This window comes from Oryctolagus cuniculus, chromosome 8, assembly GCF_964237555.1.
Source record: "Oryctolagus cuniculus chromosome 8, mOryCun1.1, whole genome shotgun sequence".
NCBI classification, from domain to species: Eukaryota; Metazoa; Chordata; class Mammalia; order Lagomorpha; family Leporidae; genus Oryctolagus; species Oryctolagus cuniculus.
In genome coordinates, this window is record NC_091439.1 from 73,744,768 (window position 1) to 73,888,946 (window position 144,179).

At 37.0% G+C, this 144,179-nt stretch overlaps 1 pseudogene; it reads left to right on the top strand.

Moving 5' to 3' along the window:
• Positions 1–2,816: 2,816 nt before the first annotated feature.
• On the top strand, positions 2,817–80,095 carry LOC100343232 (nucleolar and spindle-associated protein 1-like; annotated as a pseudogene).
• Positions 80,096–144,179: the final 64,084 nt, after the last annotated feature.

Below are 144,179 nucleotides of genomic sequence, written 5' to 3' on the forward strand. Positions count from 1 at the left end.
ATGTACATATATGTCCCTGGATAAATCCATATCATATAACAATGTAAATTTAAAATATTTCCTTATTTTCTTAAATATTATGAACCAAGTATTATAGAAATAGCTATTGAATAAAATCACTAGTGAACTAACCATTTTATCAAGTGGTTTTCATGTTTCTATTTTCTATACTTTTCTTCTAATTTTTGGTTACATGTATACATGTGTTTTACATATTAGCAATCATTGAAGAAATATGGTGTTAACTTGTATTTTCTTTATCAAAATTAGATATTCCAGATGATGCAAAATGTTTCATATCTAGTAATTTTAGTGGTTACATAAGCGTAGATAGAATTGATATAATACAATGTAAATACTTCGCCACATTGTTTCACACTTCTTTTTGGTTTCTCATGTGTACTATAAATTACATTGTGATGAAGTTCATAGTACACATGTTTTTATACTTATCTTGTATTATCTCCTCCGGACATTCTGGAAATAGAATTTTTTGTCTTTCGAAGTGGAAATAGACAGGAATGGAAAAAAAAAAAAAAACAACAACGAAGGAATGAGTTTAAAAATAAAACCCTCTACTTTAAATTAAGTTCATTATTTCACTACATGCTTTAATTAGCATTGAAGGACATTATTTGAACCATAGGTTAAAGTAGAAAACACTTCAGATTAAGCACTACACAAATGATTAAACATGATTTAATTTCATTCTAAAACTATTTATCAAGATATGAAACTGTCCAGCCCTCTCCCAACTTTTTTTGGATTGGTGGTAAAACAGGAACATCAATATACATGAGAACTGAAAATTTCTCCATGGAGACTTTGATGGAGGAATTCCTTCCTTACCTATCCACCCCTCAAACAGAGAGAAACCGAGACAGTAAAATACGAAATAATCAATTGACCCCTAGAAAAAGCCTGGTGTATGTAGAACACAGTGTTGAAGAGGAACACATTAGAATGCTTTGCACAGCTGCAACTTCAGCTGTCAAAGCAACTCTACTGCATCTTCTCTCGGATCACTTGTTAGCTTCCTGAAGTTTCTAAGGCTAGGTCAGACAGCTTGCTATATATTGTTATTTAATACATTCTTTCCCCTCCTTAAGTGCTTAGTTTGTAATGATGTATTCATTAGTGTTTCAAAGTTGACTCTCCCAAATTGGTATGGTGCCAGAAATATAGCTGTGAGTTGTTAAGTATATATGATGATGAAGTAATTGTGTTGACCGAAGAAGTCTATCTTTACTGTTCAAGTTAGAGAAAGCTTAATGAGGAACTCAAAACATGCAATACGCCTTGAGAGATCCATAAGTTGAACAGAAGGGAAAGGATTTCAAGCAGAGAATATATATTAATAAATTGACAGAGATGATATTAAAATGTGTGTATTGTGGATAAATCTGCAATTTATACTATGGTAAAATTTCATGATGCTAGAGAAAGGTAATAACGTTGGTCTAGTTGGAGAATGTGAGTTGAGTTCAGTTCTGATAATTTAATCCGAAAGATGTTATAATCTTGGTAGATGAGATAAGAAATTTTAAGATGGGTGTTGTTTTATTTTTTTCCCGAGAAACATTTTATTTAAGGAATACAAACTTCACACATTTCATAATTACAACTTTAGGAACATGGTCATTCTTCCCAATATATCTACTCTGCCACCCCTGTTCCTCCTCCTTCTCCTTTTCCCACTCTTATTTGTTTTACTAAGATCTATTTTCTATTGACTTTATACACATATGATTAACTCTATGTTAAGTAGAGTTCAACAAAGACAACAAAGAGTACGGAAAAAAAAAAAAAAAAAAGCTGTTCCACATCATTCAAGACAAGGGCTGTTCAAAGTCATTCCTTCTCAAAGTGTAAATTTCACTTCTACAGATTGCCTTTTATTTGCTCTATTAGCAATCACAGGTCAGGGAGAACATATGTTATTTGTCCTTTTGGGACTGGCTTATTTCACTAAGTATGATGTTTTCCAGATTTCATTTTTTTATCATTATGTATTATTCCATGACATACGTGATAAGTGTTGCTATTTCAGGTGTGTGGGGAGCAATCCGGACTAGACTAAGTTACTCGAATTAAGACTTATTCTATGCATCTGCTCTCCCACAATATGGCGCTGGGAGAGAAGTAAACAGCTTCCGCACAGCTGCCTCCAGTTCAACTAATAAATTGTAGGACTTGCTCCTGATTGGAGAGCAGCGTACTCGGCGTGTGGGCAGCCGAGTTAGGATTGGCGGAGGAGGACTATAAAGGAGGAGAGAGACGGCATGCACCGGGAACATCTATGGGGAACATCTAAGGGAACCCGTGCAGCCCCCAGAGAGCCGGCCGGCGGTGTGCCGCTCCCCTGCGGAAGTGGGGAATGTGGCCAGGGGGAACTGCCCTTCCACGGAGGTGGAAGGGATAGTAGCCAACCCGGGAAGAACCAGCAGCAAACCCGGGGAGGGCCGAGCAGACGAAAGAACAGCGCAGGGTCCTGTGTCGTTCCTCCACGAAGAGGGGGAGCGACACAGGTGGGTTATTATCAGGTGTGTTAATGGAGTCATCAGTGATTGTACAAATGATGGGCCATGATGAGGTGGGGATCATTGCTGACTTTAAACATTAGAGGATTGAGAGATTTTTCAGGCTGCGGAGTTTGGACTTCTTTGTTAAGTGTTGGACACAATTCAGTACTTCAAGGTGGGATATGCTTTGCATAGTCGGTATTTGGGGTATACCAGGATGGAATGTGACTTATGTCTATAAAGTAAAGCCAGTTAAGAATCCTTGATGTGGAGTTACTTAATAAGATGATCAAAATGGATGTTGGAGTGACCGATACGGTAAGGAAATAAATATTGTTAAAAAGTAGAGAAAATGGGGCCAGATTTGGGTGGAAAGGTTAGACGACCGCCTGTGATGGGGAGACCCAGATGGAGTTCCTGGCTCTTGGCATTGGCCTGGCCCAACCCAAATGTAGAAACCTGGGGAGGGAATCACTGGATGGAAGATCTCTCTCTCCTGTCTCTCCCCCTGCCTTCTCTCTCTCTCACACAATTCCCTCCATTTCGCCCTCTCTGTCACTCTGCCTCACAAATAAATATTCTTTAAAAAGTAATGGAAAACCACCAAAGGAAGCAATTATGACACTAATTATATGAGGATAAAATGGGAGTAAAGGTGAGTAAAATGTTAGATCCTTATCTTCCTTGTCACTCCACTTCATCTCCAGTGTTTTCCATTTTCAGCATGGCAAACAGAACATTTTTTCCACAGTGTAACTCAGATTTTTATTCTCCTCATAATAAAGAAATCAATTTTAACATTAATTATGGTTTAAATTATTTTCATGTTTATTGTTTATGGTCTATCTCCCATACCCTCGCTAGAATGGAAACTAGCTCAGTGGAAAAATAGTGTCTATTATATTCACTGATGCATATCAAGAGCCTGAGATAGTACCTAGCACAGAGAAGGCATTTGATAATTATGTTCTGATTTTAGTATGCGTGCTGCTGAAGTGAGCACAGCAAATATCAATTAACAAATTGAATACATGAAACAACTGTGATGGATGATGTTAGGTAAAAATAGGTTCATCGCAAATGAAAATGGTATGACAGAGTGTAGAATAATAGGAATAGAAAGGAAATCTAGCACTGATGATGATACCATTGAAGGAGAGCCAGATTTGGTCATAGCAAAAAAATTATATATGAAATAAAAAACTCTGCAAGAATTAAAAATTAGATAGCTAATAATAAATCCAAGTGTGCCCAGCACTAAGACAAAGAGAGAAACAAAATTTGTGTGAGTTCATGGGTTGAGGATAGGTTATGGGAGTACAGGAGTAATGAGGTAGGAATTGATTAAAATATATGACCTATATAAATCAGAGACCTCCTAAGATTGCTCAAATTAACTCATGACTAGAGCCTAGGGAGATTACTGACGCCATAAACAAGAGTGTCAAACTGTTAAGTCAACAACAGGAGTCACTGTGTACTTACTTCTCATGTGGGATCTGTCCTTAATGTGTTGTCCAATGTGAAGTAATGCTATAACTAGTACTTTGTGTTTCTTTGTGGGTGCAAACTGATGAAATCTTTACTTAATATATACTGAATTGATCTTCTGTATATAAAGATAATTGAAAATGAATCTTGATGTGAATGGAATGGGAGAGGGAGTGGGAGATGGGAGGGGTGCGAGTGGGAGGGAAATTATGGGGGGGGAGCCAATGTAATCCACAAACTGTACTTTGGACATTTATATTTACTAAATAAAAAAAACATAAAAAGATGAAAGATTTTGTATTATTTTTTGTTTTCTGTCTTTAAAGACTTCAGTTTTGACAGACAGAAACCCTCACCATATTGATTTAGTATATAAAGTGAAGCTTGGGACTAGTCTCAAGTGTTCAGTGTTTGCAATGTCTTACTTGTCTTATTATTATTTAAAATATTATTTATTTATTTATTTATTTGAAAGCCAGAGTTAGAGAGAGAGAGAGAGGTCTTCTGTCCACATGAGTAGCAGGAGCCCACTTAGACCATCTTCCACCGCTTTTCGCAGGCCATTTGCAGGGAGCTGGCATGTTAAATGGAGCTTCTGGGACTCAAATCGGCATCCATACGAGATGCCAGCATTGCAGACATTTGCTTTACCCACTATGTTAGAACAAAGGCCCTATTTAAATTATTAAACAACTTCACAAAGCAATTAAAAGAGAAAACAAACAACTTAAAAGAAGAAGATATGTTTTTTTCCAAACTCCAGTCTCATTATTTGTGTAACATAGTCATCACTAATTAAGATGATATCTGAAGTACTCCATAAATTTATTTGTGATTTATTATTTCTTACCTGAACTCATATATTTTGTAAGGAGTCATACATCTTAGAACATCTCTTTTTCACATCTCATGTTAAAACTCTTTTCATATCTGCAAGGCTATATGAATAAATTCTCTGAAACAAACACATGCGACCTTATAAGTTCTCACTTGTTAATCAAAGAATGAGATCCAATCATATAAAGTAAATATAAAATATTGCTTAGGTAGGCATTCATTTTCAATGGATAAACTAAAGATCATACAATGCATAGTATCTATCAAGATATTGTATTTTTTCCAGTACAATAATATATTAATAATTGTGGTAGCAATCAAAGATTACAAGCATAATGTTTCATTTTCCAATAAAGGATGCCTTATGGCATTCAAGGTGAGTAGATAATATCAAAAATGTATAATTAACAGTCCATAATTTTTTAAAGTCCAATATCTTGACCATTCAAAAATGCTAAATTCATCAAAGTTATGCTTAGGGACAATTTATTGTTTCCACACTCGTATATAGAAAGAAATAAAGGTATTTGACAATGAAATTCTGACAGAATAATAACCTCTTTAAACTATCAATGTTCCATTCACATTTTAAAAAATAACAGAACCCTTATAAATGTCATAAGAATAATTTGGCTGTCATATTTTCAGAATTTTAGTCATTATGAATGAGACATTAATTAAATTGACTCTTTTTTTATCTCTGCTGCATTTTTGGTTTCTTTGTGCTTTAGCAACTTGAGGTTTATATTTTGACTATAACATCTATGACAGATTGCTTTCCTTATGACATATTGATATACAACAAATGGACTTATTTATTAAAAGAAATTATTTTATTTAAAGAAGTAGCACAGAATTGTTCCCTGAAAATCAAATAATTTGACATTCTAGTCTATTTATATTTGGCATTCTGTTCAAAGAGAGGGAGATAGAGAGAGTGGGGAAGGAGAGAACGCGACAAAGAGACATAGAGAAATATACTAACTTTTTGCAGCCCAGTATCTTCAGTAATAATGAATATTTTCTTAATCACAAATTTTAAGTAGCTCTTAATAAGACATTAACTAACTTATATCCACTTCCCATTCATTTTAATTTTCACTTTATTAGGGCTCTTTGTATAAACTAACATTTTCATTTTTTCAAATTTTCTTAAAGACCAGAATAATAAAAACAATCTGGTACTGGCACAAAAATAGAGATGTAGACCAACGAAACAGATAAAAGACGCAGAAATTTATCCATGCATCTACAACCAACTAATCTTTGACAAATGTGCTAAAATCAGTGCCTGGAGAAATAACAGTTTCTTCAAAAAATGGTGCTGGGAAAATTGGATCCATGTATTCAGAAGTATTAAACAATATCCTTACTTTACACCTAATACAAAAATCAACTCTAATGTATCGGGGATCTGAATCTATGACCTGATTACTAGAAGAAAACATAGGGGAAACTCTGCAAGACACTGGCATATGCAAAGACTTCTTGGAACAGACCCCAGAAGCACAGGCAGTAAACATGAAAATAGAGAAATGGGATTACATCAAGCTAAGAAGGTTTTGCACTACAAATGCAACCTTCAACACAGTAAAGAGGTAACCAACAAAATGGGAGAAAATATTTGCAAAGTATGTGAGTGATAAAGGATTAATATCCCAAATCTATAAAGAGTTCAAGAAACTCAATAACAACAAAAGAAATAATTCAATTAAGAAATAGGCAAAAGACATGAACAGACATTTTACAAAGTATGAAATTCAAATGGCAAATAAATAACACATGAAAAAATGCTCAGGATTATCAGTCATCAAAGAAATGCAAACAAAAGCCCCTATGAGTTTTCAACTTCACCCCGATTAGAATGGTTGTCATCCAATAATAATAATAATAATAAAATGCTGGCAAGAAAGTGGGGGAAAAGGTACCCTAATCCACTATTAGTGGGAATATAAACTAGGGCATCGATTATGGAATACAGTATGAAGCTACCTCAGAAATCTGAAAATAGGTCTACCATATGATCAAGCCATCCCACTCTTGGGAATATACCCTAAGGAAATAAAATCAGGGAATGAGAGTGTTCTTTGTACCCCCAAGTTTATTGCAGCTCAATTCACAATAGCTAAGATATGGACTCAATCCAGACGTCCATCATCTGATGACTTTATAAGGAAAATGTGTTTTATATACACTATGGGATACTACTCAGTTGTTAAAAAACAAAAGTGAGTCCCTGTCTTTTGCAACAAAATGGATACAGCTAGAAACCATTATGCTTAGTGAAATAAGCCAGTCCCCAAAAGACAAGTATCATATGTTTCCCTAGATTTGTGGTAACTAACATGCAGAATACAAAAAATTTAATGTATATGAGTGAAATTGTCATTTTGAAATTTAATTATTGTTTATAGCCCTTGTCTATACTCTTGAGGAACTGTGGTCTTTCTACTTACTACTTGTTGAATTCTTTCTGTAGTGGAGTGTTAAGCTTTTGATTATAAAATAAACTGAAAATATGTCATTGTAAAAATTAAAAAAAATTAAGAAAGGTGGGAGAATGGAGGGTGGGAGTATGAGTGGTTGGGAGGTGTTAGGAAGTGTCATTATGCTCTTACATTTGTATATACAAAATACATGAAATTTGTTCACTTCAGATAAAGAAACTTTTTAAAAGGCCAGAAAAAATATCCGACAATGTTAGGATAGAAAGCAAATTAAATGATCATGTAATCTTTTGACCAATCATTAGTGATTACAATTTTACTCGACTATCCTATGCAATCTCTTCAACAAGCTGTCACTCAACTATTCACTCAAGTACTTGATTGAAGTATGCTCTTCTTTTAGACCATTCTAAAATACTTGAAATATCTGCCTTATATAGAACAAAGAAAAAGTTGTTAGAATTTTCATTTATTGCTTCTGGGCCTGTTCATTTTAGCTTATACCTATATATGTATGTATATATGTGTGCACTTACATATATAAATGTACGCACACACATATGTTTATATACCCTAAGCAGTTGTGAGTTTTGTATCTTTTCTTTTCAACACCTACTGAATTTTAGCAAGTGTCATACAGAATCAGCTATAAGGGATACAGGTTTTTGGAAGTACCTTTCTCGTATGCATTATCATGGAAAAGACTACGACTGTAGATTGTTACAATGTGCTTTGAAAAATGCTGCCACAGGAAGCAAAGCAGTTAGTCTCATGATTGCATGGTGGATTATTTAATGCAGGCCGGAAAGAAAGAGAACCTAAGTGTTTCCAGGGCCCTGCCTTTGCAAGTGCAGGGTAGCAGTAGGGATACGCTAAACTCATCATCTCCACTAACAGTGAGCTGCTTTCTGTGATGGCTGTGTCCTTCCTGTATGACAACTGCTCACAGCAAAGCACATATCACTAGAAGAGCAGATACAACTATTACTCTGGGTCATTGAATCAAGTTGCCGTACTGTGATATTTTTACATCCTCTTTGTTTCTTGGATATTCCTACTTCATCCAAGGCATTTATCCTTTGCAACTCTGTTTCATGCTTTTTCTTTGCTTTATTTTCCACACTGACTTTGGATTTTTCATTTTGTATTGTCTCAACCAACTTTTCTGATTTTCCTCTTACCTTTCAGATTCTTCCAAATTCCCATTTGTCATTTCTACATAATCTTGTCAAATGCTTTCAAGTCCCTCTTCTGGGCCATCTTCTTCACAAGTTTCTTTTTTGGTGATCTCAGCTATTATTAGAAATTTAAAAGGAATTTGTGTGCTTTAAAAGTCCCCAAATTCTAGCTTCAGGCAATCTTACTCTTTTGAATTCTTCTACTCAGTTACATAATTGACAAGGCATGTGTATGTCCCACAGGCATCACAAATTCACACTATCTAAGTCTGAGATCTCATTTTTTTTCTAACTCCTTCTCCCCACACTCAATCCCTCTGATTCCAAATTCAAAATATAGATTTTGTTCTGTTCACACCTCTCCATCTTAAATGGGGGTCCATGTTTAAACCACCACTCTCTAAGGTATGGGTCTTTGTAATAATTGCTTAAGTCTCACTTCTCATTTATCATCCTTTACACTTTAAAATGTATTTGGATATTACTCAGTTACTTGTTTTCTTAAAAATCTTGAATTATGTCTCGTGACAGTAGGAAGCCACTTACATGCGGTATTAGAGCTTATTTGTGCTTGGAAGACTTATTCCATGCCCATCTCTTCAGAGGCAGATTTCCCTTAGCCTCATTTGTATGTCTGAATTTCACCAAGGACACCGCAGGCTTTTCTGGATTAAAGAATTTCTCTGTGTGAGGAATGTCCTCATCACCCTTCCACCACGGCTGACTTCTGTTACTCATCCTTCAGGGCACATGCTAGGTGGTGCTTTTATTGGGAGATTCCTTGACCCTTACTCTTTTCATTGTTAATTTAGAGGACCCATCACATTTTGTTATTATGCTGGTATTCATGTTTAATTTATTTATTGCCTTTTCCCTAACTGAACTGCACGGTCCAGACTAGTCAGAAAACAATTTATTCCTGTAAAGAAGAGGCACTCCAAAATAAGAGTTTGCAGTTTGTATATTAAATGAGGCATAACAGTATCCAATTCATCACCACTGTAACTTCATTTTATTAGACATTCTAGCAATATTTGGTGATTGACTGATTTATACTCAGTTTTTAGATTATTGCCCACTTCAATGTAGATTTCTAGTAAATATTTGTGGAATAAATAAATGAAAGAATCAATGTAGAAAATAGAAAGCTGACCACAGTATCAAGACAATTAATTTTTGTAAATTAAAAGACCAAGAGACTGAGAGAGACAGACAACAGAGAGAGAAATCTCCCAGCCACTGGTTCACTCCCTAAATGCCTGCAGCATCTGATGCTGACCCAGCTAAAAACCAAGAAATGGGAACTCAATTTGGGTATCCCATTTGGGTGGCAGGCACAAAACTACTTGGATCATCACCTTCTGCTTCCCAAGCAACCCCCGGCAGGGAGCCTAGAATCAGAATATGAGCCAGGAATTGAACCCAGACACTTTAGTGGGGTGGGTAGGTATCCTAGGCAGCCTGTTAACTGCTGCATCAAATGCCTGCCCCAAACCAATTTTTGAAACTAGGTGAAGGCTTTTTTCAGGCTTCCAAGCCTTTTACATTTCCTGTGAAGTCTGACATTTTAAAAGAATATATTTTTCCTCTTTGATCCCAGAATGGATTACATAGTTAAGTCCAGAGTCAGGCTGATCTGAGTTTGACATGTACCTGTGTCAAATCTTTGCTGTGTAACTAACCAGCTAGTAATTCACTCAACTGAGTGACTGGGGCAGGCTGAAGCTAGGAGCCATGAACCCCAACCTGGTCTCCTGCATGGGTGACAGAGGTCCAGACACTTGTGTCCCTTTCCACTATTTTCCCAGGTTCTTTAGCAGAAAGCTGGATTGGAAGTGGAGCAGCGGGGAGTTGACCCTATGGATAAGGGATTAGGACTTCAGAAGTGGACGCCCAGCCCACTGCCCTATGCTGGCCCCAAAAGCCTTACCTTTTGCTTGTAAAATAGCCATAACAATACATAAAAATTGACTTAGTACTAAAAAGCTCTCAATGAAGAGCAAATACTTGCTCTCTAAAGAAATGACACTAGGAAAAATCTGAAGGCATGTACATGTTTTTTACATGGCACCATTTAAAGAACCCAGCTCCCAGATGCAAGTTTCAATAGCATTTTAGATAGCAGTGTTATATAAAATAAGTACTCTTGTACTTCTGACACCAAGTTCTTATTTTTTTTAATAATCATGAAAAAGGAAAGAAAGAAAAGTAAAACAAGAGCAAAATTTAAAGTTAAAGAATACACAACATGAAATTTTTGAGAAGAGAACCTTAAATCCTGAGCTTCCTAATAGAGCAATTATTTTGAAAATTGCATATCACCATGATTAGTAATATTTAGTTTTGTTTATTTGAAAGGCCCATATTATCCAGAGTGAGGCAAGGCTTAAGCCAGGAGCTAGGAACTAAATCTGGATATCCCATGTTCATGGCAGGGCCCTAACCAATTGAGCCAGTTGCCTCCCAGGGTATATATTAGCAGAAAGGTGGAATTGGAAGTAAGGAAAGAACTCTGATATGTGATGTGGCCATTCTATGCAGCTGCTTGAGCACTATGTCAAATGCCCACCCCTAAAAATTTTGAAGAAAGATATGAAAAAATGAGGACAAATAAAAATTTCATGTAATTTTGTGCATAACTAGCCAAAATTACAAAAAAATATTTTCAGTCTTATTCATAATGGAAATGCAAACTGAACCAAACTGAGTTAATATTATTCACTTGCCAATTTGACAGAAAGAATTAAGATGGCTGATGACACAACAGGTTGATAACAATGCAGGACAAAAGAAATTTTACCCAATTCCCATCACACCTGTACCATCGCCAGCAGCCCGGTCACCGGCCCCCTCAGAGGGACCTCCAAGCCAGGTCACAAAACTTAATACTATTGTTTAAGAAGTGTGTGATTTTTAATACTAATACTTCACTATATTCCTTAGAGTAAATAAAGGGTATTTTATAAGTTAAAAAAGATAAATTTTATTTAGTATTGATGGCAACATAAATTGAAATACCCACATTAAGTGGTATATATCTTTCAAGTCTTTTGAAATATTTTCTAAAAAACATTACTTTTAATGAGGAAAACTGTTAAAATAATATTTATCAGGTTAGTACACAAAGTATACAAAGGAAAAAAGGTATGAAAATTACCTAGCTAGCCATTGACAAAACAATGAATATATCTGTCAGAAAGTCACATAGTTAAATATTGTACCCTATAGCCTATTTTAGTACCTAAAAATTATGCCTCTTGTGTCATGCCTTATACATTTGAATTCAAGTCCACTACTAATTTTTTCTATTTTAAAATATTTTGTTTTCATAATTCACCCTTTGTCTATATTTTTCTGCATGTATCAGTTTGTTCTTATATAAGCTAGTTATAATGGCAACCTCTACCACTTTTGTTCTTGTAGACATAATGACTTTGTATATGCAAAGAGCTTAGAGCATTTTCTGTGACATAATGAGTACTATATAAATACTCATTTTCTTATTGTTTTTGTACAATGGTGAAAGTAAATAAACATGCTTCATGGATGATCATATGGTGAAATGAAGTTTTTAATTTAATATTAAACCATGAAAAAAGTGCCAGAAAATTATGTACCATATGTTACTATTTGTATGAAGTTTAAAACAAAGATAACTTAAACAATACAGTGTGTGACTATACTTAAATTAGTGAAAAAATGTTAAAGGAAAAACAGAATATTATTCATTACAAATTGAAATAACTTCAGGTTAAACAGGAGGATGGAAACAGACCAGGGAGCATCCAGAGGGCTTTGAAGACAGCAGTTATTTCAAATGCGTGGCCTCTCAAATAAACAGAATTGGTTACCAGCTGTGACAGAATTTATTCTTTGGCACTTTGTTACTACTACAAATATATTATATATCTACAAATACTTACATTGTCCTGTAGAAACATAGACAAGATAAGTTTTTAAACATTGTATACATGAGGTGATTCCAGTTTTACTTGTGTTTTTTTTAATAGCTTGGATTTTTAAATTTTATTTTAAAAATTTAAATTAATGTGGAATATATGAACATTTTGAGAGTAAAACAACTTTTCAACACAAACACATACATATACAGATGCACAAGCCAGGCAACTCACTTTTTTTTTCCAATTCTTTCTGGTTTTTTTTTTTTGTGTGTGTGTGTGTGTGTGTGTGTTTGAAGACTGTCAAATCATCTTTTACAGTTATATGTACAAAATATTATTCAGCATCATAGGTCATGTTCAACCCATTGTTATGACTCTAAAATGATTTCTTTCATCTTACTACGTTCTATTATCAACTACTCTCCTATTCTTCCCCCTACTCTGTCAAGCCTCTGATAATAATAATTTGAAATTCAGATGGACTATATTTATATAAATGTGAATATATATAATTACATATATGTATATATATATATACACACACATATGTATCATCTTCTATTACATATTGGAGAGAGAACATGCATTTTTTATTCTGTTTCTGGCTGATTTTTCTTGTCTTTTTTTTCTTTTTTGTTCTTTTTTTTTTTTTTTTGACAGGCAGAGTGGACAGTGAGAGAGAGACAGAGAGAAAGGTCTTCCTTTTGCTGTTGGTTCATCCTCCAATGGCCGCCGTGGCCTGTGTGCTGCGGCTGGCGCACCGCGCTGATCCGAAGGCAGGAGCCAGGTGCTTCTCCTGGTCTCCCATGGGGTGCAGGGCCCAAGCACTTGGGCCATCCTCCACTGCCTTCCCGGGCCATAGCAGAGAGCTGGCCTGGAAGAGGGGCAACTGGGACAGAATCCGACGCCCCGACCGGGACTAGAACCCGGTGTGCTGGTGCCGCAAGGTGGAGGATTAACCTATTGAGCTGCGGCGCCGGCCCTGATTTTTCTTAACATAATGATTCCAGGTCATGCATTTGACTGAAATGTCAGGATTGCATTCTTTTTAATGGTAGAATAACACCCTATCGTGTGTTTATACCATATTTTCTTTATCCATTCAGTGCTTGGTGAACGATAGGTTGATTTCATATCTTGGCTATTGTGAACTGTGCTGCAATGAACACAAGAGTGTAGATATCTCTTTCACATGCTGATGCTCTTTCAATAAGATACATGCCCAGAAGTATAGCTGAGTCACAGGCCAGGTTTATTTTCAGTTATTTTGATGAACCTTAACATAGTTCTCCAAAATAAATGCACTAATTTACATTCCATCCAAAAGTATTCAAGGTTCCCCTTTCTCCATATCCTTGCAGGTATTTGTCATTATTTCATCTATTTTATATTGGTTATTCTATGTGAAGTGAGATGATAACTCAAAGTGGTTTTGATTGGCACTTCCTCAAGACTAAAGATATGGATCATTTTTTCCTGTGTTTGCTGGCCGCTCATATTCCCTCTTGCAAGTAGTGTGTATTCAGATCCTTTTCTTCATTACTTTGCAGATGTGTTTGTTTTCTGGTTTTTGAGATTTTTGTGTGTGTATGTGTTCTTTGTATATTCTGAAATTAAAGTTTGTCAGGTGCATAGTTTTCAATTATTTTCTCCAATATCATCAGTTGTCTTTTCACTCTGTGATTGTTTCTTTAACTGTGTAGAAGTTTCTTACTTTGACATAACCCATTTATCTATTTCTGCTTGTGCTGCCTGAGATTTTTAGGGTTTTCATAAAAAAAAATTGCCTATGCCAATGTTTCAAACTATTTACCCTCTGTTTTTTTACAGCAGTCCCATAGTTTCAGATCTTATATTTAGGTCATTGACCCAATTATTTTGAGTCAAATTTTGTATAGGATGAGAAGAAAAGAGATCTTGTTTCAAATTGCTTTTTTTAATTTTCCCAATTTTTATTTTGAAAATTTCTTCTTTCCCACATACAATTTTTATTGAAGGCATTCAGACTACATGCGTTTCATAAATACAACTTTAGGAACATAGTGATTCTTCCCACTGTCCCTACCCTCCCACCCGTACTCCCACTGATCTTCCCCTTCTCTCTCCTATTATCATTCTTATTTTTTAAAGATCTATTTTCAACTAACTTTATACACATAAGATTAACTCTATACTAATTATAGAGTTTCCCAAATTGTATGAAAAAAAAAAGAAAATTGTTCCTCAAAAGCTGAGACAAGGGCTATGGTAACTACTAGGGCATCTAAAAGATAATTTATAGGAGTGAAATTGTCACTTTGAGATGTGATGACTTTGACGATACTGTTTTGATAACAATAGTTCTAAGTATTACTTGAATTCTGATGTTGCAATGCCTCCAATTTTGGTTATATTGTTCAAGATTGCTTTGGATATCTCAGATCTTTTATGTTTCCAAATGAATTTTAGAATTGTTTTTCCTCCTTCTGTGAAGAATGTCGTTTGTATTTTGATGAGAATTACATTAAAACAGTAAACTGCTTTGGTTAAGTAGAAACTTTTTAACAGTATTTATTCTCCCAATCCATGAATGTGAGAAGTCTTTCAATTTTTATTTTTTGTACCCTGTTAATTTCTATGAAAGAATTTTGTAATTTTCATTTTAAAAGTCTTTTGCATCCTTGCCAAATATATATATAGTTAATTTGGGAGGTACTGATTTTGAATGGGATTTCTCTTGTAATTTCTTTCTCAGTATATTCATTTTTGGTGCATATAAATGCTATTGATTTTTGAGTATTGGTTTTGGTTTTTGAAGCTTTGCTGAATTAATTTATAAGTCTTAACAGTTTTTAAAAATCAGCTTTGTCCTTAGTGTGCTGTACATTGTGATTTAATGCTATAACTAGTACTCAAACAGTATTTTTCACTTTATGTTTCTGTGTGGGAGCAAACTGTTGAAATCTTTACTTAATGTATGCTAAACTGATCTTCTGTATATAAAGAGAAATGAAAATGAATCTTGATGTGAATGGAAGGGGAGAGGGAGTGGATAAGGGGAGGGTTGCGGGTGGGAGGGACGTTATGGGGGGAAGCCATTGTAATCCATATTCTGTACTTTGGAAATTTATATTCATTAAATAAAAGTTAAAAATAAATAAATAAATAAAAAGAAAAATCAATAGAAAAAAAATCAGCTTTATCACATACTTTTTGTTCCTGTTACTTTTGCGCTATCTTTAAAATAATTCCAACTACTAATTTTATTATTAAGTTTCTTCTGAAAACTTTGGTATTATTTTGCTTTCATTGTTTTCTTTTTTTCTTTTTTCTTTTTTTATTTTTATTTATTTTTTTTTTTTGTAGAAAATTTTTTTTTTAACTTTTATTTAATGCATATAATTTTCCAAAGTACGACTTATGGATTACAATGGCTTCCCCCCCATACCGTCCCTCCCACCCACAACCCTCCCCTTTCCCACTCCCTCTCCCCTTCCATTCACATCATGATTCATTTTCGATTATCTTAATATACAGAAGATCAGCTTAGTATACATTAAGTATGGATTTCAACAGTTTGCTCCCACACAGAAACATAAAGTGAAAAATAATAGATGATTTTTTTAAATGATGATGAAATCAGAGCAGACCTATTGTCATGTTTAATCCCAGTGAGAGTCAAGTTGGGAATTGATAATTTCTTTTTTTTTTCTTTTTCTTTTTTTTTTTTTTTTTTTTTTTTACAGAGGATCAGTTTAGTATGCATTAAGTAAGGATTTCAACAGTTTGCACCCCCATAGAAACACAAAGTGAAATATATTGTTTGAGTACTCGTTATAGCATTAAATCTCAATGTACAGCACATTAAGGATAGAGATCCTACATGAGGAGTAAGTGCACAGTGACTCCTGTTGTTGACTTTACCAATTGACACTCCTGTCTATGGCATCAGTAATCTCCCTATGCTCCAGTCATGAGTTTCCAAGGCTATGGAAGCCCTCTGAGTTCTCCGACTCTTATCTTGTTTAGACAAGGTCATAGTCAAAGTGGAGGTTCTCTCCTCCCTTCAGAGAAAGGTACCTCCTTCTTTGATGACCTGTTCTTTCCACTGGGATCTCACTCGCAGAGATCTTTTGCCAGAGTGTCTTGGCTTTCCATGCCTGAAATACTCTCATGAGCTTTTCAGCCAGCTCCGAATGCCTTTAGGGCTGATTCTGAGGCCAGAGTGCTATTTAGGACATCTGCCATTCTATGAGTCTGCTGAGTATCTCACTTCCCATGTTGGATCACTCTCCCCTTTATTTACTCCATCGGTTAGCATTAGCAGGTACTAGACTTGTCTATGTGTTCCCTTTGACTCCCAGTCCCTTCACCATGACCAACTGTGAACTGAAACTGATCACCTGGAACAGTGAGATGGCATTGGTACATGCCACCTGAATGGGATTGAATTGGAATCCCCTGGTATGCTTCCAACTCCACCACTTGGGGCAAGTCAGCCTGAGCATGTCCCAAATTATACATCTCTTCCCTCTCCCATTCCCATTCTTTTTTTATTTTTTTTAATTTTATCTGATGAATATACATTTCTAAAGTACAGCTTATGGATTACAATGGCTTCCCCCCATAATGTCCCTCCCACCCGCAACCCTCCCCTTTCCCACTCCATCTCCCCTTCCATTCACATCAAGATTCATTTTCAATTCTCTTTATATACAGAAGATCAGTTTAGCATACATTAAGTAAAGATTTCAACAGTTTGCTCCCACACAGAAACATAAAGTGAAAAATACTGTTTGAGTACTTGTTATAGCATTAACTTTCAATGTACAGCACACTAAGGACAGAGATCCTACATGAGGAGTAAGTAAACAGTGACTCCTGTTGTTGACTTAACAAATTGACACTCTTGTTTATGGCATCAGTAATCACCCTATGCTCTTGTCATGAGCTGCCAAGGCTATGGAAGCCCCCTGAGTTCACCGACTCTGATCATATTTAGACAAGGCCATAGTCAAAGTGGAAGTTCTCTCCTCCCTTCAGAGAAAGGTACCTCCTTCTTTGATGACCTGTTCTTTCCACTAGGATCTCACTCGCGGAGATCTTTCATTTAGGTTTTTTTTTTTTTTTTCCCCAGAGTGTCTTGACTTTCCATGCCTAAAATACTCTCATGGGCTTCTCAGCTGGATCCGCATGCCTTAAGGGCTGATTCTGAGGCCAGAGTGCTGTTTAGGACATCCGCCATTCTATGGGTCTGCTGTGTATCTCGCTTCCCATGATGGATCGTTCTCTCCCTTTTTGATTCTATCAGCTAGTATTTGCAGACACTGTTCTTGTTTATGTGATCCCTTTGGTTCTTAGTCCTATCATTATGATCAATTGTGAACAGAAATTGATCACTGGGTCTAGTGAGATGGCATTGGTACATGCCACCTTGATGGGATTGAATTGGAATCCCCTGGTATGTTTCTAACTCTACCGTTTGAGGTAATTCAGCTTGAGCATGTCCCGAATTGCACATCTCTTCCCTCTCTTATTCCCACTCTTACATTTAACAGCGATCACTTTTCAGTTAAGTTTCAACACTTAAGAATAAATGTGTATTGATTACAGTATTCAACCAAAAGTATTAAGTAGAACAAACAAAAAAACACTAAGAGGGATAACGTATTAAGTTGTTCATCAACAATCAGGGCAAGGGCTGATCAAGTCACCGTTTCTCATAGTGTTCATTTCACTTTAACAGGTTTCCTTTTTGGTGCTCAGTTAGTTGTCACCAACCAGGGAGAACATATGATATTTGTCCCTTTGGGGCTGGCTTATTTCACTCAGCATAATGTTTTCCAAATTCCTAACAGGGATCACTTTTCAGTTAAAATTTAAACACCTAAGAATAATTGTGTGTTAATTACAGAGTTCAACCAATGGTACTAGAACAAAAAAATACATAAAGTATTACATTGTACATCAACCGTCAGGACAAGAGCTGATCAAGTCACTGTTTCTCATAGTGTCCATTTCACTTCAACACTTCTCACTTCTCACTCTGCGAGTGAGATCCCAATGGAAAGAACAGGCCATCAAAGAAGGAGGTACCTTTCTCTGAAGGGAGGAGAGAACTTCCACTTTGACTATGACCTTGTCTAAATAAGCCTTCATTTCTGTCCCTTTTGGCTGATGATGCAATAAAAGAATAAAAATTTGAAGTTTTTAATACACAAATGTTTAACATGTACTGAACATACTTAGATATATGTTTGTCTGAATATGCAACTTAATCCAACAAAAAATGTTGAGTCAAAAATTGTCTATTCTGTCTATAAATCATTTGATAACTAAACAATAATGTCATGCAGGTTATATCTAGAAACTCTATTTTCTTCTAATAGTAGTAGATTGTAGAAACCTTTGATATTAAGGGTTTAATGAGACAGAGGTGGAGAAAAAATTTGTAACATAACAGAAGAACTAATGTATAAAATTTCCTTTCCTCTAAGCACTTGGACACATAATTTATATATTGGAGAATATAGAGAAAGCAAGACAGAGATTTCTAGTATCACAAATGAAATTTTCCTTAAATTCAAACATGCTGCCCAGAATTTTTGGAGCTTCCCAGAAATTGCACAAATTCCAGATAATGCAGCAATGATTTTCATTTGCTGCAAATTATGGTAACAATTCTTGTCAGCAAGAGGAGGGAATAGATTTGATCCATTTATTCACTAAAATTGTATTACCTGGAAAGAATATTTCAATTACTTACTATTTGTCATCAAAATTCTAGTAGTTCCAGCTAATATATGAACCACAAGGGAAAAAAATGCCATTTTCTGGCTTGTTCTGAATACACAAACATTAACTGTAAAAGTTAACAAACATTCACTTAACAATGTCAAAAACTTAATTTTGACCTTTTCCAAGCATGTACTAACGTCATAGAGATATAGAAGATGAGCACAAAGTTTATTAGGTTGATCAAATGTCTCGCTTATGTAGACACTTCATAGAGTCTTACATTTGCAATGGAACAACCCAGGCTTTTGCTCACTTATGCATATAGTGTCCTATATGAAGATTTTTTCCCATTACTTGTAATCACTACTTGGAAACATTTTTAAGAGAAAATGTCAGAATTTCAGATCTGAAAGGAGCTATTGAAAATATTTTTCCATTTTATAGATGATGAAATTGAACTCAAATCACATTGAAGAAAATTCTCCAATTTGTTCATTTTCTTTTAATACTTATTATCCCAGCCCACAATAGTAGACACTGAAATGATTATTTTCTAGGACATCCACATAGTCACAAATTTTATGAATTATGCTATGCATGTCAGTAGACTACATGTCAGTACATGAACAATTGCCATAGGATATTTCATGTGTAAGGTTCTCTCTTTCACAGAACATGATGTTTTTTTCACAGTTAAATCTACTTCATTTTTATTTATCCATAATACATATAGAGATCTAACAGAGTATGTATCCCTGATTGGGTAGAAATCTCATTTTTTTTTTCAGATCTACACACAGAAACTTCTGTTGTGTTCAAGATAGTTGGTATTTTCTATGTCTGAGTGTATTGAAAAACAACTTTGATCACACAATTAAATTAGTAGGTAAGTTAAGAGCTCACACTTCCTCCTGAACTTCATTACTCCAAACAATAACAAGTTGCTACATGTCATGCAAAACTAATAATTAATAAGAACAAAGAAATCCAATCAGAAAAGATCATGTATTATATAGTTCTGTTTATCTGACATAACCAAAAAGATAAAGTTGCTGAGAAACATAGTGGAGAGGTCACTTAGATCTGAGGGGTTGAGAGAAAATAGTGAAGTACATGCAGGATTTCATTTTAGGATGCTAACTATAAAAGACTTTAGTTTTATTTTTATTTTAGCTTTGAATTAATTTTAACAAATTCAATGTATTTACAGATACAATTCTAAGAAAAGAATGATAGTCCATTCTTCCTCCCTCCCTCCTCCTTTATTAATCCCAACTTCTTTCCTTCTCTCTCTCTTTTTCCTTTGCTTTTTTTTTCGTTTTTGAGATAACATAATTTAAAATCACATTGCAGTAAACAGCTTAATACTTCACCAAACAATAAATTTAACAAGTAAAAAGCAATAAGACTTTAAACACTATTGTTCAAATTGTATGGCATGAAAATTATATCTCGATAAAACTTTCAAAGAAGAATCATTAATATTGCAAAGGACTACATAAAGCAATAAAAGTCATAGTTGGTTCATAGTAATACTGAATAGCTTTTTAATAAGAAGGATCGAGGGTATAACAATAGGGACTGGATGGCATGATTTCACTTTCTCCTTATGACCTACATGTCTCGGACTTTCTTTTTTCTACCTTTCCATGTGATCTGATAGATGGGTGGGTATCACCATCTCTCTACAACATCAAGCAGGAAACATGTACACTGGTGTACCAAAATACCTGTAAATGTACTTATAACACAGACATATATGTATTATATAACTTTATATGTAAATGCTATGACAATGGAAACAGGTTGATGACATAGTTGATGATATATGGAAATAGGAAACTCTCTCTCTTCCAAGCTTACTACTGTTAGTCAAACTTTGTCCTTCAGATTTTTCATTAATTAGACTGCGTATATGGAACTTGGAACCTCAAATATAAAGCGATAGGAAAAGGAAGAAGTCAGGTCTAGCAAAATTTCTGTTAGGGAAAGTGGTTTAGGAGAAGGACTGGTTCTACGTGGATATATAGCCATTAAAATTCATGTCTAAAGGGACCACATCCACGAGAATATCCAGAAGACTCTTAGCTGAGTGTTTCAGGATTAGAAGATGTGGTGGCTCTTTTATAAATGAGAAAAGGGAATGTAGTGTCCCTCTTCCTAGAAATGAAGAATTCCCATTTGCAGCAAGTATGGTTCTCCTTCATTCTTTGTCAGATCCTAAGCAGAATATTTTTAAATATATTTACTAGAAAATATGAATTTATTCTGTCATTTAGGTTAATTGTTAGGAAAGACATGTGCACTCTAACTATGATGACTTGTTCTGTTGAGTAATTCTTGACCACGAGAAAAATATCTTAATGAAAATTTTCTCCATGAGTAATATAAACCAAATAATCCTAGAAGTCAAACTTAATGTGTGGGGTTTTAAAATAAATAAGATAAATACATTTTCATTTCTAACAAAACAACAATAAAATGGCGCTGGACTGGAGAGAATGAATTGTTGAAAAATAAATCACTGTTCTGGCAAAAGAATGAAGAAATGGTGTTAATAAGGGCATTTTGAAGCACAGTACACTTTAGGAATTACCAACATTCTAATATCCTCATCATTGCTCCCAATCATTAATCATCATATCTATTCTTGCTTGAACTATTAGCAGTTTTAGATACGGTATAATCAATCATTTGTTCTTGACGTGTTTTCCTTACTGATTTCCAGAATTCTCACACCACTACCTTCTTTTAGTTTTATTCTTTTCTAACTAATATCTGATCTTTACTTCCCTTTTGTTTCTTCCTATAACTTTGACATCATAAAGCTGGTGATTTGGGATGGGGGTGGCTCACTTTTCTTTTTTTTCATACTGTTATTTATTCATTCATTTATTTTAAGGGCAGACACACAACAGAGAGAGAGACAGACAGACAGACAGACAGAGAAAAAGAAAAAGAGAGAGAGACATTGAGATATTTCATTCACTGGTTCAATATTCAAAAGCCACAACAGCCAAGAGCCCAGGACTCTATCTGGGTCTCCCATATGGGTGGCAGGAACCCAAGTACTTGAACATCATTTCCTACCTCCCAGATTACACATTAACAGGCAACTGGATTGAAAGTGGAGCAGGGAATTGAACCCAGGGACTCAAATATGGCATGGCAGAGTCCCAAGAATCATATTAACTGCTGCGCCAAACCCTGCTCATCTTTTATTCTTTCCTTTTTATTTTTTGAATATTTATTTATTTATTTGAAAGGCAGAGTTACAGAGAGGGGAAGGAGAGACAGCAAAAGAGATATTTCTGATGGTTCATTCCCCAAATGGCTGCAATGCCAGGGTTGGCTCAGCCCAAACCAGGAGTCAGGAGCTTCTTGAAGGTCTTTCAAGTGGTTGCAGGGACCCAAGCACTTGGACCATCTCTTCAGCTGCTTTCACAAGCATATCACGGGGAACTGGATTGGAAGAGGAGCAGCAGCGACTCAAACCCTTGTCCATATACGATGCCAGAGTCCCAGGCAGTAGCTTTACACACTAAGACACTGTGTCAGCACCTATTCTTTCTTTTTACAAAGTTCACTCCCTCGGTGTCTTAACAATTGTCACAGCTTAAAATTTTATCTATATGTGGAAAACTCTACTCATTTCCATTCCAGACATCTCCCAATCCCTGGCAAGTTCAAATTGGTATCTATGAAATATCTCAAACTGCTATTAATTTAACTAAATCTTTTCAATTGGTAAGTCTTTGTATGATCTTTTTATTTTCTATTGTATTCAGTATATCTGTGTGCACATAATATGGTTCAAATTTATAATGATTCTTTTGTAAATAGTCTGATTATTTTTAACTGGATCATGCATATTTATTTCAATCATTGTTATATTTGGATTTTATATTTTACAGTCTTGATTTGCATGTTATAGTACAATATATTTGCATTCCTCTATCATAATTACAGCATTTTCTTATGGATTGGCTGCATATTTTGTTCAATCTCATTTCTGATTAATTACTTAGTGTTTTATGTATTCTAATTGTAGAATCTCCATCAATTCAGAAAGCTGATAAAATTGTAATGTTATAATTATGTCAATACTTAACATTTATGTGTTGGTTCTATCAAACCCACAAAGGAATTGATAACTATGGTAACTGTTTTTTGTCTACATTATGAATTTATCTATGACTTTCTTCACTCTTCAAACCCTTTTGCAACTAAGAATTTTCCTTATTTCAATACTAAATTGAAATAAAACAAAAACTTTTCGTTTCTTATTCTAAATAGCAGTAACAATGAACAATGTGATTGTTGTCTAGAGATAAATGAAATGAATGACACAAATATTTCAAGGGCAAAGAGGGAGGAATAGGTGTTACTCCATTAAAAGTATCTTCAAAGATTGTCAGTTGGTATAGTGCTTTTGACACTCAACATGTGAATGTGTATTGTGAACTATAGGACAACCAGTATTCAACATTAAAATACAGTCATAATTGGTAACTTAGGAGACAGAAAAATGTAATCACATGAAATGATCAATTAATACTAGAGGAAGCAGAAAAATAGTGAACAATAAAAAATTTAAAGTGAAAAATGTTGGGGTGGGTATTTAGACTAGCCACACCAGAGTACCTGGGTTTGATACCTGCCTTTAGCTCCTGACTCCAGTTTTCTGTTAATGCAGAGTCTGGAAGGCAGCAGTGATGACTCATGTATTTGGTTTCCTGCCATCCATCTGGGATATTTTGATTGAGTTCCTGGCTCCAATTTTGCCTAGCCTGTTCCTGGACATTTTGGGTATTTAGGGAGTGATCGATGGTTGGGAACTTGATCTGTCTGTCTTCCTGTCTCTTTCTTTCTGTTTCACAAATAAAAACACAGGGTATCAGAAACTTATTAAAATTTAAACTATAATAAGGAAAAAGGAAAGGGTGACTAACTATACCACAGCATGGGCCCCAAATGCTCATTCTTTAAAAAATAAAATTCTCAGTTTAAGGACTCGAATAAAATTAGTTTTTTTGGTTGAAGACTATAAATAATATTAGTTTTTAAAATCTTTTGTTATAGAACAAATTTTATATAATTCATATTTATATAGTTTTAACAGCATAAGAATACTTCCCACCTTAAATTCCCCTCGCCCATGATCCTACCCTCTATTTTGCTTCCTTCGTAATTTTTCTTCTAATATTTATAATGGCATACTTTCAGTTTTTTAAGATTTTATTTATTTATTTGAGAGGCAAAGTTACAGGCAGTGAGAAGGAAAGGCAGAAGAAAGGTCTATCATCCACTGATTCACTGCCCAGTGGCCTCATTGGCCAGAGCTGAGCCTATCTAAAGCCAGAGAAAGGAAATTCTTCTGGGTCTACCACGCGTGTGCAGGGGCCCAAGTGCTTGGGCTATTTTCCACTGCTTTCCCAAGCCATAGCACAGAGTTGGAGCTGGATTGGAAGAGGAGCAGCCAGGACTAGAACTGGTGCCACAGGTGGAGGATTAACATACTGCACCACAGAGCCAGCTCCTCAGTTAATTTTTGTAACCACAAGCTTAACCCTCCATTAAAGAAAGAATTCTATAAGCAGTAAGTAAAGAAACCACTATTCCTCAAGAGTATTGACAAGAGCTGTTACAATAAATCTCAAAATGTCAATTATGCTCATATCCATTACATTTTTTGTACTCTGTATATTAGTTACCACAAATCAGGGAAAACATATTTGCTGGGGATTGGCTTATTTCACTAAGCATTATGGTTTGCAGCTGGACATATTTTGTTGCAACAGATGAGATTTCATTCATTTTTGCATTTCATGGTGTGTGTGTGTGTATATATATATATATATATATATATACACCACATTTTAGATTTCCAGGCATCAGCTGATGGGCATCTGGATTGATTTTGTATCACAACTATTGTAATTTTGTATCACGACTATTGTAAATTGTAAATAAACATGAGAGTACAAAAAAACACTTTCACATGCTTATTTCATTTCCTTTGAATAAATTGCCAGGATTGGCATGGCTGGGTCGTATGGTAGATCTATCTTCAGATATGTGAAGAATTCCCATACTGTTTTCCTTAATGCTTATACTAGTTTACATTCCCACCAACAGTGGATTAGAATACCTTTTTCCTAACATCATCACCAGCATTTATTATTTTTTTTCTTTAATTTTTGGATTACAGACATTCTAACTGGGGTGAGGTGAAACCTCAGAGTTGTTTTAACTTGCATTCCCATGTTGGTTAGTGAACCTGGGCATCTTTTCATGTATCTGTTGGCCATTTAAATTTCATCCTTTGAAAAATGCCTGTTCATGCTCTTTGCCCATTTATAACAATTTTTTGTTTTATTGTTCTTGGGTTTTTTGAGTCTTTATAGATTCTGAATATTAATTCTTTCTCAATTACATAGTTTGCTAATATTTTCTTCCATTCTTTTGGCTCCATTTTCTCTTTGTTGAGGGTTTTGTTTGTAGTACGGAAGCTTCTCAATTTGATGTAATCCCATCTGTCTATGTTTGCTGTAATTGTCTATGCTTCTGGGATCTTTTACAAGAACTGTTTACCTATGCCAATGTCTTGCAGAGTTTCCCTGATATTTTCTTCTGATAATCTGATGATATCAGATTATAGATTTAGATCCTCCATCCATTTAGAGTTGACTTTTGTATCAGCTGTAAGAAAGGGTTCTTTTTTCATACTTCTGCACACAAAGATCCAATCTTATTAACACCATTTGTTAAAGATACTATCCTTTCTCCAGGGATTGATTTCTGTTCCTTTGTCAAGCAATATTTGCTTGTATATGCATGGATTAATTTCTGAGGTTTGCATTCAATTTCTTATTCCTGCATGTCTATTTTTGTGTCAGTACTAGGCTGTTTTGATTATAACTACTCTTTAGTATGTCTTGAAATATGGTACTGGAATGCCTCTGGCTTTGTCCTTATTGTTTGTTTAAGATTCCTTTAGCTATTTGGGGTCTCTTGTATTTCTGTATGAATTTTAACATCATTTTTTCTAGCTTTGAGAAGATTGTCATTGCTATTTTGGTTGGGATCACATTGAATCTTAAATTGCTCTCAGTAGTATGCACATTTTGATGATATTCATTCTTCCATTGCACAAACATAGAACATTTTTCCATTTTATGCATCTTCTATCTTTAATGTTTTGCAATTTTCTTCGTAGAGATCCTTATCCTACTTGACTAAATTTATTTCAAGATATTTAAAGTTTTTGTTGCTATTGAAATTGGTACAGATCTTATAAGTTCTTTTTGATCAAAGGCATCGTCTATGCATACAAAATCTATTGATTTTTGTGTGTTGATTTTATATCTTGAATCTTTACCAAACTCTCTTATATGTTCCAATTCCAATAGTCTCTTATGTTCCCTATATAAAGGATCTTATCATCAGCAAACAGAAATAATATGACTTACTCCTTTCCAATCTACATATATTTGATTTCTTTTTTTGTGTAATGGCTTTGACTATAACTTCCAGAACTATATTGAATAACAATGGTGAGAATGGGTGTCCTTGTCTGGTTCCTAATCTTAGTAGAAATGCTTGCAACTTCTCCCCATTCAATATGATGCTGGCTGTGTCTTTGTCCTATATTGTCTTGATATTGTTGAGGAATATTCCTTTTATACCCAATTTACTTAAGGTTTTTATCATGAATGGATGTTGCATTCTTTCAAATGCTTTCTGTGCATCTATTGAGATAATCATATAGTTTTAATTCTTTGATTTGTTAATATAATATGTGACATGCATTGATTTGCATATGATAAATTCCATTTGGTAAAGGTGAATGATTTTTCTGATGTTTTGTTGGATTCTATTAACTAGTATTTTCATGTGGAGTCTTACAATTCTGTTCATCACAGAGATAATCTACAGTTCTCTTTCTTTGTTGCATCTTTTTCTGAGTTTACAATTAAGGTGATGTTGACCTCATAGAAGGAGTTTGAGAGGAACCCCTCCTTTTCGATTGTTTTTGAATATTTTGAGAAGAATTAGAATCAGTTCTTCTTGAAAAGTTTGATAGACTTGGCAGTGAAACCAACCAATCCTGGGCTTTTCTTTGTTGGGTGGGTCTTTATTATTGATTCAATCTCTCAGTGATTGATCTGTTTAGCTTTTCTATACCTTGATGATTCAATTTTGGTAGATTGTATATGTCCAGGGATCTATATATTTCTTCTAGATTTTCTAATTTGTTGGCATATAGTTCTTTGTAGTAATTCCTGGTAAGTCTTTTCACTTCTTTGGTATCCTTTGTAATACCTCTTTTATCATCTTTGATTTTATTGATTTCAGTGTTCTTTTTTTTGTTTTCATTTGTTGGGCTAATGGTTTATAAGTTTTGATTTTTTTTTTCAAAAAAAAAAAAGAACACAGCTCTTCATTTCACTTATCTGTATGGTTTTGATGGTTTATTTCACTTTTATTTACTTCTCTAATTGTAATTATTTTTGTCCTCCTACTAATTTGGGTTTTGTTTTGTTCATGTTTTTCTAGGCTCTTGAATTGCGTAGTTAGATAATTTATTTGATAATTTTCCAATTTCTTGACTAAGGCACTAATTGTATCAACTTCCCTCTTTAAACTGCTTTTGCTCCTATTTGATGTGTTTATTGTTTTTTTCATCATTTGCAAGAAATTTTTGATTTCTCTTTTTTATTTCTTCCATTACTCACTGATACTTAGGAGCATTTTGTTCACTTTCCATGGGTTTACATATTTTCTAGATTTTAAGTTGTTGATTTCCAGCTTCATTCCATTGGGGTAAGATAAGAAACATGGTATGATTTAAATTTTTATTTAAGATTTGTTGATACTTATTTCATGGCCTAGTGTGCCACCTATGCTAGAGAAAGTTCCATGCAATGATGAAAAGAGTGGATTCTGCAGCTGTGGGATGAAATGTTCTATAGATATCTATTATTTCCTTTTGGTCAATAATGTACTTAACTCTATTGTTATTTATTGGTTTTCTGTCTAGTTTATCTATCTATTGATTAAAATGGGGGCACTGAAGTCCCCCATTTGTATTGTATTGGAGTCTATGTCCCACTTTAGACTCATTAGCATTTGTTTCAAATAACCAGACACCCTGGCATTGGGTGTATATACATTTATTATAGTCACAACTTCCTGTTGAATTTATCCCTTGACCATTACATAACAACCTTTTTTGTCTCTTCTACCAGTTTTTGTGTTAAATTCTATTTTGTCTGAAAATTGGATGGCTACACTCCTATTTTTGCTTTCTGTTGGCATGGGATATCTTTTTGCATTCCTTCACCTTCAGTCTCTGTATATCTTTGTTGGTGAAGCACATTTCTTGCAGGCAGCAAATAGATGGGTCTTGGTTTTTTAATCCATTGGGGCAGTCTGTATCTTTTGATTGGAGAATTTAGGCCATCTACATTCAAGGTTATTACTGATTAGTAACTACTGGGTCCTCTATTTTTCCATAAATATTCCCACTGTTTTCTATGGATATCCTGTTTTTTAGTAGGAAATTGCCTGCATTCACATTATTTCATAATGATGACTCTCTTTCTCTGTTTCTGTGTAGCATATCTTTTTTTTCTTCAAAGAAACCTTTCACTTAAGGAATACAAATTTCACAAGTACAGCTTTAGGAATACAGTGATTCTCCCACCATATCCACCATCTCACCCTCACTTCCACTCCTCCTCCTACTCCCTCTCCCAGTCCCATTCTCTATTAAGATTCATTTTAAATTAACTTTATACACAGAAGAATAACTCTATACTAAGTAAAAATTTTAACAGTTTGCACAGACACACACACAAAAAAACTATTTGAAAACAAGTTTTGCAGTTAACTCTCATAAAAAAAGAAAAACTCATTGAGGACTGTGGGGAGCAAACCGGACTAGACTGAGTTACTGGAATTAAGACTTATTCTATGCATCTGCTCTCCCACAATGTGGCGTTGGGAGAGAAGTAAACAGCTTCCGCACAGCTGCCTCCAGTTCAATCAATAAACTGTAGGACTTGCTCCTGATTGGAGGAGAGCAGCGTACTCGGCGTGTGGGCAGCCGAGTTGGGATTGGCAGAGGAGGACTATAAAGGAGGAGAGAGACGGCATGCACCAGGAACATCTATGAGGGAACATCTATGGGGAACATCTATGGGGAACATCTAAGGGGAACACCTGTGCAGCCCCCGAGAAGAGCTGGCCGGCGGTGTGCCGCTCCCCTGCGGAAGTGGGGAATGTGGCCAGGGGGAACTGCCCTTCCACGGAGGTGGAAGGGATAGTAGCCAACCCGGGAAGAACCAGCAGCAAACCCGGGGAGGGCCGAGCAGACGAAAGAACAACGCAGGGTCCTGTGTCGTTCCTCCATGAAGAGGGGGAGCGACAAGGACAGAGGACCTGCATGGGAAGTAAGTGCACAGTGATTCCTGTTGTTAATTTAACAATTAATATGGTTATGTATGATGTCAGTGACCACCTGAGCCTCTTGACATGAGCTGCCAAGGTTATGGAAGCCTTTTGAATAGACAAACTGCATCAGCATCTAGAGGAGGCCATAAGCAAAGTGGAAGTTCTCTCCTCCCTTCAGAGAAAGTATACCCTTCTTTTTTTTATTTGACAGGTAGAGTTATAGACAGTGAGAGAGAGAGAGAGAGAGACAGAGAGAAAGGTCTTCCTTCTGTTGGTTCATTCCCCAAATGGCCACTATGGCGGTGCTGCACTGATCAGCAGCCTGGGCTTCTTCCTGGTCTCCCATGCGGGTGCAGGGGCACAAGCACTTGGGCCATCCTCCACTGCCCTTCTGGGCCATAGCAGAGAGCTGGACTGGAAGAGGAGCGACCGGGACTAGAACCTGGTGCCCATATGGGATGCTGGTGCTGCAGGCAGAGGATTAACCAAGTGAGCCATGTTGCTGTACCCATACCTCCTTCTTTCAAGAACACTTCTTTCTACTGGGGTCTCACAGAGATACTTCATGTAGAACATTTTTTGCCACAGTGTCTTGGTTTTCCATGCTTGAAATGCTCTCATGGGCTTTTCAGACAGACCAGGATGAGGTCAGAGGGCTACTTAAAGCAATTGTCATTCTATCAGTTTACTGTGTGGACTGCTTCCCATGTTGGAACACTCTCTCCTTTTTAATTCTATCTATTATTATTACCAGACACTTGATCCTATTTGTATGATCACTTCAACTCTTACTCCTATCTATATGTTCACATTATTAGTATGTTCACACTTATCATCACTTTAACACTGAAGATGGCATTTTTACCACCCAGCTTAATGTGATTTGAGTTCCCATGGCAAGTTTTTAAACTGTATCCTTAAAAGTAAATCCATAGGAATGTATGCAGAACTACACACCTATATAGTTACAAAATTCATCCTCCTCTTATTCTCACTCTTATTTTTTAGTAAAATCTATTTCCAATTGACTTTACACACATATAATTAACTATGTTAAGAGTTCAATATATAGTATGAAAAAAAAAACAAACTGTTCTCCTAAAATCAAGAAAGAGCTTTTGAAGTCATTGCTTCACAAAGAGTCAATTTCATTTCTACAGATTTCCTTTTAGGTGCTCTGTTAGTTATCAAAGATCACGGAAAACATACGTTATTTGTTTCTTTGGGACTGGCTTATTTTACTCAATATGATGTTTTCAAGATTCATCCATTTTGATGTAAATGACCACATTTCATTTTGTTTGTACTGTTGTGTGGTATTCCATAATTATTTCTCATAATTTCTTTATCCAGTTTTTAGTTGACAGACATTTAGGTTGATTCCATCTCTTCTTCTATTGTGAATTGAGCTGCAATAAACATGGGTGTGCAGACAACTCTTTTATTTATTGATTCAATTTCCCTTAGGTAAATTCACAAAAGTAGGATGGCTGCGTCATATGGTAGGATTATTTTCAGATTTATGAGGTATCTCCAAACTGTCCTCCATACTGACTATCAGTTTACATTTCTTTTTTTTTTTTTATTTATTTATTTTTTGACAGGCAGAGTGGACAGTGAGAGACAGAGAGAAAGGTCTTCCTTTTGCTATTGGTTCACCCTCCAATGCCCGCTGCAGCCGGTGTGCTGTGGCCAGTACAGCGCACTGATCTGATGGCACGAGCCAGGTGCTTATCCTGGTCTCCCATGGGGTGCAGGACCCAAGTACTTGGGCCATCCTCCACTGCACTCCTGGGCCACAGCAAAGAGCTGGCCTGGAAGAGGGGCAACCAGGACAGAATCCGGCGCCCCGACCGGGACTAGAACCCGGTGTGTCGGCACTGCAAGGCAGAGGATTAGCCTAGTGAGCCGCGGCGCTGGCCTATCAGTTTACATTTCAACCAACAGTAAATTAGGGTACCTTTTTCACCACATCCTTACCAGCATTTGTTGTTTGTTGATTTGCATGAAAGCCATTCTAACTGGGGTAAGATGAAACCTTCTTTTGGTTTTTATTTGCATTTCCCTGAAGGCTAGTGTTCCTGAACATTTTTTCATGTGTCTATTGAATATTTGGATTTTCGTTTTTGAAAAATGCCTTTTTAGATCTTTTCCCATTTCTTAACTGACTTGTTTGCTTATTTGTTATGGAGTTTCTTGATCTCTTTATATATTCTGATTATTAATCCTTTATCAGTTGCATAGTTGCAAATAATTTCTTCCATTCTTTCAGTTGCCTCTTCACTTTCCTGAGTGTTTCTTTCGCCATACAAAAACTTCTCAACTTCATGCAATCCCTTTAGTTAATCTTGGCTTTGACTGCCTGTGCCACTGGGGTCTTTTCCAAGAATTCTTGCCTATGCCAATGTCTTGAAGAGTCTTCCCAAAGCTCTCAAATAATTTGATGGTGTCATGTCATAGATTTAGATCATTAATCCATGTTGAGCGGATTTTTGTGTAAGGTGTAAGGTAGGGGTCTTTCTTCATACTTCTGAATGTGGAAATCCAGTTTTCCCAGCACCAGCACCATTTGATGAATAAACTGTCCTTGCTCCAGGGATTGGTTTTAGCTCCTTGGTTAAATATAATTTGGTTGTAAATGTTTGTATTGATTTCTGGTGATTCCATTCATTTCCATTGGTATATCCATCTCTTTTTGTACTAGTTCCAGGCCATTTTGATTATAACTGCCTTGTAGTATATCTTGAAATCTGATATTGTTATGCCTCCAACTTTGTTTTTGTTGTATAAAATTGCTTTAGCTTTTCGAGGTCTCCTGTGCCTCCATATGAATTTTGGCATATTTTTTCTATATCTGAGAAGAATGTCAGGTATTTTGATTGGTATCACACTGAATCTGTAAATTGCTTTGGGAAGAATGGACATTGTAATGATATTGATTCTTCAAATCCATGAACATGGAAGATTTTTCCATTTTTTTGTATCTTATTTTATTTCTTTCTATAATGTTCTCATCATAGAGGTCTTCAACATACACAGTTAAATTTATTCCGAGGTATTTGATTTTTTTGTAGCTATTGTGAATGGGATTGATAAAAGTTCTTTCTCAGCTATGGAATTGTCTGGGTATACAAAGTCTATTGATTTTTGTGTATTGATTTTATATATTGCTACTTTACCAAACTTTTCTATGAGTTCCAATAGTCTATTGGTGGAGTCTTAGATACCCTAAACATAGGATCATGTGATCTGCAAATAGGGATAGTTTGACTCTGTCTTTCCAAATTTGTATCCCTTTGGTTTCTTTTTCATTCCCAATGGCTCTGGATAAAACTTCCAGGATAATATTGCATAGCAATGGTGAGAGTGGGCATTCTTGTCTGATTATGGAGTTCAGTAGGAATGCTTCCAACTTTTCCACATTCAATAGAATGCTTGCCATGGTTTTGTCATAAGTTGCTTTATTTTTGATACTGTTCCTTATATACCCAATTTGCTTAGAGTTTTCATTGTAAAAGTGTGTTATATTTTATCAAATTCTTTCTCTGCATCTATTGAGATAATCATATGGTTTTTGTTCTGCAGTTGCTTAATATGATGTATCACATTGATTGATTTGTGAATATTGAACCATCCCTGCATACCAGGGATAAATCCCACTTGGTCCATGTGGATGATCTTTCTGATGTGTTGGTGGATTTGACTGGCTAGTATTTTATTGAGGATTTATACATTTATGTTCATCAGGGAAATTGATCTGTAGTTCTCTTTCTATGTTGCATCTTTTTCAGGTTTAGGGATTAAGGTGATGCAGGATTCACAGAAAGATTTTGGAGGATTCCCTCCCTTTTTATTGTTTTGAATAATTTGAGAAGAATTGGTGTTAGTTCTTCTTGTAGAATTCTGCAGTGAAACCATCTGGCCCTGGGCTTTTATTTGTGGGGGCAGGGGGAGGTTATCATTGCTACTTATTCAGTTTCCACTTTCATTATGCGTTTGTTGAAGTTTTCTATGTTTTCATGGCTCAATTTAGGTTTGTTTTATGTGTCCAGGTTTCCATTTGTTGTCATACAGCTCTCTGTAGTAATTTCTGATTATTCTTTTTTTTTCTGTGTTGTTGTTACATTTCCTTTTTTATCTCTAATTTTATTGATTTGTGTCTTATCTCTCCTTTTTTGAGTTAGTTGCGACAATGGTTTGTTTGTCAATTATGCTTTAAAAAAAAACAAGCTCTTTGTTTTGTTGATTTTTTTGGTTTCAATTTTGTTGATTTCTTCTCTAATTTTAATTATTTATAATCTTTGACTAATTTTGTGTTTGGTTTGCTGTTGTTTTTCTAGATCCTGAGATGCCTTGATAGCTCATTTTTTGGTGCCTTTCCTGTTTCTTGATGTAGCCACCAATTGCTGTAAACTTTCCTCTTAACATTGCTTTTGCTGAATCTGGTAAGTTTTGATATGTTGAATTGTCATCTTCAGTTTTTGTCAGAAATTTTTTTATTTCTCTTTTGATCTCTTCTATGACCCACTGTTCATTCAGGATGCTGTTTCAGTCTCCATGTTTTTGCATATGTTCAAGAGAATTCCCAAGTTGCTGATTTCCAGCTTCATTCCACTGTGGTCCGAGAATATGCATAGTATGATTTCAATATTTTTTTTTAAATTTTCTGACTTGCTTTATGGCCTACCAAGTGGTCAATCCTAGAGAAAGTACCATACACTGCTGAGAAGAGTTTGTACTGCAACTGTAGGATGAAAAGTTCTGTAGGTATCTTTTAGGTCCATTTGGTCTATGTGTTCAAAACTGTGCCATTTCCTTAATTATTTTTCTATCTGTTTGATTTGTTCATTGCAGAATGAGATATTGAAATCTCTCATTACTATTGCATTTGAGTCAATGTCTCCTTTGGATCCTTTAAAATTTCTTTTAAATAGCCAGGTGCCCTGTGATTAGGTGTGTATATATAATAGTGAACTGTTCTTGTTGAATTGATCCTGTAATCATTACATAGTTTCCTTCTCTGTCTCTTTTGACAATTTTTGTGTTAAAGTCTACTTTGTATGATATTTGGATGGCTATACCAGCTCTTTTTGGTTTATGTTAGCACGGAATATGTTTTTCCATTCTTTTACTTTCAGGCTGTGTGAATTTTGTTGATGAGATGTGTTTCTTGTAGGTAGCAAATAGATGGATTTTTTTAATCCATTTAGCCAATAATGTCTTTTAACTGCAGAGTTGAGGCCATTTACATTCAAGGTGACTATTGATAAATAATGACTGTCCTGTCATTTCTCGAAAAATATTCCTATTTTTTACTTTGAGTTTACTTTGTGCTTTTACTGGGAGATTTTATTCTTTTACATTATTTCATAGTAATGACCGTGTTTCTGTGTGCAGCACATTCTTAAGCATCTTTTGCAGGACTGGACAGGTGGTGACAAATTATTTCATTTTCTATTTGTTATGGAAGGTCTCTATTTCACCTCCATTCATAAATGAGAGTTTTGTAGGCTATAGTATATTGTGCTGACAGTTTTTTTCTCTTAAGGCTTAGAATATATCTCACCATTCTCTCCTTGCCAGTAGGGTTTCTGATGAGAAGTCCTCTGTGAGTCTATTTAGAAATCCTCTGAAAGTAATTTGGCATTTCTCTTGTGAACATTTTAGAATATTTTCTTTATGTTTTACTGTGGTGAGTTTGATTATAATGTGTCATCGTTAAGATCTTTCTGATTGTATCTATTAGGAATTCTACGTGCTTCCTGTACTTGGATGTTCCTTTCCAATTTAGGGAAGTTTTCTGTTATTATTTCACTAAAAAGGCCTTCTAATCCTTTCTCTCTTTCCACGTCTTCAGGAACTTCTAGAACACTATGTTGGGTTATTTTGGGTCATTTGGTAGTATTCTGTAGATTACCAACAGTGTTTTTTGGTTTTCTAATTTCTTCTAGTTTCTAGTCTGACTGTATAATTTCCTGTACTTTCACTTCTAAGTTGGTTACTCTTTCTTCTACTTCACAAATTCTGTTGTCAAAGCTTTCCACTGCGTTTTTATTTATTTTATTGAATTCTTCATTTCCAATAGTTTATGTAGATTTATCTTTAAGATCTCAATTTCATTGGAGAAATGTTCTTTCATGTCATGTATGGATTTCATTAGTTCATGCATTTGCTTCTGATTACTTCTATATAATCTTATGATCAATTTTTTGAATTCCATTTCTGCCATTTTTTCAATTTCATCATCTTCACAATTTAGTATTGAAGTGTTGTATTCTTTGGGAGGTATCATGTTGTCTTCCTTATTCTTGTTTCTTGAATCTATGTGTTTGTTATTCAGCATTTGTGGAGATACTCTCTGCTTTCTCCTTTTTTCCCCTGTGGTGGCTTTTATCTTAGTACTATGTATCTGTATATTAGTGGAGTTTTTGCTTTCAGTGAATATCTAGAGATGTATCGTGGGTGTGGCCAGGGAGCTCCTTTTGGTTCTACAGGGTGAAGAGTATGTCTAATGTGACACACACAGGTAAATCTCCTTTTTTTTTTTTTTAATCAGAGGGGAGATTTATTCTGCTTAGCTGAGCTCCTCTCCTCAAAAAAAACAAGTGCCTGAGCACTAGTCCAAGTCAGTATAATATTCATCTGCTCTGCCCCAAGGACAACACAAGGGATGTGTGCAGTCTTCAGTGTAAGCTTGGATTCCCCAGCAATGTTCCTCACCATGTTACCAGGGAACCCTGATTGTGTGGAGCTTCCCACAGTGACTGCCCAATGTCCCAGCCACACTGTGTGCCCTCCCACACAGCCTCAGTTTTTTCATAGCACTGGCACACAAGCCTCCCACAGTCACAAGCACCCAGCCTCCTCTCAGTTCTCACCACCATACTCAGGAGTCTTCACTCAACTGGTTGCTGAGCACAGGCATGGGCATGAGTTGGTGCAGCTGTTATGGATGTTCAAAAGGGTACCCACTCTATTGGCTTCTTACAGTATGCCATTGAAGGGTGATTTGGAAGAGAGAAATGTGCCCCTCCCTTTTTTTTTCTTCTCTAGTTTGGCAGGTACTCTATACCTCATGGGGCTCCAAGCCTGATTTCCTCTAGGCTCTTTCTGCAGCTTTATTGCTAGTGGCTTGGGCTGCTGTAGTCTGGTCTCACCTCATTCTCTAATGCTGGTGCTGAAATGCTCTGGTGCTGGGATCTTGAGTTGTGGGCATCCATGCCCTCCACGTAGGTCCACTGTGTCCCTCCAATTTGTGTAGAGTTGCCTCTGCTGTTGTCTCCCTAACTTTTCCCTGAGACTGCATGCTCCACTTTTTTTTAAACTATCTTCTCCTAGACTAGAGCAGTAAGCTCCCTCCCTACTACACCATCTTAATAGCACATCTTTATGTTTCATTTGTCATCCCAGAGTGCTGATAAATTCTTTCAACTTCTGCTTTTTTTAGATCTGTATTTCACCTTCACTCATAAAGGAAAACTCTGTGGGCACAGTATTCTGCCTTGTCGTTTTTTTTTTTTTTTTCTCATATACAACTCTAGTTAAAAGTTGCATCTTGTATCATTATTTCAATATGTGTGGTTTTAATGATTCATTTCAGATTCTTCCCTGTCAGTTATTATGAGAGGGTGATTCCTGTGCAGTTTTATAGCAATAAATAAAAAAAAAAAATGTGTAGTGAGCATTTCCTTTTTGTGGACTGTTGAAAGAATTACTTCAACTGTCTGAAATAGGTGATAGCTTTTTTTTTTTTTAATTGCTAATCTCATGTAGTATTATCAAAATCACTTCCCTTATAGAATGGTGCTGAAGTAATGACTAATTTTGCTTGGTTGGTATTGTTATTGTCTAAACTTAAAAACAGGTGATAATAAGAGGCAGAAATAACTACCATTTTAATGATTGATATAATGTTTCAATTTTTCCTAAATGTGTCCCATGGACATCATAGAGTTATTTGGCTTCAATCTTCAAATAATTTGATAAAGCAGTAGATGTATTAGCTTTTCACAGGTTGCTATTTTCTATTTTCTCCTCATGATATAACATACTGATAAGCTCACAATTTTCACTGTGACAATGAACTAGAGCTACAATCTATTGGGTTTGTTAAAATATTTGCTACAAAAGTGATTTAATGTATATTTTTAAAGTACAACATTGTTCTAGCAACTTTTGCTTACAAAAACACCTTGAGATTTAACTTTGTTTTCCTCAATTCCGAAGGAATGATTTAGAATGAAGTTTTAAATTGCTAATATTTATACTTAATAAAATAAAAAAGCTTTACAATTTAAACATTCAATTTCTTTATATTTAAACACCTTCTTTTCAAATTAATTCTTCTCAGTAATTCTCAAGAGGTTTGAATTGAGATCAATCTTCTAAGGAGATGCCTTATTCATGCAAAGCAAAACTGCACACTAAGCTCCACTTCCTAGTGATCTGTGCTGCTTTCTTTCTAATACTAGATATTTCTGTCTATTTTAATTCCATCTTGGCTGAAATACAAAATGATGAAAGCTAAGCAGATGGTTGTCACAAACAGAGGAAAACAAATAAAATTTATGGGAAAATTTCCAGTCTGTTAGCAGACAAAGGAATTAGTTATCAAACTCATTGAATTGTTCATGAATATTACATATTAGACCCTTCATATAACATGTGGAAAAGAATCCTATCAGTGAACTCAAGCAATTTATAAAATATTTAACTGAATTCCTAATATGACTCTTTGTAATTAGTTAGCAAATGTCAATGTATTCCAATGTTTTTCTTCTCAGTAGGCTAAAGGAAACTATATATAACAATGGAATGAATTAAGAAATGAATAGCTTATGCCTATCTTTGTATTGTTAGGTAGTCTTTGCTTTGAACTAAACAGAATAACCCATTCAATTAAATTTTAGGAGGAAAAGACATATTTGTTTAGTAAGTTGGAAAGATTGGATGGGGGAGACTGAGTTTTTGATTATCTTTATTCCTAAGACAACTTATTCCTAATGTAAATGAATTCATCTCTTGAACTCCAACTTTATAGAAAGATGAGAAAATGAAACAGAACATTATATGTGTTCAAAATCTGGAAGAGAAATAAGATATTTCAATAGTTGGTTTTATATGCTATGATTTCTTGAGAACTTTCTTCTATTTTAGTATAGAGGGCATGGATAAATTGAATTAATACAGATATTTCTGATACTTAAAGTAATCTAAATAACTTCAAAATTACTGAGTTCTCAAGATATTCTAAAATAAAAAATCACTTTTAAATTCTCATCAAGTATGTCAATATTTTAACATAAAACAAATGTAAACATCCAGCATGAAACCACTTCACACACAAGTGGGCTACCCTCAATATTAACAAGGTCATTCCAAGTCCTCTCTCCATTCTCAGACAAATCTAAGTGAGCAAATGTTGTGAAATAGTTTTACCTCTTTACTATAAGCAGAGTTGGGTGTGAAGTAATAATTATTTAGGACTGTTAATTAAATATATTGATCTAAAAGAGGAAAGGGGGCATGAGTATAGATAGTCAAACTTACTTCAAGTCCCTTTAGAATACAGTACAAAATTATGACATATTTTAGAATCCTTATTGTATTACTCTATTTTATAGATACCTATATAAAATGTACAGAATATACTTTATATTTATTTTATGATATGAAAATCAATATAACTAAATGAAATTATAATGAATATTATATATAAAATACTATATGTGTGTGTGTGTGTGTGTGTGTACTACAAAGATTGAGAGGGGTGCTGTTGAGAAATTTTTTGGAATATATGACCAGTTTTTCCTTAGGGTTAAGCTTTTCCATACACAGAGAGATCAATGGATTCCAGCAATATTTTAGTGGCCCCCTTGAACTCACCCACAAACTGGAGTGTGCCAGGGCTTCTCTTTTTATCAGAAGCTGTTATTAGATTGACTCACTGAGCATTCCATGCCAGAAAAAAATTCTCAAATTTTGGCCTAAGTAAACTTTGACAATTTTGTATTCTTTTTGCTAAGTTGCTACTGTAATTCATTGTTTCATACGTGGTGACACTCTAAATCCAAGAGTAAGGTGATGCCAGTTTTGATTCCTTCTGAGGGCTATGAACAAGAATCTACTCCATATCTTTCTCTTAGCTTTGGTGGGGTGCTCTTAATCTTTGACAGTCCTTAGCTTATAGATGTATGACCCTGATCTCTGACTTAAAATTTTTAAGGAATTTTACCAGTGTTTGTGTCTGTGTCCAAATTTCTCTTTTGATAGGGCCATCATTCATATTGATTTATATCTTATCCTAGTAACCTAATTTTAGAATTTATTATGTCTATAAACACCTTGTTTTTAAGTAAGGTCACATTTTTGAGATATTCATGTTAGACTTTCAACATATCTTTTTGAGGGAACACATTTCAACCCATAACAGGGTCTTGGATTTCAGGGACATCAGAAGTCCCTCTGAATTCTGTTTCTTCCAACATGTTTGCCAAAACTATGAAGATGCAAAGGTAGTTTGGTGCTGCCTGTTCCTATTTTGTGATCATTATATCAACACTTTGAAGAGGTTGTCTGCATACCTTTTCTACTTGTATTTTTTTGCAGGCTATTTTGAGATTCAATGACTATAACACCAACACCCTACTCTTGGCCTCTATGTTACATTTTAGTCAAACTGAACACTACAAATTATTTTATTTTTAAGAATTAGATTTTAAGTTCTGGAAAGTTTTTAATCATTGTCTTTATAGTTAATTTTTGTTTCCTCTAGGCTTCCTGTAAATTATTTTGGAAAATCTACAATTACTGATAGAAGGTATTTGAATTATCCTCCTTATTTGTAACTTCTTTTTTTTTTTTTTTTTTTTTTTTTTCAGGCAGAGTGGTGGACAGTGAGAGAGAGAGACAGAGAGAAAGGTCTTCCTTTGCCGTTGGTTCACCCTCCAATGGCCGCCGCGGCCGGCGCGCTGCGGCCGGCGCACTGCGCTGATCCGATGGCAGGAGCCAGGAGCCAGGTGCTTTTCCTGGTCTCCCATGGGGTGCAGGGCCCAAGCACCTGGGCCATCCTCCACTGCACTCCCTGGCCACAGCAGAGGGCTGGCCTGGAAGAGGGGCAACCAGGACAGAATCCGGCGCTCCGACCGGGACTAGAACCCGGTGTGCCGGCACTGCTAGGCGGAGGATTAGCCTAGTGAGCCGCGGCGCCGGCCTGTAACTTCTTTTATCCAGTTTACGTGCAAGTAGATTGGAAAAAAAATCTCTCTTGAGATAGTATCTTCTTTTCAGTTTGTTGAGACCATCATTTATTCTATAATTCCAGTTATTACATTTTCATGATCCACATAATCTTTTTAGCTTACATCCTGATATCTAAGAATGTTTGTAGCTATTATTTAGACCCACCATTTGAGAATTAATAATAAGTTAACTTTCTTCCACATAGTAATCTGTCTCTTTTCTTCAATGTGCTGTTTCTTGTTTTGTAACATTGGGTTTACACTTCATGGCATTGCATTTTTATTTTTTTTTTTAGAATTCAAAGGTAAGTTTATTTTGAGGCAGCAAAACTTTAAAATCCATGTATATAATGGCATTGTATTTCTTGATGCATTTTATAATTTTTGTTTGAGTTACAAATTTGTGTGAAAGGTTTTCAAGTCTCTGTTCATTGGGTTTATTATTGTATTATTTATTTTATTTCTTTGAGAGAGAGAGAGATATTGAAATACTTCTCATCTGCTGGTTCATTCTGCAAATTCCTGCAACAGCTTAGTCTGTCTATCCCAAGCCAAAGTCAGGATCCAGGAACTCAATCTAGGTCTCCCACATAGGTGGCAAAGGTCCAATTACATAAGCCATCAAGTAATAGCTCCCACAATGTGTACTACCAGGATGCTGTAATCAGGAGCCAAACTGGGACTCAAAAGCATGCACTTGGAAATGGGATATGGAGATCTAAAGTGGAGTTATAACCACTGCACCAATGCCAGCACCTGTTTAATAGTTTTTCTTATTTTTTTATTTTTATTTTATTTTATTTTATTTTTTTTGACAGGCAGAGTGGACAGTGGGAGAGAGAGACAGAGAAGAAGGTCTTCCTTTTTCCATTGGTTCACCCCCCAATGGCCGCTGCTGCTGGAGCGCTAATCTGAAGCCAGGAGCCTGGTGCTTCTCCTGGTCTCCCATGGGGTGCAGGGCCCAAGCACCTGGGCCATCCTCACTGACTTCCTGGGCCATAGCAGAGGGCTGGCCTGGAAGAGGGGCAACCAGGACAGAATCCAGCGCCCTAACTGGGACTAGAACTCCGGGGTGCCGGCGCCACAGCCAGAGGATTAGCCTATTGAGCTGCGGCGCCGGCCTGTTTAATAGTTTTCATCTGTTTTTCCATCTCAATGTTTTTGGAGTTCATACCTGTAAAATAAATCTTATATCACAGCTTAAGTCCAGAGGCTGGTACTGTTCCTAATTTTTAATTTATTTCTTTTTTTTCTGGATATAAGCAACTATACACACATGCACACTCGCACACACACATATATCTGAATGCTCAGTGAATGGTAGCGATCTTTTCTCTCCTATGTATGAATCATTACATAGCCATACTCTATCTGAAGCATAGAGCTACAAGTAATATTCTGAACTTTATTTGATTCACTTAGGTACAAGATAAACTTAAACACAAAATAAGGTCTTTGAAATCTGAGCCTTCCATTCACTTACCCACAAAATCACAGCTTTGATAGGACCATGTGTCTTCAGTGGCAATGTAGAAGCATGGATTTTCTTTTAGTGCACATTACAAAAATGTTCATCTTCTGTTTACACAGAAATGTATTATAATAGTCTTTTTACTAATTTTATCTCTTATGAATATGTTTGAAACAGATTTTTGAGTCTCAAAGTGTTAACGCTTTCATGCTGTCTCTAAATTCCAAAATATTTAAGGTATTGGAAAGACACTCACTAGTCACTAAACAAATATAGAAATTTTGCTTTTAAAAGTTGGCTTGAGACAGGTGCTGTCATAACAGTTAAGTTGCACTTAGGATACCCACCACTCTTATCAGAGTGGCTGATTGCAAATCTGTCTCTGCTTCCAATTCCAGCTTCCCGCTGGTACACACCATGGGAGGCAGCAGGTGATGGCTTAAGTTGGGTCCCTCCCACTGAGTGGCATACTCAGCTTCAGTCTGTGGCTCCCATCTTTAGTCTGGCCCACACTTGGTTGTTGCAAGTCTTTGGAAAGAGAATCAATGAATACAGGGATGATTTCTCTCTCTCTCTCAATGAATACATGGATGATTCATCTCTCTCTCTCTCCTTCTCACTCTCTCTCTCTCCCCCAATGAATACCTGGATTATTTCTCCCTCTTTTCTCTCTCTCTTTCTTCCCCTCCCTCTATCTCTCTTTCCCTCCCTCACTCTCTCCTTTCTTCTGAAATAAGTCAATAAATAAATAACACAATTTTCAAACTAAATAAAAGTTGGTTCCGATAACCACAGACCAATTATTTATCCCAGGAGAAATCAAAACAGGATCTGTTCTTACATATAAAGCATATCTTCAATTATGGTCCTAGGTCTGATTATGTCTGTGTCTCAGCAAAGTTTCAGGAGGGAGAGGTATTCTTCCAATTAGTTTAAAAACCAGATTGTCCATTTCTTCTTCTCAGGAAGGCACAGAACCGGCAAAGGCAGATATAAAACAAACCCCTTCCCAAGTAGACACCATAGAGATGAGAAAATTTCTTTCTTCTCCAGGTCACTTGCCCAGATGGATCACCACATGCATCCTAAATACTCTTTCTTTGATTAATGAGTCACTTGGCACAACCAAACATGGCTTAGTCATAGTTTCAGGAATGAAATCCTTAAAAGACCATTCTTATATTTGGGCATTTGAAAGGTCACAGCGCAGAAATCTGGCTCCACATGAATTTTTCAAGAATATTATCATAAACTTGATACTATTACTAAATTTTTGAAAGTATCAATTTGTCTTCAGGCTTTGACTTATAACTCACAAAATAGCTTTCTAGTTTTAAACAGTATCATCTTTAGATTATGGAGCCCATACTATCTGTCTGCTACATTATCATGAAATTATACTTTTTGTATAATGTTGGTTCTTAAAATCAATTTTGATATAAAAGTGAAAATTTAAAGTTATTTCCCCTAAAATTGCATTGTGGTAAATCAATGGCAGTATCTGCCAAGGTAATCAGAAACGTCAAGTTTAATTTTAACATGCTTGAAGCATTTATTTAACCATCTGTCTACCTCCCTCAGCAATAAAGAAAAAAATTAAAAGAAAGCTGTGGATATCAGTGTGAATCACAGAAGATAAGAACAGGCCTTCAACAAAAGTTTCTTTTATTGCTTCAAAAATACACTGTAGGCTAACCTGACTCTAAATCATAGGACTAAACCACTGGAGCAACTCACAAGCAGAAAACATACTAATATTGAACCAAAGCCCATAGTGTATATATCAGAACCATTGGCTAAAAAAGGATCGCACAGGTTCTTTAGTTTATATTTTAGTCTTACAAAATGACTGAACCTAGTCCTGAACCAGTATCCTGAATATTCACATTGGTCATAGAGCAAACCATATTTCACTAGCTTATATAAAAGCAGTCATTTTTACAAGCCTGTTATTCTTACAGGGATGATGTTTTATGAAAAAATTGTTTTATAGTTGATACACATCACAGAATTTTCCATTATATAAATAAAACTGACTGCAGGAAAAGTTCAATTTAAGTTAATCCACTTAGAAAAGGAAATCTAGCTGTACATTAAATAATTTTAATACTTTAATTTGCATTTGTCTTACAAAATAGAATGAAAATTAGTGAAAATAAGTAAAGATCATTATTTATTTAACAAACTTCAGGTTAGTACAGCAATGTGCTAGTTTTATGAAAACTAACATTTTCATTTATATATAATGTTTCTACCAAATCTTTAAGTGGTATGATAACCTGAACTTCACATTTGACTTTCACAAAAATGCATGAATATCTGAAACCTAATTCAGTTTTCTAATGGATTCTTAATCTTTCACTGTCCATGTTAACCATTGCAGTACTTACCTTTTTATTTATTTGTAACTATTTCACTATGTTTATTTGTTTAACTGCATAGGCTTTAGATAATGCCACTAGTATGCCATCTATTTACTTGTTGTTTCTCAACCTCAAACTGCTAGGCTGAGTCTCAAATGAGAAGGAGCCTATGCTGGAGTCTTTCTCTGGGCACTCCTGGTAGGAAACAGTGGCAGGAAATCACAAGGTTAAGAAAAGAGAGAAACTTCTGTCTAATATTTATGTAAGTTTGAATTGTTGCTGTGGGGGAAGCTGAATCCGGAGAGGCCTAGAGGAATCTTCCTGAGCCTGCCTTGAATTTGAAAACCTGTCTTTATGTTTCAAATCCCTGGTAGCAAACACCCCAGCCCCAGGGCGCTTCTGCCTAAGGATCATTAAGGTGGTATAATGAATAGGAGTGGTTAAGACCCTTTTACATCACAATACCCCACCCCTTGCCTGCATCTGCTCATCTGCTCTGTACCATCCTCTGTACCTCAGCTATATATACACCTCCCTTTTACAATAAAGTGAGACCCTGCCCCTGCTTCGACTGGGCTCCACACCGCCTGAGCCTGATCCCCACCCCCCCTCCGTTTAGGGAAGGCTGAGTGGCGGGTGGTGCACTTCCCCTCCTTGGTCAAGGCAAGCTACAGGCAGCCTGCGTAATTCTCTAGCGGTGGCAAGGAACAGTCACCGCATGTTGCCTTGTGGCTACAGAGGCTAAGATAGTCTTGGATCCCAGAATCCTGAGCAGATGCACACACATGTTTTCTCTTCATGCCCTAGTTATTGCTGGACATGTTTGGCTGGATCCAACACAAATATAACAATGTCTCCCAATATAATAGTTTCTAATTATTACCTTTCCTTTCTTTTTATTCCATTAATGACCCCTTATTTTCCCCTTGCTCTTGTAGAATGTTTAGTAACTTTGAAAAAAGTCCACTGGTATATCTTCTACCGGTCTGAAATGAGCAGTATGATGTCTATTTTTTGGATGATGCCCTCACTAAAACAAGGACCAAACTAGTGATGGTAGTGAACAGTGGTAAAGCCTCATGTTAAACATTGCAGATTTGGAGTAGACACTCGTTGTTCAATCCAGGTCTCAAGTGGGTGGCACGTATCCAACAGCAGAAATTTATTTCCAACAGCTCTTGAGTTCAAGATGCCACCATGATCACAATCCGCAGAGCCCTCTTCCTGTTTTGCAGGATATCACTTTGCCATTGTGTCCTCACATGGTGGGCAGCAGAGAACGCAAGCAAGCTCCCTCCATCATCAAGGCTCTACCCTCATCACCTGACTACACCTCAATGCCTCAACTACTGATGGTATCCCAAAGGGTATTGGGGGAAAGCAAACACTGCCTCCCGTGTTTGCTCTTGGTCTGATTTTTTTCTGTCCTCCGGCACCTATTTTTCCACTGCCTTAATAAGTCATTTAGAACTATGACACTGGAGTCCAAGCTATACTGGCCTTGTCTTTTCTGTTTTCATAACAGACAAGCAAGTGAAAATGTTCTAACATATTCTTCCCAGACAACTTCTACCTCAGTCGCTCCTCAAAGAATAACTGCCATCAGTGAGGGTGATGTCATGTGTCCCTCTCTTCCCTCTCAGAACACACCAACACAAGATCAAGAACTGACAAAAAGCCTTAGAGAGAAACAGGACATGCTTAACTTAAGTCCAATGAAGTTGAATCTCAAAACCATGTTAGTGTTTTCTCTAAGTCCAAGATAGAAAATCCCTCATGGATTCAGAACATTTGTTTTCTCTGTTCCTTAGAAAGAATAGTACATTGACTTTCTATGGCTGTTAACAAATAATGACAAATTGTGCAATGAATTAGTCTGAAACTTTCTGTGGCCTCAAGCAACAGGCCGCAGTTTGGCTGATTTCTGGGGCCCAGAGTTTCTCTTGAGTTTTGAGTGCAGATGTTGGCCAAAGCTGCAGGGTTCCAGAGGTTTGCTGAGGGCTGGGGCATAAGCATTCTAAGTTACTCACAGAGCTAATGAAGAGATGTCAGCCTCTTTCATTGGTTGTTCTGCAAAACCTTCAGACCCTCACACTGTGGGCTTACAACCTGACTGTTAGGAATTGACCAGGGGTTTGCCTTCCCAAATTTATGCATATATTTGAATCCCAAAGTCTTACATGGTTTAATGGTTAGTGCTGATGATTGAGAGATTATATTGGAGGCTTGATAAATTATGACTTCTGAATATCACACATTTGCAAAGTGATTGAATTGGATTAGGTTGCTAAGGTTGAATCCCATGATCAAGTCACTGTGAGAAACTTCTCACAGTGATTTGATCAGCCCTTGTCCTGAATGTTGGTGAACAACTTAATACTTTATTGCTTTTAGTATTTTTTGTTCTAGTTAATACTATTGGTTGAACTCTTTGATTAACACACAATTATTCGTAGGTGTTTAAATTTAACTGAAAAGTGACCCCTGTTAAATATAAGAGTGGGAATAAGAGAGGGAGGAGATGTAAAATTTGGGACATGCTCAATAGGACTTGCACCAAATGGTAGAGTTAGAAACATGCCAGGGGATTCCAATACAATCCCATCAAGGTGGCATGTACCAATGCCATCTCACTAGTCCAAGTGATCAATTTCAGTTCAGAATCAGCCCTTAAGGCATTCGGCTCTGGCTGAAGAGCCCATGAGAGTATTTTAGGCATGGAAAGCCAAGACCCTCTGGCAAACAAACAAACAAACAAAAAACATAAATGAAATATCTCTGTGAGTGAGATCCCAGTGGAAAAAACGGGCCATCAAAGAAGGAGGTACTTTTCTCTGAAGGGAGGAGAGAACTTCCAGTTTGACTATGGCCTTGTCTAATATCAGAGTCAGCGAACTCAAAAGGCTTCCATAGCCTTGGCAACTCATGACAAGAGCCTAGGATGATTACTGATGCCATAAACAAGAGTGTCAATTTGTTAAGTCAACAACAGGAGTCACTGTGCACTTACTCCTCATGTAGGCTCTCTGTCCTTAATGTGTTATACGATGTGAATTAATGCTATAATTAGTACTCAAACAGTAATTTATGCTTTGTGTTTCTGTGTGGCAGCAAACTGTTGATATCTTTAATATATACTAAATTTATCTTCTTTATATAAAGATAATTAAAAATGAATCTTGATGTGAATGGAATGAGAGAGGGAGTGGGAGATGGGAGGGTTGCAGGTCAGAGGGAAGTTATGGGGGGGGGGGGGAATCTACTATAATCCAGAAGTTGTACTTTGGAAATTTATATTTATTAAATAAAAGTTAAAAAAAAAAAGAGAGAGAGAGAGACTGAATAACAAACTACATAGATGCCCAGCAGTGTCACAGAAGAGATAAAGCTAGTTAAAATTTTCCAAATGTGTTCTTAATATTTCTTTTTCCAGAAGCTTCCAGAATTACCTGGAATGAATGTAAATTCAATTAAAGATGAAACTCGACAGTTAAAAAAAAAAGAATCCCATGATCAAATTATGCTGACATTCTAGGGAGACCTCATGAACAGTAGATGAAAAATGTGTTCCCTGTGTCTCCCTGCTTTCTAACCCTCACTTGAGCATCTCCCTGCCTCCTGTGGCATCACAAGATGCCTGAATAGATATGGCCACCTGATCTGGGATTGTAAACTTCCACACTATAGGCCAAAATAAACATTCTTCCCCACAAATGATCCTCTCAGGTATTCTAAAGTAATGAAAATCTAATACATGAACATCTAGCTTTCTTGAGAGCTTATGATACAATAGAAGTAAAATGTCAAAATATAGTTAATGACACATTCTCAGAAGTGATATACTTCACTTTGGACGTATTTTAATGAGACCAGTCAAGATAATAGAAGGGGGAACTTATTATTCAAGGATATGAATAGCAGGAGGCCAAGATCACTAGGCCATCTTAGAAGCTTGCTAACACAGATAGAAAATTGTGAAATAAGTTTTTGAATTAAATTTTGATACTAGTTACACCTGCCATGATGGGCTTTTGATTCAAATACCTTATAGATATCAATATATATATACCTATAAGTATATGTATAAATATATATATAAATGTCTTATAGATATAAGTTCCTGGAGTTTTCTATGATTTTTCATATTTTTGAGATGTGTAAGCATTTGCAATAATTTAAACCAATCACAATGTAATTAATATCAAGAAAGTTTTGTCACACTTGTGGAAAAAATAAAGTGACTGACAAATAGCCATGCAATATGTAAGAATTTATCCTGCACAATTTAGGGCTTGCACTTTATTTTTTTTTAAAGTCCATAATAGGCTGGAAAGCAAAAAATACATTTATATATTCGATAATGCCTATTAGACTACTTGTGACAAAATAACTAATGAAATGTTCACAACAAAAGAAAATAGTTTCCTCCTGAGAGTATTCTGTATGATTTGTGATGACTAGTTAACTTCAGGATGTCATCTTCAATTATTGCTGAACTTGATAGCATTTTCCCAACCATGGTAAATGCCTCATAATACATGCAATTGCATAAATGGAATCTCAGTCATTCTTCATTTCTTCTTTCTTTCATCTCCTATGTCTAATTCATAAGTAAATAGTGTTGATTTAACCTCCAAATTATATGATGAATATATGCACTTTGATCAATTTTCACCTTGTCAGTCCAACAATGACCATCCTGAGCTGTACAACAGCCTCCTGTCTCCTTATTACTGTATTACTCCAATCAATTCAGTCTTCACTCAGGAACCAGAGTCATCATTTCAAGTGTAAGTACATATGCAGAGATGGCTAATGCTTTTCCCCTGCATTTAGAGTAGCATTCAAACCCCTTAGACTGGCTTGCAAGTGCATACATTAGATTTCTGCCACATTTCTCCTAAAGTTCTGGTCCCACAGATATTTTTTTTTTTCAAAAACAACTTTTTTTTTGTTTTAAACTCTATTAAATGCAGCATTATCTTTGGAAAAAAAAAAGTTTTATTTCCATACTCTAGCTATGTCTTATTTTTCTTATCCTTCAGTTTTCAACTTAATAGTCTGGTTTCAAAAAAGGATTTTCCTAAACCATTATCTTTTACTAGAAAGAGTTGAATTGTCTTTCTAACAACATACTTTTCAACCAATAGGCTCCAAACCTTCTTACTTGCTTTTAGAGCAACCTGTAATCCATTTGTTTATTTCCATTTTCCCATTGTCATCTAGAACATAGAAACTCTTTATTCTCCCTGCAATCTCATTTCTACCACATGGACTTGTATATTTTTACTTATTTATATATTTGAGAAACAGAGATACAGAGGAACACACAGAAAGAGAGAGCAAGAGAGAGAGAGAGAAAGAGGGAGATCCATCTATGTTGATTTACTTCCCAAGTGCCCATGACAGCTAGAGCTGTAAGCTGACTCTGTAAGCCAGGAACTCAATCTTGGTATCCCATGTGAGTGACAGGGGACAAAATACTTGTCATTACCTGCTGTCTCCAGAGTGCACATCAGTAGGAAGTTGAAATTGCAAGTGGACCTCAGACTTTGATATGAGATGTAGACATTCCTAGCAGCAACTTAACCACTTGGCCAAGTGTGTTCCTTATATTTTTGAATAAATGTATGAATAAAAATACAGTCTATATTCTTGACACAGTATTAGTGAAATTGAATAATTAGAGTTTCCCCATCTGGCAGCTCTCATCAGAGCCTGGTCATTTGACCTGCTGATCTGATCCATTGCCTTTTTGACCCTAATTGTGGATACTGTAGTAAGCCAAAAGATTTTCATATCTCAAAAAGATTCTTCTAAACTTTCATTCACACCAGACTCCACCTTTTGATAGCTGAAAATTGTATCAAATAATCAAATTATTTACTATAAGGCAAATATTTTATAAGATAAGTAACTTAATGCTAACTGGACTGGAAAATCAACAACAAAATATAAGCTTAACTTATGAAGGAAAGTTAGCACTGGAACAATTTCCCTGTGGTCTGGAGGTCAGTTAGTTCCATTAAAAGGTTTTTACCCACTGGTGCTAATGTGACATTTGAGCTGCTAAAAACATTTATGGATAACAGGGAATCCAACAAATGGAAACTAATAAAAGGTATTACCACAGTCTACCATTTATAATCCCTTTTAAAAGTCTTTAGGGTTTTCAAAGCTTCATAGCAGGCCAAAAATCACACATGCTTTCAACATCTCAGAAACAGCCGACACAGCAGGATGAGGAAGTTTGTGCTTTATTGGTGCTTTTAGCCATGTTATTGGATGACCCTTCCCAGAAATGTTGCCATATTTAAACAAAGTGCCCATATCATAGTTAATACATTAGAAATAATGCAGGGCGACAGTCGGAAGATGGAGAAATCCCAAATCAGGAAACCTTTTGATCATCCAACTATTTAGGATAGCTTTGTGAGTTTTAGACATCATAAACATCACACAATCAATTCATATAACAGTCCAAAGCAATCCTCCTTTTTCCTAGTTCTAAAAATCAGACATAAATCTTTATACTCATATTCATTATTCTTTCCTTATTCAGTATGAGTTTGAATTTGTTGAAAAGGCAACTTTAAGTAAAGAAGTTTTGTACCTCTCATATCATCTAGATAGCTTTAATCCTAACGATATTTCAGTAGGCCTCTCCCTGAAGATTTGTGCTTTTACTGGATATGGGGGGTATGACCATTATATTTTGCTTTGGTTTATTGAGTTAAAAAAAGGACTCAAGTCTCAGCCAATCAACATCTCATATTAATTTTATCTCTGTTATATGCTTTGCACAACATTAAGCTGTTGAAACTTAGGTTTATGCCCTTTTCTCTACCTCTTAGAGTTGAATCAGGTGAGGATAAATCTGAGTTCCTCGAGGCCTCACATTCTTTACTCATCTGGCTCCTGCAAGGTCTCTAGTTTCCCTGGAAGTAACGCCACCTTCTGAGCTTACTTCAATGATGACCTGGGTCAAAGGCACAGACTCTCTTATGTATTTTTCCTGAAACATCTTCTTGGGAACAGAAAGGATATGGTGGAGCTGGCTAAGAATTCACCTATGTTAACCAGGCTACATGTAACAGACACAGCCTTAGCACAAACCCAATTTAGATCCTTCCATTGCACATGGCTAAAGGCCCCACTATATATCTATATCTGTATCTATATCTATATCTATATCTATATCTATATCTATATCTATTTGTAACTGTATCACCTTGTAGTACACATATATTACAAGGAGAAGTAAACTGGGTTGTAGAAAAGTTACAGCTAAAACATGCGGTATCAAGATAGGCATTTGGCCCAGCAGTTGAGCCACCACTTGGGATGTCTATATTACATATCAGCATGCAAGGTTTCAAGTTCTAGTTTAAGTTCCAATTCCAGCTTCCTGAAGACTCAAATAGTTGGATTCCTTGCCACCTACATGGAGACCTAGATTAAATTTTTATCTCTTGGGCATTTGGTGACAAAACCAACAGATGGAAAGTTTGTCAGTCTTTCTCTCTCTCAAAATAAATAAATAAATAAATAAATTATTTTTTAAATGTGACATTGAACTTAGCTGAAAATCAATCAATATAACTGTATTTTTTTTTTTTTTTTTTTGGACAGGCAGAGTAGACAGTGAGAGAGAGAGACAGAGAGAAAGGTCTTCCTTTTGCCATTGGTTCACCCTCCAATGGCCGCCGCGGCCGGCACACTGTGCTGATCCGAAGCCAGGAGCCAGGTGCTTCTGGTCTCCCATGAGAGTGCAGGGCCCAAGGACTTGGGCCATCCTCCACTGCACTCCCTGGCCACAGCAGAGAGCTGGCCTGGAAGAGGGGCAACCAGGACAGAATCTGGTGCCCTGATCAGGACTAGAACCCGGTGTGCCAGTGCTGCAGGCAGAGGATTAGCCTATTGAGCCATGGCACCAGACATATAATTGTAATGTTGATTTCACATGAGCATATCCCTCAAAATTATGGTTTGCATACTATTCAGAGGACTAGCTTGTTAAGAATACATGAACATGTATTAACTATTCATTTAAATGATGCATTTCTTCTTAACTTACAGGTGGCCCTCAGCACCTCAGCTGCTTACATGCACAGAAGTAACTTCTAAATTTTAAGTCCTTGCTGTTGTTGGGGGCCTGGGTCCAGGCTCTTGTTTCCAACACAAGAATGTCTTCAAGGATGAGACATGGATGAAGGTCAGTAGAAAAACAAGATTTGTTTACAAGCAAAGTGAAAGTTACATACACACGGAATATACATGGCCAGGAAAGAGCTACACTCAACAAGAATGGGTCCATTCCTTCACATGACATGCAGGCATAGAGGGTGGCATCTTGGTATCAGAGGTTAATTGATTATTCAAAGGGGGTGGAGTTTGTGGTTGGAGTTTTTGCAGCTTATTACCTTGCCCTTCTTTTAGAAATGTTCTCCCAGAGATGTTTTGGCACCAGATGTCTAACAGGAGTAAGAATGTCAACTGTAGAAACTTTACTGTATTAAAATGGTAACAGGCTAAAGGACGTCAAAGGGATGCAATCATCAGTTGTTGGACATTTTAGCAGACATTGATTGTAAGTATCAAAATGGTGCAAAATGAAGTTTTTTGCTCCACAGAAAGGAGTACAGACTGTACAGCCAGGCTGCAGGGCAGGTGAACCAGAAGAGAAAGGCAGGCGAACTCAGCTTGTCCTTGCCAGCTATCTCCCAGCCTCCATCATTTTCACTACCACTATTTCAGCAATGTTAACTAGAGATTTTGTTTGTTTGGTTGGTTTTTTTAGATTAATGAAACCTCTAAATATCAGAGAGAAGTCACTGTCTCCATTAATGTCTAAAATTACTGCGAAGACTTGACCTTTCTAAAACAAAACAAAGCAAAAAGCCATCCAGATTTAGCTATCGCTTCCTGTTGAGGCTTGTTAAAGATAACACAGTGTTTGTTTGCAATTGAAATACTAGGAACATAATGAAATATGCACCCACAAATGCAATCAGTCAGGAAACATCTTGCACAACAAATCTCTGTGGGATTATCAGACACTGTTGTGGGTCTTCTTGCTTTCTCTGCTGCCTGGAAACATGATGTAGTCTGTGTTCTGGAGGTATTCCCTGACTTGGATGAGATGGCCATCTGGCCTTCCTGTCCCAGCAACTTACTCATCCTGGCTTTTTTACTGATACTTACAAGTAAATAATTTTAAACCCACAAGCTATCAATTTACCAGAAAATTCTTTTTAAATTATGCTTTTAAAAAGACAAATGATAGGAAAAATAGATCTTTAAAGCTGAGAACTGAGCCAAAAGACAATTCTTTATTAGATTTTAAAGAAAACTTTGTAGAATTTAAATATTTTTATTGGCACGAACCTAAAAGATTGTTTGTTGTTTCTCCAAATGAGTGTCATAGACAAAATTGTAAAAATGTATGCCTCCTCCCCCAAATTTTCCACCTTAACACTACGGTTTGCAAGTATCACATTGTGTGCATGTATGTTACACTGCATGCCAAAAGGGAATTTGCAGATTTAATTAAGATTACTAATCAATTTGCTTTAAGATAAGGATATTTATCTAGTGGACTTAATAGAAATTACATGAGCCCTTTGAAAACAGGAGATTTGTTTTCTACTGGTGGGAAAAGGATAAGTCAGAGAAATTGGTAATATGAGATTGACAGTCTGCTGTTGATATAATGCTGGAGAGGCCCACGCGCAAGAACAGTAGAGCAGTCTCTGGAGCTGAGGGCCGTACCCTGCCGAAAGTAAGGAGAGAGGAAGCTTGCTTCTGCAGGGCATGGGACAGATTTCTGCCAGTAACTTCAATGAGACTAAAAGGGGATTCTATCCAGAGAAGACTCCTGCTAATGCTTTGATTTCCGCATTATGAAGCCGAGAGTGCCTTGATTTCCGCATTATGAAGCCGAGAGTAGAGATCCCCTGTCTTCTGTCCTACAGGAAATTTAAAAAATAAATGGGTGTTATCTGAAGCTGCTACTGTGAGGAGTCAGAGGGGTCAATAGACAGGTTGGTCCTGGTGGAATGAGGAAAGGAAAATCTCCCTGAGATGGTGCAAAAGCTACCTGTCTCACTCCTTGGGAGCTTCCAGTTTTGTCATGAGAATAGCGAGGGAGCGGTGATTCCATACTTATGAGATCTCAGTATACTGTGAAAACAGAAGTCACCAATCCCACCCTTTTGATGATTTTGGTTTTATCTTGAACAAGCTAGATAGGGCAAATACAAATCAGGCCTTTTGAATGGTTTTTGTCTCTGTCTTCTGGTTGTTATCTGACTGACTGTCAGTTTTTCCCCAAAATTGTGCTTTAAAACCCTACTGCCACCAGACTCTCAGGTTTGCCTCTCTTGGATCTCCTCTCTAGGCTGCTTGGCAGGTTTCTGATTTGAATAAACCATGCTTTTGTCTCTGCCTCGTCTGCATGCAAATTTTTCTTGCATGTGAGACAAAGAACCCAGGTAATCCTTCTCCACTGTTTCACCCCTAACACTACCATTGTGGAAACGGCCATACAGTAATAGATAACTAAACAAAACTCTCTGAACTGGCCTTTGATTACTTCTAAGAACTTACTTTAGATCGAATGTAGCTATCCAAAATAAAATACGCATTTTAATTTTCTTTGGAATGAATTTGATGAAGGTTCTCTCAATACTGCCAAATTAGACAATACCTATTACTTAGGATGTCTCAGTTTATGGACCTTAAGAAATTATATTGAAGTACATTAGTCAAGTGTAAACCTAGTCAAGAATTTAATATGAGTGGTAGCTGTAAAGTTTAAACTTCAAATTTTAGTGAAAATTTAAAATGAAACACTTTCATTTGGAAGTTCAGACATTTGATTTCTGTCACTCCTGGCCTTACCTTTTCTCCACAAGCAGAAAAGTATATAGAGTGATCCTTATATAAACAATGTTAATATTTAAACCCTATAACAAACATAATTTTATGTGAAAATTCTCATCAGTGGACACTATGTATTTACTCTAATTTTTCTGTGTAAATTAATTTCATAGCCATGCACATCAAGTAGTATGATTTATTCTATATTAACTCAATTCTAGCATTATTTCTGTGGTCTCATCAAATATATTTGAAAATCAGTTCAAATTTTGAATTATGCAGAATAAAAATATTTCAATTATGAAAGAAGTAATGTGTCTCATTCACAGTGTTAGTTTATTTTTCACTCCTTCATTTTGTTCTTCAAAACTCCCTTATCCTTTGTTTCTCAGATTCAAATCTTTCTAATATTCAGAGAATTAATGAAATAATGGCTCAAAAATGTAATTGATATTCATTTTTAATCAGTATTATAGAGTCTCAAATCCATGTCAGAGCATTTGAGGTTATGTGTCTCTGAGATGGATTATTCAAAATTAATATTGGATTAATTAAAATAAATGAATATGGACTAATATTGCTTAAAGAGTTTGAACTATATTGGGCTGGTGTTGTGGCACAGTAGGTTAATCTTCTGCCTGCAGTGCTGGCATCCCATATGGGCACCAGTTCAAGTTCAGTCTGTTCCTCTTCTGATCCAGCTCTCTGCTATAGCCGGAAAGTAACAGAAGATGGTCCAAGTGCTTGGGCCCCTGCACCCACATGGGAGACCTAAAAGAAGTTCCTGGCTCTTGGCCTTCGATAGGTCCAGCTCTGGGCACTGCAGCCATTTGGAGAGTATCAAAGGATTGAAAACCTTTCCCTCTGTCTCTCCCTCTCACTGTCTGTAACTCTACCTCTGAAATAAATAAATAAAATCTAAAAAAAAAAAAAAAAAGACTTTAAACTATCAAATGAAACAATTAGCTCATTTCATCATATAGTTAGTTCATAAATGGTTATTTCCCTTTTGGTACTAGCTTTCCGATCATTTATGGGTTGGGATTTAGGGATAAGTTGAGTAAGCATCTACCCGTGCAGCAAAATTGAAGAAAGTTTTTATAACCATGTAATATTTCCACACCTTTCACAATCTCCACCCAACCTCTTTTTCTAGAAGAGTTTCATTGTGGGAGATACAGAACTTCATTCATCCATTCACCCATTTATGCAATCTCTCAATAAATATATTAAGCATTAGTATAGATTTTATCTACCCAAGACTTCAAGTTTGTCCACCCTTCACACCACCTCAACTCTCTACTAGTGTCATAGGTTATGTGAATACTTAATTTAGGTGAGTGGTGGTTCATAACTTTTCAGAATGGCTGTAACAATCTGTATTCCTGTATTCCCATATCTTCATCAATCCTTGGCATTATCCAGCTCCCAAATATTTTTTTACTTACAATATACATGAATTAAAATCTGACAAGAATTTGAGCATTTCTTCATTTTTTCTGTTAGCTTTCAGGATTTTATTTTCTCTGTATTAACTGTTGATAACTTTGTCCATTAAACTAATAGAATAACTTTTTTCTAATTCATTTGCAGCAGCAACACAAATAATATGAATTATAAACACTACAAATACAATCCTTCAACTGGTCACCTGCCCAGTGAATTTGCATACAGTATACCAGACTGAGCTTAAAATTTTAAATGAAAAAATACATTTATTTCAGAGGACAGTGGAGGGGAGACAGATAGTCAGACACGTTTGATAGACAGCCCCCATCCATTGATGGATTTTTCAAATGCTGATAACTCCATGGGTTAGGCCCAGTCAATTCAGGGCCCCTCTGTGATTAGAAGGATCCAGCTACCTAAGCTATAACTCCTGTACTCCAGGGCCTGCAGTCTCAGGAAGGTGGGATTTGGACCTATATCTAGTACACCTACCCAGGCACAGCAATATGGCATGTGGTCATCACAGTGGTTCAACACCTCATCCTAATGCCCATCTCTAAAATCTTAATTTTAATATAATGATACTTATTGTCTTATGACCTACTTCTGAAAATTAGTTTCTGAAACTTCTCCACCCTACTACAAAAATAGTCTCCTAAAGTTTTTTCTGCCAACTTTGTAGTTTTACCTTTCATTATTGTCATTATCTATCAGAGGTCCTTTTTTTGTGTGTTCTTTCTTAATTCAAACCAAGAAATACTGAGGACAATCTGTCCTATCCTGAGTTTAATCTTTTATTTCCAAGGCTAGTGGAAGATACAAATAGTCCGCCAAGAGCCTGAAGCAGCTTCTCTCCCTTTCAGAACTTTTGTAGTGATAGTCTTATTAATAATTGTCCATAATCTTGTCTTCTGTTGGATAAATGAAACTTATTTAAAAGTATATTCCTATGGATAAAGTTGTACTGTTGATTTTGTTTTGTTTTTTGATTACCTGCTGATTTCAAACTGCAAGCAGGGTATCTATTGGTGTCTACCTCATCTAATTTCATGATAAAGTACAATCAACCTGAAAGACTAATTACACTGAACAAAATACATACACATACAAATAAACACACAAACTCGTTTTAGACCATGGAACAATGATCTAATTTTCCCTTAACTTCTCTGTGGTTCCAGCCCTAAACACGACTTATCACATGAAGGCACTGAAAAAACTTCATAGGAAAATAGAATTGAAAGATAATGTGCATTTTCCATAAACCTTATGTACTACACTCAATTAAGGAAGAAAATTTATAACTATGTTCCAATTCAAACAACAGCCTCAGAATATCATTTCTATATGGCTTTTATTGTGTTCAAAATTAAACATCTTATTGTTGTAACAATATTTTGAAGTTCTATCTTTAGTCAGATATGTTTGGTTCCATCATAATGCGCCAAAAAACTAATGATTATAAATTATGTAGCAAGCATTACATTTAATTTTTTACTTAAAGATTGAATATAAAATAGGACAATTTAAATTTTAGTAAATATTCAATGGAAAAAAAGTAACACAATGCTTTGCTTTTCTGTAAGCATTTCCTTAAAGTTTTGTTCAACAAAGAAATCATAAGGAGATTCACATGTATATCATCTGCATGTGCAGTAACCTTTAAATTATGCTGTCATTCTCATTTACCATATTAATGTAACTGCGCAAAAATCTTTTATTTTAGTATTATATCACTTTATGTTTTTTGTCTCCATTCTTATTGCAATCCTCTCATCTCTCATTTTCTCTGAGTTTAAAGTAAAATTTTGACAGTCAAAGTTCACAAAAGAAAATATGGTTACATCTTAATAGTATCACAATAGGCCTCTGGTTATCTTGGAGGAAAACAATTTAAAGCAAAGACCAATTCATTGCAAATGAAATTTAAATAGTAAGAACACCATAAAAAAGATTTTTACATAGTATTAACATTCTTAGTTGCAACAATAAAATGACAAAATAACATTGTAACTGTTTCTTCAAAATGCAAACACAGCATTATATATGGGTCTTTGGCTAAGGCACTAATATTAAAGATTCCATTGTGATAACACACAATTTAGTGATGACACTAAGCTTTAAGCTTTCTAAACTTTATGTAGAATGAAAAATAGGACAAAAGGCCTTAAATTTCTGAGGAGGTACATGATTGATTCAGATAGGCATCTCAAATGTGAAATGATTTTCAACATTGCACATACACACATAGATATATAAGAACATTATTCCTTCAAAACACATTAAAAATACATCAACACAAATAATTGTAGAAGTGCATTTATTAGTGAGGCTTAAGGTACTTTTCCTAACACTGTTGAATTTCAGTGTTTCTTATCTATGTAAAAAAATTACAGCTTTTCAAATTTTCCCAGTTTCATCTTAAACTAATAATAATCAAAAGGACTATGAATGATTTAGCCTGCATGCCAGAAGAAGCTGTGGTGATAAAATTGTGATGCTAATGCATTGCACAGATCAGAATTTTTTGGAGTTATGTGTAGAAAGTCAGATTAATAAGAAATAAGGATAAAGCATTTGGATTTAGACTTTCATAAATCTTTCCCCTGAACAGCCTTAGGAATTTATAGAAGATATATCTAAACTGTAGACAGTGCTCCAAAGATAATCAAGGCTTCAAATCTAATTATAGAATATTGTTCAAGTTTTTATGTGGAGTTGGATTCCTGGGATAGGAATAAAATGTGTATTCAAATAGTAATGGCCATGATAAAACAAAAACAAAACAAATAAACAAAGACATCTTATATTTGAATTTTGGCATCCTCTATTAGAGCTGCTGTTTTGGTTAATCATGGAACGCGCATCTTGATAGTTAACTCAATTTCTTTTATCAAAATCAGTCAGTGTTAAATCTTGTTAATAAAATGGCAAATAAATTCAAACTTTGTGATTTCCCTATGTGTTAAGTTAACTTGCTAAATATCCTTTCCAATATCCTAAAAGTTTATATTCTGAAACCAGTTCCAGCAATTTGGAACAGTTATTTGAGGCAAGAGGAAGGGTGCAGGATATGTAATTTACCTGATTTAATGACAGTAAAACTGCAATGGCTCTGAAGGGCAAAGCATCCTGATTCCACATCTAATGACAACAATGGCAGTCTCTTCTGTAGCACAACTCTGTTTGTCAACAGCTGCATGCTTTTGCAAAGGTGGCTTACACCCCAAAAGCCACAACAGCCAGAGATTGGCCAGACCGTAGTCAGCAGCCAGGAGCTGTTTCTTATTCTCTCATGTGGGTAACAGGGTCCCAAGCACTTGAGCCATCTTCTGCTGCCTTTTCTAGGCTATTAGCAGGGAGCTGGATAGGAAGTGAAGCAGCTGGGACTTGAATTGGCACCCGTGTGGGCCACGGGCATTACAGGTGGTGGATTCACCCACTACTCTACAATGCCGGTCCCTATTTCTTTGACTTGACTGACTTGACATTCTGAAAATCAAATTCTAGTTAGCAGATGGTACATGACATCATACCACAAACTAAGGAAACGCTTTTATTAGCAATTGCTATTGGCTGATATGAAATACCTACTGAAGTTAAGGTGCTGATGAGCCCCAAGGCTGCTGAAACAATGAGGTTGGCATCAGGAAGATATTAACTCTGTGATTGACATCTTCTTATAATTGTGGTAGGTTAAACTGAGATAAATTACACTTTATGTTTCAACCATCAAATCAATACATGAGAAAAATCAGAGTTTCTACTATTAATTGAACATAATTTCTTAATTTGTTGATGAAAACATTTTAACATTTACAAATAAGTTGATGGCAGTCTTCCCTTTCTGGTACACTAAGAATACCACCATAAGGTGGAGTTTCAAGGTCCTCAGTTTTCTTTTCAATGCTGTGCAAACATCATGGCTCCAAATAGAAGCTTTATACCCACCAAATACAATCTCACCATTCCACCCACATCCAAATCCTTAGTAGCATCTACTCTACTTTCAGTCCTTATTAATTTTACTTAACAAATTTTTATAAATGGAACCACACAATATTTGACTTTTTGTAGTTGGCTTATTTCACTTAGCACAATGCTTTCAATATATATTCATATTGTAGCATGTTTTAGAATTTCATTTCTGTTTACTGATAACTAATATTCCATTGAATATATATTATATATGCTGTGAGAATATTTTTAAAATTTTGTGGAAAATGAAATTAAAGATTTTTATTTTGATGCAAAAAATTTTGAAATCCATCCATGCAATGGATATTAAAACGGTTCATGGAAATTGTATATAAAGAAAATACTACATGCATTTCAGAATATTTTGCATCAAGGTAAGAACCATTTTTCCAAAAATCTTTTTTCTTTAATTTCATTTATTTTTTTGAAGGCAGAGTTGCAGAGAAAGAGAGAGAGAAGGGAGGGTAGAAATATCTTCAATCTGAGAGAGAGGGAGAAATATCTTCAATCTGTTGTTTCATTCCCCAAATGCCCACAACTGCAGAGGATGGCCCAGACCAAAGCTAGGAATCTGGAACTCCATCCATGTCTCCTACCTGAAGGTCAGGGACCCAAGTATTTGGGTCATCAAGCCTTGCCTTGCCAGATGCATTAGCAGGAAGATTAATGGGAAGTGGAGCAATTGGGACTCCATCTGTCACTTTGATATGGGACATCTCAAATGGGACATCCCAGGTGTCAGCTTAACCTCCTGCACCACAATGCCTGCCTCATTAACTTTCCTTTTTGCTTTTTAAAAAAAGTTTTATTTATTCATTTGAAATGCAAAGTTACAGAGAGGCAGAGACAAAGAGAGAGAGAGAGAGAGAGAGAGAGAGAGAGGCAGAGAGAAAGTGAGGTTCTCCATCTTCTAATTCACTCTCCAAATTGCTGTGATGGCCAGAGCTGAGCTGATCTAAAGCCAGGTGCCGGGAGTTTTATCCAGGTCTCCTACATGGGTGCAAGAGCCAAGGACTTGGGCCATCTTCTACTGCTTTCCCAGGCACATAGCAGGGAACTAGATCAGAAATGGAGCAGCCAGGATTCAAACCGGTGTTCATGTGGGATGCTGGCACTGAAGGCTTTACCCACTATGCCACTGCACCACCCCCACCCCATTCAATAACTTTCAAAATTTCTCTTGTGTGCATGTTTGGTCTGTTTGCTTTTCAGTGTTATTTAACAACTAGACTTCCAGTTTTAAATTTTGTCTAGATATTCTGTTACCAAAATTGGAGTCATTAAGTCTCCCAATATTGTTATAGAATCATCTATTTCTCTTTTCAATTCAATATTGGTTTCATACATTTCAGAACATTATACTTTGCCACATGTTTATAATTATAATGTCTTTCTGACAAACTGCCATTTTTATCAATATGTAATTTAACACTGTCTCTTGTGGCACTTTTTCACTAAAAGTTTATTTTGTTTTATGTTAGTATAGTCATTCAAGGTCTCTTTCTTTTTTCAGTTGCTGTTTTCAGGAAACAACATTTTGAATTGTTTAATCTTAAACCTAATTGTGTTTTTGAATTTCAAGTGAGTTTCTTGCAGGCAGCATTTAGTCAATTCATGTTTTGTTTTGTTTGTATCATTCTACCCATCTGCCATTTGATTGGGAAATTTAATCCACTTATATTTGTAGTAAGTACTGATATAGAAATGTCATGTCTGCCACATTGCTCTTTGTTTTGTTTATATCATACATTTCTTGTTCACCTTTTCCTTCATTATTGTCTAAGGTGATTTTTATTGTAGTGAATAATTTTGATTCCCTTTAATATTTTTTTGTGTTCATTTATAGATAGCTTCTTTGAGTGTACCATAGTTATTGCATTTAACATCATAAATGTATACCAATCGCATTTGATTCAAGAGCAATTTAATTTTAATTGCATACAGAATTTTTTTAGGGGTTTCACTTACTTTGTGTTATTGTCACAAATGATTTCTTCACATTCTGTGCTCAGTAACATAAAGCTATAATTGTTTTATATGTTCTTGTCTTTTAAATGGTGCTGGAAATACAGCAGCTAAAGACCAGAAATGCAACAATGTCTACTTTTATATATTTATATGTTTACCTGACAACTTCTGTTTCTTCATTCAGCTTTGATTTATTGTCTGATGTACTTTTATTTCAACAGAAAAGTTTCCCTGAAATTTAAAAAAACTGACTCAGAATTTGTTTATCTTTGAATGTCTTATTTTCCCTCATTGTTGAAAAATAGTTTTGCCAGATTTAGAGTTCTTAGCTGACTTTTTCGGTTCTTATAGCACTTTAAACAAGTAATCCACTACCTTCTAGACTCCATGATTTCTCATGAAGAATCAGCTGTCAATCTTATTACAGATCCATTGAGTTCATGGCAAGTTTCTTTCTTGCTCTTTTTTAGATTCTCAGTCTTTCAACGTGTTAATTATAATGTTTCTTTTTGTAGAGAAAATATTTTCTGCAAAAGCACTCTCAGTGAGGACATATCCTCCTGGATGCAGGGTGTGGCTGCCGGAGTTGATTAAGGTGAATAGATGACTTACTATCAAAAAGAACATTGGCTCCCATGAGGACATGCAGCTGCTTTCCCAGACTTTCTAATCTAGTAAACTGAGTCGCAAGGTGCCCCACCAATGCCTTGAAAATCATGTTCTGAAGATTATCAGTAATCTTACTTACAAGAAATTACTTACAAGTAATCTTGGAGTTAGATAACCAAGTGCATGTGCTGCACAAATGGCTGATGTTATCCTTGTCAATAAAAGAGGCACGCTGGGAACTTGCCAGTGGTGCTCTTCAGAGGAGGAGTTCCCATGTCCTGTCTCTCTTTTCACTTGCATACACCCCAACAGTTTTGAAATATGACTTTTTAAATTTTATTGGAGTAACGTGAGCCTCTTCAGAAGTATAGATTTATGTCTCTTACAAATTGGTAACACTTAAGTCATATTTCTTCAATATTCTTTCTAGCCATTTATCTCTTCTTCTGTAAGTATGTTGTCCACATATTACAACAATACAGTTAATTCAGTGCCAAAACTAAGTAGCTTAAAACAAGAATCATTTATTTTTGCACAGAAGTTGTTATATCTGATTATTAAGCTTCTAATTATTTATTCTGTTCTCAGTTCAATTTTAGGCTTCACTGTCCAGGTCAGCTCTGTCATCTGTGTGCCCCCTCATTTTCCTGGGACCAAAGCACTTGACAAAAGTATGTCCTTTCTGTTGTCACAAAAAAGGTGCAAGAATATATGTGTGTGGAAATATATAGTGCCCAGTGACAAAGCTATGACATTTGTCCCTTTCAGTTGCCTTCTACTTGAAGTCACATGACCAAATCTAAGGCAAAAAGTAAGGAAACCTACTCTCCTGCCTTAGTGAAAGGAACCAACACAATAATATGCAAGATATGTGGACTTGTAAAGGAGTGGAGAATTAGAATTCAGGATGACAATGCAATCTGCTATACTGAATTGCAAAATAGGAAAATATAGCCCTGTAACATTATAACCCCTTTAAATATGATGCTGGAAAAGAGTGTGGAAGGAAGTTTTTAAGAACAGAGCTTTAAGAACATTCAATTATTCTCTTACTGGGAAGAGAAATGGCTAGAAATAAGATCTTCCTTGATGTGTGAGCCTAAGTACATAGTTGTGCTTTATAGACATGGAAAGAACATGATTGAAGTGCTGTTGATGAGGAAAAACTGTTTTGAAAATGTCCTGAGGGTGGGAATCTGTGTCCTATGTGAATGCTCTCAGTAAAAGAGCCCAATAACTGAATGAGAAGATGTGTGTGGAAACCAGTTCCCTTTCCTCTCCACCTTCCCAGGCCACCTGAATAAGATCTAACAAAAAGAGGACATAATGGCCGTGGTGGGCATTTGTATAGGAACTTGATAGGATAGGATCTTCCCTTCATCAAAGTAAATCATACTATCAAAACTGGCTGCTCAATCTGCCACCAGTGGCTCTGGCAAGTATTAGGCCTCATGCAGCACCACGGCATGGGGGATTAAATACCTACCTGATGCTATTAAGAAAACAAAGAGAAAAAGAAGTTAGCATGTTTGTGGACAGATTTATCCAGATTGTCACCATGAAATAAGGTTTCTTCTTCACAAAGAGGACAAGAAAGAGGAACCTGATTTTTTAAATATAGTTATATGAAAGGCAGAGTGGCAAGCAGAGTGATGGATGCAGAGGGAGAGACTGAGAGGGGCAGGGCAAAATAGAGAGAAGGGGGGAAGGAGGAGGTGGAGGAGGAGGAGGAGAAACCTTCCATCAGCTGGTTCATTCCCCAAATGACCATCTTGGCTGGGGCTAGTCTAGGCTGAAGCCAGGAGCTTATAACTCCATCTAGGTGTCCCACAAGGTTGGCACTGTAAAGCCAGATACAGGAACTCCAATGATTATGCACAGGGTGAAAACCTATGAAGACAGCATAAAATAATACAATAATAATAATAATAATTCATAAAGAATTTAGAAATACTAAAAATGAAATCTAGGCCATCCTATCAGATAACCCCCAGTTCAGTTAAGATCCTGAGTGGGGGCCCACACTGTGGCATAGTGAGTAAAACTGCTGCCTATAGCACAAGCATCCAATATGGGCTACAGTGTGAGTCTCTGCTGCTTTATTTCTAATCCAGCTCCTTGTTAATGTCCCTGGGAAAAGCAGTGAGAGATGGTGCAAGTGCTTAGGCCCCTGCAACCAGGTGAGAGACCATGAAGCAGCTCCTGGCTCCTGGTTTTGGATCAGGCCAGATCTAGCCATTACTACTATTTCAAGAACGAATCAGTGGATGGAAGATACCCCTCTCCCTCTCCCTCTTCCTCTCTCTCTCTCCCTTTCTCTCTCTCTCTCTCTGTCTTCACCTTGCCATTCAGATAAATAAATCTTTTTTTTTTTAAATCCCAGAGAGAGAAGCGGGATACATAGCAGACTCATAGACTAGCAGATGTCCTAAATAGCACTCTGGCCTCAGAACAGCCCTTAAGGCATTCGGATCTGGCTGAAGAGCCCATGAGAGTATTTCAGGCATGGAAAGCCAAGACACTCTGTCAAAAAAAAAAGGACTTAAATGAAAGATCTCTGCGAGTGAGATCCCAGTGGAAAGAATGGGGCCATCAAAGAAGGAGGTACCTTTCTCTGAAGGGAAGAGAGAACTTCCACTTTGACTATGACCCTGTTGGAATAAGATCGAAGTCAGCAAACTCAAAAGGCTTCCATAGCCTTGGCAACTCAGGACTAGAGCCTACGGAGATTACTGATGCCATAAACAAGAGTGTCAAATTGTTAAGTCAACAACAGGAGTCACTGTGTACTTACTTCTCATGTGGGATCTGTCCTTAATGTGTTGTCCAATGTGAAGTAATGCTATAACCAGTACTGAAACAGTATTTTATACTTTGTGTTTCTGTGTGGGTGCAAACTGATGAAATCTTTACTTAATGTATGCTAAACTGATCTTCTGTATATAAAGAGAATTTAAAATGAATTTTGATGTGAATGGAATGGGAGTGGGAGCGTGAGATGGGAGGGGTGCAAGTGGTAGGGAAACTGGGTGGGGAGCCATTGTAATCCATAAACTGTACTTTGGAAATTTATATTTACTAAATAAAAAAAAATGAGAAAAAAATCACAGAGAGAAAAATTGTATTGATTCTATGTAAAAAAAAGGTTATAAATACAAACTATGGTTTCATACATGTGGGAACAAAGGCTTTATGAGCTACCCATATTTTTGTCATTTTGTTGGTTATATATTTATATATTTTATTAGATTTTCTGTTAATTCTATCTCTTCTTTTATTTCTTAGGTTATAGATATCAAGGACATATTATGATTATACATTACACAGAAATGTAAGTGTGATGGATGAAAGAGAAAGGGTGAGAATGTACAAGGAAATGTGTGTATTAGGTTAGCTGGGAGCAGAATGTTTTTGTTGTAGTTTTGCTCAACAAGATGATGGGTAAGTGTGTTGAATGGCTGTTGAATGCGGCAAAAACAGAACTTGGCTCACTCACCATCCATCACTATACTGTCTCTGGAGTAGATAGCAGGAAGGCAAAAATAAATAAGCTTAATTTCTTTGGATCTTGAGTTTTGAAAAGAATTTCATTTATAAAAGTCAGATATACAGATGCTAAACTTGCGTCAGGTTAAAAGGAAGACAGGAATATAGGTTATGCAGTTTCCTGGCACAGATCATGGTAATGGTGAAAGGGTCTAAGGCTAGCAGAATTTATTCATCAATTTCTATGTGATGTGACAACTTTACTGACTTTGGCAGAAGCACAATAGATCAAAGTGTTGAAAACTGTATTTGAGGGGCCAGCGCAATGGCTCACTTGGTTAATCCTCCGCCTGCAGCACCGGCATCCCATATGGCTTCAGGTTCTAGTCCCGGCTGCTCCACTTCCAGGCCAGCTCTCTGCTGTGGCACGGGAAGGCAGTGGAGGATGGCCCAAGTGCTTGGGCCCTGCACCCGCATGGGAGACCAGGAGAAGCACTTGGCTCCTGGCCGTAGCGGTCATTTGGGTGAGCCAACGGAGGAAAGACCTTTCTCTCTGTCTCTCTCTCTCACTGTCTATAACTCTACCTGTCAAATAAATTTTAAAAAAAATTAAAAAAAAAGAAAACTGTACTTGAAACTAACCTAAATACTGGCCTCCTGCTGTTCCAAAACTTATGTAAGCACCTTAACTTCCTAAGCATTTTCATCTGAGGTAAGCAGACTGCAGTGCATTCTGCTGTTTGTAATTTAACACTTTGTGATACTGGCAATCAATGAAAACTTAATTATTTTGATCAAAACAGTGGGATTGAAGTCTAACAAGGATAATCTTCTAACTAAAAAGAACACTTTTTTTAGGATTTCCTTTTTTAAAAAATTTATTTAAAAGGAACAAATTTCATTGTAAGAGCTTTGTCTACCACTTAATATCATGGATATTTTCTGATAAATGTATCATTAGACGACTTTGTCATTGTGGAAACACCATAGAGTGTACTTGCACAATAGTAGATGGCATAGCGGACTATACCTAGGCTTTATGTTATAGACCTCGCCCCCAGTCTACAAACCTGTATAGCAAGCTATAGTATTATATTGATTACTGTAGGTAACTATAATCAAATGGTAAATATTTAAGAATTAAGTATTGAAAAGTAGACATATGGTATAAAAGAAAAATACTGGTACAGCTGTATGGCACTTACTGTGAATGGAGTTTGCAGGACTGTAAGCTGCTATGCAGGGGTCACTGAGTGAGTGAATAAGTGCATGTGAAGGCCTTGAGCAATACTGTCCTCTTCTGTGGACTTTATAAACACTGCGATCCTGGGATACATTGCATTTACAGGAAATATTTCTTTCTTCATAATAAGTTAACTTTAGTTTACTCAAACTTGTCTAGTTAATAATTTTTTTTGTAAAGTAATATATGTTTATTCAATCAAAAATTTACTTAATTTTTTTAATTTTTTATAATTTTTATTTTTAATTTTTAAAATTTTTAAGGTGAACAAATTTTGTGTATCTCATATATACACATTTAGGAGCATAGCAAGCATCTTTTTTCTTTTTTTTACTTTTTTTTTTTTGACAGGCAGAGTGGACAGTGAGAGAGAGAGACAGAGAGAAAGGTCTTCCTTTGCCATCGGTTCACCCTCCAATGGCCGCCGTGGCCGGCGCACCGCACTGATCCGATGGCAGGAGCCAGGTGCTTCTCCTGGTCTCCCATGGGGTGCAGGGCCATCCTCCACTGCACTCCCGGGCCACAGCAGAGAACTGGCCTGGAAGAGGGGCAACCGGGACAGAATCCGGCACCCCAACCGGGACTAGAATCCGGTGTGCCGGCGCCGCAAGGCGGAGGATTAGCCTACTGAGCTGCGGCGCTGGCCAACTTTTTGACTTTTCCACAATAACACAGCTTAAAACACAAATTGTACAGCTGTACAATAAAATTTTTTCTTTGTATCCTTATTCTATAAACCCTTCATTCTTATTTTGTTTTTATTTTTCAAATATTTTTTAAAGATTTATTTATTTATTTATTTGAAAGGCAGAGTTACAGAGAGATAGAGGCAGAGACAGAGAGAGAAAGTCTTCCATCCACTGGTTCACTCCCCAGATGGCGACAATGGCCAGAGCTGTGGCAATGCAAAGCCAGGAACCAGGAGCTTCTTCTGTGTTTCCTATGCAGGTGCAGGGGCCCAAGGACTTGGGCCACCTTCTACTGCTTTCCCAGGCCATTGCAGAGAGCTGGATCAGAAGTGGAGCAGCCAGGACCTGAACTGGCTCACATATGGGCTGCAGGCAGTGACTTTACCCACTACACCACAGTGATGCCACCTCGAATATTTTTTTAAAAACATACAAACACATACATTTATCTAGATGTCTACAGGGTCAGTTTCATCAATATCACAGTCTTCTACCTCCACATCTGTCTCACTGGAACACCTTGGGGGCAATAATATGCATTAAGCTCTCTGTCTTCTCCTGGACATCTCCTGAAGGACTTATCTGAGCCTATTCTTAGTGAAGCGTCACTCTTTTTGGAAGTGTAATTGGCTAGCATATTTTAAAATTAATATTTTGGGCTCTTGTCTCAAGCTTAGAGAAGCATTCTAAGCTTAGGCATAAATGAAATGGGCAACAAGGTAAAGCTCAGAATTTATCTGGGGAACTAAGAGAAAGACAAAGGGACATAAGAGCTTTATTAAGGGAAAGGGGGTTGAAATATAAACTAGGAACTCCATACCAGGCTCTCAGAGGGCAGACTGGGGCTATGTGAAGGACTCTATAGGTCAGAAGTGTGGGAGTAGCTGCGTGGGCAGTAGTGGCAGCCAAAACAGGTGGTGTGTGCGGGATAACGGGGGTAGACCCAAGGCACTCCATACCTCTTATTAACTTCCAAAGGGGAGTGGTTACATAGTCTGATTAACAGGTGGGGGGATACAGATGAGATCATGTCTTTAGCTTTTGAATCTAATCAATCTATTCCTAACTTCCTGATTAGGTTCCATATCAGAAGTACCTAGGTGATGGCTTGCTTTGTTGGTTTCTCTTTTTTCATCATAGACAAGCATGTAAACATATGATTCACCAGAGATATTTCTCTCTATGAAGGAAAATACTTAGGGGTTGGAGTCCATGCTTTCTGACTAAGGCGCTTATTGAGTTCTACAAAAGTTTGTACTAAATCTTTCACTGTGAAATTTCTTGAGTGTGTTTCTTCTTTTTCTTCTCCTGCAGTTGTCATTTGTCTTGCCTATTCTACAGTAGTCAATTATTCAAGAACCAATTCTAGGGGCAGGCACTGTGGCATATAGTGCCTACGGTGCTGGCATCCCAGATAGCTGCTGGTTGAGTCCCAGCTGCTCCACTTCCAACCAACTCTCTGCCAGTGGCCTGGGAAAACAGCAGAAAATGGCCCAAGTGCTTGGATTTCCAAATCCACATGGGAGACCCTGGTCCTGACTTCAGATCAGCCCAGTTCCAGCCATTGCAGCCATGTGGAGAGTGAACCAGCAGATGGAGGACCTTTCTCTCTGTCTCTCTCACTCTGTCTGTAACTCTGCCTCCAACATAAATGAATAAATCTTAAAAAAAAAAAAAGAGCCACTTCTAGGATGTCACCCTCATCCACACCTATGCTGAAATTTTTTGCCATTTCAACCACTGCCTTTTTGATTTTAGCAGCCCCCCCCCCCCCATTCTTGCAAAATCCTTTGTAGTGATAGTAAACCTTTTCAGGCCGGTGCCGCAGCTCACTAGGCTAATCCTACACCTTGCGGCGCCGGCACACCGGATTCTAGTCCCAGTCGGGATGCCGGATTCTGTCTCGGTTGCCCCTCTTCCAGGCCAGCTCTCTGCTGTGGCCAGGGAGTGCAGTGGAGGATGGCCCAAGTGCTTGGGCCCTGCACCCCATGGGAGACCAGGAGAAGTACCTGGCTCCTGCCATCGGATCAGCGCGGTGTGCCGGCTGCAGCGCGTTGACCGTGGCAGCAATTGGAGGGTGAACCAACAGCAAAGGAAGACCTTTCTCTCTGTCTCTCTCTCTCACTGTCCACTCTGCCTGTCAAAAATAAATAAATAAATAAAAATAAAAAAATAAAAAAAAATAAGAAAACCTTTTCAATGTCTTCTTCCAGATTCCATTCACAGACTCCACGGTGACCTAACTCCATGTCCAGCAAGGCTCTTGATACAGTCATAGAAGTCCTAATCTTGATAGTGTTGCACCAGTGTCTTTAGTTGCTGTGATAACTTGGGAGAAGTTCCTCCTCCGATACTGAGTCGTAAAAAGTACTCATGGTTCCTTAGATCCTAAGTTGGATCAAAGAGGATGTGCTTGGAGGGACAAGAAGGACAAGGTACAAGATTTTTTTACTTTTTCTTTTTTTTTTGACAGGCAGAGTTAGACAGTGAGAGAGAGAGAGAGAGACAGAGAGAAAGGTCTTCCTCCTATTGGTTCACCCCCCAAATGGCTGCTACGGCCGGCGCACTGCGCCAATCTGAAGCCAGGAGCCAGGTGCTTCCTCCTAGTCTCCGATGCGGGTGAAGGGCCCAAGCACTTGGGCCACCCTCCACTGCCTTCCCAGGGCCACAGCAGAGAGCTGGCCTGGAAGAGGGGCAACCGGGACAGAACCCGGCACCCCATCCGGGACTAGAACCCCGGGGTGCCAGCACCACAGGCGGAGGATTAGCCTAGTGAGCCTCAGTGCTGGCCAAGATTTTTTTCTTGATTTAATGGGAAGAGAAAACCAACAGAGAGACCTGCTACTTTCAGGCAACATAAAAAGCCATTTTTATGCTTATGAGCCATGTAAAATGAATTAACATGAAACTAAATCAAACACATGGAAAAACCTGTTAAAATGAAATGAACACTATGAGAAACAGTGACTTGATCAGCCCTCACCCTGACTGTTGATGAACAGCTTAATATGTTATCCCTCTTAGTATTTTTTTTGTTTGTTTGTTCTACTTAATACTTTTGGTTGAATACTGTAATCAATACACAATTCTTCTTAGGTGCTGAAACTTAACTGAAAAGTGATTGCTGTTAAATATAAGAGTGGGAATAAGAGAGGGAAGAGATGTGCAATTCGGGCCATGCTCAAGCTGACTTACCTCAAACAGTAGAGTTAGAAACATACTAGGGGATTCCAATTCCATCCCATCGAGGTGGCATGTACCAATGCCATCTCACTAGTCCCAGTGATCAATTTCTGGTCACAATTGATCAGAATGATAGGACTAAGAACCAAAGGGATCACATAAACAAGAATAGTGTCTGCAAATACTAGCTGATAGAATCAAAAAGGGAGAGAATGATCCAACATGGGAAGTGAGATACACAGCAGACCCATAGAATGGCAAATGTCCTAAACAGCACTCTGGCCTCAGAATCAGCCCTTAAGGCATGCGGATCTGGCTGAAAAGCCCATGAGAGTATTTCAGGCATGGAAAGCCAAGACACTCTGGGGGGAAAAAAAAAAACCTAAATGAAAGATCTCCACGAGTGAGATCCCAGTGGAAAGAATGGGTCATCAAAGAAGGAGGTACCTTTCTCTGAAGAGAGGAGAGAACTTCCAGTTTGACTATGGCCTTGTCTAAAAATGATCAGAGTCAGTGATCTCAGGGGGCTTCCATAGCCTTGACAACTCATGACAAGAGCCTAGGGTGATTACTGATGCCATAAACAAGAGTGTCAATTTGTTAAGTCAACAACAGGAGTCACTGTGCACTCGCTCCTCATGTAGGTTCTTTGTCCTTAGTGTGCTGTACATTGAGATCTAATGCTATAACTAGTACTCAAACAGTATTTTTCACTTTCTGTTTCTGTGTGGGAGCAAACTGTTGAAATCTTTACTTAATGTATGCTAAACTGATCTTCTGTATATAAAGAGAATCGAAAATGAATCTTGATATGAATGGAAGGGGAGAGGGAGTGGATAAGGGGAGGGTTGCGGATGGAGGGACATTATGGGGAGGAAGCCATTGTAATCAATATTCTGTACTTTGGAAATTTATATTCATTAAATAAAAGTTAAAAAAATATATATTTGATTAAGTTAAAAAAAGATATATGGTGAACAGATATATGAGATTGCTAACAGTGTAGCACAACATACATTTTATAATAAACTTTTCCAAAAGTATGTGCAGTACATTCTAGAATAATGATTAGAAATACTGTAGAGTGACTGCATAAACCAGTAACATAGTCAGAACACATACATTTGAACAGTGCTTTGTACGACAATGTTATGATGGCTTTCACATGATTCATGGATAGACACTTTACTGCTCCATTGCCCGGCATCATAACGAAGGTCCATCATTCACAAAATTGCCATGTGGCACAAAACTTTACTTAAAAAAGACAACAAAGTTTCATATGTAAAGATGGTTATGATGTGAGCAACAATCTGGTAAGATGACAAAAAACTGTGCCCAAATGAGCATAGGAAATTTCTTTCAGGTTATGATTTAATGTATTAGCAGTTGGAAAAAATAATTTTTCTTAATCCTTCATGCTTTCACAATGTCTTCATGTTTGGGATAAACATTCTATTACAGCTATGTTATTGATCCTGATGTTGATTTCTTTCCATTCCTAGTAGGTAAATAAAGATAAAATATATTACAATATCTCTTTTTCTCACCAGTTATAAGCACAAAATAGAAATAACAACATTATAAAAATTTTTAAATAAAGCACACAATAGACCCCAATCTTAAATTTCACTCTGAAAATACAAGAGAGGACACTTGCAAAACACATTTCCATTTGTTAACAAGGTCATTTATATATATGATAATGTACTATAGAAATGAGCCCAGAACATGTAGTTTTAATATGTTTAGATTTTTAGCTGTCACTTTTACAGATGTCACCATAAATTAGACAATGAACCAGAAAGGCTTATTTGATGAATCAATATACATGCTAATTATCTCAAAAGCAGTATTACCAATGACATTATATAACATTAAATGTACACATATCAGCATTACAGAAAAGACCAAATAAAATAATCAAAAGCGAAAAGGGTAAGTCTGATTAGTCCTTTTTACTTCTTATCATCTTCACTGAAAATTTATTAGGTGCTCCAATTCTTCCACAAGCACTGTGTGAGAAATAAATAAGACTGGTTCTGACCTGCAGGTTTGCTGAAATGAAAAAAGCAACAATCAAGTACTCTGAGATTTACTGTTAGGAAGATAAACTGGTTACCAGAGGTTACGGAGCGTAGGGCAGAAAGGATGAAGAAAGTCTGCCCAATGAGTACTAAGTTACAGTTAGATAGGAGAAATAAATTTCAGTGTTCTATTACACAGTAGTATAACCATAGATAACAATAATGTGCTGTGTATTTCAAAAACAACTGGAAGAAAGGATATTGAATGTTTTTCAATTCAAAGAAGTGAAAATGTTTGAGGTGATGTTTATTTACTCTGATTTCAACCTTATACAGTATATACATGTATTAAAATACCACAAAGTACCACATACATATGAACAATTGTTATGTATAAAAATGTTGAAAAAAGAAAATTGATAAATAAATAAATATTACTATAAAAATATAAAATTATGACCACATTTATCAAACTACTCTCATTCAAATGTAAGGGTTACTCACAATAAAGCATTCAAACTGACTTTATAATGCAATTTACGCTTAGGTGCTCAGAAATGCACACACTAGTATATATTTTTATGATAAGCCATGTCATTAGAATCAATCCTATTCTATAACCCAAAAACTTAAATAGGAACTGAATATGGGAATTACATATATAACTTACAGAAAGACTATGACTGAAAATATGAAATATGATAGTAAAATATGAAAGCACAGGAAACAAAGGTGAAACTAAACAAATAGGATTATATCAAACTCAGAATCTTCTGCACAGCAAAGGAAATGATCAGTGAAGTAAAAAGGCACACAACAGAATGGGAAAATATTTGCAAGCTACCTATCTGACAAAGGGTTAATATCCCAAATATATCAGCAACTTAAAAAAACTCAACAACCAAAAGACAACCAGTTCACTTAAGAAATGGTCGAAGGACCTCAGCATACAGGTCTCAAAAAAAGAAAAATGGCCGAAGGGCCAGCAAATATATGAAAACATGCTCACTATCACTGGCCATCAGGGAAATGTAAATCTGAGATATCACTTCATCTTGTCAGAATGGATATTATCAAAAAGACAGAGTAACAAATGCTGAAAAAATGTGGAGAAAGGGGAACACTTAGACACTGTTCGTGGGAATGTGATTTAGTGCACCTACTCTGGAAAACAGTATGGAGATTTCTTTAAAAAGCTAGAAGTAGCTTTGCCTTATGATCCAGCAATTCCATTACTGGGTATAAACCCAAAAGACATCAGCACGTATGAAAGAGATACCTGTACAACCAAGTTGCTAGCAGCACTGTTCAGAATAGCCAAAATGTGGAATCACCCAAAGTTCCATCATCAGGTGAATGAATAAAGAAAATGAAATATTTGTAACTATAAGAAAGAATGAAATTCTAACATTCAAGGTAAAATGAATACAACTGGAGGACCTCACGTTGAGTGAAATAAGCCAGTCACAGAAAGGCAAAAATCACATGTTCTTCCTTATATGTGGATGATAAAATTAGAATGAAATTAAATAGCAAAAAATAAAAAGATGAAGAAATGCATGTATGTATCAGAATTACTGCAAATCTAGTGTTCTCAAATTTTGTTTTATATCTTTCTCAAATCAATGGTTAATACTGTCATACTAGTATAGCTTTAATGATCTATGTTTTTTTTTTTTGAATTGTATTGTATATGGGTGAAAAGAACACCTTTCCATTTGATTATTGTTTATAGCCCTTCCTATATTCCCACTGAACAAGGGTCTTTTTACTCTTTCTTATTGAACTCTTCATTTGGTGGAGCATTAAGTCTTTGACTATAATTTAAAAATATGTTATCTCAAAAATTAGTAAAGAAGGAAGGGGAGAGGGAGGAAGGGAGAGGAAAGTATTGTTATCCTAGGAATTATAGCTGTGAACTGCATTGAATTTGTATTGATAGACATTAACATGAAATTGTAAAGTACCCAGGGCCAGCACTGTGGCACTGCAGGTAAAGCCGCTGCCTGCAGTGCTGGCATCCCATCTGGGCAGCAGTTTTTGTCCGGGCTGCTCCACTTTGGATCCATCTCTGCTATGGCCTGGGAAAGCAATAAAACATGGCCAAAGTCCTGGGACCCCTGCACCCACACGGGAGACCCAGAAGAAGCTCCTGGCCCTGGTTTCAGATTGGCCCAGCTCTGGCCATTGTGGTCATTTGCAAAGTGAAGCAGTGGATGGAATATCTGTCTCTTTCTCTCTCTCTCTCTCTTTCTGTATAACTACCTTTCAAATAAATGAATAAATCTTAAAAAAAGAAAACATAAAGTAACCAATGGTAAAAATAAAAAAAAGGAAAAATTAAATTAAAAACATTTCAAAGCTGATCACAGTTCCTTAGGAATTCTCACTCATTCATAGTATTCAATATGCCATAAATAAAATGAACAATGTTGCTTTGTACAAGCGAAACAGAACAAAAAACTGATAGCACTGGCAATCCTCCGATGTGAATTTTTACATTTAAAACCAAGCCCTCAACTAGCACAACAATTGATTTTTGAAAACATTCTTCCTGAGAAAAGAGAAAGGTAATATCCATCTCTAAATGTATTTATGAGTCTAAACTTATCTTGATCTCAAATTCAAAAAGGGCTCTAACAGCAACAATTTATCTTTGTCACAAACAAAGATGCAAAAATACTAAGAAGATGTTTCCAAACCAAATCCAACATATAATCATTTTATTAACTGCTAAATAAGAATCTAATCAAATTCAACAATAATCATCATCAAAACTTAGAACAAGAATGGAAGAAAACCTCCCCAAACTAATGAAAGATATCTACAAAACTTCTGCAGGAGATAACATATTCAATCCAATACCCAAAAAAGGTAAGTATGTTTGTTAACACTATGCTTGTTTAGCATACTCTTGAAAGTACTGACCAGGCCATAAGAAGCACTAACAACAACAGCGATCTATATGCATATTTACACACATATGTGTGAAAGAAAAACATATACACATGAAATAAAAAAGAAGAAACATAGCTGTTATTACTTGGACATCACAGTTATCTAAATAAACAGCAACAGAACTATGTTTTGGTATAAAAATAAGTTCAGCAGTTTTTTTGGGTATACATTTTAAAATTGAATTTTAAAATTTCAATTGTGATCCTTCTGTGATTGTTAGTTTTGACTAGCACATGGGCTATCCAGATACATGATTCAGCATTATTTCTGGGTGTCACTTAAACTATCACACACTTATTTTGCTCACAAGATATAGATAGGCTAGAGAATTTTTACTTAATTTTGATAGTGCTTGTTTATGTCTGTTGACTGCTATTGGCTCTGCTAGGCTCTCATTGGTTTGGGATGGTCTTGGTTGAAATGACTGTGTTCTGCTTCAAGTGGTCTCATCCCCAAGGACTCACATCAGCCTGTATTCATGGTAGAGGAAGAGTTCTAGCTTTTGAGACCTATAATGGCAACCGGCACAATGTTATTTCCTCCATACTTTATTGGCTAATGTAAGTCACAAAGACAGATTCAAGGAGCAAGAAAATAGAATTCACCTTACAATGTGTGGGCAGTAAAGTGAAAATGTCTACAAAGGTGGATTCAGAGAAGGATGCAATCATTCTGCCAGGGATGCTATTGTGTCCTCTTCTCTACTAAATTTCTCGTAAATAAAGTTACTAAAAATTATATGAAAAATTGTTTTCAGAAGTAAGTCATCTTTTGTCTTTTCACTATTAGGTAGCTGTGTCATTTTGGCAACAATGACATACACTAATAATACATTCGAGGAAATATGAGTCAATCTTGCCCACTAGAAACCTTCATTGTATCATCACACATTTGCACTCAAAAATTCTTCCTGATTTTGTATAATTTAATAACAACCAGCCTATAACATTATGGAGAACATCTTAACAGAGTGTGACTAGTTAAAAAGTATCAAATTTATGCTTAGTGAACAATATGGAATATAAGTTAATCATTGTCTATATTTATACTTACAGTCTATATTTCTGCATAAAGATAAATATAGAATATAATGATTTATTTGTATGTAGTTTACATTATATATTATGTATTAGTATATATATAGTCTATATTTATGTTTAATGGACTGTATGCATGCAAATACTTATGTGTACAGGTGTATATTTATATGTAAGTATATGTGCTGAGATCAGGAGATATGATTCTTGACATTGCACACCAGCAACACTTGTGGCAGCTACAGTTTTGAAGGGAGCCGAGTAGGCTTGTGGATCCAGCCTGTGTTTATTGCGTGGATTACAGATCATGTTGATTGTCCCCTCTCCGGAGGAGCTTCAAGTACAGTGACCTGCAGAATTTAGCCCAGATCCTGGGCCTCCGGGCTCACCTGAAAGCAGACAAGTTAAGAGCCTTGAAAGCCCACCTGAAAGAGGAGGCCGGGAGAGAAAAAGAGCATCAGGCTGAAGGCCAAACCTCTGCTTCTTCCTGTATGGAGCCCAAGATAGAGATCTATGGCGAGGAACAAGCTGCCAGGGAGCTGGCCGGCCAGGTCACCAAAAGGAGGAGAAGGTGCAACACAGCCCACGGGAACCCTGCCCCCCAGCAGGAGCTTTCAGAGATAACAATAAGCAGCCCTCTGAATTCCAGAAGCAAGAAAAGCAAGAGACCAGATTCTCGGGACAACTGCAGAAGTTCCTTCTGGACCGCGTGAGTGCCGAGGAGGTGAGACTGCAGTTCCCCCAGGTGGAAGTGGAATGAATGGCAATAGAGACTCACTGGTACCTTCCCAAAGAAAGTCCGTCAACACAGATGGGTTTTCCAAACCTGGAAAAAATGAAACTGCAGTCACTATAAAATTTAAGAAGCTGTATGAGGCTCATTTTAAGGAAATGGAGTCCATTGATCAGTATGTTGAGAGAAAAGGGAAACATTTTAAAGAACCACAACCAGGAGGCCCACACTGTTGGTAGCAGGTAAAGCTGCCTCCTGCCATGCTGGCATCCCATAGAGGCACCAGTTCAAGTTCCAGCTGCTCCACTTCCAATCCAGCTCTCTGCTATGGCCTGGGAAAGCAGTGGAAGATGGCCCAAGTGCTTGGGCTCCTGCACGCATGTGGGAGACCCAGAAGAAGCTCCTGGCTCCTGGCTTTGGATAGGCCCAGCTGCAGTCATTGTGGTCAACTGGGGAGAGAACCAGCAGATGGAAGACCTCTCTCTCTCTCTCTCTCTCTCTCTGTCTCTCTCTCTGCCTCTCCTTCTCTCTGTGTGTAACTCTTTCAAATAAATAAGTAAATCTTTAAAAAAAACACAAGCAATTTAGTGAGCTTAAGAAGCAGCCCATTGATAAAGGAGGGGCGGCAACTCCAGTTCTTCTTCAAGGAAGACCCCCACTATGGCCTGCACCCTTGCCAGCCAACAGCCTGCCGGTCAGGGCACCTTGTGTCTGAAGGCTCGGCCAAGTGCTCCACTCTCTCAGCAACTAAAATAATGTCAGGTTTTCAGTAGCTACCAAAGATAATGAGCATAAGCATTCACTGACCAAGACTCCTGCCAGAATCCCCACGTGACCCTCTTTGGGAGTACCCCAAAGGGCCAGGCTGTGCTCGGGGCACTCAAGTTTAAGACCACCAAGGGAAATGTTGCTGTTACTCCATTCAAGTTGATGACTGTGGCAAAGCACACTCCAGTCTCCAATAAGAAACCTGTATTTGATCTCAAAGCAAGTTTGTCTCAAACTCTCAACTATGAGCCATACAAAGGAAAGCTGAAACCATGGGGGCAATCTAGAGAAAATAATTCTCTGCATGAACACAGAAACAGTTAACTTCCACAATAAAACTTAACAAACAATCACGTCTGCAAACTAGGGAAGAGCAACGGAACAAATATGAGCAAGAACGAAAGAGAAGAAAGTGAAGGCTTTGGGAGCTTGAAGGGGCCTCAGTGTGGCTAAAGATTAATCATTTTTCACATCCTGTAAATATTCCTTTGTTCTGAATTTGTTTCCTTTTGTAAATAATTTCATACTGTTTTTAAGCTTTAGTCAAAACATCTTTTTCTACTATTACTTGGTTCATAATCTCTGCATTGATCAAGAGTTCTTCATGTGCTGTACCCTAAAAAGACATCACCACCTTAAAGCTCAGAGATTTTGCAATAGTTTTGGCCCAAGTTCCTGTACAACTCATCCTTCTAATAAGCCCCATCCTTGAGATTCTTAGACTGTATTCATAATGTCAAGTTCCCTCTACTGGTTCTCATATTAACACATCTGCAGACCGCTTCGGGCTTTTACTCACAGGCAGCTAGTTGAAGCATATGCCCCAGGAGGGTCTGAACAAAACCAAGAGGAGGCTATGCTGGGAGGGAAAGGCCACCTCTTCATCCTGTAGTCTAGAGAACCTGGTGATCTTAATGAAACTGAGTTGACAGTTCGGTTATAGCATCAATATTTTATCTACATAAAAAGTACATTTAAGTTTATATTCATCTTTGTTCAAACCACTACATGTAATTGCCATCTGTCACTGTTTTACTCCAGCTTATTTAAAAAGAAAAGCTACAAGGGCCTATCACGATTTGGGAATTAGTGCTGTAAGGTTTACTATGCTCTGTCAACCTTACATCTTACTCATTTTAGAGAGGGCAGATTTGCTTACCTCATATCCTTGATCTTTGTTCTACCTAAGTAGCGTTTCTGTACTACTCAAATATCTTCATAAATAATTTTTTCTCATTATGGTATTCATTCTTTGTAAACTTGTCTTCCAAGAATTAGTTGACCAGCTAAGATGTGTGTACCCTTTCCTGACCCTCGCAAAACTGACTCATTTCTCTGGCTCTCCCTCTCTCTGTAACTCTATGTCTCAAATAAATAAAATAAAATGTTTAAAAAATAATAATAATTAAAGGCTTAAAAATGAAAAGCTTTAATGATATAAATAATTCATAATCTGAAAATAAAAAATCAAAATTTAAAATATGAAACAATTTTAACTGCCAAATGACATCACATATATAGAATCCACAACTGAATTCATGTAATGGGTCACCATCAAAACATAGGTGAAGAGGCTGGTGCTGTGGCACAGTGGGGTTAAGCCACCACCAGCAATGCTGGCATCCTATATGGGCACAGGTCAGATTCCTGGCTACTGCACTTCCAATTCAGCTTCCAGCTAATGGCCTGGGAAATCAATGGAGGATATGGAGGATGACCCAAGCTCTTGGAGCCCTGCACCTATGTGGGAGACCTAAAAGAAGCTCCTGGATCCTGGTTTCCATCTGGTCCAGCCCTGGCCATTGTGGCCATTTGAGAAATGAGCTAGCGGATAGAAAACTCTCACTCTCTCTGTCTCTGCTCTCTCTATCTCTCTGAAACTCTGCCTTTCAAATAAAATAAATAAATATTTCAAAATAGATTAAGTGAAAATACTGTATAAATTATCTTCATTTAGGTGTAGGTATATGTGAAATATAACTGAATTTCATCTGATCTGGTTTTACTTCTAGGCTTGGGACTTGAACAATGTCCAACCCCAACTGTTGTAGCCTTTGGGAAGTCAAAATAAGGTTCCATTCCTAAGACAGTGCATTATGTATGTGCAAATATTCCAAAAGCAAAAAAAAAAATTCTGAAATCCAAAACATTCCCCTTTCAAAGATTTTAGATAGCAAGTATGCAATCTGGCATTACCAAATGAATCAGAAATGGAAATGTTTGAATGAGCTGAAATTCTTCATGGAATTTGATTGCCTTGTTGAAAGATGGCAATGTGCTGAAATGTTAAGCAAATGTGAATAAATTATAACTTATAAAGAGATTTCATCAACATTATCACAAATTGATTACAATGCAGGAAATCAATATTTGAAAGGTGAGCTAACCTAAATGCAGAGTGTCTTGAAATTATTTATTTTTTCATATGGTGTTGTTCATTGAAGAGAAGTTTGTGTAAAGAGAAAGCACATCACAAATATGCACAAGTATAAATCTGCATAAAATTGAAAGCATATAATAAATATGTATAATGATTAGTTTTAATGAATGAATATACTCATGAAACCACTGCATTAGTCAAGATACATATATGATATTTCTTGGGAAGGATATTTGGCACACTGTTTAAGATGCAACATTTGCTGGGGGGAGGGGAACACAACACCAATGTGGCATAGTGGTTGAGCTGCTGCTTGCAGTGGTGGAATCCCATAGAGTAGAAACAGTTCCAGTCTAGCTACTGCACTTCCCATCCAGCTCCGTACGAATGTGATGGGGAAAGTAATCAGTGGGTGATGGCTCAAGCAGTTGTGTCCCTGCCATCGGCCTGGGAAATTATGTTAGTGTTGCAGGCTCCTGGTTTCAGCCTGGTCTAGTCTCAGATGCTGTGCACATTTTGGGGAGTGAACCATCTGTCTCTATCTCTCCCTTTTTCTGTCATTCTGCCTTTCAAATGAATACAATAAATCTTAAAAAAAAAATGTGCCCTGTGATGACACAGCTCATTTGGAGTGGCTGGGTTGAGTCTGCACTTCACCTCCATCTTCCAGCTAATGCGCATTCTGATAGGGAGCAGATGGTGACTCATGTGTTTTAGTCCCTGCCTCCAGTGCACCTACGTGGAAGATTTGGGCCTACTTCCAGGCTTGGGACGGGAACCTGGCCAACTCCAACTATTGCAGGCTTTAAGAAGTCAAAATCTCTCCCTCTTTCTCTCTCTCTCCCTTTGTCTACCTTTCAATAAATGAAATTAAATAAATTAGAAAATAAAAACAAATGTGTAATCATCATACCAGAGAGGCCTATTATGCCTCTTTCAGTGAGTTTTCATTTCCCTAAGGCAATCATTGTTTTTATTTGTAATGACGTTATTTTGACTTATTCTTCAATTTCAGGTGAAAAACCTCATACTTAAAAATAAACTAAATTTAATGTATCTATATGCATTAACATAATCTGAGAGATTTTTTCCTTTAAACTATTAAGTTAGTAAGATATATGATTTTTAAATTTTTTTTAACTTTTATTTAATGAATATAAATTTCCAAAGTACAGAATATTGATTACAATGGCTTCCCCCCCATAACGTCCCTCCCACCCACAACCCTCCCCTTTCCCACTCCCTCTCCCCTTCCATTCACATCAAGATTCATTTTCGATTCTCTTTATATACAGAAGATCAGTTTAGCATACATTAAGTAAAGATTTCAACAGTTTGCTCCCACACAGAAACATAAAATGAAAATACTGTTTGAGTACTAGTTATAGCATTAGATCTCAATGTACAGCACACTAAGGACAAAGATCCTACATGAGGAGTAAGTGCACAGTGACTCCTGTTGTTGACTTAACAAATTGAAACTCTTGTTTATGGCCTCAATAATCACCCTAGGCTTTTGTCATGAGCTGCCAAGGCTATGGAAGCCCCCTGAGATCCCTGACTCTGATCATTTTTAGGCAAGGCCATGGTCAAAGTGGAAGTTCTCTCCTCCCTTCAGAGAAAGGTACCTCCTTCTTTGATGACCCATTCTTTCCACTGGGATCTCACTCATGGAGATCTTTCATTTAGGTTTTTTTTTCCCCCAGAGTGTCTTGGCTTTCCATGCCTGAAATACTCTCATGGGCTTTTCAGTCAGATCCGCATGCCTTAAGGGCTGATTGTGAGGCCAGAGTGCTATTAGGACATTTGCCATTCTATGGGTCTGCTGTGTATCTCACTTCCCATGTTGGATCATTCTCTCCCTTTTTGATTCTATCAGCTAGTATTTGCAGACACTATTCTTGTTTATGGGATCCCTTTGGTTCTTAGTCCTATCATTATGATCAATTGTGAAGAGAAATTGATCACTGGGACTAGTGAGATGGCATTGGTACATGCCACCTCGATGAGATTGAATTTGAATCCCCTGGTATATTTCTAACTCTACCGTTTGAGGTAAGTCAGCTTGAGCATGTCCCGAATTGCACATCTCTTCCCTTTCTTAGTCCCACTCTTATATTTAACAGCGATCACTTTTCAGTTAAGTTTCAGCACTTAAGAAGAATTGTGTGTTGATTACAGTATTCAACCAAAAGTATTAAGTAGAACAAACAAAAAAATACTAAGAGGAATAACATATTAAGCTGCTCATCAACAGTCAGGGTGAGGGCTGATCAAGTCACCGTTTCTCATAATATTCATTTCACTTTAACAGGTTTCCTTTTTGGTGCTCAGTTAGTTGTCACCTATCAAGGAGAACAAGTGGTATTTGTCCCTTTGGAATTGGCTTATTTCACTCAACATAATGTTTTCCAAATTCGTAACAGGGATCACTTTTCAGTTAAAAGTTAAACACCTAAGAATAATTGTGTGTTAATTACAGAGTTCAACCAATGTTACTAGAACAAAAAAAAATACTAAAATGGATAAAGTATTACAATTGTACATCAACCGTCAGGACAAGAGCTGATCAAGTCACTGTTTCTCATAGTGTCCATTTCACTTCAACAAATTTCCCCTTTGGTGCTCAGTTAGTTGTCGCCAATCAGGGAGAACATATGATATTTGTCCCTTTAGGACTGGCTTAATTCACTCAGCATGATGTTTTCCAAATTCCTCCATCTTGTTGCAAATGACTGGGTTTCATTGTTTTTGACTGCTGTATAGTATTCTATAGAGTACATGTCCCATAATTTCTTTATCCAGTCTACTGTTGATGGGCATTTGGGTTGACTCCAGGTCTTAGCTATTATGAATTGAGCTGCAATAAACATTAATGTGCAGACTGCTTTTTTGTTTGCCAATTTCATTTCCTTTGGGTAAATTCCAAGGAGTGGGATGGCTGGGTTGAATGGTAGGGTTATATTCAGGTTTCTGAGGAATCTCCAGACTGACTTCCATAGTGGCTTAACCAGTTTGCATTCCCACCAACAGTGGGTTAGTTTCCTTTTCCCCCATATCCTCTCCAGCATCTATTGTTGGTAGATTTCTGAATGTGAGCCATTCTAACTGGGGTGAGGTGGAACCTCATTGTGGTTTTGATTTGCATTTCCCTGATTGCTAGTGATCTTGAACATTTTTTCATGTGCCTGTTGGCCATTTGGATTTCCTCTTTTGAAAAATGTCTATTGAGGTCCTTGGCCCATCTCTTAAGTGGGTTGTTTGTTTTGATCTTGTGGAGTTTCTTGATTTCTTTGTAGATTCTGGTTTTCAACCCTTTATCAGTTGCATAGTTTGCAAATATATTTTCCCATTCTGTCGGTTTTCTCTTCACTTTCCTGACTGTTTCTTTTGCAGTACAGAAACTTCTCAATTTGATGCAATCCCAAATGTTAATTTTGGCTTTGACTGCCTGTGCTTCTGGGGTGTTTTCCAAGAAGTCGTTGCCGGTACCTATATCTTGCAGGGTTTTTCCAATGCTCTCTAATAATTTGATGGTGTCAGGTCGTAGATTTAAGTCTTTAATCCATGTTGAGTGGATTTTTGTGTAAGGTGAAAGGTAGGGGTCTTGCTTCATGATTCTGCACGTGGAAATCCAATTTTCCCAGCACCATTTATTGAATAGACTGTCCTTACTCCAGGGATTGGTTTTGGACCCTTGATCAAATATGAGTTGGCTGTAGATGTTTGGATTGATTTCTGGTGTTTCAATTCTGTTCCATTGGTCTATCCATCTGTTTCTGTACCAGTACCATGCTGTTTTGATTACAACTGCCCTGTAGTATGTCCTGAAATCTGGTATTGTGATGCCTCCAGCTTCGTTTTTGTTGTACAAGATTGCTTTAGCTGTTCGAGGTCTCCTGTGTCTCCATATGAATTTCAGCATCATTTTTTCCAGATCTGAGAAGATGGTCTTCGGTATCTTCATTGGTATTGCATTGAATCTATAAATTGCTTTTGGGAGAATGGACATTTTGATGATATTGATTCTTCCATTCCATGAGCAAGGAAGATTTTTCCATTTCTTGGTATCCTCTTCTATTTCTTTCTTTAAGGTTTTGTAATTTTCATCGTAGAGATCTTTAACGTCTTTGGTTAAGTTTATTCCAAGGTATTTGATTGTTTTTGTAGCTATTGTGAATGGGATAGATCTTAGAAGTTCTTCCTCAGCCATGGCATTGTCTGTGTATACAAAGGCTGTTGATTTTTGTGCATTGATTTTATACCCTGCTACTTTGCCAAAATCTTCTATGAGTTCCAATAGTCTCTTAGTAGAGTTCTTTGGGTCCCCTAAATAAAGAATCATATCATCTGCAAAGAGGGATAATTTGAGTTCTTCCTTCCCAGTTTGTATTCCTTTAATTTGGCAGGGCAAAGTTACCACTTATCATTAGTCATATTGAATGTGAATGGCCTGAACTGTCCAGTTAAAAGACACAGATTGGCTGATTGGGTTAATGAACAAAACCCATCTATTTGCTGCTTACAAGAAACACATCTTTCCAACAAAGATCCATACAGACTGAAAGTGAAAGGCTAGAAAAAGATACACCATGCCAACAGAAATTAAAAAAGAGCGGGCGTAGCCATCTCAATATCGGACAACATAAACTTTACCACAAAAACTGTTAAGAGAGACAAAGAGGGACACTATATAATGATTAAGGGATCAATACAGCAAGAAGATATAACAATTATCAATGTATATGCACCTAACTACAGGGCACCTGTTTATCTAAAAGATTTGTTAACAGACTTAAAGGGAGACATAGACCCCAATACAATAGTACTGGGGGACTTCAATACTCCACTCTCAGAAATAGACAGATCAACAGGACAGAGCTCAACAAGGATACAGTAGATTTAAATGACACTATAGCCCAAATGGATCTAACAGATATATACAGAACTTTCAATCCCACAGCTAAAGATTTTACATTCTTCTCAGCAATGCATGGAACCTTCTCTAGGATTGACCACATACTAGGCCATAAAGCAAGTCTCAGCAAATTCAAAAGAATTAGAATCATACCATGCAGCTTCTCAGACCATAAAGGAATGAAGTTGGAAATTAGCAACTCAGGAATCCCTAGAGCATATGCAAACACATGGAGATTGAACAACATGCTCCTGAATGAACAATGGGTCATAGAAGAAATTAAATGAGAAATCAAAAACTTTCTGGAAGTAAATGAGGATAACAACACAACATACCAAAACTTATGGGACACAGCAAAAGCAGTGCTAAGAGGAAAGTTTATATCAATAGGTGCCTACATCAAGAAATTGGAAAGGCACCAAATAGATGAGCTTTCAACACATCTCAAGGATCTAGAAAAACTGCAGCAAACCAGACCAAAATCTAGTAGGAGAAGAGAAATAATTAAAATCAGAGAAGAAATCAACAGGATTGAATCAAGAAAAACATTACAAAAAATCAGCCAAACAAGGAGCTGGTTTTTTGAAAAAATAAACAAAATTGACACCCCATTGGCCCAACTAACTAAAAAAAGAAGAGAAAAGACCCAAATCAATAAAATCAGAGATGAAAAAGGAAACGTAACAACAGACACCACAGAAATAAAAAGAATCATCAGAAATTACTACAAGGACTTGTATGCCAGCAAACAGGGAAACCTATCAGAAATGGATAGATTCCTGGACACATGCAACCTACCTAAATTGAACCAGGAAGACATCGAAAACCTAAACAGACCCATAACTGAGACAGAAATTGAAACAGTACTAAAGGCCCTCCCAACAAAGAAAAGCCCAGGACCAGATGGATTCACTGCTGAATTCTACCAGACATTTAAAGAAGAACTGACTCCAATTCTTCTCAAACTATTCAGAACAATCGAAGAAGAGGGAATCCTTCCAAATTCTTTCTATGAAGCCAGCATCACCTTAATTCCTAAGCCGGAAAAAGATGCAGCACTGAAAGAGAATTACAGACCAATATCCCTGATGAACATAGATGCAAAAATCCTCAACAAAATTCTGGCCAATAGAATGCAACAACACATCAGAAAGATCATCCACCCAGACCAAGTGGGATTTATCCCTGGTATGCAGGGATGGTTTAATGTGCACAAGACAATCAATGTGATACACCACATTAACAGACTGCAAAGAAAAACCATATGATTATCTCAATAGACGCTGAGAAAGCATTTGATAAAATACAACACCCGTTCATGATGAAAACTCCAAGCAAACTGGGTATGGAAGGAACATTCCTCAATACAATCAAAGCAGTCTATGAAAAACCCACAGCCAACATCCTATTGAATGGGGAAAAGTTGGAAGCATTTCCACTGAGATCTGGTACCAGACAGGGATGCCCACTCTCACCACTGATTTTTAAAATGTTAATAAAAGTTAAAAATAAAATTAGCCATAATGAATGATTACTTTAAAGTTTTGGGGAATATTACTTTATGACATTTTGCAAAGAAATTTGGTCTATGCTCCACAAATATATTAGTTATAATTCTATCTTCTTATAATTATCATATTTTGGTATCAGTTTGAGAAAAGTGTGTGCTTTTCAAAAAAAATAAATTTGTTTTATTTAAATTAATAGATTTGTTGTTAAAGTATTGTTGTTAATACTTTCTACAGTCAATAAAAAACAAATTTGGGAGCAATGACTCTTCCCACCAGACTCTCTCTCCAACCCACAATCCCATCCTTCTTCATCTTCCTCTTCAATTCCCATTCTTATTTTTTACTAAGATCTAATTTCAATTAATTTTATATACATCAGATTAATCCTACACTAAGTAGAGTTCAGCAAATAGTATGGAAAAACAACTTGTTCCTCAAAAGTTGAGACAAGGGCTGTTCAAAGTCATTGCATCTCAAAGTGCCAATTTCATTACTACAAGTCACCTTTTAGGTGCTCTATTAGTTACCACAAGGCAGGAGAATATACGTCCTTTGGGACTGGCTTATTTCGCTAATAATGTTTTCCAGTTGTATCCATTTTGTTGCAAATGACAGGATTTCATTTATTTTTTACTGATATATAGTATTCCATGGATACATATTACATAATTTCTTTATCCAGTCTTCAGTTGTAGGGCATCTAAGTTGATTCCATTTTTTAGCTATTATGAATTAAGCTGCAATAAATATGATGTACAGATAACTCTTTCATATGTTGATTTCATTTTCTCCATATTGTCTCCCACATTGTCTGTACCAGTTTACATTCCAACCAACAGTGGATGAGGGCACCTTTTTCCCTACATTCTCACCAGCATTTGTTGATCGTTGATTTCTGTATGAAAGCCACTAAACAGGGTGAAATGAAAATTCACTGTGGTTTTGATTCAAATTTCCCTATTGGCTAGTGATCCTGAGCATTTTTTCATGTATTCGTTGGCCATTTGGATTTCCTTTTTTGAAAACTGCCTTTCTAAGTCCTCTGGATTGTTTGTTTTGTTGTTGTGGTGTTACTTAAGCTCTTTATCTATTCTGGATATTAATTCTTATCAGTTGCATATTTTGCAATAATTTCTCCATTCTGTAGGTTTTCCCTTCACTTTGCTGAGTGTTTCTTTTGCAGTGCAGAAGCTTCTCAATTTTATGTGATCCCATTTGTTGATTTTCACTGTGATTGCTTCTGGGGTCTTTCCCAAGAAATGCTTGCCTTAGCCAATGTCTTGCAGGGTTTCTCCAATGTTCTCTAATAATTTGAAGGTGTTAGGTCATAGATTATGGTCTTTAATCAATTTTGAGTTGATTTTTGTGTAAGGTTTAAGGTAGGGGTCTTGCTAACTATTTCTGCATGCAGAGACCCGGTTTTCCCAGAACCATTTGCTGAACAGACTGTCCTTGCTCCAGGGATTGATTTTAGCTCTCATGTGAAGGATAAGCTGGTTATAGGTACAAGGAATTTCTATTCTGTTCCACTGGTCTATCCATCTGTTTTTGTGCCAGTACCAGGCTGTTTTGATTATAATTATATGTATTTAAATCTGGTATTGTGATGGCTTTAGCATTGTTTTTGTTGTATAAGATTGTGTTTGCTTTTGGGGTGTGCTGTGCTTACATATAAATTTCAGCATCCTTTTTTCTACATCTGAAAATGTCCTTGGTATTTTCATTGGTATTGCTTTGAATCTGTAAACTGTTTTAAGTATTTTGTACATTTTGATGTATATTGAACATGGAAGATTTTTTTCTCTTTTTATTGTGTTGTCTTCTATTTCTTAATATTTTGGAATTTTCATTGTAGAGATCTTTTATGTCCTTGGTTAAATTTATTCCAAGGTATTTAATTTGTCACTGGGATATTTCTTAAAAGTTCTTTATTGACTGTGGCATTCTCATTATAGACAAACACTATTGTTTTTTGTGTTTTAATGTTACATCCTGAGGCCGGCACCATGGCTCACTTGGTTAATCCTCCACCTGCAGCACCGGCATCCCATATGGGCACAGGGTTCTAGTCCTAGTTGCTCCTCTTCCAGTCCAGCTCTCTGCTGTGGCCCGGGAGGGTAGTAGAGGATGGCCCACAGCAGAGAGCTGGACTGTAAGAGGAGCAGCCAGGAATAGAACCTGGTGCCCATATGGTATTCTGGTGCCACAGGTGGAGGATTAGCCAAGTGAGCCACGGTGCCAGCCCCCCCCATATTCCTCTTAAAAAGGGGAGCCAGCACTATCTTTGAGAATAGATAATTTGGACTATGTGTGACCTTATTCAGAGTACATGTACATGTACTTGGAAGCAAAATTGTGTCTGTCTGCAGATGTAAATACTGTTTAACTTGTCAATATTCCTTAAACAATATAGTAAACAGTTATTTGCAAAGCATTTACATTGTATATGAGATTCAAAGTAATTTAGAAATGATTTTTGGTATTATAGGTGGAAGGATGTCATAGATCATATGCAAATACTATGCCATTTCATAAAAAATATACTGGTGTACTCAGGAGTTCTGGAACTACTTTCTATTGTATAAGACCATATGATTTCATTGTCAATGGGCAATGTCTCCATTGCATTGATAGAGATGTGATTTAGGAAAAGTTGCATAATGCACAAAACAAGTTAAATCTTGCCTTTAATGTGCATAGCTCCTATAAATCCAGAGGGCCCTTTTTTCATGGATGAGAAAATGTTTCTGAATATGTCCATTTACAATAAACAGGACTGTAACACAAGTTTGCTTAAAAAACAAAGAGCCACAGCAAAGGCTCATAGTAAATAAAGAGCAGGAGAAGATGAAAGGGAAACACTGCAATTAGTAGGAGGTGAATTGAATGCTATATATGTGGGTAGATAGCTGATTGGATTGGAGTTATGTCAATAATAATTTTGAGGAATTTTTATGTCATATGGGAAGTGTTACAATACTTTGATTTTTTTGTCCAACTCTATTTGTCATTATGGCTTTCCAGGATGTTAGTTTAAAGGGGTACTACAAAGGGCTGAGTCTTTCTTCCAAATAGGTTTGGAATGAAAATAGAGATTACCAATGAATTATAGATTACTTTTAATGTTGTGATTTGTGTTTCCTATGAGTAGATGGATGCAATCAGTAGTTCTACTTTTTAAAAATATTTTATTTATTTATTTGAAGCAAGGTTATAGACAGAAGAGGGAGAGACAGAGAGAAAGATCTTTCATCCACTGGTTCACTCCTCAAATGGCCACAAAGGCCAGAATTGGACTTATCCAAGCCAGGAGCCAGGAGCTTCTTCTGGATCTCCCATGTGAGTACAGGGGCCCAAGCACTTGGGCCATCTTCCACTGCTTTCTCAGGCCATAAGCAAAGAACTGGATCAGAAGAGGAACAGCCAGAACTCAAATCAGTGCCCATATGGGATGCTGGTTTGTCATGTGGAGGCTTAGCCTACAAGGCCACAGAGTCTTCCCAAGTTGTTTAAGATCTGCTTTTGCTAGTAATTGGAAAGTTACCACCACTGTGCTTCTGAAATGATAAAATAAAGAAAGGCAAGGATATCAAAGAATAAATACCTGAATATTAAATTCAGAAATATTTTTAGAAAATATCCCTTGTTACAAATATGAAACTAAATATGGCATGTTGCAATGCTCACCCTCTATAGTCAAATTCCTTCCCACCACTAGAATCAGCATATATTCAGTGGTTAAATAACACACACATGAAATATAACATCTCTCTCTTTGGAAATGACAATATTTTGCATTTGTCAGTACTCATGGAGTACTAAAACTATAAATTAATCAGAAGAGAGATCTGTAAGTTTTGTGAAATACATGTTGGGGATATTATGAGACGCATAAAATATGAGTCTAACTTAACAAATCATTTTCTTATTTCCTGTGTCTCTAAACAATTTCCTTTCAGTATTTAAGAATGCATAAGAATGTTTGTATCATATTTGTGAAAAATTTTAAATATATTTAAAGAAAAGTACAATTTGGAATAATGATTTTCAGATTGTGATTACAGAATAATTGATTGGTAAATTCTGGTCTCTTCCAAGCAGCCAACTGTGATTACGTTGGAAGTGACATATTTGTGGTTGTGTACAATGATACAGTTTGATTTACTTGAATTTGATGCTGGTTCTACTACTAACCGGATAGTACGAAGTAACCAGATGTCATAGAACATGTTTGGATCTCAATAACCATGTCTCTGTGATGGAAGTAGCTATACAATTCACATAGGATTTCTTCTAGAAAGTGAAAACATAGAATATGGACTAGTAGAAATTACAATCATGCAAGTAGGAAATAATACTCATAGAACATGGGAATTAAGTGGTATAGGATATACAAGTGGTATCAAATCCTACAAAAGGATAACTAACACAAACTTGTAGGCTTCCTTATAAGAAGAGAGACAGATTCATTCAGAATGTAATAAAATATACTAATAACAAAGAGAGAAGCATTCCTTATGGAGTGATCAGACACAGTATTTCTAAGTCGAAAGAGAACACAAGAGTGACTTTGACAACTAGTCCGTGTGATTTAGCTGGTTATTTTCCTTGGTATGTTACAAGTTTCATGAGAAAAGTAAACCTTTCGACTTTTTCATCACTCAAAAATGACATGCCATACATTTTTACAGAGTATTTGACAATTAAACACTATTATCATTGCTTTCAAATGTCTTGTTGTGTAAAATATATTTTGGGAATAATATGAAAGTAATTTATTTTGACTGCCTCTCATCACATGAAAAGTTAGATTTGGAGTATGGTTTAAAATTAAGTTGGTGCTTCAATTTTCATTCTCTGTATTCCCTGCAGTCTCCTCCCTTCCCTTTGGAGAAGAAATGTAATATAATGTTGTAACTATATTCACATTCTGAAAGGAGCCTGTTAAACTTATTCCCCTTAAGGAATATAAGATCATTAACTGCTAAACAAACCATTTTCCTCAAGGGGTGATATTTAATATAAATAAAATATTATATATTTTTGAATTCAATAATATTAAATAGGAGCTGATTTCTTGATGAGTCAGGAAAGTCACACCCATCTGCTTATTGTTGAAATCCATTCCCTTTGTTTCATTTTCTGTTTCATTACAGATTAAGCATTGCTAACAAGTGGATAAAATAGGAAAAAAATAAATCACACAATCTGTTATCTTAGCAAATAATGAATAATAATACAGAGGTCTTATATTTTTTATATTGGTCAATAAGGTACTGGTTGTCACTTATTTGTGATGTTTTGTTATGAGAACTCCTATAGTTTTTCCCAAGGGAAGGAATATGAATTTTTACTTAAGTACAAATTTAAGAAACAGAAAATTTAGATTTTTTTCAAAAAATAATTTAATAAGAACAAACTTGTAGATTGAAACTGGAACTTCCTATTAAAAATAGCTATGGTTCTTCACTATTAGTTTTAATGTAAATTCTTTAAGCTTATTGCCCTAAGTTTGATGTATACAGTTTTTTACATCTTAATAATTTTCTTTTTAGAATGAATATTTTCTGAATTAGCTCAAGGTCTTAAAGAATGTTAAATATAAAATATTTTTGCTACTTATTCTAATTGTTGTATTGAGTTTTTTTTTGGTGAGACTGCATAAGTATTGCTCTGTGTGTGTATACCTGTGTGTGAGTGTGTGTGTGAGAGACAGAAAGAAAGAGAGAGGAGACAGAATGATTTCATTATAAATCCATCATATAACAAAATAAAAGTATGCATAACATATAATTTAAAACATATACACTAGAAAAAAACCACTTTATAGTATTAAAATAAAATGTTAAAAGAATAAAACAAAGTTAAAGAACTTCCCAGCCAAATAAAGCCTAGAACTGGATGGCTTCACTGCTGAATTCTACCAGACTTTTAGAGAACGAATTCCAATTCTTCTCAAGCTATTCAAAACAATTGCAAGGGAGAGAATCCTCCAAAACTCCTTCTATGAGGCTAACATCACTTTAATTCCTAAACAAGGAAAAGCTATTAAAGCAATTAAAGAGAACTATAAACCAATATCCCTGATAAACATAGATGCAGGGGCTGGCACTGTGGCATAGTGGGTAAAGCTGCTGCCTGCAGTGCCAGCATTCCATATGGGCACCAGTGGGTCCTGGCTGCTCCACTTATGATCCAACTCTCTGCTATAGCTTTGGAGAGCACTGGAGGATGGCCCACGTCGTTGTGCCCCTGCACACACGTGGGAGACTGGAGGAAGCTCCTGGCTCCTGGCTTCGGATTGGCACAGATCCGGCCAATTCTGCCAATTGGGGAGTGAACCAGTGCATGGAAGACCTCTCTTTCTCTCTGCCTCTCCTTCTCTCTCTGTGTTACTCTGACTTTCAAATAAAAATAAATCAATCTAAAAAAAAAAAAACATAGATGCAAAAATCCTCAACAAAATATAAGCCAATCTTATCCAACAACATATCTGAAAGATCATTCACCAGGAGCACCTGGGTTTTATCCCTGGTATGCAGGGATGATTCAAAATTTGAAAATCAATAAATATGATACATCACATTAACAAATTGAAATATAAAAACTACGTAATTATCTCAATAAATGCAGACAAATCATTTGATAGTGTAAAACATCATTTCATCATAAAAAACCACAAGCAAACTGAGTATAGAAGGAACAATTATCAACAAGATCAAGGCAATTTATGACAAACACACAGCTAACAACCTATTGTAGGGAGAAATTGGATACATTTCCATTATGATATGGACAAGACAAGGGTGCCACTATCACTATTGCTATTCAATATAGCTCCGGGAGATTTAACCAGAGCCATTAGGAAAGGAAAAGAAATCAAAATGATTCACATTGGAAAGGAAGAAGTCAAACTATAATATTTGCAGATGATATGATTCTATGCACAGGGGAACCAAAAGACTCCACTAAGAGACTTTTGGAACTCGTAAATGAGTTGGGTAAATTTTCAGGATATTAAATCAAGACAAAGAATCAGTGGCCTTCATATACACAGATAATGCTACGGGTGAGAAAGAACTAGATCAATACCATTTGCAACAGCTACAAAACTTTTTAAATGCCTTGGAATAAATTTAACCAAGGAGGTGAAGAATTTCTAGAATGAAATTACCAAACAATAAAGAAATAAATACAAGAAGACATATAAATGTTTGTATACCTTAAATTAAAAAATTAAGAAATGGGCAAAGGACTTGAATAAGTGTTTTTCAAAGAATGAAATTTATATGGCCACCTGAAACATGAAAAAATACTGAGGTAGTGTGGACATTTTGATGATATTGACTCTTTTAATCCATTAATATGGAGAATTTGGCATTTTTATGTCTTGTTTCTTTATTGTTCTATAATTTTCATTATAGAGATATTTAACATTCTTGGCTAAACTTATTCCAAGATACTTAATTTTTTGTAGCTATTGTGAATGGGATTGATCTTAAAAGTTTTTGTTGGTTCCAAGGAGTGGGATGGCTGGGTTGTATGGTAGGGTTATATTCAGGTTCTGAGGAATCTCCAGACTGACTTCCATAGTGGTTCGCCTGGCTCATGTTTTATTGAGGATTTTTTGCATCTATGTTCATATAGGGAAGTGGTCTATAGTTCTGCTTCTCTGTTGGATCTTTTTCAGGTTTAGGAATTAAGGTGATGCTAGTTTAATAGAAGATGTTTGGGAGAATTCCCTCCCTTTCAACTGTTTGGAATAACTTGAGAAAAATTGGAATTAGTTCTTCTGTAAATGTCTGATAGTATTCAGCAGTGAAGCCATCCAGTCCTGGGCTTTTCTTTATTGGGAGGTACTTTATTACTGACTGTTTCTGTCTCAGTTATTGGTCTGTTTAGGTTATCTATGTCTTCAAGGCTCAATTTTGGTAGGTTGAATGTGCTCAGGAATACATCCACTTCTTCTAGATTTCCTGATTTGTTGGCACACAGCACTTTGTAGTAATTCCTGAAGATTCTTTTTATTACTGTGGTATCTTTTGATATATTTCCAGTTTCATCTGTAATTTTACTGATTAAGTTCTTCTCCCTGATGCCCTTTTTTTGGTTAGTTGGACAATGTGTATCAATTTGGTTGATTTAAAAAAATAGCTTTTTGTTTTGCTTATCAATAGTATTGTTATTTTTGGTTTCAATTTTGTTTATTTCTTCTATAATTTTAATTATTTCCTTTCTCCTACTAATTTTTGGTTTGGTTTGGTTTTCTGTCGTTTTTCTTGGTCTTTGTGATGCATTGGTAGCTCATTTATTTGGTGCCTTTCCAATATCGTGAAGTAGGCACCAATGCTATGAACTTTCCTCTGAACACTGCTTTTTATATATCCCATAACTTTTTATATGTTTCATTGTCTTCATTTGTTTCAGAAAATTTTTGATTTCTTCAATGACCCTCTTTTGATTCAGTACCATGTTGTTCAGTCTTATTGTGTTTGCATAGGTTCTAGAGTTCTTGAGTTGTTAATTTTTATTCCAATGTAGTCAGAGAAGATGCATGGCATGATTTCATTTTTTTTTAATTTGTTGAGACTTGCTTTATTGCACAGCATGCAGTCTATCCTACAGAAGATTCCATGTACGGGGGAGAAGAATGTGTATTCTGCAACTGTAGGATGAAAAGTTCCATAGATATCCATTAGATCCATATAGTCTATAGTGTCGATTAACTCTGTTGTTTCTGTGATGATTTTCTATTTGGTTGATCTGTTTATTGCTTAAAGTTGGATATTGAATCCCCTAGTTACTATTGTATTGGAGTCTATTTCTCCCTTTAGATCTGTTAACATTTCTTTTACATAGGCAGGGGTCCTGTAATTGGTGCATTTCATGTATTATAGTCACATCTTCCCATTGAATTGATCTCTTAATCATTACATAGTGTCCTTCTTTGTCTGTTTTAATAGTTTTTCTTTCTTTTTTTTCAAACTTTTATTTAATGAATATAAATTTCCAAAGTACAGCTTATGGATTACAATGGCTTCCCCCCCATAACGTCCCTCCAACCCGCAACCCTCTCCTTTCCCACTCCCTCTCCCCTTCCATTCACATCAAGATTCATTTTCAATTCTCTTTATATACAGAAGATCAGTTTAGCATACATTAAGTAAAGATTTCAACAGTTTGCTCCCACACAGAAACATAAAGTGAAAAATACTGTTTGAGTACTCGTTATAGCATTAAATCTCAATGTGCAGCACACTAAGGACAAAGATCCTACATGAGGAGTGTCGCTCCCCCTCTTCGTGGAGGAACGACACTAAACCCTGCCTAGGCTTCATATCCAAGTCATGGCACCATTATGTCGCTCCCCCTCTTCGTGGAGGAACGACATTAAACCCTGCCTAGGCTTCCTATCCGAGTCACGGCACCATTATGTCGCTCCCCGTCTTCGTGGAGGAACGACACAGGACCCTGCGCTGTTCTTTCGTCTGCTCGGCCCTCCCCGGGTTTGCTGCTGGTTCTTCCCGGGTTGGCTACCGTCCCTCCATCTCCGTGGAGGGGCGGGCCCCCTGCCACTTTCCCCACTTCCGCGGGGGAGCGGCACACCGCCGGCCGGCTCTCTCGGGGGCTGCTCAGGTGTTCCTTCAGATAGATGTTCCTGGTGCATGTTGTCTCTCTCCTCCTTTATAGTCCTCTTCCACCAATCCCAACTCTGCTACCCACACACCGAGTACGCTGCTCTCCTCCAATCAGGAGCAGCTCCTGCTGTTTATTGGTTGAACTGGAGGCAGCTGTGTAGAAGCTGTTTCCTCCTCTCCCAGCGCCATATTGTGGGAGAGCAGATGCATAGAATAAGTCTTAATTCCAGTACCTTAGTCTAGTCCGAGTTGCTCCCAGTTGCTCCCCACAAGGAGTAAGTGCACAGTGACTCCTGTTGTTGACTTAACAAATAGACACTCTTGTTGATGGCATCAGTAATCACCCTAGGCTCTTGTCATGAGCTGCCAAGGCTATGGAAGCCTCTTGAGTTTGCCAATTCTGATCTTAATTAGACAAGGTCATAGTCAAAGTGGAAGTTCTCTCCTCCCTTCAGAGAAAGGTACCTCCTTCTTTGATGACCTGTTCTTTCCACTGGGATCTCACTTGCAGAGATCTTTCATTTAGGTTTTTTTTTTTTTCCCCCAGAGTGTCTTGGCTTTCCATGCCTGAAATACTCTCATGGGCTTTTCAGCCGGATCCACATGCCTTAAGGGCTGATTCTGAGGCCAGAGTGCTGTTTAGGACATCTGCCATTCTATGGGTCTGCTGTGTATCGCACTTCCCATGTTGGATCATTCTCTCCCTTTTTGATTCTATCAGCTAGTATTTGCAGACACTATTCTTGTTTATGGGATCCCTTTGGTTCTTAGTTCTATCATTATGATCAATTGTGAAGAGAAATTGATCACTGGGACTAGTGAGATGGCATTGGTACATGCCACCTCGATGAGATTGAATTTGAATCCCCTGGTATATTTCTAACTCTACCGTTTGAGGTAAGTCAGCTTGAGCATGTCCCGAATTGCACATCTCTTCCCTCTCTTATTCCCACTCTTACATTTAACAGCGATTGTCCTGACAGTTGATGTACAATGTAATACTTTATCCATTTTAGTATCTTTTTTGTTCTAGTACCATTGGTTGAACTCTGTAATTAACACACAATTATTCTTAGGTGTTTAAATTTTAACTGAAAAGTGATCCCTGTTAGGAATTTGGAAAACATTATGTTTTAACAGTTTTTCTGTTAAAGTCTATTTTGTCTGGTGTTAGAATGGCTATACCAACTCTTTTTTTTTGTTGTTGATTTTTGTTTTTTTGTTAGTGTGGAATATCTTTTTCCATGTTTTCACTTTCACTCTGCATCTATCTTTGCTAGTGAGATGTGTTTCTTGTATTCATCAAATATATGTCTTGTTTTCTAACCCATTCAGCCAGTTACTATCTTTTAACTGGAGAGTTGAGATCATTTACATTCAAGGTTACTGTCAATAAGTAACAACTTAGTGGAGGGTCTTTATAACTGATTCAATTTCTGTCTTGATTATTGGTTTGTATAGGCTTTCTATGTCTTTATGACTCTATTAAGGTTGTTTATGTCCAGGAATCTATATATTTCTTCTATGTGTTAGAGTTTGTTAGCATGTAGCTATTTGTAGTGTTTCATGATGATTCTTTATATTTCTGTGGCATATATTGATATATTTCCATCTCTGATTATCTCTCTCTCTCTCTCTCTCTCTCTCTCTATCTTTTTTCTTTCTCCCTCTCTCTCTCTTTGTAGTTGGATCAAAAGTGTATCAAGTTTGTTTATTTAAAAAAGCTCTTCATTTTACTGCTGTTTTATATTATTTTTATTTTCAATTTTGTAATCAACTTAAGATTCAATCATTTATATTTACTAGATGTGTCCTAAACTCATGTAAGTGATAGAAGAAAATATAATAGAGATACACATAGAGCAGGAGGTTATGTGAAGACTGAGGCAGAAATTGGAGAGCGATGTCTTCAGGTCAATGAATGCCAAGAATTCCTAGAATCCACAGAAGCTGTTAGAAAAGCCCTGAACCAGGACATCAGAGCTTATGGAAGGAACTAACCATGTGAATACTTTGATTTTGAATATCTGGCTTCCAGAACTGCAGGAAAGTCTATTTCTCTTATTTTAAAACAACACATTTATGATAAGTTGTAAGTCAGCCTAAAATTTTACTGTAGAAATTATTTATCTCAAAGTAACCATATTGCATAACAGTATGTATTGTTGTTACACATCCCTTATTATATTATATAGGAATATGATCTAGATAATTAAGACTCAACACAAGTTACACTAACGAGTTTAGACTTCTGTCCAAACATATCCTTTTATCAACAGTATGAATATGTTATGTCATTAATTTTTCATCAAAACAGAGGATAATTATATTGTCCTAATACATTTTGGTGTATGTAATTTCATTTTCTTACAGTTTAAATTTTAATGGTTTTGTTTCTAAAATGATATAATTATGCATTTAAAGAAAATGAACTAGTACTATTAACTTTATTTTCAAATAAAATAATTCTTTGCTCTATAAGTCTCAAAGAAGTGAAACTGATTTCCCAGAAACTATTTTCTTCCTTGCTTATTTTTTTTCTTTTTCAGTCAAATCTTGTGTTTTATATTTTGCTTTATTTTTAAATTTTTATATCAGAATAAGTTATTTTTTTCTTTTAAAGATTACTTATTTATTTGAAAGTCAGTGTTATAGTGAGAGAAGGCAAGATATACAGAGAGAAGTCTTCTATCTGCTGATTCACTCCCCCGATGGAAGCAACACCAGGGCTAGTCCAAGTTGAAGATAGGTGCCAGAATCTTCATCTATATCTCCCATGTTGTAGAACATTTAGGACATTTTCCACTGCATTTCCCAGGCTAATAGCAAGAAATTGGATCAGAAGTGGAGCAGGTAGAACGTGAGTTCATGCCAAAATATGATGCCAGCATCTCAGGTGGTGTGTGGTCCTACCCACTATGCCATAACACCAGCCCCTGGATTTCATTTTTAATTTTTTTTTAATTTTTAAATCTATTTATTTGTAAAGCAGAGAAAAAGAGGGTGATATATTGATATCATATACTCTGGTTTATTTCCCAAATGCCTATAATAACTAGGGCTGATCCAAGCCAAATCAAGAGTTGGACATTCAAACTGAGTCTCCCACATAGGTGGCAGGGACACACCAACTTGTACTATCATGTACTGACTCCCAGGTCCCCATTAGCATGAATCTGGGAACAGGAGTGAATCAGGGACAAAAGTCCATGCATTCCAATATGGAGTGTGAGCATTGGTAAAATGATCTCAACCACTATGCCAAACACTCTGTGTTTGATAATAGCTTGATAGTAGATGTTTATTGACCTCTTGGTTGTATTGAATTTCTTTGATTTCTTTGGTGATCCATGTGTTGCAGGTATCTGGATGTTATCTATTTCCATATTAGGTAAGTTTTTAGCAATCATTTGGTTAAATGTTTTCTATAGTTCCTTGTTTGTTTTTGTGTGTGTGTGTGTGTTGATGTTGCTATGATTTCTATAAACTTTCTATAAACTCATTTTTTTAATTTTTATGTTCCTCTCACAATATAATTTCAAAATTCTATAATTTAACTCACATGTTTTTCTCATATTTTTTTATCTAGTTTGTTGTTAAATCTTCATATTGGAATTTTAATATCACTGTACTCACCATCTCAAGGACTTCTATCTGTTTCTATTTCATTATGTCTGTCAAACTACTCTTTTCACATATATTGCATCCCAAATTTCATTTTTTTTTTTTTAGTGAAAAGAAAAATTAGCAAAGTTTATTAGGGAAGGGACATCTGTAAGGATGGATGGGCACCTCTCGAGACATGACCTGAGAGAGAATGCCCAGTCACTCGGACTGGGAGGGGAGTGAGGTTACATGGTTGAGTAGAGAGATTACACCTGACCAGGCCAGGGGGGTGGCTCAGCAGAGAGGGCTGAGTGCACAGTCTGGTTGAGGGTGGGGGTTTTTAAGGAGATGGGTCTTTGTCTTCACACATCTCCTCCTGAATCAAAGGATTTTATGGATGTAGATATTAAGAAGCTCCTATTTGAGTTTTCCCCTGAAGGTAACAGACAGGAGGAAGCCTAGCTGGTGCCTTCCTGAGTTTAGAGGAAGGGTGAGCAAGACCCCCTAGAGAATCGGGATCTGGAGCAGGGTGTTTGAAGTGCAGATACTGGGCTGCATCTGGGAGATTGTGAAGATTTGTCAGGCAGAAGGGGCGGGGAACCCCCACCTGGCAGGTTATCAGATAGAAGGGGGAGAGGCAGGATACAAATACTGGGCTGCCCCTGAAACATTGTCAGGATGACTTTGAGATGCAGATGCATATGCTGGACATAGATGTCTTCTCTTTAGGCCTGTCACACACACATAAGCTCATATCTGACTTCCTACCTAACATTCCCCCCTCAAGAGGCAAATACCCAAAAATTCTTCTTTTGGGATTATTGATGAAGTTCCGTTTTCTGTAGCTTCTTCAAAGCTGGCATATGGGCGTCAAGGAGGATTTGGGTATTTCCTCTTGCCATCTGTCTTATGGTGTGCAACAGTGGCCTAGGAAAGACTGTTCTGCTAGGTCCAGAGGGCTGCTCAGGTCGTCCAATGGAATGGGCTGGAAGCCTTGTCTGACGACCATTTGGAGTTCGACAGCTTTTATTCTGTTAGAGACAAAATGAACAAGGGTATTAAAAACACACGGTCCAAAGAGAAGTAGCAAGATTATAAAAGTTATTGGGCCAAGGAGAGGAAATAGCCAAGATTTCCATGAGCAGATGTCAGGCCAGAAATCCAAGCCCTGCTTAGCCTGGTCCTGGAGGTGCTTGGCTTTGTCCAGGAAAAGTACGAATTTGGGTTTGTACCTGTCCAGTCTGATTGATCCAGCGACAGCATTCTTCCTGGAACATGGCACAAATACCTCCAGGAGCAGCAGTTAGCATGTCCAATATTTCTTTCATAACCTTTTGTGACTTCCACACACCTTCTTTAACTTACTTGAAACATTCCATCATTTCCATTCCAGTCTAGAGTAAACTAGCCATCAGGATAAAGTCATTCTTACAAGCCATGTCCTTTCTTTATTTAAAGAACTCTTTCCTTCTTAACCTTTCTTACCAAGAACAAATTTTCTATCCATATATTATTTTAATTAACTTAAATTTTTGAAAGGATCAGTCTGTTAGGTATGGAATAGCTCAGGATTCGGGTCTTTCATACCCTCAGAAAGGAGAGACAGAAAAAGGAGACAGAGACAGCCTTCAACAGAGACAGGTTGTTTATTTGAAGCACAGAGGTTGGTGACAGTCTTTTCTTGTGAAGAGAACACAACCTTCTCTTCTCATTTAGAACTCAGAATTTTATCTGGTTAAGGAGGGAATTTGTCACTATATGGGTGGGGGAGTAGAAGGCAGCTGGTGCTGGCAGAAGAGTAGGGGGCTCTCTGAAGTCTCAGGGAATTTTCCCCTTTTCTCTTTCACAGCTGCCCTGGAAGATTATCTACTTTGTCATTGGCATTGCAAGGAGTTGAGAATGGTCTTGTTAAACACCAAGGGTTTCCATAAAAAGGAGGAAATGGGCCTGGGGTTGAGGGGAGGAGGAGGAAGAAAGGGAAGAGGGGAAATGTGCCACAAGTCCTTTATCCCAGTCCCTATGAAGTAGGCAGCCATATAGGTTAAAATCAATTAGGTTTGTGAGCGGGAAGACCACCCCTTCACCACGCCCCTGTGTGACCTCATCCCCCTACCTGGCCACACCTGGGTGCCCACCAGCCAATCAGGTTAATTAACCACTCCCCTTTGGATGTGGGTTAAAAGCCTGGGACATGGTGTGTCCCGGCCCTTCTCTTCTTCCCTGGCCTCTTGCCAGGAGGGGGCTTGCTGTAGCCCTGCACCCCACAGGGTGCGTGGCCTTCGGGCCACCCACCCTAGGCTTCCTGGCCTAGATGCTCCTCCACGTGGCTTGTTCCTGGTGCTTGGTATGAACCCAGGTTTACCTCTTTCTCTTAAATAAAGCTCTCACTCTCCTATGTACCTTTCACTCTCCTATGCACCTTTCACTCTCCTATGCACTTTTCACTAAATAAAAGCTTAAAATGTACCATGCTGCCTCATTTATGTATGCCAAAATTTAGAATTCTCTAAATATTAGGCAAGAACCCTCTTGGGCTTATAAACATTGGGGATTTATTAATAAGCATATGGTAAAATCATATGGCACCCCAAATTCCAGTAGCATATGCAGCACCCCAGATAACACTTCTGGGGAACTTTAAGGGGCCACATTTTCATATAAATTTTAGGGGCTCATGCCCAATTTCACCTGGAGGCAAAAGGAAAAGAGACCTTGATTTCTTCTGCTTACTTCCTGCTGAGGAGGGGCCCTGCAGGTGCTGGGATTTGCCTCTACACTAAAGCTGGAGTCTCCCTTTGAAGTAGGCAGGCATACAGGTTAAAATTGATCAGATTTGTGAACTGGAAGACCACGCCCCTGTGTGACCTCATGCTCCTACCTAATGCCTTTGCCACACCCCTTTGTGGTCTCATTCCCCTACCTGGCCACACCTGGGTGCCCACCAGCCAATCAGGTTAATTAACCACTCCCCTTTGGAGTGGGTTAAAAGCCTAGGGCACAGTGTGCTGGGGGCTCTGCCCTGTTCTTCTTCCCTGGCCTCTTGCCAGGACAGGGCTTGCTGTAGCCCTGTGCCTCCAGGGCTCATGGCCTTCGGGCCATGTGCTCTAGGCTTCCTGACCTAGATGCTCATCCATGTGGCTGGTTCCTGGTGCTTGGTATGAACCCCTTATTCACCTCTCTCCCCTAAATAAAGCTCTCACTCTCTTATGCACCTTTCTTACTAAATAAAAGCTTAAAACGTACCATGCTGCCTTGTTTATCCGTGCCGGTACTTAGAATTCTTCTCTAAATATTAGGCAAGAACCCTCTTGGGCTTATAAACATTGGGGATTTAGTAATAAGCCCGTGGTGAAATCGTAAGGCACCCCAAATTCCGGTAGCACATGTGGCACCCCTGATAGCATTTCTATGGAACTTTAAAGGGCCACATTTCAGGGTAAATTTTAGGGAGTCTTTTCCGATTTCACCTTGGGTTTTGAGGGAAGGGACTGGTATCTTTGAGGTGGTGGAGTAGCATCATTGTCTTAGCCTGGACTAAGAAATTTTGAAGTAAATTAAATAAACATGGTCCAAATAGCAAGACCATAAGTTTGACCACGATAAACATGGAGTGTAGCAGTCCACTCCATGTTTTGGTTTCTAGGCTGTGTCCGCTCCAGTAGTCCATTTGTAAAGGGAGTCAGTTACCACTCCAGACTGGTCAGTGTAACAACAGTACTCTTTTCCTGGGAAAAGACGGGTTCTGCCCTGTTGTCTGTCAGGGTAGCTAGTGCTCTCCGGCTTTGTAGGACCACAGATACTGGGGAGTTTATTTGTTCTTCTAAGGCAGAGGCTGATTGGTAGAAGCTTCCAAAGTTAGTGTCTATTTGTTGGGCCAATTGGTGTAAGGAGTGCTGAGAGAAATTTTTGTTAACTCTGGTCAGTAGGAATGACTGCTACTAATCCTACAGCAAGAATTGGGCAAGGACTGCAGCTGCAGACAGCAGCAGGAGGTGAAAATGCATTTAAACAGAGGTAAAACAGATATTTGCATAGGAGTGAAGTCACTGAGCCCATGGTGCAAGTTCCCTCTAGCCAGGGATCTTCTACCAGGAGTTGTAGGTTGTAGAATGAGGAGATTTGAGGTGAAGTCACCCAGAGGTCTTCCTGTGAAGAAGGCGTAGAGTTGAGGCAGGGTAAGGGCCATGAGGCTGGAAGGTGACTGTGAGGTAGATCCTGCTCAAAAATGGGGCATAATTTCATTAGATAGAATGATATAGGGTCAGTGGGATGGCCATGTTAGGTAGGAAATCAGAAATGAGCTTATGTGTGTGTGACAAAAGCCTAAGGAGTTGACATCTAGGTCCAGCATCCTCATCTCAAAGTCATCCCAATAACCTTCCAGGTGCAGCCCAGTGTCTGTAGTTCAAATGCCCGGCCCCTTCTACCCGATAACCATCCTTCTAAGGCTGGGCGACACCAGCCAGGCTTCCCCCTGTCTGATAATTTCAGGGGAAAACTCAGACAGGAATTTTTTGTATTTACATCCAAAAAGTCCTTTCTTCCAGGAGGAGAAGAGGCGTTGAGAAGGCAAGGCCCATCCCCTTAAAAACCTCTGGCCTCAACCAGACTGCGTGCTCAGCCCTCTGCCTCTCTTCTGAACCACCCGCCTGGCCTGGCCAGGTATATTCTCTCCACTCAACCATGTAACCTTACTCTCCCCCAGTCTGAGTGACTGGGTACTCTCTCTCAGGTTCTGTCTGGAGAGATACCCATCCATTCTTACAGATGTCTCTACCCTAATAAGCCTTGCTATTTTGCTTTCTACTACTCTCTGTCTCACACCTGAATTGTTTCTTGCATGAAGACAAGAACCCTAGCTTCTCCAGTAACAGGCATATATCAAGAGCACATTGGCATGGGAGAGAGCTCTCTTATAGCCAAGGCTCGCAGGGGGACTTTAGGTGACAGGGCCTGGAGGGGAATGCCTCAACCCACCCCTACAAGACGTCAAGCAATACAAGGAGATATTTAACTCCATCCACAGGTGGCATGTGAGTAGAGTCTATCTTCCAGTGCGTGACAGGGAGGGAGCCCTGCATTTGGTAGTGGGGAACTTTGGGCATGAAAGATGGGTGCCAGGATTTGTCTGCTAGCAGGTGGGGTAGGTCTTAATGAGGCTGTCTAGAGATTGTTGGTCTAGGCATTGTGAGGAGTCTTTACAAATTGCTGTAAGACTTGAGCAGATGAATGTAAAAGGGGTAGATATGAGAAGATTTGGGGGTAGAAGGGTTAAATGGGTATTGGGACAGTTCTGAGGTTTTATCCATGAGGGCAAGTACAGAGTTTAGGGAGCTGAGCAAAGGGTGAGTGAAGGCAAACTGTTCTGCCACTGTGTCTGTGATATTATTTAAAATAAGATAAGTCAGGGGGACTTAATAAGGTAAGTCAGGGGGACTTATCTCTTTGGTGATCCCACTAGTGGAATAAAGCAGCTTGTTTTGGAAGAGGGCTGCATCAAGAAGAGCTTTAATGTGAGAGGCATTAACTACAGGAGTGCCCTTCTGAGTAAGAAAGCTGTGTTCTCTCCAGATAAGGATATTAGAATGAGGACTATTATATGCATATTTAGAGTCAGCATGGGTGTTTACTTGTTTATCCTGTGTTATTTTGAGAGCTCAAGAGAGTGCAGTACACTCTGCCCATTGGGAAGTAGTTTTGGGTGACAGGGTTTCTGCCTCTATTAACATGTGTTTTGGGGGTTAGAGATGATTCCTTGTATGATTGTGTATCCTGCCGCATTGGCTGGTGTTTTGGGGAACTGTCATCAACAAACCAATGTGGGATGTGTGGGACTTGAAGAGCCTCATTGGTGATATGGGCAAAGGGTTTGAGGGTGAGATCTAAGACCTTGCAGCCATTATGCGTTATCATTGGTGAATCTCAGGTATGTAGCGGGAGGAGTGTTGCAGCATTTAGAATGGAGCATGGGGAGATGGATAAGGTTGGGTAAGGCAAGTAGGATCTGGAGCCTGGAAGGAGGAAGAGAAGAAAAGTCTAATGGCTCACTAGGTCTTGGAGGTAATGGGGTGGTTGAATATGTAGGGGTGAGGTAGGGACCCATGGTCAAGACAGGGTTCAAGGAGAAGGTGGCATCTCAAGGAGGCCACAGCACCAAATCACAAAAACTGTCTCCATTAGAGATTTCATATGCACGGCCATCTAAGATCTCATTGCTTTAAGTATGAAGGAAATAGATCTAACGAGCAGATTAAATATGCAGAGTAGAACTAGGAGAAGTCATTGTTAGAGGACCTAAGAGAGGTGTTGTCCAAACCAGGAGGGAGTTTTTCATTTAGAGGCAAACAGAAAATGGATTGAAAATAGATTAAGGACGATGGCCAGACCTGTTCGGGAACCACACTTGGTCTCTGACCATTCAGTGCCCCCAGCTGGTGGCCAGATTCCTCCCTAGAGGTGAGGATCCTGGAGCCACGGTTCTGCTGGCCAAGGCCTTTCAGTCCAGGTTTTGGGTTCCTTTTTTGGGGTTGGCCTTTAAGCTGTACTCTGAGCAGACATTTGTTTATCATTCAAAGCAGTTTCATTCTTATTTTAAGTTTGTATTATTTGCTCAAACTACTAAATGATCTGGAATGGTTCAGCCAAATGCCAGACTACTCTCTGGTTTCATGAGATACCAGGGACTTTAATGCTGTCTCTGCGCCATGCTGTGACACTTCACAGGCACTGCAAACATCCCAGGAACCAGAAAGCCAAAGGATGATGCAGTGTTAGGAGGGCCCCCAAGGATGCTGTGATGGTACAAGTCCTCACTGGACACCAGCTTGCACAGGCATAGGCTTTTATTGGTTAAGGCCCTGGGCAAGCTGCTGCACCCTGGTCAAAGGCCAGTCTGGCTGACTCCTCGCAGATGGGTGTGGGGTACACAGTGTAGCAGCAGCCAGCCATTACCTCACACTCACCCTCTCCCAGCCACACTCACCCTCTCCCAGCTGCCCTCACCACCGCAGCCCCAGAGCCCCATTCTATTGCTCACTCAGATTCTCTCAACTCATTACACTGAATGCAGCCAAATTATTTTTACAATTTGTGATGCCTTACTGGTTTGATCTTGACCCTGTGTTTAAAGTTTTCTGACATTGCAAGAAAGAAAAAAAGGAAAGAAAAAAAGGAAAGAAAGAAAGAAAGAAAGAAAAAATAGATTGATAGCTTCTGTATTTAAAATGTTTCCTTTATAACATTCTATCACTTCCTCATACCTCCTGTAACTTTCAATTCCAATCTGGAATAAACTAGCCATTAGGATAAATTCTTTTTTTTTAACTTTTATTTAGTCAATAAAAATTTCCAAAGTACAGTTTATGGATTACAATGGCTTTTCCCCCCCATAACTTCCCTCCCACCCGCAACACTCCCAACTCCCATTCCCTCTCTCATTCCATTCACATCAAGATTAATTTTCAATTATCTTTATATACAGAAGATCAATTTAGTATATATTAAGTAAAGATTTCATCAGTTTGCATCCACACAGAAACACAAAGCGTAAAATACTGTTTGAGTACTAGTTATAGCATTAATTCACATTGAACAACACATTAAGGACAGAGATCCTACATGAGAAGTAAGTGCACAGTGACTCCTGTTGTTGACTTAACAAATTGACTCTCTTGTTTATGGCGTCAGTAATCACCCTACGCTCTTGTCATGAGTTTCCAAGGCTATGGAAGCCTTTTGAGTTCGCCGACTTTGATCTTATTTAGACAAGGTCATAGTCAAAGTGGAAGTTCTCTCCTCCCTTCAGAGAAAGGTACCTCCTTCTTTGATGGCCTGTTCTTTCCACTGGGATCTCACTCACAGAGATCTTTCATTTAGGTATTTATTTACTTATTTATTTGCCAGAGTGTCTTGGCTTTCTATGCCTAAAATACTCTCATGGGCTCTTCAGCCAGAGCCGAATGCCTTAAGGGCTGATTCTGAGGCCAGAGTGCTGTTTAGGACATCTGCCATTCTATGAGTCTGCTGTGTATCCCTCTTCCCATGTTGGATCGTTCTCTCCCTTTTTTATTCTTTCAGTTAGTATTAGCAGACACTAGTCTTGTTTATGTGATCCCTTTGACTCTTACACCTATTGGTATGATCAATTGTGAACTGAAATTGATCACTTGGACTAGTGAGATGGCATTGGTACATGCCACCTTGATGGGATTGTATTGGAATCCCCTGACACGTTTCTAACTCCACCATTTGGGGCAAGTCTGATTGAGCATGCCCCAAATTGTACATACATCTCTTCCCTCTCTTATTCCCACTCTTATATTTAACAGGGATCACTTTTCAATTAAATTTAAACACCTAGGAATAATTGTGTGTTAATTAAAGAGTTCAACCAATAGTATTTAGTAGAACAAAAAATACTAAAAGGGATAAAGTATTAAATTATACATAAACAGTTGGGACAAGGCCTGATCAAATCATTGTTTCTCACAGTGTCCATTTCACTTCAATAGGTTTCCTTTTTGGTGCTCAGTTAGTTGTCACCAATCAGGGAGAACATATGATATTTGTCCCTTTAGGACTGGCTTAATTCACTAAGCATGATGTTTTCCAGATTCCTTCATTTTGTTTCAAATAACTGGATTTCATTTTTTTTACTGTTGTATAGTATTCTTCTTACATGCCTGTCTTCCTTCATTCAAAGTTCTCTTTCTATATTAACCTTTCTTACTGATTATAACCTTTTATGCTTAAACCCAATGTTCACTTACAGCTCAACCAAGATTTTATGATTGAGATTATTATTTATCATTATGTCAGGTTTAATGGGGAGGTCATCTATCAGAGTAGAAGGACACCCCTCTGATTGGAGAGAGAGAAATTTTTAAGGAGAAACTTGATAGGTGACAGAATGATGGGCGGTATGGAAAAGGAGATATGACTAAAAATAGTAATTAACCTGGTGAGACTGTTGGTTTCAGTAGTCTTGATTACTATCCCACACAGTTTAGAAGAGATTTCGCTGCAGTAAGGGACCTAATGTTAAAAGGGGGAACTTGTGTGTGTGTGTGTGTTTGTGTGGAGCTTTGCTGAACAGAGGGCTTCATGGGTGTTGAATTCCTGAAATTCCTCCCAAGACTTTACAATGGACTCCATGGCCCTCTTGGTGCAAGGCTGGGGAGTCACTAGTTAGAGAAGACTTTGGAGCTGAGCCCGCCCAGAGGGTGGGGGTGGACTTGGGGGTTTGAAGTCAAGCTTGAAGAGCAGCTATTTGTCAGGAGAGGTGTGGAACACCTCATAAGGTGAAGGGGGTGGTGAGAGGAAGGCTCCCTGGCAAAGTTCACAGTGCATTGTTTTAGCACCTTGGAATGTCCTGGGTGCAAGGCTTTATGGAGATAGAAATATTTTGCTAGCCTTTATAGTAATTAATTTTTTCCCTCAGGAGGAGAGAGTAGCGAAATGGATGAGAAGGGTTCTGGAAAGTCAGTTTCAGATGCCTCCGAGGGGAAGGAGCAGATAATCAGGCAGAGGAGGGGGGAGAGATGGGGATTCGGGGACAATTGGAGGAGCGACTGCTGTAGACAAAAGATCAGGGTGGAGTCTAGTGGTGGTATAAAGACTGAGACTTTTAGTTTGGAGAGGTGGTATCTCCCCTTATGGGACATGGGGCATCCTGGCTTCACAAGAAAGGCATGGGCCAGAGTAAGGCAGCCAAAGGTTCAGGGAAGGAGTGGGATGACTCCTGTTTTCATGGGGATGTCTGAGAGTCCTTGAATGGAGAGGTCAGAGTCCAAGGTGGAGCCTGAATATTTGCCCTAGCCATGCAGTTTGCATATTTGGGATCAGAAGTTGGGTAGGGCTGCTGTCTGGGCAACCAGATTAGGAACACCAGCTGCTTGAGACCGCTATGCCTTATCCTTGGAAATGCATGATTAATGGTTGGCCTGCCTGTCAGGATGGAGCCATGAGGTGGGATTTTGATTGAGGTTGGTGTGTTTATAACCCTGGTTCCTTGCCTTCTGGGTCAAGCAAGCCTAACCCCTAAGTTTCTATATTGTAGGGAGAAGTGGGCCTCTGCCTGGGTGGGTTCATTGCACAGGTTTGTTAGCTGAGTGGAGAAACTGCTTAAATTCCTTGGTCAAGAAGATCTAGCCCCTATACTTCACAAACATGTATGGTGTCAAGTGTCACCCTGTCTGAGTAGTATTATTGGGGTGAGTTTTGAGGCAAGACATAGAAACTGTCTGACTGGAGACTCAGGCTAGGTTGAACTTCTAAGCTTAATTTTGAAGATAACCGGTTCACCTTAGCAGGTGGGACATGAAGTTGACTGGAATCCGCAATCAGGTGTTGTGGCTGGCGGGAACACAGAGGCACTACTCCCCTGGGATCCATGCACTGGTCACTATAATCTTTACCACGTTTCTCTGTTTTTTACCAAACTTTTGTCTCCACTGTTTCTACACAATGGTCAAGGTTTGGCTTCCTGGAAAGCATGATGCAAGCCTCTGATTCTCTTTTTCTTCTGTAGAAACCATGGCCCCAGTGAAATCTGTCTCCTGCTGTGCAAACTTGGAGGACAGGGAGTTGAGGCATAGCTGTTGTGAGGTCATTCGTTTAACCTCCTAATCTTGTTTTATATATTCTCCAGACCACAAGTGTATCTCAGACTTGTTTACAAGAACTGAGATTTAAAATATATATATATATTCTAATCTGTGGGTAATTGCTAATTGAACTGTCTGGGGAGAAAGGGAAACTGAGATTTCTTATTCTGCCATCTTGCTGACATTTGAGCTTATTTTGAATGATCTTACATAAAATTAACTAGAACCATAGAATCCTATGATTGGATAATCTTACTATTCCTTGGTAAAAGGAATCTGCATTGTGTATACTATAATGTCATCAAAAATGATGCTTAAAAATTCTCACAATGGCCATGTATGAATATTTTTATCTTATTGTGTTTGTAAAACAACAAGTAAAAAATGAATGATAGATTATGTACAATTTCGTAGACTCACAAGAGTTTTACAGATTAACAATTTCTTTATAAAAGAACAAGGTCATTGTTGAATCTGTATGCTAAGCATTCTCACACACATTGTCAGTTCAGAAACAAAAGCCATCAATAAAATTATTCTATTTTGTGAGATTAAATGGTGAATCATTTAACAGGAAATGCAGACTGATATGAATAGAACCAACACATCTTTTTGACAAACTAGTGGTTTGATGGAAATGTGTCTTTGCTTTTCAAATTAACATCATGATGGATATTTTGACCAGTTCATCTAACACTATCTTTAGATAAAACCTCAATGAAAAAGCCTTTGACTGCTACATAAATTCATATGAGAAATTTTCCAGAAGTCTTAACTTCTTCCAAATATAAAATGGCAAGAATAGATATTGTTTCTCTTTAATTTTCACTATTCTATTCAAGTAGATAAAATTGTGGAAAAGAGAATAAAATGTCAAAAAGATTAATTTGCCTATCAAGTTGGATCAATTAAAGATATCCTCAGATCATATTTTTGTTTAAAAATCTGACTATTTAAAGTTGGCAAAATAATTTATCTTATGGGATAGAATATCATATTTTCACATAAGTTTACACTGTGCAATGACTAAATCAAACTGGTTAACATGGCCATAGTTTTAGAAACTTACATAGTTTGTGTGGTTAGAACAGTTAAAACCTACTAGCTTAACAATTTAAAATACACATTATTAAAATCATTTGTCACATGCTGTTAAATATATCTCCAAAAATTATTTTCTCTTTTCTAACCAAAACTATGCACTTCAAAATTGCTTCCCCAGCCTCTAGTAATCACCATTCTACTCTCTAATTCTATATATTCAAATTTTGCATGTAAGTCAGATCATGCAGTGTTGTCTTTCTGTTCTTACCTTATTTCACCTGGCATAGTGTCACACAAGTTCATTCTTACAGCCTCAAATTACAGAACTTTGCATGGCTGAATAGTTTCTATCATATTTGTACAAGAGATCTTCAAAAAGATTATTAAAATATATTTTGTAAAAACTGCATTAAATCAAAAAATTTCTTACACCAAAATAAATTTGTATCTTAATTTAATTTTCTGGCAAACATTTTGATGTTCTCTTACATGGTATATTTTCTTGATCCACTCATTCATTAATAGACATTTAGGTTGCTTCTGTATCTTCGCTATAGTAAATAATACGGCCATGAATGCGACAATGCAAATATTTCCTTAACATTGATTTCAATTCCTTTAGATAATATGCCTATAGTGGGCTGCTGGATCATATGATTTTGTTGTATGAATGTTTTTCTCCTCCAAAACTCATGTTCTAATTGAATTACCATTGAAACAATTCTAAGTAGTGGCATCTTTGAAAGGCCAATGGACCACAAGGACTCCCTCCTCCAGGGGTGTCTTAATGCTGAATAAAAGGGCTTCCAAGAGTGGCTACTCCCTTGTTCAATCACTCAAGCTCTCTTGTTGGGCATTGCCTAAAATCTCCATTACAATATGGTGCCTGGCGGATGTTCCAGGGGCGTGTCTGTGGCTGCCAAGGTTAAGCTAGGTAATATCAGACCACCAGCAGGGATAGGTCTGCTTTAGTTCCAGACACCTGGACAGTGTGTGATCCCTATACTTTGCTTAAGGTGCCCCTGTGTGTGGTCCACCTGTGCCTGCGTGACCTTTTCATTGATTGGCTCCCCTACGGCGCATGTCCTTCATAAGCTTTATAAGCCTGTACACTTTCTCAATGAGGCGGTTCCTGCTTCAACAGAACTCACAGGTGCTTGTGGTGTGTTCTTGACCCGTCAACCTTACCCTTCCCATTCGCCTTGTTGGGGAATGCTTGTGCTCCCCCTGCTGGTCAGGGAATAGCATTGGGCTTGAGACCCCGACACACTCTCTCTCTCTCTTTCTCTCTCTCAGGGTTTTAATTCATTCACTTTTCTGCCATGCACAAAATAACGTTACTCCCATCCCCTCCCATTTAGAGGATACAACATTTAAGGCACTGTCTTGAAAGTAGATTTTGGCTATAAACCATCATTGATTATCAAAATGTCTATTTCACTTCAATACATTATATTTCAGGCACTCTATTCATTACCTGTCTTTTGGGGACTGGCTTATTTCACTAAGCATAGTGGTCTCCAATTGAGACCATCTTGCTTCAAAATACATGCTTTCATTCTTTTTTTTACAGCCAAGTAGTGGTCCACAGCGTATATATACCATAAGCCCTTGCCTCTCTCATTGAAAAACAGTATTTTGCTTTGCTTTGTTTGTTTTCTTTTCATACTATTTTTTAACTCTTTTACTTGGGGTAGTGTTAACTGTATGAGCATTAAGTATACTAGAAAAAAAGATCATCGTAAAAATTAAGAATGGGAATATGAGATGGAGAGGGAAGAAGAGTTGGAGCGTGAGTGGGAGGGAAGGTGCAGGGAATTGCCATTGTCTTCCTATAATGGTATAAAGGAAATATGTGAAACTTCTATAACTTACAAATATATATACTAAAAAAAAGAAAATAGATTTTGGGCTCTTATCACACACCAAAAATGCCAGTGTCTTGATACTAAAATTCCTAGTGACCAGAACTAGAAGCAATAAATCTGTTCATTATAAATTATCCAATCCGAAATAAACACAAGTGGATCAAGACATATGGTAATTCTGTTCCATGCTTAGTTTCTTTCTTTCTTTCTTTCTTTCTTTCTTTCTTTCTTTCTTTCTTTCTTTCTTTCTTTCTTTCTTTCTGACAGGCAGAGTGGACAGTGAGAGAGAAAGACAGAGAGAGAAAGGTCTTCCTTTTCCGTTGGTTCACCCTCCAATGGCTACTGCAGCCAGCACACCGTGCTGATACAATGGCAGGAGCCGGGTGCTTCTCCTGGTCTCCCATGGGGTGCAGGGCCCAAGCACCTGGGCCATCCTCCACTGCACTCCCTTGGCACAGCAGAGAGCTGGCCTGGAAGAGGGGCAACCGGGACAGAATCCGGCGCCCCAACCGGGACTAGAACCCAGTGTGCCGGCGCCGCAAGGTGGAGGATTAGCCTAGTGAGCCGCGGCGCCAGCCCTTTTAGTAGTTTTATACTTACAGGTAGCCCATGTCATTCTTTAAACCCTTTTGAGTTGGTTTTTTAAATGTTGTGAAGAAAAGATCCAAATTAATTCCCCTTCATGTGGATAATTGCCTCCTTAATAAGGTAGACAGAACATCAGTCTCATAATTAGAGCATCTTAAAATCATAAGTAAATTAGAATGGTGAATGGAAATTTCAAAACCATGTAGCCCTTATTCCAGAAAGGAAAGTTCTGAAACTAGGAACATTAGCACATATGAAAATTTGTTAAAAATACAGAATTTGGGGGCTGGCACTGTGGCATAGTGGGCTAAGCCTCCACTTGTGATGCCAGCAAACCATATGAGTGCCAGTTCATAGCCCAGCTGCTCCTCTTCTGATCTAGCTCTCTGCTTTGGCCTGGGAAAACAGTGAAAGATGGCCCAAGTGCTTGCACCCACATGGGAGACCCAAAGAAACTCCTGGATCTTGACTCCTGATCAGCTCAGCTCTGGTGTTGCAGCCATTTGGGGAGTGAACAAGTGGATGGAATACCTTTTTCTCTGTCTCTCCCTCTCTTTGTAACTCTCAAATAAATAAGAAAAAAAACTTTTAAAAATAAAATACAAAATTTAGAACCCTGATGCAGAATTTTTGAATCATAATCTGAATTTTAACAAGATTCTTTAGATAATTCAAAGGAAAATTAAAGGTCAAAAAGCAATACTCTATTTCATATATGTCACAAATGCTGTGAATTGTCCAAGACCCCAAAGCTGGTTTGATACAGAACTGAAACCAACACCTAATTCTCTGAACTCCCAACTGTCAGTACTTCCAACAACATTTATTTCTTATGTTAAAATAAGCTTTGGGGTTTTGGATAACAGTGACATCAAGATGAATCATCAATTTGAGTACCAAATTCTCCATGCAATGTGACTTTATTTCTGAATACAATTTAAGCTCTATATGTTAAGCTAAATGTGATAACCACAAGGCAAGGAAACAAAAATTCTCTCACAATACTGATTTCTGAAAACTTTAAGAATGATTAATTTCAGAAAAGCTTGCAAAAAAATTAGGCTAATCAGCTGTGAAAAAATATAGCAAAATCATATATATATATATATATGAGGCAGAAGCATTTAGCATTTGCAATAATATTCAATGACAAAGCTTCACATTTGCATAGTGTTTTGCTCCGTTGCTAATATCTATGCAGTCACATAGTAGGAAATCAATAAAGATGTTGTGATGATAACAACACAATCTGTTGGATGGTATTCTGAAGCCAGAGGAGAGTAATTCGGCAATGTAGGTGAGATAATGTAGTTCACATCTGAACCTCTCATTAGTATGTACAATTTAATTACAGTTTTTGATTCTCTTATTTGTGTGAAATTACAAAAACAGTACTGCTTTATTTGAACTTCCTACTTTCTGATATTAAGTAAAATTTAGTTGGAAAATATAAACCCTATCCTCAAAGGTTCTAGGAAGCATGGGTTCAAGCTTATTAAATCACTTGCTACAGAAGAGTATAATCAATTTGAGAAGTTTGAACTAGCACATGAGTACATCACATTTCTCTTTTTAAATAGATATATAAGAGCAACAGATACTAACTTTATTTGCAGTTCTTAAAGGGCATGGACTATAAAGTGGTTTATTATCTGATTCTAGAAAACTAAATAAAATGGGGGTAGACTTCACTGAATTAACAAGGAATTAACAAGAGAAAAGTAAGTCTTGGTTATTGCATTAATTAAAACATATTTTATCACATTAAAAGGTTCAAGCTATGAATTATTTACTGTGGCAGCTATCAGTGAAAAGGATTTAAAGATTTTACTATTTTAACCATTAGTTAAGCTCAAATTATAACTATTGGGTATGTAGATTAGAAAATGACTATGTGTGCATGCGCCTTCATCCACTAACATTCAGAAAGCCAGGACAAAAAATATTACATTTTTTCTCCTCTCTACTGCCTCATCACTTTCAAATACATAAGTAAATCAATCTTTTTCAATTTTTAAATTTTATTTAAGGTATACAAGTTTCATGCGTTTCATTTATACATATTTAGGAATATAGTGATACTTCCCACCTTACCCTCCCTCCCACCCATGCTCTAACCCTTCTTCCTCTTCCCTCTCCTATTCCTGCTCTTAATTTTTACACAAATCTATTTTGAGTTTACTTTATACTCATAAGATTAACCTTACCCTAAGTAAAGAGCTCAACAATTAGTATGAACCTTCGGTGAATACTCAGAGGTGTCCGCTGGGGGTGGGCAGGGAGCTAAGTCAGTGATCTAGGGTGGGGCGAGTATCCAGGTGACATCCAAGTTGGGCAAGGTAGCTCTTTTCTTGCCGACAGAAGGGGGCATATGGCCACCTCTGTTGGTGCGGCCACACCCTCACCTCTCTTCCAAGATGATCAGCGCCCAGGTGTTAGCCCTCAGTGGGTGCAATACTCATTTATGCTGCCTTATGAGCCACACAAATGATCTGTGCAGTTCCTCACTGTGAGCACAGATCCCGATAGAGTGAGCCACCCAAGGCAGCCAGGGAGTCCTGACAGAGTCCCACACTCTGATTGCCCAAAGACCCAGCTATATCCTTATTCTCTTGTGCAGTCACAGAGCCCCCAAAGCCTCAGCACACAAAGCCTCAGCACACAAGGCTCTCAAAGCCGTGGGGTGCAGAGGATCTGCTCTGCCCTGACAGCTTGCCCCCCCCCCCCCCCCCCAGAGAGGCAGATGTTCTCAGAGCCAGCTGCTTGTGAGTGCTCTGCCTAGGTTCTTTGAGCCCTGGAGCCTGTAGTACACTGAGCAGCCAGGGGCGGCTCACAGCCTATGTGTGTACCCAGCCCCTGCAATTCTCCTGGCCAGAACCAAAGTCAGTGGGGAATATGGATTTTTCTTTCTGCTATAATCTCTAGATCACATGTGTGCACAGGAGCCTCTGATCAAATGCTGCCTTCTGTCATCCGGAGCTGCTGCCACCAGCACTGCTAAGAAGATCCCCCAATATGTCTTTAATCACTTCTAACTTTATGATGATTACGGATTTCAAAATTTACCAGGGGTAATTTCAAGTATGTACACAAAAAGTCCCAAGTCTTTCAGAGTTGTTATCTCGATAGTCCAGTATAAATAACAAATAATTCTGAAGAGAAGATATTCCTGAAATCATGAAGTGTTTTATATCATGGCACATTCCATGGGGGTTTGCAAAACAAGCCAGTTACCATATTTTATTTTGACAGTTTCAATAATACTACTTGTATTATTTTTTACAACTATATTCTGTGGAATGGAAAATTAGTAAAAGGAATTGAGCAGTTTTATGTGTACATCTGTATAAACACTTTTGTTTGTCTAACATCTTTCTGCTTCTCTTCTAGTCTTATTTATATTATTAGATGAGCATAGTATATTGTTTTTCATGGTACTCTGTTCCTTTTAGCTTAATCTGTGCCTTCATTGATTATGTTTTCTTCTTGTTGTTTTTCTATTTATTTTATGTTTGACGTGGATATTTTTGGATTACCCAAAGGGAAAGATTTTTGCTATCTTTTCAGAATGAGCAGCTTTTTTTATTTTTGCAAATTTCTTTTTCTGTAATATTTATTTGAGATAAACACAGAGATAAACAAAGAAAAATAAAGATCTTCCACCCATTGGTTCACTCTCCAAATTGCTGCAACAACTAGAACCGGTCCAGGCCAAAGCCAGGAGCTCAATTCAGTTCTCCCACATGGGTAGCATGGTCCCTAGTACTTGAGTAATCATCTGCTGCCTCCCAGCGTGCACATTAGCAGGAAGCTTGAATTGGAAATGGAACCAATGCTCAAACCTAAGCACTCTAATATTGGGTGCAAATGGCCCGAGTTGTTTCTTAACCTTATGTCAAATGACTGCTCCCAAAAATTACTGAAGATTGTTTCATTATATATGCCTAATCTTATTGATTTTGCAACCAAAAATATGAGTTACATACCACCTCTTCTCCCTTATATGTGGTGGGAGCTGAGATGTTTCCAAAAACAAAGAAATATCTGTGGTGTATCAATTTTGCTGCAAATGCAGTGTCTTCCCAAATCTTTGTCAAATAAATTGAAAGGAGTTATATCTTACCATAGTTCTAATGATTTTGTGATTATTTCAAAATTTACTGTATATAAGTGAATTTGAACATCTTTTCATTTGATTAATGCTTATAGTCCTTACCTATGTTTCTACTAGACTATGGTCTTTTTACTTTTTGTTCCTTTAATTCTTATAATGTAGAGCCATTAAGTCTTTGTCTATAATGGAAATTAAAAATATGTTGTCCCAAAAATAATAAATAAAATGTTAAGTTGAAATAAAAAGGATGCATGTAAGAAAGCATCACATATTTAATGGCTTCAGTTAAAAATCTGTCTCTGGCCCCTGCTTCCAGCTTACCTGCTAATGGAGATTCTGGAAATTAATGAGGATAGCCCAGGTAACTAGCTTCCTAACACTCACAGGAGACCCCTGCATTGATTTCCCACCTGCCAGAATCAGTCGCCATTGTGAGATCATTCCATATATTTAGAGAATGATCCAATGGGTGTTTCTGTTTCTGTTTCTGTCTCACTGTCTTTCTGTCTCTTCCACTCAAATAAATAATACATAAATAATAAAGAAAAGGTATCATTAGATGCATTATAAGAAATTGGCATGTATGAGATGTATGGTTATCTTAGAATTGTATCTATGAAATACATGAAATTGTTCTCCTTATATTAATATGTTTTAAAAATGAAATTTGCAAAACATGTCTAGTTATGTGCTATAACACATATATTACTAACATGGAAGATCCAATTGTTAAATTTTCAGGAATTTTTGGAGAAGATTGTTAAACATCACTATGATCAAAGATTAGATTGTATAAAGTTATAACCTAATAAATTATCTAAAAGATTAAAACAAGGATTATAAATACTAAAAAAAAAATTCCATAATCTAACCATTAGGCACAAAATATTGGTGTATACTACCAACTATTTAAAATATAATTAATAATTACTATTCACAAAGTCTTTTAATATTAGAAGAAATTATGATACTAACGTATTCTATGAGAATATTATCCTATGTCCAAAGTAGATAAAAATATCAAAAGAAAATGCAACTACTGATCAATGGCTCATGGACTATAGCTACAAGAAGCATCAACAAAATACTAGTACACCAAATCAAATCATATACAGAAAATTGGCCAAGAAGGATATGTCCTAGGAATATAAGGTTGAATTAACACTCAAAATAAATTCATGGGGCTGCCTTGTGGCTCAGTGGGTTAATCCTCAGCCTGCAGTGCCGGCATTCCTATGGGTGCTGGTTCTAGTCCCTGCTGCTCCTCTTCCAATCCGGCTCTCTGCTATGGCCTGGAAAAGCAGTAGAAGAGGCTCAGGTCCTTGGGCCCCTGCACCCATGTGGGAGACTGGAAGAAGCTCCTGGCTCCTGACTTCGGATCGGTGCAGCTCTGGCCATTGCGGCCATTTGGAGAGTGAACCAGTGGACGGAAGACCTTTTTCTGTCTCTCCCTCTCACTGTCTGTAACTCTTCCTCTCAAATAAATAAATAAAATCTTAAAAAAATTAAAAATAAATAAATAAATTCATGAACTAATAAATTCATCAATTCTGTAGGGCTTAAGATCAATATACAAAATCAATTCTATTTCTATAAACTAATGATAAGCAATCTAAATAAATTTAGAAAAGAATTTCATTCGACTTAACTTAAAAAGTAAGAAACATACTCTGACACTAAAAGATATAAGAAATTAAATATTATGATTAAGTGAAAATGGATTGGAAAATTTAGTATTTTAATATGGTAACATTTATGAAATTAATGCACAGAGAGAATGAAATCCCTACCTTAATTTCAGCTGTTTTTTTCTGAAAATTTATATCAAAACTTAAGAGACATAAAATAACTGAAAAACAGAGTAAAGTTGAAAGGTTCACATTTCTCAATTTTCAAACTTGTTACAAATCTCTACTAAAGGAAAGTGTCTGGCATTAGCATAAACATAAATGTGTGGATCAAGAAAACAGACTTGAGATTTTAAAAAGTCCACATACAAATCTATGATCAACTGATTTTTGATGAAGATACTAAGACCATTTAAGGGGGAATCATTAACCTCTTCAATAAATGGTTCAGAGACATGGGCATCCACATGCAAAAGAATTGAGCTGACTCTTCATTTCATACCACAAGCAAAAGTTAACTCAAAATGACCATAGACCTAAATATAAAATCTAAACCTATAAAATATTCAGAAGATAATACAGGAACAAATTTTGGGGACCTTTAGTAGCCTTAATTAGCCTGCTTGGATGACATAAAAATAAACATAAGTAAATTGGACATTTCATAATTGATAATATTTTTGTTTCAGAAGGTACCATCAGAGGAGCAAGTGGATCACCAAGTTATTAAGTTATAAAATAGGATGTTCATGTCCTGTATAAAAAACTGACCCCAGCTTCTGATTCCATCTCACTGCCAAAACAGATGCTGGGAAGTAGCAGTCATGGCTCAAGCAATTGGTTTCCCACCACCTGTATGGGAGACAAATATTGAGTTTCCACCTCACACCTTCACTGCTGGCCCAGCTCTGATCATCACAGGCATTTGGGGAATGAGCCTGTAGATGGGTGTTACCTCTCACCCTTTGTCTGTCTTAGTCTATCTCAAATCAATCACTCACTCACTCATTCATTCATCCAGGAAGTTAAAACCAAAAATACAAAATGAGAGACCATATTTGCCAAACATAATCGATAAACTACTTGTAACAAAAATACATCGATAATAAAAAGGCAAGTAGCACTAACAGAGAAAGGACAAATAATCTGAATAGATATCTCTACAACAAAGTTATACAAATGGCAAAAAAAAAAAAAACCCACGTAAAACTACTTAACATATTTGTGATTTTTGAAATACAGAGCAAAACTACAATGAGATACCACTTCATGTCCATTAACAAGGAAGGCTACAATAGAAAAGGCATATATGATAAGAGCTGGTGAGAATGTACAGAAATTAAAACTGTCATTCACCACCCCTAAGAATAATAAAATTTTGCAGCTGCTTTGGGAAATACCCTGGTAGTTCTTTATAAAGTTAAATAATATCTATGTCCCACCTCCAAGAATATATCCATGGTCAATAAAAATACATGCCTATATAACTTGTACAAATATACATATGAAAGCATTATTCATGACAAACAGAATGGAAACAAATCTATATGCATTTACTGATGAATGGATAAGTAAAATATGTTGCATCTATATAGTGCAATATTAATAATAAAAATGAAATACTGATATATGCTACAACATGGATAGAATTAGAAAATATTATGCTAAATCAAAGAAGTCAATAACAAAACATCATATGCTGCACAATTGTATTTATATAAAATTTCCATAGTGGAGAAATCTACAGAGAGAAAAATTAAGTTAGCACTTTCTAGAGGCTAGAGAAAGGCAGAAGTAGGCAGTCAGTGCTAATGAGTTTGGAATTTCTTTGGGGAGTGATAAAAGAAGGTCTAAAATTGATTGTGTGATGATTACACAACTCTGAGAATACACAAAGCTCTTAAGTGTTCAGGCAAAATTATATGGAATATGAACTATATCTCAACAAAGTTGCTATATTAAAATAATTACAGTAAAATACTACATTTGCAAACCTTAAAAACAACAACAAAAGACTCATTATGGAGAAAAGAAAAAGATAAACTGCCTCAGAGTAATGCTTCTTTTGGTAATTGGACAACATCAGTGGGCAGTTGATATAGTACAAATTTGAGTGATATTTAGCAAGCAAAATATGACATATTCCTTTTATAATAAGTATAGGCTACATTTTATGTAGAGAGAAAGGCTATCTCTCCACATCCTCTCAGAAACTTAAGAGATCCCAGAATGTTTTAAACTTACAGCTTTTTTTCAGTTGTTAAAGTTTATATAAATTAATATGACTTGCAATGAATAATTTATTTAGTTGTCTATTTTTATTTATTCAGCACTATTGATATTGAAAATGAAATATATGCAAAATATTATACTGAATTTCAAGTTAAGGGAAAACAGAGGAGGGAGAAAAAAGGAAGAGAATAATGAAGCAAAGAAAAAGAGTGAAAAGTGTAACATTGTCCCAGATTCTATTACTATCTTTCCTACTTCTACAGATTGAAAGTGTACAGCCCAATATTTCACTGCAATACTCCCAAATTCTGAATATACAGTAGGTGGAGAAATCACACAAGGCAAACATAAGAAAAAGCTATCCCTATTAATTTTATAGTATATTTTTCAATCAGATTCTTTAGGATTATTTTAGACATAAAATATCTTACTTATTTAGCGTGATTTTTTTCACCATAGAAATTAGTAAATGATAGCTGTAAAGGTTAAGATGAACTTTTTAGAGTTATGAAGTCATGTAAGGTTTGAGATTAAATAGAAGTTGATTCTGTATATGGAAGATCAATGTTTTTTCCAATTTACATCTCTAATTACATATCTCTAAGATGACATAAATTCAGTTACCTAGAATAAAACAAAGCAATCTTACTTTCACTTTCATTTACTTTTGCCAAAAATTAATCAATCATAAACTTAAAAAATCATAAAATAAAGGGGAAAGATAATGTTTTTGTAGCATCTATTACTAACAAATATATATCCATAAAATATATCTTGTTGATTGTTTAGAAAACCTCAAATAACTCAGTTGATCAACAGAGTTGAAGATGAAGCAATTTGCTAGGTAAAAACATAGATGACTAGAAACAGTTAAAGGGTCTCAAACATAAATGAGAATTTAAATAATTAGGTAATTTCATGAACATCTCCAAAAGCAATTAAAACTTGATAGCAATAAGGGTTGATAAATGTCTTCAACTAGATATATCCAGAAAGCGGCACTTGGGATGTGCAGATATCTGTGTTAGTGTCTTCTTGAAAGAAGGTTTTCAGGATATGAAAACATGACGGAAGACGGTGAGGCTGGATAGTGGAGGATGCAGTCAGAGACTAGCCTTAACCCAGCTCTAGGGGGAGCTCTGGAGCAATGAAGTTAGAATTAGTCCTACCTTGAGAGCTATTGTCAGTTATTGGTGTTAGGCTTCTCTCAGATTGGAATGTGTAGCCAGTAAAGTAATCTGATCAGGGCACCAGTGCATTCATTACAACAAATGTGTAGAAAACAGCTGTTTTCAGATCTTATTAATGAGCATATGCATTTGGACACATTGAAGAGTGATCTGGCAATGCTTATTAAATAAAAACATTGATGTAACTCATCTCAGAAATTATACTTCTGGAAATATAAATTACATAAATATTGTACTTCCCCCTTGTAGAAAGTAAAAATAAATATCAGCATTTACTGCAAGGTGCAGTAGAAAAAATAGTAGGATGTTCACATTGTAAAATTCAGAATCTGTGGATATATTAACTTATGTGGCAAAGGGGAATTACAGGAGCAAATGGAATTAAGATGACTAATCAAATGACATTCAAATAGGAGATTAATATCCAAGTGGATCCAGTTTAATCACAGAGTGTGAGAGAAAGCAGAAGATCCAGAGTTAGAAAAATGGGATATGAGACAAAGTATTCCTATCATTGCTGGATTTGGAGGTTGAGTGTCTCCATGAAGCAAATGGTGAAGGTAGCCCTAGATGCTGGAAAAGATGGAAAATTGAATCTCACTTAGAACCTTGGATAAGGAATATGGTTCTGCCAGCACCTGGGTTTAGCCCTGTGAGATTCATTTGATATTTCACTCCTCCAAAAACAAAATGCTGTTTTGTAGCAGTTTGTTGCATCAGGAACAGGAAACGGACATGATTATTGAAATTCAACTATAATAAGGAGAAAGTATGCTGACGTTGAAATGACTATGGAAGAGGAGCAGAAAAATAAGTCTATGGTGCGTCTAGTACTATGAGCCTGAACACATGAGGGACTATATGATAAAACACTGAAAAAGATGGAAAAGAATAGCTGATTGGATTTGTTTGTTTCATTGAGAAAGAACTTTCTTGAGTTACAAAAAATTCGAGGTTCAACCATGACATTTAGATTGAGCAGATGATACAGAGGAAGCCTGGAGCTTCAGTTTCAGTATTGACCTGAAAATCATATTTAAAAGAGTCAGCAATGAATAAGAGAATAGAAATACAAATCTCATACATTTAACTGCTTCTAAAAGGTTGGCTGTGAAAAACAGGCAGAAAAATTTTGTTTTTTGTTCTTTTTTTTAAAAAAAATAAGGATAAAGTGAAGAGCTTAAGGCAGAGAAGAATTTTAAACTTGCAGAAAAACTAAGTAATTGATCAAGCTGTTAAAAGAAGTATGCAAAAGTTGTGTATTGGATTTAGAGAAGATTATTACTACTGATTTAATCTCATTTGCTTTTATTAAGGGAGATTGTAAGTAAATGAAAATTCTGTGTAAATGAGTGGGACAATATTGGTAACTGCCTTACCATCTGTGTTGAAACATAGTTAAGGATTTTCTAATTTAAGTTATCCCATTTTATATAATAAAATACCTTTATTCATTATCCCCTCAGATACTCATGAAGAATTAGGTCAAACAGAAAGAATGATATGGTTCTTTTAATTGGTTTCATGGTTCTCTGTCTACTTTCTCAATATGTCTCAATATTAACACTCAGGTTAAATGATTTGTAAATTTCTTTTATGATTAAATGCATTGTGATTAAGAGTATTAATACTCATCTAAATATCTTCTAAAGATTCAGGTGAATCTTTAGAATGTTTAATGTTTTGTGTATTATAATGCATTAGTAAACTTTACAATAAGGAAAAATAGAATATTTACATATACATTTATCTTTTGCATAGGTACACAAGAGTATTTACAGGTGTATTACACAAACAGAAATGTATATACATATACATATAAACAATGATAAGGAGCATTTACAAAGGCTTATAGAAGAATATAGTTGTGGGTCAAGGAATATTGTACAGTTCTAGAACATGAAATTCTCTGGGAGGCTTTAAAACTGAATTCTTATAAATAAAACAATTGATGTAGTTTGAATTTTTTTCCTGAGGATTCATATGTTAGAAGATTTTTCACAACTTGGAGATGGTATGACATGGTGGGATCTTGCAGAAGGGGACCATAATTGGAGGTTATTAGATCGGGAGATATTTTCCTTTAGAAGATATTAATGTTGTTATCATGGAACTCTAGTTAGGTCTCCTGAGATGGTTATTATAAAAAGGAGGCAGACTCTCCTCTTTCTGATTTCCTCTCTTGCCATGTGATCTCTCATGGGCTCTTCCCACTGTCATATCATCTGCCATAAGGTCTTCACCAGAGCTGAGCTGATGCCAACACCATATCTTTGAACATCCAGGACTGCTAGCTGAATGTATACAGAACCCAGCTTCAGAAGTTTCATTTTTTGAATAGAAATTTGACTTGATACTGCACACAAATAGATAACAAGATAGGTGATGATCTGAAAGTTTTGTGAGACTACAATCTACAATAGAACTTCGATGTAATGACAAATGCAGAGGCAAAGTGGAGAAATCTTTTCAAGATTGCAGCTTAAATTTTCATAAGTACTTTTCATCCACAATAATATAAATATGAGAAACATTGCCTCTTAGGACATTGAACCAGCATCCTCATATATCATTGAAGACTGATTATAGAATGCAGTGAGAATTCATTGTATTAATATAAGGTCAATGGAAACTAGAGACATGCTTGATAAGAACATAGAAGCTGGAAGTAAGTTATTTTATTCACAGTTTTTCTAAGATAGAAAAAAAAGTTTTAAGAGACATCACCAACACACTGCCCATGTAGTTCTCAATAGAGATTCTATAGAAAAGAAAATTGAGTTAAATGTTTGTTAAATGCATTAAGCTGGGTTCTAAGGAGAAATAACCATAAAACACACAATAAGTGTATATGGTAGTGATCATCCTCAGTACATCCCCAAAGACACTTATTATCATTTGTGTTGGTAGCAATACATAGCAAAAAATATTACACAGACAATGTGAGACCTAGTCATTGACTCTCAGAAACTCAAAACCTTCTCCTGCCCCCCTTTTTACATGGTCATATGTAGCAGATAATTAAATGTATGTGGATCTGTTCCTATATATGATGGCTTTTCCCCCTCTTCTTCAAGTGTATAGTTAGAAGAGGCATAGTCGGTAGTTAGTTAAATCCTATATTGAGTTATTGGCTTGTGGGTTAAGAATAATTATGGGCAATGACTTAAACAGCCCTTGTCTTGACTGTTGAGGAAAACTTTATATTTTCTCTTTTTCATAGTATTCATTGAACTCTTTACTTAACATAGAGTTAATTATATGTATATAAAGTCAATTGAAAATGGATCTCAGTAAAAAATAAGAATGGGAATAAGAGAGGGAGGAGGAAGTTTGTAAAGATCTATAGTTATGCATACATTCCTACAGATTTACTTCTAAGGGTACAGTTTAAAAACTTGCCATGGGAACCCATATCTCATTAAGCTGGGTGGTAAAAATGCCATCTTAAGTTTTAAAGTGACTGTATTAAGTGTCAAAGTGATAGTACAGATAGGATTAAGTGTTAAAGGGATTATATAAATAAGAACAAATGTCTGGTAAAAATAATAGATAGAAATAAAAAGAAGAGAATGTTCCAACATGGGAAGCAGTCCATACAGCAGACTCATAGATTGATAAATGCTTTAAATAGCTCTCTGACCTCAGAATCAACCTTTAAGGCATTCTATCCAGCCCATGAGATCATTTCAGTCATGGAAAGCCAAGACACTGTGGCAAAAAAAAAAAAAAAAAAAAAAAAAAAAAATCCTACATGAAGGATCTCTGTGAGAGAGACCCCAGTGATAAGATGTGGCCATCAAAGAATGATGTACTTTTTTCTCTGAAGGAGGGAGAGAACTTCCACTTTGCCTATGGCCTGTCTAAATATTGATGTTGTCTGCAACATAACACGTTACACAAAAGGTTTATAACACTGAGTGGAACTCTGAGTCATAAAAAGAGAACCGCGACAGACTTAAGTTATCACTGGTGAGAGAAAATACTTTGGAAGGTTTGGGCAAGTCCCCGTTGAATAACTCTGGGATTTTGAAGCTAGTATTATCTTGGTGCACTTATGAACTAAGTGACCATGCTACTACAACTGCCCATCAAAAAACAGAGTCTCTGATACACTGGATCAGAGGTTGTGTTGGTCCAGAAACAATCATTTAAAATGGAAATTCTATATTTAGTAATGTGCTTAGACAAGTCAAGAGAAGAAAAGAGGGGCCAGCGCTGTAGCTTAGTGGGTTAAGTCTCTGCTTGAGGAGTGAGGATCCCATATGGGCACCGGTTCTTGTCCTAGTTGCTGCTCTTCCAATCCAGCTCTCTGCTATGGCCTGGTAAAACAGTAGAAGATGCCCAAAGTGCTCGCACCCTCATGGAAGACTTGGAAGAAGCTCCTGGCTTCTGGCTTCGTATTGGCCCAGCTCTGACCATGGTGGCCATTTGGGGAGTGAACCAGCAGATGGAAAACCTTTCTCTCTGTCTCTCCCTCTCTCTGTCTGTAACTAAACCTCTCAAATTAATACCTAAATAAAATCTTAAAATAAAAAAAAAAGACAGAGAAGGAAAGCAATCTACACAAGTAGGTACGTGAACTACCACATCATTCATACCTGTTACACTAATGCCTATTCTTTCAGCTACCAGCTATACTATAATCTTTGTGTTTCTGTATGTAGTTCAAGCTTAAAATAATGTCAGCTATATGCTAGCTTATCTCAATGGTGCCCTTTAAGGACAACAATAATGGAGATTTTTACCAATGAGGAGAGCTTCTTGTAGTATTCTTGGTTACTTAGTTAATGTGGGAAGAGAAACAATGTAGACTCTCATGGGGAAAAAATTAACTTTCCTGGAAGGAGAAATACTAAGATGATGTTTCATTCAATCTAGCACAGTAAATGTGGATGTACATTTGGGAAAGTATACAAAGATCAAATGTCCCAACTCTCACGGTAAGGACCAATGAAGCACAGAAAATAATTTCACCGGTGGATTTATTCTGGTCTTTCTCACAAGCTGTCCAAATGTAGACATGATGGACACATGAACTAATTGGCAATGATGGAAGTGACAGAGGCTTTGCAAGACAAAGTTGAGCTATCTACTGCTGTCAATGAAGGTCCCACCTGTAAATAACAGAAGATGTTAGTGTATCATTTTTCAAAGAAACAAATCAGTCACTTTGTGGTGAATCAGTCACTGACCCTTTTAACCTGGAAAAATTAATTATTCATTTTGACAAGAATAGTCACATATTCTGGTTATGGGCTTTTCTGCCTCCAGATTCATATCCAGCACCATTATCTGAGGACTTACAAATTGTGTTTGTCAGTAGCATGAAATCCCACTTAGTTTCATGTCAGAACAATGTACAACAAAGAAAGTACAAAAGTAGGCTCACGGCTACGGTCTTAACGAATTTAACATAGTGTTGGAATCCCCTGATTAAGGCATGGCTAAAGTCTCAGACATCATAATTTCCAAGAGTGCAGTGCCATCCGTAATGATGGATACTTCACTTCAAATTAGAGTCCTTTATATGGCATTATACTTCCTGTATGGAGAATACACTGCTTGGGGGATGAAGAAATGGATGTGGGAGGAGTCCACAAGTTTTCACTAATAGTGACTCACTTCCTATTTCAGAACTCTTCTTGGTTACAGATCTCATTTCAAAAATAGGGATAATTCTGCCAGGGGTTACAGTAAGAGTGTTATATCATAAGGTGTGTCTGGTATTGCTTACTTTGGGATTCTTATTTCAAGAGGCTTGCAGGAAGGAAGAGAAATCCTCTTCTAAGCAAATGTAATTTGTTGCATGAATGATGTAAGTAGGGAAATAACCCTAGAAGAATAGATTATAGGCTAGGAGATGTAACAACCTTAATTTTCCAGGAAGCTTGGAAATTTTCCCAGTTTAGTTTGCATGTGAATGTTTGTAGCAGATTTGGTAAATATGAATGGAAATAATTATTCCTACTGGGAAAAACTAAAGAATAATTCCCAAGCAAAAATGTCCTCATTGAATACATATTTAAGTTAAATAGTAGCTGTTTTTCTCTCTTCACTAGCATGTCATACTACACAGTAACAACAGTTTTGAAAATTGCATCATTTCTGGCCGGCGTCGCAGCTCACTAGGTGAATCCTCCGCCTGTGGCGCCGGCACCCCGGGTTCTAGTCCCGGTCGGGGCGCCGGATTCTGTCCGGGTTGCTCCTCTTCCAGTCCAGCTCTCTGCTGTGACCCGGGAGCGCAGTGGAGGATGGCCCAGGTGCTTGGGCCCTGCACCCGCATGGGAGACCAGGAGAAGCACCTGGCTCCTGGCTTCGTATTGGTGCAGCACGCCGGCTGTAACATGCCGGCTGTAATGGCCACTTAGGGGGTGAACCAAAGGAAAAAGGAAAACCTTTCTCTCTCTCTCTCTCTCTCTCTCACTGTCTAATTCTGTCTGTTCAAAAAAAATTGTATCATTTCTTTAAACTCAGAGGTTCTATAAAATCTTGCTTTACAAATGTGAATGTTTTCTCTATCAGGATCTGTCTGAATAATTGCATAGGTTTATGCCAGTTGAGACTATTACAAATAGAAAAATACTGCATATCTTATGGCAGTTTTCAAGATATTTACTTTTTCTTCAAGCTGTTTTATTTTATAACCTTGACATTTATAACTTTCCTATCTTACTTTTTATTAATACTCATGTTGCATAATTACACTAAACTTCATTCTAACATTGCTGAAATATTCTTCTCTTTTATTGGTAAATTGGACTGGCTGATATACAAAGTAGACAACTATTCATCAAACTCATTGCTTATGTCTCTTAGTCTTGGCAATGTAATTATAAGCATGTGACTGAATTCTGGCTTTTGGGATATAGGTAGCAGTAATAGGCATGGCATCAATATCTGGTCCACTAAAACTTTGGCTGTGATGTTTCTTACATGATTCACATTTTCTCGTGAACTAGCAAATATCCTTTTGAAGAGAACAGGGCCATGAAGTATGAGGAAGCTGCAATATGGAATCATTGCTGGAGAATTGCTTCCAAACAGAAGCACCTATTTTGACATCCATGTAAACAGAAACACACTCTTTCTGTTTGAAGTTCGAAGTCAATGAGACTTTGGAGTGTATTGTTACAGCAGCTAATACAGCCTTGACTAATGTCTATTACAAATGCAATTCCCCTGTTATAGGCAAAACCTTGCTATTCCCACCCACCCACCAAAAACTGCAATCCTCATCCCAGGAATCCTGAGCACAACATATTATATAGTGAATGAGACCTTGTTGATGTGAATATATTAAGGACTTAATATGGGGAGTGTGTTCTAGATTACTGGGCTGTGTCTTTCGTAATCACTAAGATCCTTAGGAAAGGAAGGTAGAAGTACCATAATTAGAGGAGGAGATGTGAAATGGAAGCAATGCTTGGAGTGAGGATCAAAGTCAAGAAATGTAGGAAACCTCTAGGAGTCGGAAAATAAAAATAAATGGAATCTTTATTAAACTCTGTCGAAATAATGCAATGCTTCCAGTCCCAACTAAGGCGTTTGTCCCATGTAACTGTAAGATGGTGAATTTTATTTGTGGTAAGCCATTAAGTTTGGTAATTTGCCCCAGCATTAAAAGAAGCTCATATAACCTCTAAATACATAAATCAGTTAGAAAACATTAGCACTTTATACATAAGCTCATATTCCTGGATCATAAATCCATTTGTGTCTTATGATGTATATGTAAATATTAGAATATTTGTATTGAGTGATTCTAAAATACATTTTTATATTTGTTTATTATGGTTAAATATTTATTACATGTTTCAAGAGATATAATTATTATATCTGTATTAGAATAAGTGAATTTTATTCATTTAGCATACATATTTGTTTTCATAAGGTATTGTGGTCAATCCTACTATCCTGTTTTTAAATTTTTATTTATGGGTCCAGTATTGTGGCATAGCATATAAAGTTGCCACCTGCCACATCAGTATCCCATATGGGCCCCAGTTCTAGTCCCAGTTGCTCCACTTCCAATCCACCACCTGTTACTGGCCTAGGGAAGCCAACAGAAGACGGTCCAAATGCTTGGACCCCTGATGCCCATATGGGAGACCTGGAAAAAGTTCCTGCATCCTGGCTTTGGCTGGCCCAGTTCTAGCTGTTACGGCCATCTGGAAATTGAACCAGTAGATGGAAACCCCCCCCCCCCCCACCTCTCTCTCTCTCTCTCTCTCTCTCTCTGTGTATGTGTGTGTTTGTGTGTCTCTCTTAGCCTCCCACACACTTTTGTAACTGCCTTTCAAATATATAAATCTACAAATTTTTATTTATTTATTTTCATTTTATTTGAAAGGAGCAGGGACAGAGAGAGTGCTCTTCCACCCACTGAACACATTTGCCTAATTGGAGCCACTCTGCAGTCTTATAGTTCAAATGCATATCACAAGTGTTTCTGATAAGATGGAACAGCCACAGTATGCTAATGGTACTACTCCTAAAGAATAATAAGGAAATGTTGTATGTTCCTACCCCCCGGATCCTTTAAAATGTTTAAAAGAATAAAACTTTGTTAGCGCCTACCGTTTTGTGTGGAATAAGCCTTATTGCAGCTCTCTCTGGACAGATGACTGCTCTGGGCTGGAATTCCATACATAATTTGCCTAATAAACTTTTATCTTATGTGGACTTGCCGTCTATGTTCGTCAGTTTCAGAATTCCATTAGTTTGTGGACATTACATGCTCTGTATCACCAGCAGTGCACTTAGACCCGGCAGCAAGAGTGCTAGGACTCAGATCTCGATTTCTAAGCATCCTTCTCAAATATATGGAATCAAGATTCCTAGCACAGGAAATTGTAAAAATGAAACATGAGCCTGGGGTAATTTTCTTGTCACAAAAATAAAGTGGGAAAAAAAAAAAGAAAATGGAATGAGATGGGAGCATGAGAAAAATGCACAGAGTCCAAGCTGGAAAGCTCCCCAGGACCAATGCTGAAGTAATCTGAGTAACAAATGATGTGGAATATGATTATAATTATAATCTAAAGAAAAATAAAAAAAAAAAGTGTGAGTTGTTTCTGATATAAGTAACTGGTCACACAATTAGTGACTAAATAAATGGAGAAAAAGAGGCAATTCTACAACATTTTTTAAAAAATGTACTAATTAAGTAATTAAGTAATTTGAGAAACAGAGAGAAAAAGAGTGAGACAGAAAAGGAATTCTCCTCTGCTTGTTCGTTGCCCAAATGCCCACAATATGTGTGGCTCAGTGGGGCCAGAGCCAGGAGCTGAGAACTCAATCCAGGTCTACCACCTAGGTGGCAGGGACCCAGCCACTGTAGTCATCACCTGTGCCTCCTAGGGTCTGAATTTGAGTCAGGAGTGAAAGTCAGGAACCAAACACGAGTATTGTGATGTGAAATTCAGGAATCTTAAATACTAGGCTAAAAACACTTCTCCCAAGACAATTCTTTTCTTTCAAAACAAATTCAATTAATAAATGTAGAAGAAATGAAGGAAATAGATAATCACTGATAGAAGTGATAGAAGATGAAAATAAAAATTTCTAAAGGCAAAAGCAAATGTTAAAATTAGAGAATGAAACCTGCAAATTCTCAGATTATCATCCTTAAAATATTCCATTATTCTGGATGATTTAATATATGTCCACAAATTCTAAGATGGGAAGCTTCTCTCCCTTTTTTTGCACTTGGGGATAGATTTAATGATTAACATCTAATAAATAGCTTTGATAGGAAAATTATATAATTTTCTAGTGCATAAATCTTGCAGAAAACACCTTAACCAAGTGAACAAGATTATCATCAGTAATGACATCTTTTGTTTGTGGCGTTTGTACTCACTGATACATTGCTATTACAACACTTCATCCTGAAAAATTTTCCCTCAAATTCACATGATCAGTCTAATCATGAGAAAAATATCTGCCAAACCATTGTGAGTACACTTCTACAAAGTACCTGAGCAATGGTTTTTAGAAGTATCAAAGTTGTACAACACAAAGAAAGATTCAGAAACTGCCACAGATTGGATTTGACCAAGGGAGTCTGATAGCTAAATAGAATGGGTATCCTGGATTGAATTCTGGATACAAAGCATGTTGGTTAAAAAAAAAAAAATTCAAATAAAGTTGAATGCTCAGTTAAGAATGTTATAACAAAGTTAATTTTGGAGATTTGATAATTTTAAGTTATCAGTTATGTAAGATTCTGCATAAAAAGTTAATATATGGAGAAAGTTTTGTGAAAGACATTTAAGAACTCTCCGTATGTTCTTCAAAATTCTATTGAAAGTCTAAAATTATTTGAAAAAAAAGTTACCAAAATCCCGTGGAAATAATCTACTTAATAAATCTTAAATATATCCTGGTCTCATCTCTTTCCTACTTCTACTAAATGTATTGAAGTCTTTATAAAATACTACATAATTATTGAAATAGAATCAAATGGTCTCCATGTCTCTTTTCTCTTCCCTACCTTCTATTACAGTTTTAAACAAAAATAATCATAAAATATTTGCATAAAATTTCGCAACATTACCTATATTTTTAGCTTCATTTTCTTCTGCTCTCATGCTGTATCATATTTAATTGATAATTTTCCAGTTCCCTGCACCTGCAAATCTCTTTCATACCTCTGATCTCTCATACCTGAGATTTCTTTGTTAAACAATGTCCTTCTCATTTCTTTAAGCATTTAATTTCTCCTGAACCTCCCAAAAATTTAGCTCAGGAATATGGTTCCTGGGAGTCTTTTCTAGTATTCTTAGTAGGAATTATGTTTTTCTGCAGAATCCTAAATGTAAGCCTATCAGCAAAAGGACCCTATGGTTTCCTCAACTCCTTCTCTAGGATATAGGAATAAACAAATGTTCAATCAGGTTTTACTGAGGATGTCAACCAAATATTCAGCATAAATTCAGATGGAGAAATCAAATCAAATCTGAGTAACAGAACTTGTGCAAAAATATTACTTATTAAAAATTAATCCCATAATTTCACAAATTAAATGCCCATTTAAATGTTTCAAATAATATCAAAAATTTGGCCTAAGAGGTCCTAAAGTGGCTAAGAATATCTTTGCTAAAAGACACATGGCAGGAAGAAACTGACCCCAGATAGTCTTTGCTGTACAACTGTAGGCATTTCTGTGACAGAGGAGTCAGAAGTATGTGTTTATCTGTATACCCAAGAGCTCTGAAGTCTGAGAATCAAGTGCCAAGTGTCACAGATTCTTTCCATTTTCAAAACAACAAGGATTCCACAACTCAAAGTTCAGAGTCCCAGAGGACACATTCAGAAGGCTTTTAAGGCCACTATTGACTCTGTTGAGACAACCTGGACAAGTCATTCATCTTCAGTGACTCAAGGTCAGCAAAGAAATTCCAGGGGAATAGAATGAGAGACATTTTTATCTAAGGAGCAGATGGAAAAGACTCAGCCTGTGTAAATCTCTTTTAAACTGGGAATTTATGGATTAGTTCATTTCAATCATTGTCAAATAGGTAAGAGTTCATCATTTTTAAGATGACTTTTAAAAGGGAAATGTGAATGTTTTCTCGATACTAAATGCTGACTATTCAGCATCAGAGTTTATAAAATTCTCTATATGTTATGTCCAAATTATATCTAGTATATGTATTTGGTTGCTTTACACATTGTATTGAAGAAAGTAATGTTGAAAGTGTCAATGATCAAAGTCAAGGCAAAGCCTGAATTTTTTCAATGCATTTTTTCCTAGTTTTTTATATAGTAGGGTTGCCATGGAAACTGGTGAAGGAACTAAATTGCTTGTTGATTCTGTATGTGCCTTATCTTCTGTCCTATTCTGATGCTTAGGTGAGAAACAGAGCAGGTAGGGTTTTACGTCTTCATCTCCCTTTAAATGGAGAATATTTCCTTGACTATTCTAAAGTTAGAGCACATTTTATAAAATTTAAATGTATTTTATAGCACATTCCTTTTGGTGACCTGAGTCCATGATTTCATTATCATCACACAACTGTCAAATTTGAGGGCTGCACAGACAGCATAGAGTCTAGTGCCAAGCATTCCCCCAAAATGTACGAGCTGCTAAGATAAGAGAAATGGTACCTGCCTTTAAATCTAGATGCCCGTGTGGGCAGATATGGGATGGCAGCCAGTAACGACTCCCACTGCCTGATCTGAAGAACAATATGTTAAAGAACATGTGATTGATTTTTTAGGCTGTATGACTGTCATTAGCAAATGCAAGAAAATTAGTGCTGCTAATTCTTTGCAGTGGCAAGCAGCTGGACTGCAGCAGTGAAATATCAAAAATGGTAATGGATATCAAATAAAAGCTTGCCAGTCACTTATGAAAAAAATTATAATAAAATAGGACTCTCTCATGGCATGAGGGTTATTCTTACATGATTCTTGAATGTATTCAGAATGAATAATTCTAGAGTAAGAGATTTGAGAATCTATATGGAAGACTCCATGTCTGGTCATGAAAATTTTAAAAGTGGACTCAAAATACTTCCTAAGGGCAAGGATCTTAGGTGGGAATTGTTAATTATGCAGACTGCTTATTCTTCCTCCCCTTCTGATGCACACATCCCCCAGGGATCTCTGTGTGGATGCGATTTCTCAGTTCAGGAGGTGATACCTCTAGAGGGAGAAAACTAACCATGTTGAGAAAGGGCATCCCAGGAGAGGATGTAGTATAAGGTGATGAAAACCACAGGGAATTCATCTACTCATCAGAGTAGAGACACACATGAAATTTAATACTGGAAGCACAGATAAGTAAAAGTATTCTATACTATTATATATATTATCATATAATAAATCAGTTGAGCTCAAAAACCTCATATTGAAAGAAAAGTAAGACTGGCAACAAGATCTACAAGATAAAAACTGCAATCTTTGTTTTTCAGGAATACTTATGTCAAAAAAGAATCCTCATGAATGTTGGATAGGACAAGATAGAAATGGAATCAGGGGCCGGCGCCGTGGCTCAATAGGCTAATCCTCCACCTTGCGGCGCCGGCACACCGGGTTCTAGTCCCGGTTGGGGCGCCGGATTCTGTCCCGGTCGCCCCTCTTCCAGGCCAGCTCTCTGCTATGGCCAGGGAGTGCAGTGGAGGATGGCCCAGGTGCTTGGGCCCTGCACCCCATGGGAGACCAGGAAAAGCACCTGGCTCCTGGCTCCTGCCAGGATCAGCGCGGTGCGCCGGCTGCAGCGGCGGCCATTGGAGGGTGAACCAACGGCAAAAGGAAGACCTTTCTCTCTGTCTCTCTCTCTCACTGTCCACTCTGCCTGTCAAAAAAAAAAAAAAAAAAAAAAAAAAATAGCCGGCGCCGTGGCTCAATAGGCTAATCCTCCGCCTTGCGACGCCGGCACACCGGGTTCGAGTCCCGGTTGGGGCGCCGGATTCTGTCCCGGTTGCCCCTCTTCCAGGCCAGCTCTCTGCTATGGCCAGGGAGTGCAGTGGAGGATGGCCCAGGTGCTTGGGCCCTGCACCCCATGGGAGACCAGGAAAAGCACCTGGCTCCTGGCTCCTGCCAGGATCAGCGCGGTGCGCCGGCTGCAGCGGCGGCCATTGGAGGGTGAACCAACGGCAAAGGAAGACCTTTCTCTCTCTGTCTCTCTCTCACTGTCCACTCTGCCTGTCAAAAAAAAAAAAAAAAAAAAAAAAAAAAAAAAAAGAAATGGAATCAGGAATAAAGTATAAGATTGAGAAAAAATAAATCAAATAAATGAATATAAATAATTTTCCAGCATATGATAGAACACACAGTTTTGTCTACAAGAATAAGGACATTTATTTCAAAAGATATTTTGAATATTCAAAGGAAAAATAAAGATTTACTAAAAACAGAATGCCTGTACTACTCAGCTGAAGAGGATAAGTTGGAACCTCAGGGAATAAGAACGCTTACATGAACTGAATAGGGGAGAGGATCAATGCTGCAATTAATCTTCAGCACAATACAACAAGACAGTCCACCTCAGAGAAGCCCCTCTCTGTGCCTTTTGAAGAGTTGAAGAGATTCCTGGGAGTTGAAATTCTCAGATACAGACTTCAGAATCCATGCTTTTTCCTGCCCTTTTGTTTTGCTAACTATGCTTAAAGGACCCCCTACTTTCCTTCCAGGAGTAACTCACCCTGCCCTAGTAATTTGAGGGAGAAGGCATTGGCAGCTAGACTTCCTGGTAGGTTTAACCAGGTATCTCCATAAGCTAGAGCACTGGCTGCGGGGGGGCTGCTATGAGAGGAATTGCAATGGAGCTCTGGTCCACTGGCCCTATTGGGGATAGGACTGCCTTGGTCGCAAGGTGAATCCTCTCTCTGACATGTGCAAACATTCTACCTGCAGAGCTGATTCCATCCAGAAGGGACAGCTATTTTGTTTTTGTTTTTGTTTTTGTTTTCTATTTGGTACAAACTCAGAGGTTTTGTAGCCCTGAATTTAACTTTATATCCCCCCACACACAATTTATAATGATGTTATACTACTTCATAGCAAGATCTTGTATCATATTATAATTAGGAATTAAGGAAGAAGATGCATTTTCATAAATGAAAGTTCAAGAGAAATTATTTAACCTATAGAACGTCCCCCTCTCCCCACCCAACATCTGAGTTATGTTTTTGGGTCTGTCATGTTGGAATAAAGTGGTTCATCTCTGATAATTGAGTGTAGATCCTTTCACAATACATATCACATGCATTACATAAGTCTTATAGTGCCGAGCAAAAGTAAATTCAGAGATAAAGTAAATTAGGAGCTCACTTTTGAAGTTTAAATCAATTGCTGCATCCTATCATCATGAAAATTCATTCTAAATGAATTGAGGAGAAACAGTTTAAGATTTTATCTTACCGTGGGAATTTTAAAACCATCCTGGAACATAAAGCACCTTCCCAGAAATCGAGCAAGTACCTATTTATAAGAGCAAAAATTAGAAACATACATAGAGTTAAATAAATGAAGTGGTCTCTGTGTTAGAGACATGAAATTATCTCTAGTATAAATTATTTCCAACCAATATTTATTTTTGTTTATTTGAAAGACAGAAGACCAAGACACAGAGAGAAACTGAGACAAGGACCACAGAGAGACGTAGAGAAAGAAAAAGGGAAAGATTTCCTATCAATAATCCATTCTTCAATTATTTGCAACAGCTGGGATTGGCCCAGGCTAAAAACAGGAGTCAGGAACTCAATTCAATTCTCCCACATGAGTGGCAGGGACACAAATACTTGAACCATAATCTGCCTCCTCACTTGCTCTAGGTTAGCAAGAAGCTGGATTTTGGAGAGAAGCTGGGACTTGAACCCAGGTACTCCTGATGTGGGATATGGGTGCCCTTAACAGCATCTTAACTGCTGAATCAAACACTTATCACTCTAATGTACTTTTTTAATTCACAAAAAGAAAAAAAATTGGACAAAACACATTTGTTATCACATTTATATGGAACTTTATATGTGTATGTATATATATATATATATAAAATCTATAGAAAGACATGTATGTATATTAAATGCATACTGCTAAGTTTAAGAAGCTATTCTGAACTGTACAGTTATATGACATTTTGGAAAAGGCAAAACTGTACACACTGTTCTAGGTTACCAAGAGTTTGTAAGGAGAGTGAATAAATGAAAACTAGAAAATTTTAGAGCAATCAAGCTATTCTGCTTAACACAACAGAGGAGAATAGATGACATTATGCATTTGTCAAGATCCACTGAACTTCACAGCACTGAGTGACTTTTAATTTACGCAAATTCAAAAAAATCATTTGGGAGGTCAGGAAATCCCAGAATGGAGAGCAAGCTGTGAAAAAAATGTAACTGTAATAGAAATTTATGAAACATTTCACTGATGGGATTAGCTGAAAAGATGCTAATCTGAGAGACAGATATGTGGAGGGTCTAAGACTAGAGGCAAAAGAAACCATGCCTATGCACTGTAGCTCAAGTGATAAGAGTTATTTTCTGTGATGATACTGAGTCACAGTTCTGAAATCACTTTACATGTGTACTGAAAATGATTAAGTAAACAGATGGCACTTTCTCACTGATGGATTGGGAGGTTACAAATAACCTAGAGAAAAGGGTAGAATGATCCATGCTGTCACAGGCTGGAATAGAAGACACTGGTCTGACGTAACATAGATATGCTTAGCTTAATACCAGCAAAGTTAGACACACATGGAGATATTTATAGCTGTTCATATGTACTGAGGTTACTGTCTGTCTATATATTTCATTACTCTGTCAGCTGAAAGGGTCTGAAAGAAAAATCACAGAAGTAGTGAGCCAGTATCTTAGACTCTAATACATTCATTCACAAATTAAATAAACAATGACTCTTTGGTGGAATGGCTGATCTGATAGGTGGGATGAGAAGGATTAGTCTAGAACATCTTCAGTACCAGAAAGTAAACACGTACTCAAAAAACACAGGGGAGAAGAGAAGGAAACCAAATCAAACCACGTAAATCCAGCGATGGGGGCATGCCAGGACACAAAGAACAACTGAAAGAGCATCACAAGAAAAATCTCAGAAAAATTCCAATTTGAGGTAGTCTAAAAAATGCCAGCAATACTCCTCAGAACTATCAAAGCTATTGAACACAGGAAGTCTAAGAAAATGCTGTGACAAGCGGCCGGCGCCATGGCTCACTTGGTTAATCCTCCGCCTGCCGCGTGGCATCCCATATGGGTGCCGGGTTCTAGTCCCGTTGGTCCTCTTCCAGTCCAGCTCTCTGCTGTGGCCCAGGAAGGCAGTGGAGGATGGCCCAAGTGCTTGGGCCCTGCACCCCATGGGAGACCAGGAGGAAGCACCTGGCTCCTGGCTTTGGATCAGCACAGCAGGCCAGCCATAGTGGCCTTTTGGGGGGTGAACCAACGGAAGGAAGACCTTTCTCTCTGTCTCTCTCTCTCACTGTCTAACTCTATCCGTCAAATAAATTTAAAAAAAAAAAAGAAAATGCTGTGACAAGGAGACAACTAAATATATTGTTATATCCTGTAGGAGATCCTAGGACAGCAAAAAATACATTAAACCCAAGCTGAGGAAATATGATACAAGTAGAGTATTTATTTAATAATCAGAATCACTTCATTAATTATGATATATGTATTATAATAATGTAATAAATTAATAAAATGTGAGGTTTATGGGGAGTCTCTGATACCTTCTCAATTTTTTACTAAATGCTATTTTTTGAAAATTTTACTGTAGAATATCTTTTTTGTTAATATATATTCAGGGGGTGTATGCATTACAATATGAAGTATGTTCTTATTTTGTTCTATCATCCAGCCCTTAAAGCACTGTTCCATTTTATTTTTCTTTCACTTATATCTGTCAGGCTTTGAGTAAGTTCACTTAGCTGTTACACTGAGGAGCATCTTTTGTAAAGAAACATGTTTTACAAACACACATGAATATTTGCAGATCAACAGACTTTTTAAAGCTTCATGTAAATTTTTACTCATGTAAAATATCTCTATCATGGTAAATATGTTATAGTTTCAAATGAAAGGCAAACATTGAAATCTAGCTTTTATTCTTTTTATTCTAAATTCTCTCATCCAATACTCTCTAAGCATGAGAATATGCCTTCAAAATTTAACAAAATATACCTTGATTATACAGAACTGCTAGCTTGAGTATTTTCTTTGCATTATTAAAATTTATGATGTGTACTGACATATAGAAAATAAAATTTAAAAAGACAACAAGATGTAAGCCTTCACTTAGATCAAATACAATGTAGTAACATAAAATGCTTGGCAATTCCTTTTTTTTTTAACTTTCATTTAGTCAATATAAGTTTCCAAAGTACAGTTTATGGATTACAAAAGCTCCCACCCCCCATAACTTCCCTCCGACCCGCAACCCTCCCATTCCCCTACTCCCTCTCCCCTTCCATTCACATCAAGATTCATTTTCAATTATCTTTATATACAGAAGATCAATTTAGTATATATTAAGTAAAGATTTCATCAGTTTGCATCCGCACAAAACATGAAGTGTAAAATACTGTTTGAGTATTAGTTATAGCATTAATTCACACTGAACAATACATTAAGGACAGAGATCCTACATGAGGAGTAAGTGTACAGTGATTCCTATTGTTGACTTAACAAATTGATACTCTTGTTTATGGCATCAGTAATCTCCCTAGGCTCTAGTTATGAGTTGCCAAGGCTATGGAAGCCTTTTGAGTTCGCCGACTTCGATCTTATTTAGACAAGGTCATAGTCAAAGTGGAAGTTCTCTCCTCCCTTCAGAGAAAGGTACCTCTTTCTTTGATGGCCCCTTCTTTGATTCCGCTGGGATCTCACTCACAGAGATCTTTCATTTAGGTATTTATTTATTTACTTATTTATTTGCCAGAGTGTCTTGGCTTTCTATGCCTAAAATACTCTCATGGGCTCTTCAGCCAGATCTGAATGCCTTAAGGGCTGATTCTGAGGCCAGAGTGCTGTTTAGGACATCTGCCATTCAATGAGTCTGATGTGTATCCCTCTTCCCATGTTGGATCATTCTCTCCGTTTTTTATTCTATCAGTTAGTATTAGCAGACACCAGTCTTATTTATGTGATCCCTTTGACTCTTAGACCTATCAGTAAGATCAATTGTGACCTGAAATTGATGACTTGGACTAGTGAGAAGGCATTGGTACATGCCATCTTGATGGGATTGTATTGGAATCCCTTGGCACATTTCTAACTCCACCATTTGGGGCAAGTCAGCTTGAGGATGTCCCAGATTGTACATCCCCTCCCTCTCTTATTCCCACTCTTATATTTAACAGGGATCACTTTTCAGTTAAATTTAAACACCTAAGAATAATTTTGTGTTAATTAAAGAGTTCAACCAATAGTATTAAGTAGAACAAAAAATATACTAAAAGGGATAAAGTATTTGAGAATTGAAGTCTTTTTATTCAGTTAATTAATTAAAATGAGACAATCATAGAAAGATATAATAAGTTTTAGTGCTCTATTTTAAATACACATATATGTTTATTCATTTATCAATATTTTTTAACTTTTATTTAATGAATATAAATTTCCAAAGTACAGCTTATGGATTACAATGGCTTCCCCCCCATAACTTCCCTCTCACCCGCAACTCTCCGCTTTCCCACTCCCTCTCCCCTTCCATTCACATCAAGATTCATTTTCATTTCTCTTTATATACAGAAG